Source organism: Protomyctophum parallelum (genome assembly GCF_964188405.1).
Source record: "Protomyctophum parallelum genome assembly, chromosome: 15".
NCBI lineage: Eukaryota > Metazoa > Chordata > Actinopteri > Myctophiformes > Myctophidae > Protomyctophum > Protomyctophum parallelum.
This window is the reverse complement of record NC_139710.1, coordinates 42,197,457-42,332,988: the sequence shown is the minus strand read 5'-3', so window position 1 is coordinate 42,332,988 and position 135,532 is coordinate 42,197,457. Positions and strand designations below refer to the sequence as shown.

Here is a 135,532-nt window from a genome sequence, read left to right as displayed (position 1 = left end):
TGGTGAGCGAGTGGAAGTTTAGCCTAGCCTAGCCCCGGACCGGGCTTACGCATGTGACGTCATGAACGTCCGTCCACCTCCATGAAGGTGCTGCAATTCCACATTTCGCCAGTAGGTAGTGGCAGCTTCAACGTTGGATAGCCTTACTGGGGGCTTGTATAGGCCTAATGGAGTACCCTGATGTCATCAATGTCATAGTACTGGTGTCATAGACTGACCTGGACAGGCTGGACTCCATATATGGGTATAAAAGGGACACAGATAGAAGATGGGAAATGGTACGATGGCAACCGAGAACAACAGGTATTGCATAACCAGGTGCCATTTCCAACTTGCATCATTCCAGAGTAGGTCTAGTGAATGGAATTACAAGGTTCTTTCTCGTATAATTTAATTCCTCTTGGCTCAGTGCTTTGGCGTACAGGATATTTTAAATTGTATCAGTGTCATTAGTCATGAGCACTTAATCTTTCTCTCCAAATAATTCAAGAGGCCACTCTTCTCCGAACATTGAAATGGACAGTGAGAGACCTCAATCCTGTGAGTGAGGCAGTATGTGCGCAGCAAAATCCTCAGTGTAGATCAGTGAATTACTGGGCCGCATAGCAGAGGATTCAATTCAAACCCGTGGTGGGCACTACAGGAACTTTACTCCAGCATGACGCCCTGTTGTTGTAGGCTACAGGTTATTTCAGTCCAAAAAGACGAGGCAACATACATTCCAGTACAGCAGTAACCATACAAACTGCAATATAGCCTACAGAATACAGTGTCACAATTATATTATAGGCATAATCAATAATAGAGTAACATTTTAATCAGGTGTGGGCGATATGGTGATAAATATTGTCAAGACGATACAATGTCTCCATGATATGCCTTTTCAGAGATATTATTGCTTATACTGTAGCAGCTTTAAGCAATGTCAAAGACCTTCAGGCATCTCTCTTAGCCTATCAGGCATAAGACTTTGTTGCCTAATAGTAATATATGGAAATGGTGAATATGCTGCCGCATTAAATGAGTAGTATGGTAAACAGAAAATAATGAATATGTAAACATGAGAATGAGAATCATAATTGAACAAGTGAGGCTATAAAGGTAAAGTGGGAAAGGTAAAGTCTCTATCTTTACCATGGACAGATGGATAGAATCTGTGCATTTGCACTTTTTTTAAAATCTAACCCTACAATTATAAGTAGCCTCGGTATACTGTTGGCTAATGACTCCAATTAATTATCGATTCGCCTTTCACTTCCATTATAAAATAAATAAAAATGAAGTACAAACTATGAAAAGTTGGTGATCCGTCCAGCCCCGGACACACAAACACACATGACAGGAGGGCACACTATAATAACAATTTGCTGCTGCAGTGAGATGTCAAAAAGTTAGTGTTACAACCTCTGCTTCTCACCATAGCTCCTGAATACTGCACCTGAAGGACCTGCATGGACAATGCAGTTGATTACTGTGGGTCCGGGACATCTGAGCCCTATGGTGTGGCAGAACAAGGTAAGGAAATCGTACTAGTTTAGTCGGTTACATTGATAGGCATTGGAGGCATACGTTCTTAAAATCTACTTGGGGGAAGAAGAAGAAAAACAGTGATGTGAAGATTTTGAGACTGTCCCTACGGGATCTGTATAATCAGGATGAATCAACAGGTTTGAACCAGTATCCCATCCCTCCTATATTAAGATTGTCTTAAGGAAGCACGGAATGGCGGGCCGGCTGGCTGGCTAGCGGGGGGCGGAGGGAGTCAGCCATAACCATATAAGGAGTTCCCAATACAGCTATGCCCAAATATGGAGTGTGTTGTCTAACCACAATGTGTCATCACTTATACTGGTGACATCAGTGATCTCTATGGAGAAGCCATGATGACACATTGAGGTTAGACAACACACTCCATATTATGGCCATATAAGAGACTGACAGATACAAAGATCTCCATATATGGGCATAAGTTATCTCATAAAGGGACATGGACTAACTGATACATCTGACATCAGGGATCTCCATATATGGCCTTAAAAGGGACAAGGAGTGACGGATACAGAGATGTCCATATGGCCATATATCATTTGGATCGGTGGTGCGATGTAGGTGTGAGGGCTGCGTAGCGGCCCGAACTTCTAGTATCTTAAATTGATGTTGTTTGTGATTGATGTGATTACTGTGATCGTTGTGTGCAGAGATTGAGGCATAAGTGTGGCAGGTGTAATTTTGCAGCGACTTGCTTGGTGATTACAAACTGTGTGATCAATTCTCCTCTGCACCAAAATCCTATAGCAGAACTGCTCCCTGGACTGCAGTTTGATGAAGCTTACACTTTGTCTAAACTGGCAGTTTGAGTAATACATAATTCTCTCCCTTTTAATGATAAATATGGGGATTTCTTCCTCCATTTTTGCTACCATATCAGTCAGGATTCAGACAGGTCTACTTTGGTATTGCCATGGTCATGAATCATTTTATGAATCTAAAACTTTGCAACACAGAATATTTGTCTGATATTAAAATATACTACCTTTGCTGTGATTTTCATGCTTTCGTTTATATTCGGAGGGGAATTCAGAAGAAGACAAGCAACTGTTGAACTGGGAATATTACATTCTTTGCTGCTTTAAATTTACAGTATGACCTTAATGCAGGAGTGTTCAAAGTGCGGCTCGCGGGCCAAATGTGGCCCTGAGACAAATTTTATACGGCCCTCAGGTTTATACCTGAATTGTATGATGAACGGCCCACCCAACAGTATGGTTCATTTTTACATTCAAGTTTTTTAACCTGGGCATTTCCGAGAGTATAATTTGTCAGTGTTCCTTGTATTTACTTTTCTTTTTACCTTGCTCATCTGGTTACATTTGGTAACGTAACATATGGCTGATAAAGGGCAGAGTTACACTTTTTGTTCACAGCACACCTAAAAAAAGACCATTAATATTAAATATTGATATCATCATCACAATATTGATGATGATAGTTAAATTGAATTGTTTAAATACGATGCATATGTATGTGACTTTGTTATAGTACGAAGGTACATTATGTCAGGAGATGTAGCTGGCCCTTGGGTATTTTCTAATATGGCCCCCTTTGAAAAATGTTTGGACACCCCTGCCATAATGGCTGCACAATGGTTACAACAAGTCTTCCCCTTGTGCTTTCTTCCCTGTTACCAGTCTCGACTGAGGTCGATGTATAGTAGGCCAGGGACATCCATGGAAAGGCCAAGACATTTCCATAGCTCACATGGGAGCCACAACAAACCAGCTGCAGGACAGATCAATGTCATTGGATTTAAGAACATAAACACTCTGCCTCCCCAGTGGAATGTATATGATTATGTATGTTGAGTAGTCAAGCAAGAAAGAAAACAGGAAACTACCATCTAATTTTAGTTTGTGATATTTGAAAACCGGGTTTCTTGATTTCTGTTTCAAGTGCTATTGTTTTGACTAATGCTGGGTATTGTTTTCCAGTGGCCCCACGTGCTCATTCCACAATGTACATTTGTTGTGGAACAATTTTATGACTTCCCACACTCAGTAAAATCCTCTGTGTTAAAACACTGAAGGCTTTACTGGTCTGTCTTGTTGGAAATGTTCAGAATATTTCTACTTCATGTGGCAGGAAAAGACCGGGGGCAGTGGCTCAGGGGTAGAGTGGCTGGATGGGAACCGCAAGGTTCCCTGTTCGATTCAGGCCCAGGGCTTAACCTATGTGTTAAGCGACGTCCGAATTTCAGAAAATCTTAACCGAGGGTTCCGAAAGGGGCTAGAGATTATCAGAGGAGTTGGGACTCGGGGAGAGCCAGAGTTACAGCAGGAGCTGTAACCTGAACAACACACTTAATGCTTCCTGTGACACCTTCGATCATTTTCCAACCTAGGGTTGACGGTCGGAAATAAGTCAAGCCACACTTCCAAGCATCTGATTATGTTAAGTGGACAGGACACACACACACACACACACACACACACACACACACACACGCCTGCAGCTCTTGAATCATGCTCCTGTTTATGTTCTTTAAAGTCCCATTTTAACCAAGGAACATCAGTGTGACTTCAATGTCAGATGTGATACAGTATGTGCAACCAGGGGGTTGTTTGTCATCCTTGAGTACCAGAGGCACTGTGGCCTTTGTTCTCAGCGAGGGTTATTTAACACTAGGAAGTCTGAGCAGCCGTTCTGACCGAATTTGAGATTTCAACGTTTATTTTCTTAGCCCATGGAGTCCAGAGAAAGTTCCCCTTGCATGACTTTGTCTAAATATTCGATTGAAATCATCTCTGTTTTTTTTTCCATTTGAAACGTTTTGTAAATATGATTTTAGGCATATATCTCTTACTCAGTCTGACTATAATCGGCCCAATCGACCGCCGTCACCCTTTCTCCCCCTCTCGTCTTTTGTTTGCGCTGCTTGATAATGGTGACGTTAATGGTGATTCCCCGACATTTCCTTTTCACTTGATATCGTTTCGTAGAGAGCGCCTTATATAGCGCCTTATATACCAAATGAAAGCCCCAATTCCATAGTTTACATGGTATTTTGAATTTTTTTAAATGAGCAAAAAATGAGCGAGTTATGATCTAAAGAAAAAAGGTGGAGGAAAAAAAAAGAGCACACAAACAGACAGCTGGAGATGTTGTTGTTGTTCAAGCCTGCATTCCATGTCCAACGAATTAAATCATATACGTTTGGATGGTTAATTAACTTGGAATTTGTTTATTATTTTGATAAGATAATAGGAATATGAATACAATGATTATCATTGTTATTATTATTATTGAATGCTCGGTTAGACTCGACCCGACATTTACTTTCCATGAAGCGAGAACGCTTGCCGATGCGCGATACAAAATAAAAAGTGTTTGGAATAATTCCAACCAGATAGACCTCCCGAACCGCTAAATGTTTTGTCAGTCAAAAGAACAGTTCTTTCTGCAAGCGACGTGGAACGTATGTAGGCCTGCTGCTGTGGATGAATTTGTTTCACAGCACAGCCACAGCCTATTCTGGCATATAGGCTAAATATCGCCAGCTCTTTGTCAGTCAAAATAGTTCAGCTCCTTCTTTATCTGTAAACTTTTCTGCAAGCGACCAGATCCGTGGAACTTTCCTTTTTCTCTCTCTCTCTCTCCCTCTCAGGGAAGCATGTAAATGTTCATGAATTCAATAACTGCTCGATGTTATAAACAGCAGCTGAGCTGGGGTTTCTCCTCAACATGCAGTGGCATTTCACGTGTGGAGTTTATTTTTTGTATCACCAGGCTGCAGGCTTTCTATTTAGTGTGCAAGGCTATTTAGCAAGGCTATTTAGTGTGCATTTAGTGTGCAAGGCTTACATCCGGTACATCCGTATGCGCTGATTTCCATACACAACACATACACGATCCGTATCCTCTCCTCACCGGATGTTGAATTCACAGTGCTAACGGCCGTATTCTGAACGATGTTTTTATTAATTAAACTGATATAACAACATAACGTGGCTAATAATTGTTTATTTGGAATGTACTTTGGCTGGTAATTTAGGTAGATATAACGCGACTCACTTGTATAAGTAATTTACCGCGGACAGGCCGCATTTAATGCAATACATTGGCTTTAGTAATGTTGTTAGCTTATAATATTAGCAACTGTAAGCTAACGGCTGGAGGACTACGGACAATCCGGTCAATAACATCATTACACTTAAACATTAATACAATTATGTCATGTTTACATGCCTAGTCAAGCAGTCTGTACATCGCGTGGGGTCACATATATTAATTACATCGATAACACACAAGAAAAGACAAGTGATCTTTGCTCTTTTGGAAGGAAAAAAAAGAACAACAAAAGGCATGTTGCAATATAGTACTAACGGGCAACGTTAAAATATATATTTTTCACATGTAGGCCTATTATTAGTTTTATACATTTTAGGAGTGAAAACATGTGTTAAGAAACATATTATGATTTAATTCGTTGGAAATGGGATGCAGGCTTGAACAATGTCTTCTCCAGCTGGAGAGGGACGTGTGGGGGAGAGAGTGGCCAATCAAATCGCACCAAAAACACGGTCCCCTTGACCGTTCAGCCGACTGAGTAGTAGTGAAATTTTTTCAGACTTCGTAGTGTTAAAGCCCCAGGGGATTTATAGGACTGTGTTGCAGTGATGGTGTCAAGGATCACTTCAACTTACAGTAGGTTCTTGTAAGGGACAGAGAGGAAGATTACCCTGATATTTTGCTAAAAGAATGACTACTTGTCTGGTCACGACTCAGCACTATAAGGAGGTAAGCCTCAAAGAAAAATCCAAACATCCAAATCCAATCCAATCCAAACATGATTATCTGAATGCAAAAATACTAGAAACTTGGTGTGTGGTGGTCAAAATGTATTTTTCCTTTTGTAGTTTTGTGTTGTTATGTTTCACTCCGGCCTTGAAATCTCAAGATTAATCTTGTCCCCCTGTTGGGGACCATTATTAAACACACAGTTCTGTAGGGAAACATCAAACATATCCTAATTTAGTCTTCACAGTATGATCGTGTCACTCAAAGAAAATAACTGATTTGCATGCCATAGAGCAACACAGTCCTGCGACAAAGTATGAATTAGCATTTTCATGTGTGACGTCAAACGTACTTAAACCCAATCTCTGTGTACTAACCAATGCGCCACAATTGCCACTACAAACAATAATGGACAATATTGTCCTTGGTATTATTGTTACATCATTATTATGCTCTTCTCTTGCTGGTTCAGTACGTTCAATTTCTCCCATTCTTTGGAATGTCTTTGCAACCTACCCCTGTCACCACCTGTCGGCCAATGACAGCTTTATTTTTGTCTATGTGTGTATAAATAATCAATGTAGGATAGCTGTATCTATATCTATATGTCTCTTTTTCTCTATATTCTTTGTTGAATCATGCAAAAAAATCACCCCGTGTGAAGTGTGGGGTGCTCTTATCGTACATTATCATGACGTAAAATACATACATTTAATGTTTGGGACAAAGTTTGTGGACAGACACCAAAAGCTGGATATAGAAGGCGCTAGCATCCCTCAAAGATAATTGTTCCAAGACCGACCAACATAACACACATATTATTCCAATAAGAATGCCAAAACTGGCCCAGGCCGTAGCGTAACGGTCTGGGCACCAGACTGGTGATCCAGTCGCGGTGTGCCGCGGGTTCGACTCCCGGACCCGACACGGCCTTTACCGCATGTCATCCCCCCATCTCTCTCCCGTTTCCTGCCAAAACTAAATTCTAAATAAGAAATTACCCCATTACAAGATTGTCTGTGGTGCAAATTGGTTTGGAAGCACCACTGACCACCAGGGAATTTAAAATGTGTTTTGAAATTAGAGTAATCTCCAGGACAAATCACAAAAAGCACGCTTTGGGCTTAGAATTTAAAGTTTGGTGAATTACAAATATCTTGAACTCCAGGGTACAATTTATTGATTTACACTGCCAGTGACGCAAAACTATTAACCATATTCCAACATGGACTGTATACACCCACAGTCCACTTGCTTATGTGATATGAGACTCATATCACATGGCCATATATTATGAGTTTCACTCCAATCCCAAATATGGCCATATGTTATGTATCAAGTCACAGTTTGTGCTGTCTTAATAGGAATTAGGTTACAGGAACTATGCAAATAGTTTAGACATGATTAAACAACCATCAAATATATCAAATGACAGGATAAGACAATAGGGTCGATTATGCAAGTGGAACAATATTACATATAATATTACAGTTTTAAGAGGTGGGGGCGTGTGGAATGTCATATAACAATTATGGGCATGGTAAGAAGCGCTTTCGACACCCCGTGGAGTGCGCAAAACGGCCGTGAATTAGTCATGGGAGTGTTTAAGGAGTGTTTGAGACGTACCCAATCAACATGTCCGTACTATTCTCTTTACCAGTCAGCTGATGTCACATACGGAATGCGCCCTTTGGGGATCGTGGTATTACATTTCTTCAGGCTGGCACCATAGAAGACATGACATGACTTTGTCACATTTGGGTTAATTATTCCTATTACACTGCATGCTATCACCTTTATGCCTCAAAAGAACAGACCCACCTATACCTTTCAGATCGGAATGGAACTGCGAGTAGATAGCAGCATATTGGCAAATTGGCAATCCATGCGTAATGTTCCCAGAATCGTCTAACCCCCGAACATGCAAGTTCGTTTGATATTGTTTAAATCGATAACGATAGAACCATGTACCATACAGCGAATGAAAGCAAGATTCCTAAGGAATATGGAGATTTTTACATTTAATAAAACGGTTGAGAAATGAGAGAACCATGAGTGTTTATAGGCTAATATCAACGTTTTGTTATGAAAGACAAACGGGCTGTGAACTTGAAGAGCTCAATCACCATCCCGACACGGAAGAAATATAGCCTATAGTGCATGCATGTATGCACTGTTGCACTTGCACACAGTAGCCTAAACACGCTCTTTATTTGTTTCTATTGAAAAACACCAGTAAAATAACGTTTATTATATTTTATTTCATTCAAGTCACGACGAAGGAATGAGTTGAATGCGTGCTGCGTAATGCTGTGGCCCCGATGGTATGGTCTTCGCTGAGTTCGCTCGTAGCATTTTATTGAAGAAGACTTGAATCGGGTGTGATACAGCGTATGAAAGCAAACTTCCCAAGGATTATGGAGATGTTTTTATTTATTTTTAAAGGTTGAGAAATGTAAGAATTATGGCCGTTTCTAATCTCAACATTTTACCAAAGAAAGCCTCTCTTTGCCGCAGCAGAGAGCTCTGTTGCCATGTCCCATAGAAACAACTAAATAGGTCTATAAAAATAATCCCAAAAGAAGCGCATATAACAGGGGTCTGTAACCTATTTTAAATGAAGTGCCATGTTTTTATTTTCTAGATAGTGAGTCTGCCATATCCAGATTAATTTTAATGACACCACATTAAAATAAAAAAACATATTTTGATTGTCCACAAATTTAAAGTTTTAAATATTTTCTTGCACATTGTTATAATGATCATTATATATCCCCCTGCAGTCAGAGTTCATAGTTTTAATGAATGAATGTGATGTATTGTGAGCTGGTATAGATCTGCTATTTTCAAAAGTAATCTTGGAAATTTTCTTATTTAATTTTTGGATTAGCCGTCCTTAGTTGGGCAAATGCATTAATCCGGGGATCCTTGACATGGGAATGTGCTGTGTGAGGATCACTGGTTTAAACAACATTAGGAGAAAAGCCCAAATAACCACTTTAGAAACAAGAAAAGCAACCACAAATAGTACAACTACCAATATTTACAAGCAACTTTACAGAAAAAGAAGCCGCTTATAATAAACAGACATGGCAACACTCTAGCAGCCTCCCATGCCGCTCAAGTGTACAATCAAACAGTGCTTTTTGCGTTTATGAGGTGGTCAGACCCACGTCTAATCGTTATGCGCTGAGTGTTTTTAGGTCAAGGGGCTTAATAGCAAATTGCGCAAAGCGAAAATAATTAACATATGGACACTCCCACAATGCTAAAATATTCAGGAACGCCGTATGCCATATGTGTGTGCGTTCAACACGGGCCGATATGCCTTTCATAATACGAATGTGCGCAGAGCGAGGGCAATTTATGTATTACCCCATTGTAAAACGCATCTTCAAAATCTAGGCCAATATTTCAAAAGTGTTTGGAACATGTTATCTGTTGTTTTTAAGTGGTGCAACCACTCCTACAACCAGCAATGTCCGTGTACCTGTGTGTTAATGTCCGTGTACCTGTGTGTTAATGTCCGTGTACCTGTGTGTTAATGTCCGTGTACCTGTGTGTTAATGTCCGTGTACCTGTGTGTTAATGTCTGTGTACCTGTGTGTTAATGTCTGTACCTGTGTGTTAATGTCCGTGTACCTGTGTGTTAATGTCCGTGTACCTGTGTGTTAATGTCCGTGTACCTGTGTGTTAATGTCCGTGTACCTGTGTGTTAATGTCCGTGTACCTGTGTGTTAATGTCCGTGTACCTGTGTGTTAATGTCCGTGTACCTGTGTGTTAATGTCTGTGTACCTGTGTGTTAATGTCCGTGTACCTGTGTGTAGTCATGAGCACGAGTGGTGTGCGCATGCGTGAAATTGGAACGATACAGAGAAGAAATTGGAACGATACAGAGAAGAAATTTGAACGATACAGAGAAGAAATTGGACGATAGTGCTGTGCCTGCTAATGAGAGAGAGAGAGAGAGAGAGAGAGAGAGAGAGAGAGAGAGAGAGAGAGAGAGAGAGAGAGAGAGGAGTGGGGAGAGAGGGGAGTTGCACCACTCGGTTCACACAGGTGTGATTTTTAATCCTCAAAGACCTGGCGGAGGAGGCAGAACAAGGGAGCTTCTGGCTACCGAGAAAGAACAAGGAGTGGGAAGGCTTGGTTGCAGGGTTAGGGAACGGTCCCTTCTGCTATACCACCCCCCTGAGATGTTGTGGTATGCTGTCAGTTTTATGCTTGACTGAGGGTAGAGGACGGCGCTGACTTGCATAGTCCCTAGGGACACATTCCACAGACACATACTGTATGTATATAATTTAAGACAGTGTGTCGGCAGAACAAGATCCTTGAGCTGGAAGGAGTGAAATATCAGTGAAGGGTGGCTCCCAGCTGATGACCCTGCCAGAGGTGCAATGCAAGTACCCACTTGTGCTCACATCGTTTGTAGGTATAAGGGATTTTGTTGCTGTCAGGAAGAAACCACCAAATTTGTCATTTTTCAGAATTTATTTTTTTAAACGACGCAATACTGCCTCATCAAAGTTGGTGTTGTGACTTGTCTTTATATATTGTCAATTACTTGCATGAGAAGGAGAGAGGTGGTGGAGTTTGCTGTTTTAGCAATCAGTTTGAGGGTCCAATGGAGTTAAGAGGTTTTGTCCAATGCATATTTTCAAACGACACACAGGCGAATTTATGGAAGAAAAACTCAAAAATGTAGTTATGACGTTTCCTCTGACTGACTTTCTCATTTGGGAACAATATTCAGTTTTACAAGAGGTATTTTGTCTTTTCCATATTTCATAAGCTTTACTCCCATCCATAAAATTGGTGCTGTGGCAACCAACACACAGGCATCGATCACAAGGACGTTCCACACTCAAGAATGATGCAGGAGCGCAAAGTACAGACGAACTGGACAGATGTATGGAGATCAATGACTGGAAGCGATGATGGAGGGCTCGGCTGAGGATGACCTAGAGAGAGAGACCTCAGTGTGATCATGCATTGACTATACTCTAAGTTAGCCCCTAACTTAATTCCTTATGATTATTATTGGTTTATCTTGGGGTAAAATAAAATAGTGCCATGCTATTTTATGTACAGTATTTGTTTGCATTAAAGGACAACCTAGAGTGACCTTTACTATCAACGGCCTATTTCAGTCTTACCTGAAATTTACCTCCAGCCTCTACAAGCCAGTTGTGTGTGTGTGTGTGTGTGTGTGTGTGTGTGTGTGTGTGTGTGTGTGTGTGTGTGTGTGTGTGTGTGTGTGTGTGTGTGTGTGTGTGTGTGTGTGTAGTGATTGCACAGGGGAGATGTACAGCAGGAACCCTGTCTCAGGAGGATATTGACTGGTTGCTCAATGAGATAAACAATTAATCTGCAGTACATCACAGCCACTGTCAATGTTCCTTTTTCTCTGCAGAATCATATATTCTAAAGCTCGCTCTGCATAGTAGAATAATTATGCAGGGTGAGCTGAAACCGCTTTTGTTATTGAACACCTACTGTATTATTATTGGCAGCAACCGGTTGTTTAAGTGTTACCTCTCAGACAAAATCATTGCTAATTTAAGAAGTATCCAGTGGAGACTGGCCTTATAAGGAGCAATGATTTGAGACACTTGAACCCCAGCATCCATATTCTGGGGACAACATTAGCCAAAAAGAATAACTGAATTGGATCATTCTGGGTCTTTACTAGTGACAAAAATCAGACCTGTCTGAAGTCAGTGGCACATTGTAGTACTGCACTGTACTGTACTGTTCTTTGTAGTACTGTACTGTACTGTACTGTTCTTTGTAGTACTGTACTGTACTGTACTGCACGGGATCTAAGAATATTTGTAGCCTACTGTACGTGTGTTAGGCTGCCCAGACATACATACAATCATACATACCGGTAGATACAATCATACATACATACAGACATACAGACACACATTTCTGTGTGTAGGAGTGCTTAGCACCACTCAAAAACCTCACATTTCCATTTTATTTGTAATTTTGTCCCGTAAATGAAGCACTACTTCATCACACAAGTAATGAAAATAGCAGATCTGCGATGCGTTGTGAGCTTGCAGATCAACTGTTTTCACCATTTTAAAATGTTTTTAAAATAATGGACATAAGAGGTTTCCACTCCACAGTGACAATGTGAGAGTTTATGCAACACACTGACACCGCCAATGTGACACCTGCTTCATGAATATAGCCTGAACTGTAATCAGCAATCTGTGATATAATTGTGCAAACACCAGCTTAATGAGCTTGAGTAATGTTCCTGCAATCCCCGATGGTTTGGCATCATAGGTGAAAAAGAATGCCCAGTCAAATGAGTGTGAAAACCTGTTGATGGAACCCTGAAACTAAAGATTATCATCCTCACTTCCATTTTAACCATTTCACCTTTTAAACCTTTCTGTTGTTTATTTGAAGGTTTATCCATTACCCATGTTTTCACATCTACTTTTAGAATAAATATAGAGTACAATGTAAACGTATTTATCTGTCAACATTGAACAATTAAATAGAATTAGAATGTAGTAGAAAAAATATGCAGAATCATATTTGGATTTTGACGTGAATATTTGACTCTGCTTGACCTCTCTCCCCAATCCAAATATATCCCAGGGTTACTGAGAAGGACTTATGACGACTTATGAGTATGCCTTAATGTCTCCACCGGGCCGAAGACATGGGGAGAGAGTATGTTTTGCACTCCGTCCGTCTGTCCGTCCGTCTGTGTACAGCTAATCTCCGGCACTGTTGGCCCGGTCACTGCCAAACTGTGCACAGACTCCCTGCATGCCAATTCCAAACCTTCAAACATATTTTTGATTACTCCTTCAGATATTACCCCTTCTTAGTTAGATTCCTATATTATGAAATTGCCATAGCTCTTTCTTACAACCTTGAATCAAGTCATTACTGTAGTCATTACTGGTCTTTTATGAACTGGATTGGGTCCTGTGTGTGCGGAGAGGAAGGTCAAAGGTTGGGTGAATGTAAAGGAGTTGCCCTCCCTGATTCCCCTTCAATTGAGCAGTATACATGCTTGGTTTCTTATGCGGTTTGAATCCAGTGGTACACACAGGCCAGAGAACACAGCCCTACTTCTTTTCACCTGAAAGTGAGGAGTTTCACCAGAATGGCGGACTAGTGCAACTATAGTGCAGCGACAGAGTTCACCCTCCCCTCCCGGCCAAGCTGGATGCACCGTGGAGGGTTTGGCGGGCAGGAACTTTACTTGTGTGCTACCCTGACAAGTTTACTTTGGCTTCACCCCAAACCTCACCCTTTGGATATACTCAGCATACCTAGCCTGATTGTCAGACTCTGAGCCTGTCAGTGCGCTCAGTGGAGTGGGCGGGGTCTATGGGCTGGAAACCAGGCTACAGCATACCGGTATTCCCAAATAGGTCTATCCATGCAGGCACAGCATTTTCAGGAATATTCAGGGTGGGCCGGTTGGTCCGTGAGCCGGACATGTCTTGTTGAGTGGTGAAACCACTCCTATAGACAGCTATGTGTGTCCCTGGGTCTCTGGGTCTGTCCCTGCCTGGCTGGGTCTGTCCGAGCACGAAAATAGGTTTTGGTTGGTTTTCACAACCAAGTGTCACTGTTGCGCAGCCACACACACACACACACACACACACACACACACACACACACACACACACACATATATTAACTGTATATACGATGATTTTACAGAACAGAAGTACAGACATTTTTATTAGTTTTTCTAATAAACCAGAACCGGGCCGGCCCCCTGGGCGCGTTCCTGGGGGTCTGGATGTTCCGGGGACTCCCCAGAATTGCTCAGAATTGTATTGAAAGGATAGCCCCTTGAGATGCAGCATCTCATTTTAGAGGGGGTTCCATACACAGGGACATACATACAGTACAGTGCAGTTACACAAACAGACAATACAGACATGTACAGATACAGTTAGCTTTCTCATCCTCTCCCACCCACTCCCCCATCCCCCCAACTCTCTCTAGACAAGCAAATTGAGAGTACAGTACAGTGACTTGAACAGGGGTCAGAAATAAACAGCAGTACGGGCAGTGTTAGTAGCATGAACAAGTTGTTTGAGGTGTGAATAGGTGTGAGGTGGGAAGTCTTGGAGTGGGGACCCCCACGGCACACTGTAACTCTGTCATTTGGGTGTATTTGTGTATGTGATGTGTTTATATATTAGTATTTTATAATATAATATTTGAGTAGTTATAGTATTTAGTGTGTATGGGGCCGGGCCTGCATAGTTCTTCTGTGGGACATAGAGACACAGGCAAAAATCACTACTTGCACATCAGGCGCTTAAGCGTGGATTAAATGATTGACTGGGCAAATTAGCATCGGGGGGGGGGGGGGGGTCAATGCATTTCCGGCCGATAGCATGAGAACGGTTTTGCCGACGTGCTAATAGGGGACCATTTAAAACAAAGACGGCTTGCATGCTGTGGTTTGCTACTAACTAAAATGCACAAGGGCTGCCAAAGTAGACTAGTATCTTTTCTTGTTTTTTTCGCCCCCTCTCTTCGAAGTTAGACTGGGCAAGCTCTAAACTGACTGGGCCACGCAGGCCGTGGCCCAGTCAGTTTAGAGCTTGGACCCTACGCCGATGTTGCACATTGTTCTCTGCATCCTGGAAAATATACAATAACAAAACGTATATAAAACCTTTCATACACCTTAAAGGTATATTCAGTGATTTCACTTATCACCATATAAGGAGTTCCTCCCTGTCACCAGTGAACCATTGGGGTCAAAACAACTTAGGTTTAGTTTGGTGTGCATGCTGTTGGCCTGGTGGACGGGCCTGGCCTGGTTTCTGAACTGCCCACAGTCCTCCTAGATGAGAGAAATGATCAATAGTGAGGACCAATTATATGAAGAAAAGTGGTGAAGTGGTCCTTTAAAAATAAATGAAAACAGTAAGTGAAAAACCACAGCTCACCTCACGTATTAGGACAATATCACTCAACAGACAAAAGGTCTGGGTGTTTTCGATTAATCTATTCTGGTTTCCGTTTTGTAGGTGCGATAAAATACACTATAATCTTCTCCTTAAATCTTTAATAAGACAAGTCAAGTCCCGATTTATGTCCCAGTAGCTACCCTCGATCAGTCCCGTTAGGGAAAAACCAGGGCCACACAATCCGCTGCTGCAGAACTACTCTGCCGGTGCTGGGAGGTAGAACCATCCAGCACGTAGAGGGACTATAGGCTCTGTGGGTTGACTCCCGGTCGGGCAACTCCTACGCCTCACCAGGTTCACTCCTGCTCTCACCAGGTGCAGCCAGGACCTGTGCTTTGCACCAGATTCCCAGCACCAGACACTTCATTCGGGAGTGGTGAATTCTGCAGGCCCCACCTGCAGGGAAACATTGGTGCCATAGGCTCCGCTTGCGACTTGAATGGCCCTCCTAAAGGCCTCACGTGGGTTTTTTGGGCTTCCTCCTCACGGAGGGCTGGGGCACTAACCCATACTGCTCACTCGGGTGCTGTCTACATTCCGGCTGTCACCAAAAAAAGGTGACAACACCTATATCATGGCGGATGATTGATAAGTAAACGGTGACATCACTGTAGTCAGAAGAGTTTGTTTGTGAAAAATTGACAATCTAGCACACAGCCATCTCTCATCTCGTCTATTTTCATGTTGCCATATTTGTAACCGTTTTGAAAGCAATATGCCACACAAGCTCATTTCTCTGGATGGAGTTCTTATTCACTGATTCTCTGCTTGAGCTGTCTGGAAGTTTTACAACCAATCATATACCGGTAGGCCTATACCACAATATGTGGAAGCACAAGTAAATAACACTATGGATATTGAACTTCTTTCCTGTGGGGATGAATGAATGAAAAAATCTTGAAAGTATTGCTATACTGTGCACACATGCATGAATAATTACCCAATAGGAAAGGGACTGTATTTGTGTGGCCGTAGGAGACTGAAAGTCTGCATGCACCAAAGAATCTTTCCCATGTCTGAATGAGAATAAGGGAGGGTCTTTGATTAATACTGCCAATAATGAATAATGCCAATTCTGGGTCAGAGAGGTTAAAATATGCCAATGCTTTTTGAAAGTGGATTTGATTGAGGAGAATAGAAAAGAAAACTGATAATTTCTCCTCCTTTTTGTCAATATACCCTTTTTGACGAATACCTTCTTCGTGCAAATATGACTTTCATGGGCGGCAGTGGCTCAGAGTCAGGGGTAGAGTAGCCTGTACAACAGTGGCTCAGAGTCAGGGGTAGAGTAGCCGGTACAACAGTGGCTCAGAGTCAGGGGTAGAGTAGCCGGTACAACAGTGGCTCAGAGTCAGGGGTAGAGTAGCCGGTAGAACAGTGGCTCAGAGTCAGGGGTAGAGTAGGTGGTAGAACAGTGGCTCAGAGTCAGGGGTAGAGTAGGTGGTAGAACAGTGGCTCAGAGTCAGGGGTAGAGTAGCCGGTAGAACAGTGGCTCAGAGTCAGGGGTAGAGTAGGTGGTAGAACAGTGGCTCAGAGTCAGGGGTAGAGTAGGTGGTAGAACAGTGGCTCAGAGTCAGGGGTAGAGTAGGTGGTAGAACAGTGGCTCAGAGTCAGGGGTAGAGTAGCCGGTACAACAGTGGCTCAGAGTCAGGGGTAGAGTAGGTGGTAGAACAGTGGCTCAGAGTCAGGGGTAGAGTAGGTGGTAGAACAGTGGCTCAGAGTCAGGGGTAGAGTAGGTGGTAGAACAGTGGCTCAGAGTCAGGGGTAGAGTAGGTGGTAGAACAGTGGCTCAGAGTCAGGGGTAGAGTAGGTGGTAGAACAGTGGCTCAGAGTCAGGGGTAGAGTAGCCGGTAGAACAGTGGCTCAGAGTCAGGGGTAGAGTAGGTGGTAGAACAGTGGCTCAGAGTCAGGGGTAGAGTAGGTGGTAGAACAGTGGCTCAGAGTCTGGGGTAGAGTAGCCGGATGGGAACTGCGAGGTTCCCAATTCGATCCCGGGCTCCCCCAGACTTAACAACTAAACAACAAACAGGTACTTAGGAATACTGCTGCTAACAGGCTAAACCATTCACAAAGGCCCTGGCATTTCTCCCCTGCTGTTGTCTCTGACTACTAGCCTCAAGTCAAACTCAACCCTCCTCACTTGCAACATGCCTGCTCTTAAACAGGTGGGACAATCCATGAATAGTGAAGATGAATTAATAGGGCTACCCTATTAATCTAAGGGTGGCAGCGGGGGCAGTGTCTTGAGTGTACAGGGTTTGATGAGGGCCCAGGTATAATAATAATGTTCGGGCCTGTTGAGAACTCTAGTTTTCGCCGGCTGCCGGCTGCCCGTCTAGAGTTTAAATGGACAGGTAGCAGTCATCGAAGAGGAAGGATTGATGGGGAAGGATCAACATATGGAATGTCAAAACAGGCCAGCTCCATATGGAGATCTAAGGGTTTGAGGTCAGATGTAGAGTTGCTGGCAAAAAAATTATGACATCAGGGATCTCCATATGTGGGCTTAATATGGATGACATCACGTGATGTCACAAGGCATGACCATATAGAGACACACAGGGACTACAAATTTCACGCCCCCAAATGAGACTGCGGCCCCACTTCTGGTCCGTTTTCAACGGTGTACTGCAGCTGCCAATGCAATCCCTATGAGAGGCATCATAAAATACCCTCATTTCGCTGGTCCTTTACTGAGGCTGTAGCGATTTTTTTTGTGTTCTAATGAAGTGTCCCATATGTATGTCCTTTTGAATGTCACATACCTGCCATCTCAATATACAACCCACAATGTACTATAATATACAGTTTGTGAAAAGTGCTAGCATTGTAAATCTCAAGTCAAAGTGGTCGCACGGTATATAGGTCACGGTTGCATCCCTTGAGGTTTTCAATACGCACATATATTTGTTGTATTTCGTTTTATATGCTATGTATTTGTTGAAAATGATCTAAACAGCATCTTGCAAGACTATTATTAATACTTAGTGAAATTTGTAGTCCCTGTGTGTCTCTATATGGGTGCGTGACCAACCAAACAACTGATTTCATAGTAAATGCGACCTGCAGTCAAAATAAACTCTTAAAACCATTCCAGTCCTTGTGTGATACATACATGTCCTTGACTCTGCATGTATGTGTAGGGCAACTTTTCTTGGCTACATTCCAAACTAAACTTCAAGGTTGGATCATCATAACCATTTACATTAAGTAATATTTCCAAGGTGCCCTTGAAAATACAGAGGATGTCACGAAATCTAAACCATTTAATACGATTCGTGGATATACTTAGGTTAGCATAGTTTGGTGCACAATCTGTAAAGCGCCTTGGATAAAGGCGCTACTGTATATAAATGCACCATTTACCATTTACCATGTGCCAGAACTTAGAAGTCTGTAAATAAAAATCATTGTCAAAACTGAAATAATTATAGTTGGGGAATATTATCAAAATAATGTCCAATCTGAGAATACATTTCTTACCAATACATTTCTTCACCAATGTGTTTGTAAAGGTGTCTAGTAACAAACACATCTCACAAAAATAGACATATAGGGGAATCTGTGACAGCTGCTGAAAGTTGGGGTACCACTAACAACCTATATGCAGGCAAAATTGACTGTTTCATTCTGCTTTAAGTGGGTCTTCATGCAGTCATCACCATCAAGTGGCTATGGTCGTTTATAGCCCAAGGAGTGTTTTTCATGCAAAACAAATGCTTGCAATGGATTCAGAAGCATGAAAACACCCTGATTTGACCCATATGCTATTAAAGCATGACATATTGTCAATTTTGCCTGCATATAGGTTGTTAATGGTAGCCCAACTTTCAGCAGCTGTCACAGATCCTTCATATAGGTTGTTAATGGTACCCCAACTTTCAGCAGCTGTCGCAGATCCTTCAAGGGAAACTGAACTGAGATGTGTGTGTTTGAGATGTGTTATAGACACCTTTACAAATACATTTATGAAGAAATGTATTGGTAAGAAATGTATCCCTGGCCTGGGCCGTGGCTCAGCGGTCCAGGCACCTTGGCTGGTAACCCAGTCTGGCAGTGTGCCGCGGGTTTGACTCCCGACGGCCTTTACTGCATGCCTTCCCCCCATCTCTCTCCCCCATTTCCTGCCAGCCTACTGTCTGTCCCTCCATACAAATATAAAATAAAGGCGAAAGCCACACAAAAAACATTAAAAAAAAACGTATTCCCAGAATGTATTAATATCCCCTGACTATCAGAATCAAAAGAGGCAGAGATTTTATTTATGAAAACTGTTTGATAGAATTGGTAACTTGTGATGGGTTTAATGAAAACATTTACTAATTCAGATAATGGTGATGACGAGAGTGGGTTGATTTTTGACAATGATGTATAAAATAAATAAATAAAACAGGTCAAATTGGATTTTGGCAACACGGAAAATTGAATTTAATTTGAATTGAAAAGTGAAATCATTATTTTTTACTAGTTACGTCTAAATTAGTGACCTATTAGGTCTATATGATTCCACTCCATGGGATTGTTTTGCAATTTCAACTGCCATTGAGTCATGCAGGTGAACAATGTGGTTAATGTTCTCGGTTACTGGATCAGATGAATCTTGAAAATTAAAACATCACCTGCTGGAGGTCATCAATGTTGGTGTAACACTGATACTAGATGCACAGAAATAAAATAAAGGGATTATATATATGTATAATGAGAGTCTCTGAACCTTAGTGTTTTTTTCCCTACATGATAATTGTCCTATTAAATCTAATGGCTTTTTAACGTTTCCAATTATTTTTGCAAAAGCAGCAATTGATAGGCATGATATTGCACAATTTTATAGGCTATAAAGTTTGTTCATATTTTTCTACTTTTTTGGTGCAAAACAGGCTACAATTTAAATTCTCAGGCTGATTCTATGCATGCTGGGTCTGCCTTCTAATTTCGTCTCCTTGGCCACTTTTCCAATATTGTAGGCTACACTAAGACTAAAATAGTTCCACACGTGTTGGGAAGGGAGGGGAAAAAAACTATATAGCCTATAGGCTAATACACAGGCTTAACCATATCATTGTGATTTTGGCCACCTTTTATACCCAATGGATTGTTGCCATTTTGGTATGTTGTGTAATATGGCATTATACAGTACCTTCATATCATCATATGGAATGTGTGTCAATTTGATTTAATGGTTTTGGTTTTGGTTTAAAACCATGAAATTAAAATGGTTAAATCTATGTCCACTCAAACAATGAATATGCTATCATGGATTTCAGTGCCCAATACCGTTGGCTGACGTAGGCTACTATACTGCAAGCTAAATTGTTTCAAATCACTCCGTTTCCCCCGTTGTGCCGACGATGCCATGCGGATGTGCATGTGCGCGAGCGCGTGTCAAGCGAAGCCAAGTCAATTGGCTATTATGTAATGCGTTTTCATTACATCCCTTCTTGTCCGCTTAAGGTATCAGGTCGCTTTAAGAGGAATCTCAGACTGTATCGTTTGAATTTGATCTCGCAGGACACCTCCTACGTTCTCCTTGCAAAAACTCTGTTATGTGATGTCTGCACTGGATCATCACAGCATTGTTCGAAGTTCAAAGAGAGAGGAGAAGATTGATTCTGGTAAGTAAAAATTAAATTACTATAGTGTGACAAGTAACTAACTAAAAGACATTTTTAAATAACTCGGGTATTTTCAGTGTGTGCAGACTGCCCACCTGCCACTGCCAGGGTGTTTTCTGTAGCCCCAGGTTTATTCATTTACAGTATTTGCATCACATTGTACCGTTCAGACATGCAGCATATGCACGCAATTGTGCTCTTTCTTTATGAAACAGACGGCAAAGATAACCTGCTAGAAATGTTAAGTGATATTGTCGGGTGGGCTGTAGCCTATAGTATAGGAGCGCTCGCTTATAAGACCAAAAGAGCGTCTATTGGGTGCGAACCCACCTGTCAAGAAACTAGTCGGGCATAATTTAAGTCAGGCTCGTTGTATGCAGAGAACAGCCCACTGATCATCACCCGGCACTGGCAGTTTGTCGAAGGATAACACTTTCCCACTTTATACAGTCTCAGGTAGGCTGCGTGAATCTCTTTTTCCTTAACCCCCTGCAGTGCATGAGCGAATGTGACGACTCTGTAGGATTGTTTCGTCAATAATTTAGCTTATTTCCAATACCCATCTGATTTTAAATGAAAACTAGCCTGCTCGCTTTTCCCCTCGGTGACTTTACAGTTGTTCTTGTCCTCTCAACTATAAGCTATACAGACCTATTTGATGCACAGCCTATATTTCGGACAAATGCATATACTTATCCCTAATGACGGATTGAATTTGATCACGTCCATAACTTAATAGCTTACATTTTTTTAGCAGATGGCCAGAGAGGAGATTCTGCATGTGGTCATGTTGTATTTACCTCAAGTTCCCAAGCTCAGCCGTAAATAATCATTAAGACTGCAGAATGATTGGCCAAAGTCTATGAAATCTTAAATTCACATCCTGAATGGTTCTGTTGTTGAGAAGTCTAGAGTACATATCATATAAACATCAATAATGTAAAAAAAAAAAAAAAAAAAAAAGCAATCTACAAGCTCACAGCAGTTAGATGTGAAGTTTTGGATAGGCAAGATAGGCAGCCACCTTCGTAAGATGAAGTGTAAAATAGGGCATAAATTAATTTGTAATGCTTACATGCAATACATTAGATTATAAGCATACATGAGCAATGAGCATAATGTGACAGTTGATGTCATGATGGTACATTTATGATGAGAAGCCTCAATTCAATATGATGAATGCTTTCAATCATACACAATGTCAGTGAACATTGTCTTTTAAAGACAAACCTAATATAGTGTGTGAAGCCAGTGTAACACAGAAGCATGTGTGGGTGAGAAGTGAACGCTCATTGCTCACAAACTCGACTCATGCATGCACCATCTTGGTTACTGTTCATGGTGTTATAGTGTAATGAAATGCCAATTATTTTTCCCAGCACATGCAGTACACCTACATAATAGGTGTTAATTGAACTCAACCCAGCACATGCAGTACAACGCTACATAATAGGTGTCAATTGAACTCAATGTGAAATAGATCCCTAAAGGTCCATATAATTATGGGTACATTTTTGTGTGACCCGTAAATGTCCATTTGGCTAAATCTTTAATTGTGTCCTCTAAAGTTCTATTTGGATTCGGTTTACATTCTCAGACTCTAAATAAACATGGAGGTGCTTACTTTCACTTACTGTCTGAAGTGAAAATCATGAATATGCCACAGGAAAATCATTTTCACAGAGAAAGAAACCGTTAAATTCCCACTGTCGCATGACAGAAAACAATGAGGAAGACTAATTGGGAAGCATAGCAGTCATTAACACAGTTATTGTGATGGAAATGATCTCAGCTTTGTAATGATAATGTCTTCATCTGGGTTGGCTTCTTGATGAATTCCATAAACGCACAATTTGCTCTTATAGCTAGCATTTATGAGAGTCTCTCTCATTTTCTGTCAGACTCATCATATTTGCATATACTAGCACAATTATTGTATTCATCATTCTGGGGTTTGTAATGTTAAATCTGTCTCCTGTGTTTACACAGCTGTAAATGTATACTAAAGACTTTCAAGGCCAAACAGATAATAATAGAATGCTAGTCACAAGCTTTGTAAACTTGAAACTTGGCAAGTAAACAGTTGTCAAACCTTCATATAATGTATGTCTCATTTAAAAGAATCACATTACAATTTATCAAATGACTTTATATATTAAAAGGTTATAAGTTGACTGTTTCTTTCCCCACTCACTACAGTTGTCAGGGATTTTCTTTTAATGCTCTCCCTTTCTTTTCTGCTTTCAGGCAGCAAATGAAGACTGCAGTAAAAATGGCAAAAGTAAATGATGATGGACACCTGTGAGAAAATCCATTATTATTAGCCTTTAAATAATTACATTAGGTGTGAAACATTAACAAAACAATTAGTAATTAATCTGACCATGGATTTGCACCAAAACACCAACCACAGCCAGACCTCATGGAGAGAGATGCCATGGTATTTAACAGAGGAGTGTCCACCCTCAGTTATTGGCACTACTTTCCTGATCATCGCTTACAGCGTGGTAATAGCAGTGGGTCTCGTCGGTAACTCCTGCCTTGTGATCGTCATTACACGGCAGAAGGAGCTGCACAACGTCACCAACATCTTCATTGCCAACCTGGCCTGCTCTGATATCCTCATGTGCATTTTGTGCCTGCCCGTCACCATTATCTATACATTGATGGACCACTGGATTCTGGGGGAGGCCCTGTGTAAGCTCACCCCTTTTGTCCAGTGTATATCCGTTAGCGTTTCAATTTCTTCCCTTGTCCTTATCGCCATGGAACGCTACCAACTTATCATCCACCCAACTGGATGGAAACCTGTGGTGGCCCAATCCTATGTGGCCGTAGTCATTACCTGGATGGTGGCCTGCTTCATTTCATCACCTTTTTTGAGATTCACTGTTCTCAAATCGCCTTTCCAAAACCTGAGCATCCCCTTTCCAGTCAACGACCACCTTGTTTGTATGGAACAATGGCCCTCGATTAACAACCGGCTGGTCTACACCACTTTCCTGCTGGTCTTTCAATACGTCCTACCTCTTGTTCTCATTATGTTCTTCTACTCACACATCTTCCTACGCCTCAGGAGGAGGAAGAATATGGTTGACCGTGCCAGGGACTCCAACCAAAAAAAGTCCAAGGAATCTAAGAGGATAACCGCCATGTTAGTCTCCATTGTGGTGGTGTTTGCCATCTTCTGGCTCCCCCTCACTGTCTTCAACACAGTGTTCGACTGGCACTACGAGGCCATCCCGTCCTGCCAGCATGACATCATCTTCTCAGCCTGCCACCTCTTGGCTATGGCCTCCACGTGCGTGAACCCCATAATCTACGGCTTCCTCAACAGCAACTTCCAGAAGCAACTCAAGTTGACCCTGCTGCGATGCCGCTGCTGGGGGTCGACAGAGAGGTACGAGAGCTTTCCCCTCTCTGTTGTCAGCACAGAGGTCACCAAGGGTTCCATTTTGAGCAAAGAATCCATTAGCATGAACAACTAACCTTTAAATGTGAGACAAAAAAAGGATTGGGCCTTTAATCCTCCATGGTTGTGGTCATCCATTGAGGCTTCTATCCCTGCTTTGTTTTGTGCCAAACGAGGCTGATATTGCTGGAGTTATAAATCTGGTTAGACTGTCCAGTTGGAGCAGAATGTAAACACTTAACTGCCATGGCACAGCACCCTCCATTCAGTTTGACTTCATCTGTAGGAGGAGGAAGTAGATAACCAAATGATGGTGCAAAGGTTGTACGTGTGTAAGTATTGTAAGACTATTGAAGACACAAGCAGTCTTTCAATTACAATCTATTGTGCATTTCCCAGTGTTGTAACGTAACTGCCAACACAACAATTTTCTAATCTGAAGATGCTGCACTGTATATCTGCAATGTTACTTTTCGTGTGTATTTTGGAGATTAGACTGAATACTAACCATTATAATGTGCTTTTTACATAAGCTGACAAGCAATGGAACCACATGGATTGTATTGACAAGTAGAAGTGGAGAGTGGAAATGTACTGTACCTTAAGGGAGCTGTAGAATTCACTGTGCTGTGTTAATCGTATTGATTAAAACTAACATAAGAAATTAAGGGATTGTTAACCAAAATGGGTTAATGATTATCCAGAGACACTAGCTTATTACACAACTGATGGAGAGTACATACAATGGCTCCTTAAAAGTTGCCCTAGGCGGTTTCTTTTAATGTTTTCAAATGATTTACTTGCATCACGTTAATGCAGTTTTTAACAACTAAAATACGTGACCTATTTCAGAAAACTTTCAAATTGAATGAGTTTGAGAACTACATACATTTTATGCTGTCCACCAAGGTCTATGTCCAATATTATATTGCTGTATGAGGGAAGGTTTTTTAAATAAAATATGTCACAAAACAACCATAAATCCAGTGCCATAAAATATAAGAGGCAGAAAGGACTATGTCAATGCAGCGTTGCTCCACTCACTGTATATATCCATGATATGTTGATATATGTATGCACTGTAATAGATCTGACACAGTTATACTTCATGTTGTGATTGGCAATAAACAGCACTGTAGCACTGCTGGTATCTCTGCTATAAAACGTGTAGTTGGAAAGTAAACTTCTCGTTGTTATATTGAATTGAATTAAACCATGTAAAGTGTATGTAACCATTCAGTGTCTGTTGTAAAACACATTTGTATTGATACACAATCCTGATCTTTGAAGGTCCTTACTTTGTGTGTCCTTCACACAGGAAAGCAGTATACTGTATTTATTCATAACGGTACATGGAAAACATGCCAAGATGAATCATGCTATGGCTACACCAATATGTCAAACTTCCTGTCTCATCTGAGTATACCCTATATTTCAAAATGGAAGTAGTCATAAGTCCTCCGTAGCCAACCAATCTGGTTGTTGACAAAAATAAGATATAAAATATTTTAGCTCACGGAAATTCACGTATAGTACGCGATTACAGTATGAGAAATGTCCTCTCAGATGTTTGTCGCAAATATATCCAGAGCAGAATCACTATAATTGCCACATGCTGTAATAAACATTATTGGAAGTATGTGGAAATCACCCATCAAAAGAAAAATAATGCATTTTTGTGCAGGCTTTCATCTGTACTACATTGTTCATAGGAAATGAACTATGGCATCTCACCTTCTCTTCCTCTCTGCATAGTCATTCCCCTGAGCCTGAGGCGAAAGCTTTTGATATGTTTAAACATGAGCTCTTCTAGTCTGCCTGAACAATTGCTCGACTGACTCTAGTGGTCTCTGGTGTACAGTGGGGCAAATTTCAAAGTGATATGTGGGTGACATCCAAGTGTGAAAAAAATAAATGTTAATTTAAGTGTCAAATATTTCTAAAATATTAACAAACAGGCGAGAGAAGTCGGACAGGTGGCAGGATAAACAACTGAAATTTAAAGTGATGAGCCCAAAAATGTGAAATGGAACACTATCAAATTTGATGAATAGATTGATAAAATTGTGGGGTGCTCTTCTGATTGGATGAAATTGACATCTTAATCTTAAAATGTGATTACTAATATACTAAAATATAGCTTTTTTTTACAAACATACTCTCTATTCTCTATTCTTGGTGTGCCTGGTCCTTTTGGTTTTAAACTTCGAGAGGAAATGTGGACATTGGAAACTAGTCAGGCATGCAGAGGAAAATGCATGTTATAAAAAAAATTAACGTTATTTGCATTGTGATCCAGCCTGCTAATAAGGGTGATATGAATTAACAAAACAATAGTTGTCCTATTTCATTGTCCATTAAGCTTGATGTTAAACCCATGAATGAATGTGTTCTCATCTTCCACGCAAACCCACATAGTTTGTCTGTGTATTTAGCTTCAACAAAATAATACAGCCCATAAAGTATGTCTCATATGTATGGAGCCCCTAAGCCTTAGGGGCCCGGTAACGCAGAACCTTCTATATAACCTGGAACTTTCTAGAATGGTTCAGAACCCATAAAGTTATGTGGTGTTCTTTTGTGTACATCTCCATTAACCAGGAAATCTGTGAAGAGGGAGTTATATGTCATTAAGGAAATTCAATAAAAACTCATCACGCACTGTGACCTTATGTAGATTGGCTATTTTAATTGAAATCAAGTTGTAGTGTATGGAACCCAGATCCCAGGAAATGTTTCGGTTCGTGCAGTCAAAAAGAGCCAATCGATACTGCATTAGGGATTATGGCCTGGTCCTATAGATATTTCATCTCTCTCTGTATTGTATTGTTTGTTGATAAAGATATACACATAATTCTCATAAATTAAAAATGTCTCATCTAGAATTAGAATTTTTGTCACATACTGTAAGTACAGTCAACAGGAAAAGCTATTGAACCTGATGCAGAACACTAACAGAATGCTTAGTCAAGAACTAGGCCCCTATTACTACATGAACAAGTTGGTCCAAAAGGTAGGAACAATATAACCAGGTGACATCACCTCATAACACAGTCAAAGTGAATTTTATGGATGTTGTGATAGGATATGGATATATATATTTTATTGGCTTAGAGTTGTTAGTGCTTCTAAGAAATTAAACTCATTTGAGGGCAAAGGTAAATGCTAGATGCACCAAGATCACAGGGATAGTGAGAGTTATGTTGTAGGGTGGAGAATAACTTTGACGAAGCTGTTGTTTGTGGTTATATAGACGGTATGCATGTATCACGAACCGAGCACCTCTCAATATATGAATAATAATAACAATTGTCATTTAGAGCTGCATGAAACATGTACAGTATATTAAAAATGTTAACAAAATTCCACTGGTAGGCTAAATGACCCCAAGTCCCAATGGCCCTTTGCTACTTCATGCAAGTGAACTAATCTTTTCTGTCTTGACAGATGAAAAGGTCACAGGGAGTTACTATGCTGCTTCTAGAATTCCAATTATTGTATTAGAAATGCAAACATCTATAGAGATTGAACATGCAAGTAACTCACCTTGGGGTTAAACACGTTTATCGGCTCAATCAATATTGGCTAGCTCCCACATCTTTTGCCCTAATTGACTGTGGAATCAACCACATCCCTGATATGATTCATTTTTTTTCTAGCTGAGAGTATTTTGTGTAATCAACTGATCTACTTTGACTTAATTGTCTCCACTAGGCCGAAGGCATGGGGAGAGACTATGTTTTGCACTCTGTCCGTGTGTGTGTGTGTCCGTCCTTCCGTCCGTTACCAGCTAATCTCCGCCACCTTTGGCCAAATTTTGCACACACACTCCCTGGATGCCGAACCTCTGCCCCTCAACGGCCTGTTATAGCGCCACCATGAGGCCGGATTAGGCAAAGCACATTTCTGTAGATTACTCGTACACATTTTATCCATACATCACACAATTCGGTATACACTATTTCCATAGTCATGTGATCAACACGGATCTGCACCATTTCCCATCTTCCATCCTGATTGGCTAAGATTGACTTCCAAAGCTCACATGATTGGTCCGTTTCGAACAAAATGCCACAAACACAAAAGCCGAGGACACTATTTTTTTTCAAATCCTGTTTTTAGCTATAACTGCATCGATCTGTATACAACTTATGTATGTGCACTCCCTAGAGGCCATGGAAAAACATTGTCCCTGCATCCCTCCACATCTGCCGGTTATAGCGCCACCATGAGGCCGATTTCTGCAAAACATATTGCTTATGTTAGTCGCACAGATTTCATCCAAATGTCACGCAAATCGGTACACATGATCTCTGTAGTCATGTGATCAAGACGAGTCTGTTGGATTTCTCAGATTCTACACTGATTGGCTAACATTGCCTTCCAAAGTTTTCAGGAGTGGCCTGTTTTGTACAAAAGTCTGCAAAGTGCACATGTCCTGCTCATCCAGAATTCTATCCTCATGCTATGAGTGATCTGGCTCTGCATTTCCTCAACAAAATGAAGAAAACTAACAAAAAAAGGAGTTTATATTAAACATTTTGCCAAACATCTCACACAGTCCTATCCTCCTGGTGGAGACCTGTGCCCAGAAGGGCACTTTTTCTAGTTAGGATATAAATTTCGCTTGGTTGCTCTATTGGCCATCCTGGATAATGAACGTTATCTTTCAAAATTAAATGTAGAAGTATCTGTTCCTCTGCTGAAATAAATCTAACTATCATCCTTTATGACGCATGTGTGGTATTGCATTCACACATGCACGCATGCACACACTTTTTTGGTCTTGCATGACACAAGTAGACTCGACAGCAGGGAGTAACAGAACCTGATTGGTGTCAGACAGTTTTCCCCCAGGATTGTATTAGGCAGCACAGCATGTTTGTGCTTTCATTTATGCTTCTGTTGTAGCAAAAATACATTTGGCACCAACATCTCAACCATACATGACTAATTAAACACACTGCATTAGATATATTGATATAATTAATAGATAGATAGATAGATAGATAGATAGATAGATAGATAGATAGATAGATAGATAGATAGATAGATAGATAGATAGATATAGTGGGTTTATAATCCATGAATTCTGAGCAGACCTATACGTCTTTTGCTTGGATTAGAAGACTATAGTTAGGATTAGTTGACGATAGCTACAACATCATTATAGGCAATTCAGTGTTTCTTTTCAACTGAGGAGCATCACATTAAATACACTTTATTGAACCCTCTGACAGAGGCTGCTTCTACCTGATTTAACCGTCCCTCGGCTACAAAGGTGTTCATACAGATAGAGAAGAAATAAATCAATGAAAGAATGTGAGATATAATTGTAATAGCAATAGTGTGTGTAGGGGGGGGGGGGGGCAATAACATACAGTGCTGCTGTGGACTCATTACTCTATAACCATTATTTTGGACTATCATCATGCAGAAATTGCATAATACATGCGTCAATGTATAATCATTAATCAACTATTGCGTACTTACTGTACCAGTATTTTCACACCTCAGTTCACAAAAATACTAATGGATGTTAGGGGAAAGATTAATTGATCAGTATGGATCCAAAGAGGGTAGGGAATTAGATCAATTAGAAGAAGTGATTGGTGTGCTAGGCATAAAGATCTTTCATGTCAGGCTCCCTGATTTAAAATACTTATTAATTATTATTAATAATTTTAGATTTATTCCCATAAGTTCAAGCACACCCGTCTGCACGCGCTGCACATGTAATATTAATGTGGGAGGACTTAGACTCAATTGCTGGCCTGAGTCATCTCAGCAGGAGGTGGTGTTGTGGTTCCTACACCATTGCATATGGGCTTTATTTCCCTCCCTGATGTTCACTTCACAGACAGAGAGGCAAAGCTCTCTATCTACCGAGCAATCTCACCTATTGTCATGAAGTGTGGGTCATGACTGAAAGAATAAGGTTGCGAATACAAGCGGCCGAAATGAGTTTTCTTCGACGGGTGGCTGGCATCTTCCTTAGAGATAGCGTGAGAAGTTCAGTCACACGAGAGAGACTCGGAGTAGAACCGCTGCTCCTTCACCTGGAAAGGAGTCAGCTGAGGTGGTTCAGGCATCTGGTTAGGATGCCTCTCGGGCGCCTCCCTAGGGAGGTCCTCGACGCACGTCCCACTGGGAGGAGACCCCGGGGCAGACTACGGCGCAGTTGGAGGAAATACATCGACTCTCTGGCCTTGGAACGTCTCGGAATCCCCCAGGAGGAAGTCACTAATGTTGCTCTGGAGAGGGAAGTCTGGAGCACTCTGGTGGAGCTGTTGCCCCCGCGACCCAACTACGGATAAGCGGTTGAAGATGGATGGATGTTCACTTCACTTCACCTGCTTCAAGAACATCTTGTGGAGACCAGTTTAGTTCTACTAAATTATTTAGTACAGTTACCATTATTTAGTACAGTTACCAACATGACCCATGCCTGAGCCTCCAACAAGTGTTTTCTGGATACAGTGTTAATTGATTTGTCATTATTTGATTTCAAATATACTATTACTAAATATTTACTACAACACACACACTGAACGAGAATCACTAAACTCTCTACTGTGAAATATGCCATATGTGTTTAATTGCTATTAATATTGTTAACATCATCATTTCATTGTGATATTACTTTTCACATCATCAATGATAAGTTGTCTGATAAGGAAGTGGGGCAAATACACTTTATTATAAGAGATGAGACAACTTTATTATCATCTTGCCACACTAATTGAAAGCCCTGCGCCCAAATGTTCGCCTTTGTTCGCCTTCTCCTACCAAACCACTCCGTTTGCACACATGTCTCCATGCACAATACCTACTGCATGCCTATCCACACATAACGCACTGTTGCATCCATGCAACTGTCATAATTACTGTACAGTTTGCATTTGCAAATACCATGTTACATTTCACAGTGATGCAAATTACATCACATTTTAGGCCACATTTTAGGTACTGTACTGTACTGTACTGTACTGTACTGTACTGTACTGTACTGTACTGTACTGTACTGTACTGTACTGTACTGTACTGTACTGTACTGTCAGCTACAGTACAGTACGGCACAGTATGGCAGTATGGTAGTATGGTGTGTGTGCTTGCACACAGGGTGTGTGTGCGTGATGCTATGTGGTGCGATAGAATTGGGGGACGATCTTGTAGTTAGTGCATGATGCATGCTGCTCCTGCTTGCTACTCTCTGCTTACAGCTACCGCCGCCAGCTAGCCCCCCTCGGGGGGTGAAAAGAGGAGCCGAGTGTGTAAGCCTCCTCCTGCTGGTACATAGCCTCTCCACCACCAAGACCCCTACAGTGCCTCCTCGTGGCCACACGGTAATTGCGTCCTCGCGGACTCAGGCTACCGCCAACCACATCTATGCCCCCGCTGCCTTGAGCAAACCCTGACAGAAAACACGGCTTGGATTCCGTTAGGCAGTTCAGTGTGCTCTGGCAACTCCTGCAGATGAACTGACACCGAATGTATTGGTTCTCCATTCCTTTGGATCACGCCAGCGAGGCAGAGAGGGGGTCCCTGTTGCCTGGGCAACACAGGGTCTCCATACATCTTGCTCAGGCATCTTGTGCCCTGGAGAGGAAACTCCAGCTTCACTGTGCAGTGAAGACAACACGGGAGGTCAGCAGTTACCGGTTATAAGCCCTTTCTCGTTTGGCGTAGAGATGGGCGCCAGGAGCTGCCTCCGTCGGTGGGAGAGATGATTAATCTCACTGGACAGCTACCGCCCACCTCAAGCTGGGAAGCCCCCAGCCAATTAGGTACTGTCCCGCCACAGCTTGCCTGCTTCATTGGGTGCATGAAGCTAAGGGATTCATCCTGACAAGTGGGCTGTAAATCTGTGCAAACAAAGTTAAGACTCCAGCATTATGTCTGGGATTCTGGAACGTTAGGACCATGACGCCCGGACTAAATGACAACCTGCTAGACATAAACGATGCACGCAAGACTGCAGTTATTAACAATGAACTCCTGAAGCGTCAGATAGACATCTCTACACTTCAGGAAACCTGACTCCTCTCATCAGGCTCACTGAGAGAAAGAGACTACACCTTTTTCTGGCAGGGGAACCCTCCTGGTGAAACCAGGGAATATGGAGTTGGCTTTGCAGTCCAAAACACTCTACTGGGTGCAATAGTACCATCCACAGGTGACTCAGAGAGAATCCTAACCATCTGCCTGAACACTACCATGGGACCTGTCCACCTGGTGAGTGTGTACGTACCAACACTTAGCGCCTCACAAGAAACAAAGGACAAATTATACGATGAACTTGAGGCGACTGTAAAAAACATCCCCAAACAAGATCAGCTTTGCCTGCTGGGTGACTTTAATGCAAGAAGTGCAGAGAGCAGAGGAAACCACTCTACATGGCGTTTATCAACCTAACAAAAGCTTTCGACCTTGTGAGTAGGAGTGGCCTCTTCCAGTTGGTCGAACGGATAGGCTGCCCCCCCAAACTCCTGTGTATCCTTCAGTCCTTTCACACTGACATGCAAGGCACCATCCAGTTTGATGGGTCCACCTCAGACCCCTTCAGAATCTGTTGTGGTGTCAAGCAGGGATGCGTGTTGGCGACCACCCTGTTCGGGATCTTCTTTTCCCTCCTCCTGCGCCAAGCTTTCGGTACAGCAACTGAGGGAGTCTACCTTTACACAAAGACAGATGATAATCTATTCAACCTTGCCCGTCTGAAAGCCAAAACAAAGGTCAGGCCACACGTCATCCAGGACATGCTGTTTGCTGACGACGCAGCAGTGGTAGCGCACACCCAGGAGGACCTGCAAACCCTCATGGATCAGTTCACCCAAGCCTGTCAGGACTTCAGCCTGACCATCAGCATAAACAAAACCAAGACGATGGGTCAAGGCACTGGAGATCCCCCCTCTATCACCATCAACAATTACACACTGGAAGCCGTAAACACCTTCACCTACCTTGGGTCCACCATCACTGACAACCTGTCGCTCGATGCTGAAATCAGTGGCCCCATCGGAAAAGCTGCCTCTATCTTTGGGAAGCTCACTGAGAGAGTCTGGGACAACGGAAAGCTCACTGAGAGAGTCTGGGACAACGGAAAGCTTACTCTCCACACAAGGGTACAGGTGTACAGAGCTTGTGTCATCAGCACACTCCTGTACGGTAGTGAAACCTGGACCCTATACTCCCACCAAGAGCGGCGGCTAAACAGCTTCTACCTTCGCTGCCTTAGGCGTTTACTGGGCATCACCTGGAGGGATATGGTCACCAACACAGCAGTCCTGGAGAGAGCACAGCTTCCCAGCATGTACTCTCTCCTGAGGCAGCGACGCCTCCGCTGGCTGGGCCATGTCCGTCGGATGGACGATGGTCGCATCCCAAAGGACATCCTTATGTGGAACTGTCATCTGGCAAGAGACCGATTGGACGCCCTCAGCTACGCTACAAGGACGTCCTCAAGTCATTCAACATCAGTCATGTCACGTGGGACCGGCCGAGCCTGCCTCACACTTGCTGGTCTTCGCAGCCACAGCAGAACCTTCCGAGACTGCGATGTCGATAAGTACAGCACAGTATGGTACAGTACAGTACGGCACATTATGGTACAGTACAGTACGGTACAGTATGGTACAATACAGTACAGTAAGGTACAGTGCGGTACAGTACAGTCTGGTACGGTCATTTCAAAATAGTGTATGTAATCATAGAATTGCTGCTCCTAACAAAATCAAGCTTGTGTAAATGTTTTTCTTCATTCACCTGTGATACTGTAGCTCACAGTATGTGTTATGTTTATTCCTTATCAACTTCAGGGCAATACTTCTTCCATATGATGCAATGAGTGTCCTCACTGCCAATGTTTGCGATTTCATCAACAAGATGCCTGTGGAAGTGATTATCTGTCTTGTGTGTTTGCTGAGTAGCAGAGCAGAGTGGCAGACAGATTGAAATACTTTGAAAATCACAGTCCATTTGAGATTTTATTTTAAGTCTGACCTATTCACTAATCAGCAGGATATTGCACATTGTGCTTTCACAGTCGAATGGTCATGATGAATGCCATTTTCATTGTTTGTTTAAATTCCATATGTGTACATGTTCCAACAATTTTTATGTTACTGGTCGAATGAATTGTCAGCTGGTCTTTTGTTATCCAGAAGAGATTGTGGTGTATATTTGGAGTAAGCCAGGCAAACAATGAGAATTGTCATTAGCCTATCTGGTGCAGTGATGCACTATAATTGCAGGACTGCTTCGTTTATATTTAGATGGATGCATGTCTGAACCCAAACGAATTAAATTAAATTAATATAAATTATAGTATTGACAAGATCAGATCCAAATTCTGGTTACACTCTAAACTGATTATTTACAGTCATTATGATAGTTATATTATTCTTTTATTTATGTGTTGCATAAGCAAACAGAACATTCTGCATTTTCCCCCCAAGCCTTGCATAAAAGATCTGCTAAAACAAAAATGCCTTTACAAGAACAACATAACATAACATAACATAACATAACATAACATAACATAACATAACATAACATAACATCATTGGGGCCAGGGCCCCAATTATTTTTAATACTTTCGGTTTGCACCATAGGTCAACAGCCCACCTATCTTTATACAGTATTTAAGGAAAGGAACATATAATTCTGCATTTCATGTATGCTACAGCATAAACCATTTAAATAAATAAATGATGAATTATTCATGAAGAATAAAGATTTTACTTCATTGGCCCAGGGGTAACCATTAGAAAGTCCCAGTTAAACATTATGTTTGGTTAGTCTGTTGTCTGACATACTAACAAGTCTATTCCAAAGTCTCAACATCTCACCCGTATCTCCGTTAATAGCAAAAGTTGTCATAAGCTTATGGACTATTATGAGTTTATTATTATTTACTATTATTATTATTATTATTATTATTGCTCAATATATAATGACATTCCTCGGTTAAACTTGCGCTTCACTGCACGTAACCTTTTATCGAATTCCCCTTGACTATATTTAAAGTTTTTATTTTCACACTTTAGGAATTTCCTATCTACTGCTCTTCATGGTCCCATAGCGTTTGTAACTCTTGATTCCAATAAGGTTTATGTATTCTTTTTGGAATACTGTTTTTAACACATTTATCCAATTCTATATTAAACACTCAAACTTTGTCAGCATCCATATGAACTTGGTTACTCATATTTAACTTCAACTGGTCATTAAGCTCCAATCAGTTACTATTACATACGTTAGATGACAAAAAACGTTCAGGGATTCTTCTATAAATTATTTTGGCTCCTGGGTACTTGCACCTCTTTTTCTTTTTAATAGATCTAGTCTGAAATAACATCAATACTGAGTGATCAGACATTTTACATCTGTCTCCCAGTAGAGAAATAGTATCTGAACCTAAACTCTCCAATAACCAATTTGGGGTCCAGAAATCACACATATTACAGTTATTTAACCCTTCATGGGGGACAATGATGTAGTCTACTACAGCTCTCCACTATAGTGGAGACTGAGGTAAAATGATCAGTACCTGATATTCTCCCATTAACTACACAGCATTTTGCATCTCTCAAAATGTTCAATTAAAACCTCTCCATGTTTATTAACAGAAAGGTCTAGATTGTTTCTGGGGGATACATTATCAATGTCTGGTATATAATCATTATGATTGCCAATACGTCCATTAGAATCCCCACAAATAGTATATCATCTACATCAGACAAACTATATATCTGAGCCAATATAGCCTATGGCTAAAAACATTGAAGAAATTGTTCTAGATCTAAAAGAACCCTCAGGTGGCAAGTAACAAGTAAAAAACACAACAAACGCATTCCCAATGTTCCCTTCGCGGTTTTATCGATTACACCAACTTCATAACTTCCACATATTATGTTTTTTACATTATTTGTGTATAGGTTTTACATGTGATGTGATGTCACTATTCTGGTAGGAAATATTTTATGAATCACTGAGGCGTTAAAATATTCTTTCATATTCTTATTCATATTCTTAAATATTCTAAAATGTCAAAGAAAAGATCAAGGAGTGAAGTTCACACTATTTGCTAGTGCCCTCTGCTGGCTTAATATTGCTCCCAGGCAGTGGCTAGGAGGGGACTATATATTTTTAACACACCCCGTTTCGAATCCCCCCCAACAAATTAAAAAAATCAATGTATGATTAACATTTGGAATCATTTGAATCTTGATTCATGAGGATTTAAAAATAGGCTCCACCCACCAACTTTGGAACACAATTATAGGCAAGCAGCATGTAAAAATCTGTACATGCTCATCACATGACTCCATAGATGTGTGGTATTGAGTTTTTGACAAAATCTGTAGTATTGAGTAGTAGCAAAGAGTGTTTTGAAGAAAATGCTAAGTGACAGAAGATTTTGTTAGGCACAAATGGTCTATAATATGTTCGAGTAATATCATGATCCAAAAAGTAAAGATTCATTGTATGACATACTGTTCAACAGTTATAGGTCAAAACATAAAGCGGGCTGTTAAATTTAGGCCTGACGTTAAAAAAAAAAGTATTCTGAAAGAATATATATATTCAAAGATTTGTGTCACATTTGCACGATTTTTCAAAAATAGCAGACCTACAAGCTCGTAGCGCGCTATGAGCTTGTAGATCTGCTATTTTTCAATAGCTAAATTATAACATAATATTTAAAACACCAAAAGGGGTTCCCGACCCAAAATGGGTTTAGTATCACCATGAGGCCAACTTGAAACATTTGGGGTCAAGTTGTAGTATTAGTAGTTACTGGTAGTCTGCACAAGAAGGCACAGATTGTGCAGGGCCTTTGGCTGACAGTGATAGCAACCACAAGAGTATGCACTTACTGGTAGTTCTTACACTGTCCTGTGTGGTTTCTATCTGAAAGGTTCTCTGATTTCCTTTCCCCCTGGGCTCAGAGACCATATGGTCTATCTATGCTCAAATGAGCAGCACAGTACCAGGTTATTGCTTTCCGTTCTAAAAATGAGGCACTTTCACATTACAAATGGAAAATTGGTTAGCTTTGTTCTTTAAAATAAAATTGATCTTGTTCCAACACACAATGAAATATCTCAGTTCTGATCAATACATTGCTTATGTTGTCCAGCACAGGACTTCCTCTTGCCTTTCCAGGCACATGCAGGACTGCCTCTCTCTTTGATTAGCTGTTATCTGTAGTTCTACATGAATGGAGCTGCACACTATTTTCTGAAGCTTTTATAGGTAGTTAACATCTAACCCTTCACTGGTGGGGGTCACAAAGTGGAATTTCATATCTTTAAAAGAACATCTACTGCCAGGCCTTTTAAAAGATTACACTTTGTGATATTTGCTCTTATACGGTCTGGGGGAAAACAAATGACACACACGAGGCAAGCTAAGCATGGCTATAAAATGAATCATAGGTCGACTTACTTGCTTCTCATTTCAAATAATTACATTGTCATACATTGTCTGCAGTTAAGACAAACGTAATCTCTTGCAACTGAGATACTTGCAGCTGATTATGTTGCAAAACACATGACAAACAGCACTTTATCATCTTTATACGTTTATTTATAACAGTCATTTATGGAAAATATATTTCCACGGTCAAGTGCAATAATTATAGACAGGTGGGACTCTGCTACACTGTCTTTCAAAACGAATCAGTATTATGTATCAAAATAAATAACCATAACTCTTACACTGATCTTCACTCAAGGTGAAATTAATAAACACATGATTGCCTTCATTGGTCATTCTCACAGGCAGGGTACCTACTATTGAGCTGGGTTAAACAGCACATTGCACATTCCATAAAGCTTAAGCTACTACACCTACAGTAACTTTGCCAAAGAGGAGTATAGCTCTTCAAACATGCAGGCGGACAGTTAAGAGTCCAGTAAAAACACAAGATTGTTCCTTGACAGACATACGTAGTGCAGGACATGGTAACATTTGACTACTCTATGAACTTTGGGATGTTTTGGAAGTATTGGATTTGACTTTATATTTAGATTACAAGCACCATACATTTCTTTAGGTTAAAAGATACAACGCAAAAGGTTTTACATTTACAACATTGTGCAAAGCAGAAGAATGTTTATATAATAAGCTGCTGTTGATCACCTTTACGGTTAGCTGGCCTGTGTCCGGATCGACAACCACACTTCTCCTGATTAGGTGATACAACAGTGACGATTGGACATCAAAACATCATACACATTAACAATGACTTTCATTGAAGCACAAAATTGGACATTGTTCTCTCGTATTTGGCGATAGATATAATGAATAACATACACGATAAGCAACGCCACAGTGAAACACATGCGATTACGGCACATTCATTCACAATGTAATAAAACAAACAGAGGTAGATCGACAGAGCACAAAACAAATGACTTTTGGTGCAAAAGCCAATTTCTACTTCTTAAAAATCAATGTATTGAGTTTCTTAAGATATCATTTTGGTGGGGTTGAGAGTTGGGATGACATGCAGTAAAGAGCCTCAGGTGGCATTTTAACATGGGCCAGCTGCACAAAGGACCTTACCTAGCCTTTAACCTGGGCCAGCTGCACAAAGGACCTTACTTAGCCTTACTTATGTGGTATGCACTTACTCAGTGGAGCACTGGAGCACTCCAAAAAAGTAACATTTTTGGAATATGACACGGTCATCCAATGAAGTATAAATTAGCTTTAAGGAATACTCAAAAGTAGGACGGGACAGGAACACAGCTGTAAATGATGTATTGCATACTGAAGTTGGGTTGAAAAACTAATCCTGGCATAGTTTTATGTTGCAGTAACAGTACATTTAGTCAGTGCTATTGTATGGCTTTGGCTTGCATCAGCTCCTTTTATCATGCTGTGTCCAGCAAAGTAAACTATATACTTTGAGAAGACCGTACTGTTACACAGTCATAACTCCCCACCACTGCAGTAGATGAGGCTCTTTTTTTTCTTCTGGACATGAAATCCTACTGTACACAGTCTGATACGTTTCAACTTCCAGAACTGTGTCAAATAATACAAATAAAAATGATGTAAATCATAAACCTTAAAATTTAAACAGCTGAATCCAAATACAAGAAGAAATGCCTTTCTTTTGTTTTTGTGACAAAAGATGAGATAGATTAGATTTCTCTAGAAGTATTCTGCCACAAAACAGAAAAGAATAACCCTGGATAAACTCTAGTGCAAGGCATTTAAAGCTAACATAATATTCAGTGGAATGCCAGAGATGTGCATATACTGTAACTACCTGCATTTCAAGCGCCCCACTCCTGTATTATAAGTTTGATAACAGGAGAGGGGCAGGCTGACCAGGGAAAAGAGAGACAAAGCAATAACAGCCTAAGTGGAACTTGCAGACCTTAAGTTGCTGCTAGAGTTATCTGACGCTCTGGGACATGTGCAGTGGAGTTAGCATCTCCTCAAAAATGGCTCCTTTCACATTAGACCCTCTCAGGTTGGCTTCTTGTAAATCACATCCGGACAGGTCACAGTTCTAAGAGAAGGAAATTAGACACAATAACAATAAGCCAGGACTCCCATGTACAACAACAAGGAAATCCTGTAGGCAATCCTGCAATCCTGTAGGCAATCCTGCATACTAAGGCACTGATAATGTATGCATATGTTACAGTGATACATATCATTGTCTATGCCTGGACTGTGGCAGTTTTAAATATGGAAAAAAGAAGACGAAAGAAAACACGTGTCATGCATCCCATTAATGCATGCAAGCAACAAGGCTTGATTGTATTATCCTTGAGATTTCATATTTTGGCTATAAAACTTGCCTTATGAGTCTACACAGTGTATATTGTTCCACTCCAGATTAGAACACAAATAACACAATATAAATACTTATAATAATGCTGTGTACTGTTACTACTGTACTACTCATACTGTACTACTGGTACTGTGCTGTAGTGTACTCACTGTACTGTACTACTCATACTGTGCTGTGTGTGAAGTGAAAAGGGGAGGGGCCGAATATGTGATGGCATTTGCATCACAGTAAAATGTTGCGCAAATAACAGTATTTAATTCAAACACAAACTGTACAGTAAATATGCAAGTTGGAAGCATGCAATGTAGTGTGTGTGGTTTCCTATGGCATGTATTAGTCAAGTGTTAATTAGGGTAGTAGGATATTACGCAATATCCAACTTTGCAAATGTATAAAAATAAATCATAAAGGAGAATGTGTAAATTATTAAAAGATTATCACATAATATAAGAAAGAGGAGAACATTGTGAAAATAGCTGAACTACAAGCTCACCACGTCTCGCGTTGTGAGCTTGTAGATCGGCTATATTCACAATATTTATCTGTGGAACCACTAGAATAGAGGGAGAGAAAAAGAGCAATCAAGAGAACAGGAGAGTGAAATTACATTATGTTAGTTTTGTAACTTTAGTTTAGTGTAATTTGTTTTGACTCACAACTTGAGCATGCTCTACTTATTTGGAAAAAATTGTGATGGGAAATGCATCAGTACAGGAGCTTCTGTGACTGTAGTTTGCTACGTGAGTCCATCTTGTATTTTGTGAATTACACTATCAAACAGCATAGTGGAATGTGACTAGACCCAGATGTCGTTGCTACACACCACACTGATTACGCAATGTAGGCAAGATCTCTGTATTCAAGTAGCCTATCTATTCTACAGAGAGTCACCATCCACTTTTTTCACCTGAAAATAAAGAATGATACAAAGAGCGTAATGCACACAGAAGTAGAGGCACTGCAGCCAGGAATTGAACCCTGAGTGGTGGGCAGCTCTTTCAACTTTACTTACTTCGAGATCAGTCCCTGCTAAAGTGGCACCTCGCAGGTTACAGTTCTTCAGTTTCGCATTTTTGAGAGTGGCCACACGCAGATTTACACCAGTCATCTGGCTTCCCTCCATGTCAACTCCTTTGAGATTAGCACCTAAATACAATCATATTTTAATTCAAGACAAGGTTATGGGCCATTCCTTTTATGATTATTATGTGGATTAAGAAATATGATGGATTACCCTCCAAATTGGCCTTCAGTCCAGATGGATCTTCAAAATTGCATCCTTTCAGAGAAGCCCCTTCTGCATTGGAACAGAGCATCTTCACCCCTTGTAAGTTAGCACCCTTCAATAGATACACCAGACACCATGAGTATTTACAGTACATTTCAGTAGTAAAATATTAGAACTGATTCATGCTTCCCACTCCCAGCCAACAAGTACCTCCAAAAAAATAGCATTGTTCTGTAGTTCATCATTTTGCCACTCTCTGGGGGATGAATTCATGTGCAGTTTGCAAAATGTGGACCTTGGGTAATCAAAATATACAATACCTGGAAAATGTGTACTGTATATATAAATGTGCATCTCATCTGTTATAGTTTTTTACTGAATTTGAAAGTACCGGTAATCCCTTGTGTTTTTTGGGGTTGCTGGCTTTCTGCCAGAAAAATATCCTGAATGAAGATGTGCAGGAGTGACATTTTGGTGAACAAGAGGACACTTTATATCACATACATTGTATTGAACTGGGTCCACAACATCTACAGAAAGCAAAAAAAAATTAAACATTTCTGGTGACCCACAACCAGTGCTCTGACGTGGAATTGATGTATTGATGTCAATTTAACTGAACAGAAAGGTTCACAGAGATGAAGATGAGATATGAAGAACAGATGACTGCACTACCTAGACAGAGGACTCAGGACGTAGTGGTTGTGATTTGTGAACAATAATTTCGTTTTTAGGCTTACATCCAGGTTGGCTCCAGAGAGATCAGCCCGTTCCAGATTTGCGCAGCATAAATTGGCATGTGTCAGGTTGCAGCGGCTGAGGTTAGCCATCTTAAAGTTGATGTAACGTAGGTCAAGCCGAGAGAGGTCAGCCCCACTGAAATTAAGACCCTAAAGGGGAAATGAAGGTTAAATATTAATTTGCTGTGATTTGATCATTGAATTGTTTAAATATACCATGTATTCAGTGTTAAAGTACAAATTTGGTTGTACCTGACAGCGGAGCTCTGATTTGGTGGGCGTGGCAAGCAGAAAACGAACAAATTCTTTACGAGAGATTGGAGAGTGGTCCTCTGGTGGCTGGGAGTTCTGTTTAAAAGTAGAAATAGTATGTAAGTATACTCTCAAAAGAGTACATTTATCAAGTATGCATATGCTATTTTCCAGGCTTCTGGTCACCTTTATTGCTACTTCCAACTGCTCAGCAAGCTGCTCAATTCCAAAGAAGCGAGCCTCCTCTAGGACACCTTAAAAGACCATTTGGATAATACAACTAATAAAATAAATTACAGTTTGCAAAATTACAGTAAGCTCATTATGGGTCCATTTGAGTTCAATTAGCACCCATTTTACAGTGAATTCCCAGATGATTTCTATGAATCTATTCAGAAGGATCATGTAAATGTTTTACATCTTGAAAAACTTACCCCGTATATTGATGCCTTCATTGATTATAAGCTGACCATGTCTCAGGTAATTAAGAATAGGCTCAAAGTATTCAGGGCTGCGGTCGATCAGATATGCCCCGTGTTCATCCTGTCTGTTCCCCCACACATCTAAAGCAAACACAGAGGTTCACAACACCCAGTCTGACAGATGGCTCCTATTAAGGACATAAGGCCTATTCATACTTTGGTGATAAGGTGGCCACCGAAAACTACAACATGACATCACGCTGTGGTGATAAGCGACTCACTGCTCACCTTATACCTAAAACTGGAGTATGAATAGGCATTTAAGGATCCCTGTGGATCTCTGACCGCATATGGCCAGTCTATGGCATCAGTATGTATCTCAGTCATATCTATCAAATTTGGACACGGTTTCAGACCAATCTAACCGCCATTGACTTCCATTATAAAATTGAAGTTAAATATTTCAAATGGAGGCAATTATTTTTCCCAGTGGCAATCAGATAGCACATGATCTGTCCAGTACAGACTCAAAGACAGACAGACACACCCATCTCTAGACAAATAGCCTCCTACAGAGCCACACCGTAAAAACATGTTCCATACTGTTACTGTTAACTTACCCTTCTCTCGAAACATGTGTGCAAGCATACTCTCTGGCTCCTTACTGACCAAAGTGCTCCTGTGTGCAAGACAGAAATGATCCAAATTGATGACAATTAAACTGTCACTTTGTTGATTTGAGATTTTGTAATCCGTTTACTAAGCATGTATGCGAACACTGCACAGCACAATAATATATTATGCACCTACCGGGTAGTGGTAAAGAGACGCCCACCAATATTGAGGGTTAACCAATCAGTATGCGCTCCTGGTAGCTCAGATGGAACTTTGACTTCATTCTGAGGATCTGAAAAGCATACAAGTAGACAGTAAAGTAATAAGGCAGGACATTTCCAAGGAGTCTGGAAAAAGACACATTGGTAAATATACTCACCAATAAATGGATCATCTCCCTCTGAGACATACAGAACATCATCATCCCTACAACAGTAAAAGTATGAAGCAACTTAATTATCACACAGTCAGGCAGAACATATTTTGGTGTACAAGATATAGGCCTACTTTATTGATCTCTTAACAGGGGTCAGCCACTGGGGCAGCACCCATGGGACTAGCAGTCTAGCACCAATTTAGGCCAGTGCCACTGTGGGATTATGTCCCTATAGGCACATCTTTTATTTTTACCTTTCCAAAGTACATGAAGAAGGCAGGACAGCAATATATTACCTGATCAGCGCAATGTCATCTATGAGACCACCTTTCCCATTGTATAAATTGGTGGCTTTGATTCCCAACTTATTGCTTGCTACAGATAAGAGGTCGGCCAAGGTTCCATAAACTGCTACAACCTGAGATGAAAGGGGAGGAAGCGTCGGCATTATTTTCGTCTAACTGTCTGAATCTGACGAACTTGAGATATTATATGGTAGGCTGTAGTACTATATAAATCGCATGATTTCTCATAGTTGGAGCGAAATCTATGTGATCTTTAACATAGCCTAAAACCCTGGACCAGAGAAGAGAAGCACATTTACAGCTGAACTTGTAACCTGCTGCCTAACGGGTAACATGTAACATTGTAATAAACAATTTATACGACAATGTATGCAGCAATTCGCAAAGCCTAAACAATGAAACACCTTAAGCTAAGGCCAGTCATTCTGCGGCCCATGGCTCGTTGAGTTGACTAGGAAGCTACAGTATACGCACCTTGCCATCTTTAGATGTCCCGTTAACAAATAAGTTGACTCTTCTCATTATTTTGGACGCTTTGGCTTGAGGGTATAGCTACAGTTGCAAAGAAAACGTAATGTTTGCTTTCTAACTCTGTCTGGCTTTGCTATTAGCTGGTTATAACAAGACAACACGAGACTCACACGCATAGGGCAGAGCAGTAAGCAGTGAGCACAGCGTCAAGTGCGTCACCACGGAAAAATATAAAGGCAAGACTTCCGATTTCAAAATACAGTTGACGAATAAATATTGTTTCCTTGATATAATAACTGAGCCTCCATTTATTTATTTTACTAGGAAAAATGAACAACAATGAGTCTCTTCTGTATTTTAAAGATACAGATTATTTTTATAGAGGTACTGTGAATCTTTGATTGATTGAAATATTTATTAACAGTTTGCAGAATTACAGTACATTTCAAGCACAAACTCTGGTACAAAGACTGTTAATTCTGAGTGGACAACCCAATTAAGCATTACACATTACACAAGATCCCTCGTGGATTTGGTGATCCCCCCCCCTCCCCTACAATGTTTGGTATGATGAGCAGACAATATTTTAGACATTTATTTTGAAGGCAAAGCCGACCCACTTCCGACTCCGAGATTCAGTTGTGTGGAGTGGAATTTGCGGAACCCGAGTACTTACTGCAGTGCAGAGACCACGGAGGGGATGCTCGATAAATGCGACGGGCTGGGGCCTGCGGCGATTTGCTTTGAATACCTTGAATATTTGAATGTCGCCTCGAATTATCGATTATTACTGGGGTATTACTCGTGCAGGGTGTGGGGGCATCATGCAGTGATTATTTGGGAAGCCTAAAAAATAAAATTCCTGGTAAAGTGCATGCTTCCATGTCACCCGACCATTTAAAGGGATTTCACAAACCATATGTTTAAACACATCTTAAATCTGATTCTACCGTGGTAGGCTACAGAAGTAATCGCGTGACTGTATCACTGTTTATTTTAGGATGTGATCAAGACTGTGGGTCCTTCTGGGGATGGGCGTAGTTCTTCGGATACGCCAGTTGGTGGTGCCAATGCACCAAATATTTACCATCCGTATGTAGACGAAGAAGGAGAAACCCGGAAGCCGGGCGTCACAGTGTTGTTGTTTATTTGTTTGTGTCAGAACAAACGTTTAACACGAATTGTGTTCTGCTTACTTCTTTCTCTTGATGTCGTCTGATTCGGAACAATGTTCTTGTTGCACCCATACAGTTACGTCGCCCAGTGTCTACCAGACTCTGGATGAAATGGACTTCGAAAGAGGTTAACAAATTGACTACTACGAGTTACACTCTCACCAGAATGGATGATGTTACGTCGCAGCTAAAGTATTCAGTGAATAAATAGCCTTGGATCAAGAGTCAAGACTACAGTGTAGATGTATTTGATCGAGTCTGACTTCAACTTTCGTATCATAGATCTGCAAGTGTTCTGTGGTTCTATGGAAATGGAATACTTGCAAAATAATGTAATGAATGTATGGGAAATCGGCTATTCTGTGTCCTTAGTTACACCATCAATTATTCTCAGTCAGCCAAACACATTCAAGACAAGTATAAGTCAAAATGAGTTCTTATTATATTGGCCCATTAGAGTTGAAATTGGAAGGATGGAAACTTGGTGTACCATGCAGTGGGTCTGTTCCCGCAGTCAAATTAAGGCAATATGGTTTTGGCTATGCGACACTTTGTAAAGTTCCTATTCAGTTCACTTCCCTATTCAGTTCTAAACATTAGCTACTTGTTAAAATTGTGAAAGTGACTGGTGGTGAACATTGGGATCCTTTACTTTAAGAACTTAATTGCCCTGAAAAAGGTTGGTTTGAGATCACATAAAGTACCAGAAAAATGATCAATTGGATGTTACAGCTCGGGTAGCTCGCCAGACCTGTAAGCTTTGTTGATAAATCCCACCACTTCATCATCTACGACTACGGGCATGTATTTTAGAACCTCCGTTGTCTGTCCATCCTCCCCACAGCTTGGTAGCCATGGCCCTCATCCATGGTGACTGGTTCATTGGGAATGGGAAGGTCATGCAGCTATACCCCTGTCATTATATACACTACAGGTATCTGGACTGCAGCAATGGATGGAGACCTGCAGAGAGTCAGGAACTTTGTCCAGAAGGGCGCAGACCCCAACTTGAGAGACTCGTCGAAATACACTGCCCTGGTGAGGGTGACAGAAATATGTTCGATTGTTAGCAGTGTTAATGGATGTAAATTTCTCTGATATTTCCTTGCATGTTTCATTTTAGCACTATGCGAGTCGCAGTGGCCAGCTTGCTGTATGCAAGTTCCTTCTGGAGAGCGGCGCGTGTGCCTCGCCGCAGACACCAGGTGGTGCAACACCGCTCCATCGAGCTGCATACTGTGGTCATGTGGAAGTCGTTCAGCTCCTGTTAGACCATAGAGCAGACCCCCGGCTATGTGATGATGACGGAGCATCAGCTTTACACAAGGTAAGCTACAAAGTCGCTACTGAAATAGAAAGAAGGCTGCCTGCTACACATGTCCAGCTTTTGGTGTGATACAATACTACACCAGTGCAAAAAACTACAACCAAAAACTAAAGGGAGAGAGAGAGAGTTTGTTGTTTTTAACTTCTACCGTTATGTGTGTTGTTTTCTTAAATGGCTGAGCAGGCTGCAGAACGTGGCCAGGAGGAGGTATGCAAGCTGCTGCTCCAGCACTGTCCCTCCCTCCACATTCAGGTGAACAAGAAGGACCAGCTTCCTTACCAGCTAGTCAAAGAGGGTCATCTGCAGGACCTGCTAAAACCATCAGAGTGAAACAAGGATGATTTTCATCTGTTCATCTGTGCTGAACCAAGACTACTCATGGGAAACGCCACCAAGAGGTACCCTACCAGTGAGCAATAAACTATATGAACTCCAAACTGAGGGGGATTAGTTGTGGTCCTGGATTTGGTCATTCATCACATCAGAGTGTCATCTGTGCTGTAGTGTGGTGGAATAGGATTTTTTTTTTTTAAACCTTAATACTATAAGCCAAAGAGATGATCATGAAAACATACCAATCATGCCCACATTACTTCCATCAGTTCAGTTTAGTAATGAATCTAGGAATGAGCTATTGTGAATATACTTTCATGAGGGAGGGGGTGCTTGGACTGTACTTTTTCAAGTTGACAAGGGTGTTGTGTGGACTGGACACTGAAGGTGAGCTACTTGTTGAGTAGAATATCTGAATGCCCAGATAACTTATGTTGTCTTGCTTGGCAAACTCAGTCCTTACCACATAGTTTTGGAGAAGTTCACATAAACCTAATTTACATTGTGTAATGTAAGTCTTCAGTAAAACTGGGGGTTAACTGGGTATTAACCTTTCCTCAACCTTACAAGGTGTGTGACAAATGGCAGGCTCCCAGACTTATGTCATTTGTTCTGCAGATAGTTTCATTGTGCAATGCACATTGTTTGCTCTTCTGCTGTATTCCTTTTGTCCGAACTGGCTGAATGGATATTGAGGATTGTTCCTTCTCTCTCTCGCTCTCGCTCTCTCTCTCTCTCTCTCTCTCTCACTCTCTCTCTCTCTCTCTCTCTCACTCTCTCTCTCTCTCTCTCTCTCTCTCTCTCTCTCTCTCTCTCTCGTCACACACACACACACACACACACACACACACACACACACACACACACACACACACACACACACACACACGCACACACACGTGTCACACTCACACTCTGGGGCAGTTGAGAGCAAGTTGTGTGTAACCACACAATATCACCAACCTTAAATGCACCCAAACGTCAGCCAATGTACTGTCCATGTCAAACAGTAGGAGGTGCTGTTGTATCAACAACTGCTTTACCCTGTCTGCAGTCTTCACCTAGATTTATGGTAATAGTCTATGTTGATGTGCAGAAGCTCCTTGGATTGACCTCATTCAATCCTCCTATCACTGTTGGAACACTAAAGCGAGTGGTTGTTAAAATGAGGGAAAGGTTTAACATAACTGTCTTGATTGTAATGCATCATGCTTAAAGCAAGACCTGAGTGCAAAACTAAATTAGCCTACATACAGCACTGGAGTGGGCACTCAGGAACATTGTCCACCAAATAAAGTAGTAGACACAAAATCTAGTTATATCAATCTTATTAAATGTGTTTATTTTCTGCTTTAAATGTTATACAACTTTGTTTACACCGAACTTTCAGTATAATTTAATATACTTTGTCCCAAGACCCTTCCACAAAAAAAAAAAAAAAATTCAACTGAACATTTTCACTTTTTCATTTGAAAATATGTATTTTTTGTCAAAGACTTAAATATAATATTAGTTTAAACACTGGTGAGGCCAGGGTAAAGTGCCATTCACACTGAGCACTAGAACTAGAAAGATAACTATAACTATATCGTTCACCATTGTGTTTATTTTATAGTTGGTGTGACCTCTGCCATCCACTTGATTTAAGTTAGAACCATTTTTAAAACTATTTTTATAGTTATTACAGTGCTCAGGGTGAATCCCCCCCCCCCCCTTGGCATTCTTAGCCTGTATTTTTTTTATTGAACAGCAGAGGCTGACATATTCAAAATGACTAAACATTTTACTGGACATGCCTGCTAAAGTGACAACTTTACAAATGGCCAGTGAGAGAAGTGCCATCTGTTAGTACCTACTGTTTTAGGCAAAACACAGTCACTGTTTCTCAACTGGCAATCATGTTTGGCTCTTCCATTTAGGAAGGGCAGTGACATGAATCCAATAATCTGAAATCATTAAAGGTATTGTAGATGCATCCATCTCAGTATTTGCAAACTGCTGTTTCACTTTCAGATCATTAATGAAGTTATGAGTGACTATATATTATTTTTCTTCTTTTTGTATGTAATGTATATGATGGATGATTTGTTACGTGCATTTAAAAGCAGATGCCAACATCGATGGGAAAAAGTGGTTTGTGGAAGTATTTCTTTCAAACAGATTGAGTATCAAACATTATCATATGTGTGCATGCATACTTGGGAAATCTATTTTCAGTCATCCCTACCCAGCTATACCAAGCCTTGGTGCACTGCTTCTGTGTCTGCAGAGTCACTGTAAATATGGAGTCGCGACAGAAACCACACACTGAAGTCTAAGGAACTTTCATTGGGTCGGCTGGTGGGTGGACGTGTTTCCATTGCAGTCCTTCTAACCACATCCAGTGCCGTGACTGGAGGGGTGCCAGGCCACATCTGGAGCTCATTGCAGCTGACGCCACACTGCACAAGGAGATGGGGTGGGGGGTGGATGTCAGCTTAGAAAACCAGGCCAAGAGAGCTGTTTACCCTCAGTGACAAGTATCCACATGCAGCAACGGGGGACTGTCAGTTGAGTCACCCAACTTGAATGCCTCATGTCAGTGATTTTAATTTACCCTGCCTTTTCCTCATTGATTAATGTGAGGATATTGGCATGGTGATATCACTATTCATTTCTGGTGGCATTATAACAAAGTATGTGTTATTTGAATTAGTTAATCCTTTTTAAATGGCACACAGACTGTTATACCCAGTCGTGGCAGGCATTGATTGTTCTACTGCCAGATTCCATGAAGGATAATCAAAGTTGATGTCTTGGATTTGCCAGCAGTCAGCAAGCTAATGAAAACCCTATGTGTCATCGGGGAAAAGTGGAGGAATGTTAAAAGGCCTCATTCTTTTTTGATATATTTTCATGGGCTGGTTTGAATTTGAGAGCTGCATGCCCCTTTATGTGGAAAACACTAAAAAACTGGCCTGTGTTGGGCAAAAAGTTGCAGTTTTCTATAAAAGAAAACGAAAAATACGACCTCCCTTTCGATTCTTGGCTTTTTGTTTAAACACCCATGTATACTTACGCAGTCTATTGTTAATCATTAATGCATATGCTTGAGTGAGTGATCTGGAGGATGTTTCATGCAAAATGTCTCTGAAGATCGCATGTGATCTCATGCCTGGTTTTCAAACGCAAGTAATGTGAGGACTTAGGGAGGACTCCACAAGATGAGGAATTTGGATTATAGCTCTGTTTAGTGAGATTTATTTGGAAAGCAATGAAACTTCCTGGCTGTAGAACCCACTTCCTCCATAATGAGCCCATGTTAAACCAGGACTGGGTGTTATTCCCTTCCAAAATAGAAGTGCCACTCTGGTGTGTAGCATTTGATGTTGGTGTTAGAAGGCTTTTTCGTCTGTTGGGTTTTAAAACGGTCCAAACTGTTTCTTGGGGAAATCCTTTCCTGTACAAAAACATCTCAAATAAGAACTGTTTAAATTTCAAAATTCCAATCAGTTGCAGAAAAGTGTGACTGGTAGCTTTTACCATTTTGTCTCAGTATATTTCATAATTATAATTCACCATTACACTCAATCTGTGTGATGTTACAAATATAATACAGCCATTAGCTATTTGTCCATTTTATTATGCTATAGGTTTCAATCAATTTATGCCCTAGCTACAGCCCTGTCCCTTCCTGTTTGACATGCCGACACCCCCCCCTCACCTAGTTTTTCTCGATTTCACTGGTTTCTCGATTTTATTGTAACATATGTACTGTATATGTAATTCTGGACAGAGCGATAGCAATCGAACATGACGCATGACAATCGAACATTGAGTCAGCCTGAAGAACCCCCCCCCCCCTATTTTTGAACTATCCTGAAATAATCAGGTAAATGGTGGGCAGATGGATATATGGTCAAATATATAAATAAATGGGCACATGCTAAAAGAGTGGTGCTCCAGACACACTGGCATGAAGCACTGCCCTGTATGATCTCATCTGCAATGCACTGAGGGGCTGGCATGCAGGATAGGTGGCAGTGGTGGGGGTTGGGAAGTTTGGGACTGCCATAATCAAATCTACGGGAGCTGCTCCTCAGAGATCCTACATAATCCAATTTAGGTCCACTCTAGCCTCGGTCCCAGGCTTACTTATCTGCAAAGGGTCCACTCCCACTTCAAAGCAGCATGTTTTCTGATGATTGAAGTGATGTTGTAGATCTCTTTCCAGGTCAGCGGGTGATGGGAGGCATGCGTGCACAGGGCTTCTGCCTGTCTCTCCCAGGCAATCAGCACCATGACTGGCAGAGATGTCAGGCTTACCTCTTCATCATACCCAAAACAAGCAGTACTGTGTGATGGATATTCTTCAAGTCTTTGGAAACCGTTTTTCTTATATTTTGATCAGGAAACGGACCAATCCTGCCACCTGGACTTGGCAATAGGATTAAATTGATATTTTGTGTTTCTGTAGCTACATGTAGGACCAAACCTCCCTCCCTCTTTTAAAAGTAAAAAAATATATATATATATCGAGCTTGGGGCGCCCGCTGGCCTATCGGTCCAGACGCATTATACCACATATACTATACTATATTCGAGTCCCGATCCCGGCAACCTTTGCTGTGTGTCATTCCCTATCTCTCTGTCCCTGTTTTCTGTCTCTCTCCAGTCTCCACTATATCCTATCAATAAAAGCAGAAAAGCCCCAAAAATATCTTTAAAGAAAAGAAATGGTGCTACCCCATGTCCATGTTGATTATGGAGAATATTCTCAAAAGCATGGCGAGACAAACAACCTCTAACAAAGCATCAGTTAGAACTAGAGGACAGTTATTTAATCTTTCTGATCTAGTTCCATGTAAGAATATGATAAATATAAATTATGTATTACTTATCCACATCCACATCATTCTTAGAGACAGGGCAACAGATGCTGGAAATTCAAATAAAGTGAAAAACATAGGCTAACAATTTTATAACTTGGCAAATAAATAAACATTTAGGAAATCAATGTTAAAACAGCTATATCCGCCTGCCCAAAGATTTAGAAATTAGGTTGTGTGATGTCAGGAGTGGAAGAAGTCCACCCTGGTAACCTCACCCAAGCTCTGCATAAACAATACAAGGATACTTATAATAGCAATTTATTTCACAGAGATAGGTTTCCAGAGCATTGTAAATAATCTGGTTTTGAATGTGAGACATTTACACCATTTATAGGCCAATATTATACCCATTCAATACACTATTTATTTTATTTTTATTTCCCCCCCCCTTTTTGAGTGGTGCAACCACTCCTACAACCAGCAATGTCCGTGTACACCTGTTCACCTATGTATGTATGTGTTAATGAACACCAGTATGAGTACCAGTAGGGGCGCTGTTGTGCCATGCAGAAACAGAGAGAGACAGTGCTGACAGACTGTTGCCTGCTAATGAGAGAGAGGGGGGGGGGGGGGGGGGGGGAGAGAGAGAGGGGAGTTGCACCACTCGGTTCACACAGGTGTGATTTTTTTTAAAGCAACTGATATTGTTTTCTAGATCTGGACTAATTTGTATATATGTATCTGAAGTTGTCCATTATACTGTTGCTCTACCTTTAAGCCTATATTATACTTCATCACATCACTCATAACTGATTATTATTATACTATACTAGTGTCACCTTAAATATGACATATTCAACATATTATGTTGAGCACACTATCATGACGTGCAACAAGGTTCAAACTATAAAAGTGTGCTCCTTGGAGCCCAGATCTCCACCAGGCCTGCTCGCCTACCCTGGGCTGTGTCGAAGAAGAAGCTGCGGGGGTTATTGAGTTTGTACAACAGATGGCGAAACACTTTTGGAGGTGTGCTCTCATGTGATTCCTATTTGGGTATGATTGGATGTTGCATTCATGATATATGCCGTTTTTTTCTTTTGTAAGAAATCGAAATACAGGAAAGGAGAGTATCAAAACCCTGTTTGATGGTCATTGTCACATGACTCCTGAGACAGGTTGTACCAAATTCGGTGGAAATTCTAATATGGGGTGGTCAGGTATACTTAACCCCTGTGCCACCCAAGCTCTATTTTAGCGTTTCAACAGATCTCCCCTAATTATGTCAACGAGTTTATGGAAGTGGCGACGAGCTACATACATAGCAACGGTGGTGGATGATGTTATACCCAAGATAAAGTTGTCATCTTTTTTGCAGGAAGTAATGATAGTCTGTAGGAACCTTTATCTATGAACAGATGTTTGCACGCTAGTGTTGTGCAACTTCTTATTTGAAAGATGGCATTTTATTAATTGTTTAACTAACTAATATTTGAGCCACTTCATCTGAACTATCTTGTCCACTCTAGTCTAGAGCACTCGTTAGTGCTCCTTTTACCCATCAACGAGAAATAGAGTGTGTGTGTGTGTGTGTGTGTGTGTGTGTGTGTGTGTGTGTGTGTGTGTGTGTGTGTGTGTGTGTGTGTGTGTGTGTGTGTGTGTGTGTGTGTGTGTGTGTGTGTGTGTGTGTGTGTGTGTGTGTGTGTGTGTGTGTGCGTGCGTGCGTGCGTGCGTGCGTTCGTGCGTGCGAGGCAGTGGTGGCCGAACGGTTTGCGGAGCGTTCTTGATATCGGAAGGTCGCTAGTTCATATCCCCGGACCGGCACGTTAAAATTACCACCGCTGAAGTGCCCTTAGACAAGGCATTGAACCTCTACCATGAAATGTTCTATGAGCAGGGCCTGGCTGTAAACAAGTTATTGAGCTTAGCCCAGTTACCCTGGGTAAACATAGTACCTTTCCTTTCCTTACCCTGCGTGTTCTTATTTAGTCCTGGTTGTGCTAATCTGTTCATGGGATATTCTGAATATTATAATTGTGTTCTACATGCCAACAACCCTTGGTTTACGGTATTATGAATCTTCTCATGTAGCACTTGAGACGTACCATCAGAGGTGTCTCCGGAAAATCCTTAGGATTAGCTGAGAGGATCGGCGCACCAACACCAGCGTCCTGGAGGAGGCAAACGTTCTCACCATCACTGCCACCATTGCCCAAAACCAGCTCAGATGGACTGGCCATGTTGTCCGCATGCCTGACTCTCGCCTCCCAAAACAAGTCCTGTACTCCCAGCTTGTTAAAGGGAAACGGGCTCCGGGAGGTCAAAAGAAGAGGTTTAAGGACAACATTAAAACAAACCTAAAGAAGTGCCACATTGACCTAAAAGCTTGGGAAGACTAGGCAACAGACAGGACGACCTGGAGAAACCTTGTCTGTGAGGGTGCTGCAAAATATGATGATGACCTCCGCCATGCTGCACAGGACAAGTGCAGACTCAGAAAGGAGAGAGCATCCAATAAACCGGTCCAAACCCACCACTACATTCCCCTGTCCATACTGCACCAGAGTAATCGGCTCTGGATTAAGAGCGTCTGCTAAATGCCTAAATTGTAATTGTCCAGAATCGGCCTCCATCGCCAACTGACGACCCACAAGGACCAAGAAGGACGCCAGTCATACTCGGATAAGAGTGACCGCCGATGATGGGGGGTGTGTGTGTGTGTGTGCGCGTGTTCTTTTTTAGTCCTGGTTGTGCTAATCTGTTCATGGGATATTCTGAATATTATAATTTTGTTCTACATGCCAACAACCCTTGGTTTACGGTATTCTGAATCTTCTCATGTAGACTAATAACTGTTTGGTGGAAAAGTAATATAGACAACATGTAAATGTTAAATATAGACATACCCAATAAATAAATTGCACTCTTAGTCTTGGCACAAGGCGTCAAGAGGCCAGCATAGTCCAGTATATGTAAATAGAAAAAGCCTGCACACTGACAGAATTGTTGAGGCTCTTTTAGATTATTTATTTTCAGCTGCAATATTGGTGAGTGGTTTAATACAATCAGATAGGACTTTTCTGTTTGGATGTATGGGCTGTCAATGGGAAATTGCAGCTAGTTACCACCTTGCTGGCAAGATGGCCACGGTGTGCATATGGTCAATGGGAATGAGGCAAATGGGAGGAACAGAGTGCCACCAATAATCTCATGAATACATGTATACAGTTTATTGTAATAGCCTATAAAAAATGTTGTACAGCTTGCAAGTTCACACCCTACCTTTCTTTTTGTACCACTTTGAAGGATTCTGAACAGAGGCTTGGAAATGTGTTTTGAGTAGTCATTAGAAAACTACTATATTCTATTTATATCTTTAGATCCTATCTGTAAAATATTGTTCTCTGATTCTCCTCTCTTTTCTCACTACAGACCTAGGAAGGTTTGTGGCTTTCTTGTATATGCTGATGCTGAAATCTCCATCCAATCTGTTTCTGTCTAGAGGCGTTTGGACAGGAGGACTTTATTCTTTCTTTGTTGCAACTGTACTGCATAGAACAAATGCTTTCACCTGTCATATCACTTCTCTCATACCTTCTCAGCTTCTCTCAGGTTGGCTGCAATATGCAGTATAAGAAAGACTAACAGGTCTGTAAGACATGCCTCAACATGAAAAGTGTCTATTGGTAGACACTTCCATGAAGCCAGTCATCCTGTCTCTCTCAACACTCTTTTCGTTTTGTTATTCAACAGATCTCTAAAACATTTAGAGGGGGTGATGTTAATTACTTGCATCTGAATGTAAATGGTTTTCTACATGACGACAATGCATCCAGACGGTCTTAATGAAGGGTTGTCTCAGTCTCTTTCTTTTTGTAACCTTTCTCTCATCAGGGCCTCCTTGTATTTATATTTAAGTTTATACTTGTACACCTGTACAATATCTTGTATATTGTGATGTTTTTGTGTACTGGGATATGGGGGTTGAATTCTCTGAGGATAACAAAACCAAATCCACTTGATGGTGAGTGAGCCACTAACATCGGCTGGCCTTTAATATACTTTATTAGTCTGAATATCCCAGATCCCACACACAAACTACTAAATCCACATGCTACTGATGCTAAAGCCAGAAAGTCAGAAAAAAGCTTGAACTTTGATGCTGAATACATTATGCACAAGGACATGTTCAAGCCTGTTCTGATGTTGACATAAATGTGTTGGAAAATGCAGTACAGTGAAATATGTTTCTGACACCATAGTAGTGTAAGGACAGGACACATACGCAAACATAAATAAAATATTCTGAATAACATCAAGGATTTCCAATTGTCATTTTCTGACACAATCAGAGTGACCTAACTGATTCGGCACTAGTTTGGCACTTAATGCACGGGAACAGTCTGATATCTTTGGACTGCAGCTGAATGACTGGCTTTCGTTCAACTACATAATATTGTCAGAAATGATAGGCAGTAAATAGACAAATTACATGTGTAGTCAATTATGCTGGATGTAAGGACTTGTTGAGCAAACCTTTTCCCCCTGTTTCACCTTTAGATTCCACATGCAGGGAGATATGCACTACAATCCCCCTTCCCCTCTAATCATTCATGAGGCAATGTGGTTAGAATACAATAGAATGACAACAAAATAGCTGCATCTTGTCTGTTATTAATCATTCACTGGTAAAACAATGGAGCTCACTGGCTTTCTTTCCTGCCACGTCCATTGATAGTTGCTTCAAACTGTCACCGTGCAACATTGACAACAACAGAAACAACGGACCCTCTCATTCAGTGTAAATGACAGGGGGACACAGCGGCACGCTACACGTGTAATTGAACAAGATGATTACGCTGATGAACCGAGACTCATCGAGGCATACCGGCCCTCTATCAGCAGGTGCCCAGAACACACTAGCCCATTCATATGCGCATTCCTGTTTCTCCACTCAGAGCTCAGCAGGTTCCTCCAGGCCTCACAGGACTGGGGTCTGACGCACACAAAAGGGTCTTCAATCTGCCTCAGACAACAGCCAGCATAAAGGCCCGGAAAGCCACAACAGCGTTATGTCAAAGACTAGGGTGGGGGTAGTGATTGCTGCGAGGCCTTGTGTAGCCGTTAGTAGCAATGCTGATGGATGGAGAAGGACGGGGGGTTCAGTCATTGTAGTTTAGTGGAAGTTTTTTTTCTTCTTCTTTTTCCTGAATAAAGAAGGATATTTGTACTTGCCCACTAACAATGGAATGCAAACAGTGAGGGAAGGGACAATAAAACTCCACTTTTGGCTGTGAAGAAGCTGCTAGGGAAATTATGCAAAGCATGCCTGGGTCCTATATTGTTCCATCTCAGCATTGCATGACTCGCTGTTTGTCCCATGCTGATGTGTGGGTTTGTGTCCCTTCAGTTTGCTTTTGCATAAGGTAGCCCAGGCTTTAACAATGTCCGGCACATTTCCTTACATTGAAAGGAAGAGGAGTGATAAGAAATGCCCCACCTCAACTTAAAACAGACTGTGGGCCTAGGCTGTGCTTTTGTCTCCTGGTTCAACTGATGTGGAAGAATAACCCTGTCACGAATCATGTAAATTTGTCCCTTTTGAACAAACTGTTCAAATAAAGAGTTTTTTTTTTTAAATAAATGTAATGCTTATTTCATTGTAGATTAAACATTTAGAAAAAGTAGCAGATCTACAAGCTCACAACATGCCATAATTTAGTAGTAGATCCTAACACCGCTGGTCAATTGCGTATTGCTGTTTAAGTGGTTAAAACATGTTCAACACATGTTCATTTATTGTGCCTGCATGGTAAATCTCCTTTTGGTGAAAAGTGAATCCCTAAGGAATTTAGCCCGTATGCTTCTTGAATGACCATGGCATGTGGACATCACAGAGATTGATTAATGGTTACTGTCTCTGCCAGCCAGGCTGAAGGCCATGGCCATGTTTTTGCCTCTGTCTGACCGTGCGTGCATGCGTGCGCACGCTAATCTCCGGCACCGTTGGACTGATCGGCATGAAACTTTGCACGCACACTCCTTGGATTTTTCACATCGCCCTGGTAATGGTATAATGCCACCAGAAAATATTTTCCCATTCAAAGTCCCTTTGCTCAGTCTAGTTTATTTTCTTCTTACCTCATCATTCTCATGTGCAAGCAAATGCACATGTGTCCCTTCTGTGTTGTTATATATAGTCAAACTAAGACTATCGTTAAACATAGCAAGGCATACTCATTTTAATGTGGTGATAATGTCTCTAACTTTAAATCTATCTGTGATCACATTGGAATGGAAGTTTACAGCATTTTAAGCACACGCTTTTTCAATTTGACACACTACATCAATCATGTCCCCTCATCAGAAGACTTTAAAAATAAATCAAAGAAGAAGAAATATTATGAGCACATGTTATGAATAGCAGAATGTCTTTCATGTCCCTGTCACATAATTTAATAAATTTCCTTATGGATATAGCTCCAGCAGCCTCTTTGTTGAGGAAACCAAAATAACTGGTAACACAAAACTCATCTATAAAATATGTGGTTTGACGGCATCAAAGATTACTGTATGTACTGATCCAGGTTTTGTTATGAAATGGTAAGATGTGGTATTCACTTTTAGCTGCCTATAGCAAAGATGACTCGTTTATTTTTGGCATACCTTCATCAAATTCACTGACTCTTACAATCTATTCTACAACTACAAGTCAACATTCTGTTAACCGAAACAAATTCAGCGGGTAACCTTGTCTCAGTACCAGGGCTAGAAAAACTTGACACCTGTGACTGCACTGCAGGCATGACATTAATCTAATCTGGATGTGGCAAAATCACCCTGTAAACTTGTAAAGACAAGCCAAGATCCAGTCTTGTTTTTATATTATGGCTAATATTATTGGGGCAGGAAGAGCCATTGGGTTCATCAGAAAATTCTGTTCCATTTGCCTTGAGGTAAAACGCAATGCAACAGCTGTGAGATTGTTTGCTCTCTATAAAAGTGAATAATGGGCGGCCCTGGGGCCTGTCTACTGGCCTGTTTGCCTGACATGGCTCTTTCCCTGCTCTTCTTAACTGCACTGTTTCCCAACACAGGTAAAGATGAGTTCATGGTGGAGGCCATTGAGCCAAGGTTGTAGTGGCTCTAGGTCCTCTCCTCTCTAGGCAGGGTATCCATTTTAGTTTTAGGTCAGCTATTCAAGGGGGAATAGGAGGTGCTTGCCGTCTTTACAAGCCTGCCCGGAGCCACTCAGTCCTATGAGTGCGGGCGGTGCTTAGAAGCCTGCATGGCCAGGGTTTGTAACTTGTAAGGAAATCAAGCGCTTCTCTTCCCTAGTTCAGCTACAAATATGCTGGATCACTGTAATGTACCTGTGATTGATATAAACTGAGTTATGGTGTAGATTATCGTGACATTTAGTGCGCGGTCTAATAAGAAACCAACTGTTTTAGAATGCTGGTTTTATGTGGCTAACTTGCGCTTTCTGCCAATACAATTGTACCCACGTTTTCTTTCTCAATGTATGAGACTAATGAGTGTGGCAGATGCCAGAATTGCAGAATTGAGAGGGACCAACATTATGTTCCTAATAGTGTCAAATCTCTTGCACCTATTTGCATCTTTCCCATCGGCTTACTTTCCCATGCATGCTGGCATCCAACTAGGCCACAGTTGCGAGGTGTCGCCTGGGCCAGGGGCTATTGCCACTTAATGTACTAATGTTGCTACAGTACCACTGTGGGGGTTCTTGCTGATGTGAGGAGGACGGTGTGCGTGGGCCTGCTGCAACTGTATAGTGCCACTGACTGGACGCTGAATGGGCCTGTTGCTGCTAAGAAGGGCCGATCTTCTCACAGAACTTAATATAGTCCGTGATGCACTGACAAAGGCAATGCCCTCACCATGGTCCCTAATGCAGTGGTTCCCAAGGGTCCAGGGACCCCTAGGGGTCCTTGAGGGAGTTCCAGGGGTTCCCCAGCTAAATGATAGTTAGGAACCAAATGGACCCTTATGGGTCTGTAACTCAGAGTTAAACTAACTTTGATTTTACAATATATATTGGGGTCTCAGAGATAGAAATGCCATTAAATGGGGGTCCGTAGACTAATGCATGTCAAACTGCAGGTCCTTGAAACGAAACGGGTTGAGAATCACTGCTAGAGCCGCAAAAATCTTCTTTTATGGGGTCCCTGGAATATCTTTTCAAATGGGGGTCCGCGGGCTAATTAGTGTCAATTTGGGGGTCCTTGACACGAAAACGTTTGGGAACCACTGCCCAAATGAACACGTTCCTTCTCCACTTCCCCAGGCCCAGTCCACTGTTGGACCTCCCTAGTGGTGAACGATTCTTTAGCCCCATGGTCACTGTCTTAACTAAATATTTGACCAAATTGGACGCCACAAGCTACTGTACAAGCCACACAATATACAAATCAGGAGAAAATCATCTTTATTATCGACCTTTCTCTGTCCTAGCAACGTACTCTTGCGGGATCTAGCACCAGTAAAAAATAACACGTTTGCGAGACCCACCCACTTACTGTAGGAGACCATTTGTAGAGTTTGTGTACCATTTCTTCTCCCAGATATATCTTTACTTCAGTGGTAACGTTTCAAGCCAAAGCTCTTCCTCAGACCTGAATAAAGGATCCATCTTTTCCAGAAGTTTCCTCACAACTAGCAGGTAGGCAGGGACTATCCTCACCAAATTGTGTGCCTTCTGGGAATTGTGCAAGAATCAGACAGAGCTAATTGCCAGTGTTATGTATGTTTATATAATTGTAGGACTGTGTTAATTTTCTTAATCTGTTTTCTTTTGTAGACACTGATGTCTGCTGTTTTTTGTTGATATTCTATTCTTGTCTGCATTATTTAGCCTAGGTGTTATATTATTTTTTTGTTATGTTTAATGCCAGCCCCTTGTGGTGTTTATTGCCTTCCCCCAAGCTAACAACAGATCATTGTAGCTGCCACATGGTGCTAATGTTGTGAGTTTATCACATGTTGATTATAACAAGAACAACAATAGTCTTCTATATTATTATACTATATTTCACAGGATCTCTGTCTGTCACACACATTTCGTTTGGCCTCAAACTTGGCATGTATGTCTCATATGACCCTGAGGTGTACAGAGCCGAATGGAAATTCGCCTCAACAGTTTCTGAGAACCGAGAAAACATGGCGTGCCTCCTTCGACTGTTTTTTGAGTGGTCCAAGGAACAGCAATGTCCGTGTTCACCTATGTTTTGGTTCACCTATGTATGTGACTGTGACGTTAATGAGCACCAGTATGACTATGAGTACCAGTAGGGGCGCTGTTGTGCCAGAAACTGAGAGAGAGAGACAGTGCTGCACTGTTGCCTGCTAATGAGAGAGGGAGTGCCATGATTTTTTTCCCACCCTAAAACATGATCATCAGGTCTTATTGTTATATAAGGAGGAAGAAGTTTAACAAAAAAGTGTACAGTATTTGTTAAAATGTCGTTTTTATGTGGACACACCTTGGACCACAAGTACTGTATGCCTGCCTGGTTTGCCTGGTGGGTGGTGATCCACCTGAACTTAAGCCGCACCCACAGCTGTAGTTGTATGCTAAAGGGGGAGGGGTTAGGGGAGGGGCTGATAATCTGATGTCACTATATTACTGTTTTTTTTCATTGGCACTGGTTTGACTGTCAAGGGTTCAGCCCCCAGGAAGAAACCCTAAATACAAAGGGAATACATCATTGCACATAAAACGACTCCAGGGTGTCTAATGAAGTACTGTCACCTCATAGACACATGAAAAACTGGAAAAATACAAAAATTGTGGCACTCCATCTTTAACTGATTGGCAGAGATTTGCATCACGTTTGTGCCACATAGTCAGAATAAATGGAACAACTTGCATTGTTATATATAAGTCTATATATAAGTAGCACGCACGCACACAAATGTACACTGACAAATTAAATGTATTATTTGAGTCAAATTGTCGTAACCTATTTCTGAGGAATATCCATCCAGGCTTACTCTGAACATTATAATCGTAAGCAAAGATAAACAGATGTTGAAACATTAATGTCTAAAACATTAATGTCTGAATTCCAACTTCTTTAATGATGGAGATGCCAAGCTGGGGTTCATGTGTGACTTTGCATCTTCACTCATCAATCATGTGTTATGGTGACATTAAAGCAAAGACATATGAGTTCAGATACAAAGTAAACGATGTGTTTGATCAGACATGTTCATGCTGAGTTGGCAGATGCATTTTAAGTGATTACTCTTTGAAACATTGCCAGTGCATATCATTGCTGTCGGATGGAAACCTTTTATATCCAAACCAGTTCCTTTTTATTATTATTTTTAAAACATTTAAAAATAGTGAAAATAGCCGATCTACGTACATGCTCACAATGCACCGCAACACTTTGTGAGCTTGTAGATCTACTATTTTCACTAGTTTTATGCAACATGGCAGTGGTCTGGCTCCACTGAAAAATTGGCCATTCATTTTTCCCGTAGAGATTTACAAAGATATTGATATAAATTATTTCAAGCCTGTTATATAATTTATTAAATAGGCCTACCCTTTGTTTTTGTTTTATTCACATAATTACAGGTTTTATGGACATGATTCACCATACAATAATTCATATAAATATTTTGTGAATCCTTATGGGAAAAATGGCTGAAATTTGGAGATACAAGGCTTCTGCCTGACAGCAACAATATGATCTTAATCGTATCCAAATAAAAATGTAATGGACAAGACAAGAAGTTGATTAAAATGTATACTTTGTATTATGACTGAAATAATTTGATACATACACACTGTATGTTAATGTCATTGTGCAGAGATTGACCTCTTGAGCTAATTGAAACAGTCTTGGTGTTTACACTGATGTGGCTTCTAACATCTGACACCGACAACTGTTCTCCAGTGTCAACTGGGCCACAGATTGTGATAGGCCAGATTTGACACCATGCAACTTCAATGTTGGTTTAGTCAGTGCACTCATGGTAATACCTATGTTTAAGGATTGAAAAGTGGTTTTGCAAGTAAAAGTCTTAAAGTTTTACTTGAGTAAAGTACTAAAGTGTTGGCATCAAAATATAGGCTGCTTAAAGTACCTACAGTAAAAGTACTCATTGTGCAGAATGTCCCATTTCACAATTTCTATATGTACCGGTATACTAATCTTTTGAAAATAGCTGATCTACAAGCTCACAACACATCACAGTGTGTTGTGAGCTTGTAGATCAGCTATTTTCAAATAGCCAAAGTATGACTATAGGGCTACGGCTTAAATTGTATGTATCGTATGTAACTAACTAAAGTTTTAAAATAATTGTAGTGGAGTAAAAGTACAATATCAGAGATTTAGTGTATATCCTAGCCTACAAGTAAAAGTAGTAGTACTGAAAAATTGAAATGCTTTTTTCCCCCTTTTTTTGGTACAAAAATCTAAGAAAAACATATTTATGATACATGATATCCCATCATATCCCATTTAAGGCCTACAATGTTTAGCCACTTTGAAAGTTTTTGCCCCAGAGGGATAAAATCCCACACCCCTGCTGTTTGCACAGCAAACAACTAAACTGTCTTTGTTCTTTGACTTCGATGAACCCCTCCTTTGAGGCCATGAAGGAAATCTCATTTTCACTCAAGTTATCTATTTGACAATATTACAACTACAAGAGTCCTTTGTCCCAGGTGCTGAATTAAAAGAAGAGCCATGTCTTTTGTCTTAACATTGACATCTGCACTGAACTCTTTGTTTTAGACCTATCTGCAAAACTGTCAAAGGCTATAACATTACTTAGGCCAGGCCCCTATATAAAAGTGAGGGTAACAGGTACGGTCGCCCCTATATTCCATCTCGCCCCACTACTCTACACAGCCGTAAATATAAATAACAAACATAATTCATGTTGGTGATTATCATATTAAGTTCACTCTGTATATCCACGGGCATATAGCATGATGTTGCCATTACAAAACATGGGCTACATGGAAGAAATGAGTTTAATAACACGAAATTAACTGCTAGAAGGTCCTAAATTAACTTAATTAAGCAGTCACCGACTCACCGTCTCTGTCTCATGTTATTCTTTCTTAATTTTACAGAGTATAGAGATCGACTACTATACAATCAAATAAATCTGTATACAAAATAATTTCAGAGAGGGAGGGAAATACTAAATGAACTGTTAACTGCATTAACACATCTCGCGGCCATTACTCGGGTGAGTAAAGGGGCGAGTCGTCTGGTATTCAAAATGAGAGATAGGCCTATACGTTTCGTAATGAACAAAGTTGACTTTAACACAGGTCAGGTGGCGTTAGTGTTGATGATCTTAATTTATATTCAACTAAAGAGGTGCCTGTGGGACCTCTACGGCGGTGCCCGTTGGGCACTGGCCTACTTGGAATGATGCAAGTTGGAAATGCATGTCCCACCCAGATATTATGTCTGTGTCCCTTTTATGCCCGACGTCAGAATGATGTCAGATTTCTGTATGTGTGTCTCTGTGTCCCTTTTATGGAGTTCTGTGTCAGCCAATAGCCATGCCCAAATATGGAGTGTTGGGATGTCAGAACAGGCCAGCTTATGGAGTTCTGTGTCAGGCATGCCCAGATATAGTGTTGTGAGGTCAGAACAGGCCAGCTCCAAATATAGACCCTGGGCAGGGGCCCGGTCCAGAGCCCGGGCAGAGGACTTTTTGGGGCGGTTCTGGACAACCGTTGTCCGACCGACTCGACACCAGACACTGCACTCCCTGTGGTGGTGTGGAACGCATGTGTCGAATTTAAAGTTGTGGGGCGAACGGTTCTCGAGTTAGGCCTACGTGGATTACAGACGTACACACAGAGACTTGGTGAATTTATATTTAGATGTAGCCAAATGTTTAATATATATATATATATTTTTTTAGACACAATTTATAGTGTCTAAAATGAACAGATTGATACTGTCTTATACACCTATTGGCAATTTGGCAACTTTATGGCAAGCAACCCAAAGCATCGTTTTAGGCTACGCAGAACTAAACTACAAACCCCACAATGCAAAGCGGTCACTTTTCGGGACGGGTAGAGAGTAGAGAGGTGATGCGGATGGCAGGGGGAGCCAGGTTTCTTTCACACAGGGGAGGATGCGCGTATAGTATACCGACACTGAAAACGGAGAGTCCGGAATCGCGTAGCGCTGCTGTGCTGCACTGTTTTGCACCGGAATGACCAAAATAGTTTGGATTTGTAGATGTAATCTTCTTTCAGCCAAAGGAAGTCGCACCTATGTATCGGCGTTTTGTGTTAAGGGAAGTTGATCAACTTTAGTATATAGTTTTTCGGCGGCGAATGGACTTTTTCTACCGTGAGCGAAACTGTTTCGGATCAACAACCGCTACGGCTGCCCTCGCTTGACTCGCGGGGTCTAGTAGTAGTCATTACTTGGATTTTTCCACGGTTTTAACTAAGGCACGGATTCGATCTTAAAGGGAAAACAACGCGGTTCCATAAAACGCCACCATTTCATTTCAGAGCGCATATATCTTTACATTTCGTTTCACCCCCTCCGCTAAATCCTTGGGTTTTACGGAGCGTGGAGGAGCACACATTCTTTTGATGCGTGCGTTGTTTGTACTTCAAGAGAAGTTGGTAAAAACATGGTCAAACTTGCAAAAAGTTGCTGGTTTTGAGTAGTTACGCTACTCTACGTTCACGGAACACGCGATCCAGTGTGGATATAGCAGTTGGTTTTCTTCTTGGAGGGGAAAGTTTTCAACATTAAATCTCAGTCTGCCAGTTGTCCCCCGGCTGGTCAACGTAGCTGTTCTACACTGGCTGTTCTACAGCCCCCCGCCAATAAGGTGAGTTTTTTATGCACTTGATTGTGTTCATTTCATGATTGTGTCTACCGTGTGTCTGTATAGTGGATGATCCTATTATTATAAATATTTCTATGTGTTTTACTTTTAGATAAGCTTCTGGTTCTCTTGAGAAAAACGAAAGAATGTACACTTTTATTTAATTTAATTGTCATTTATTTGATTTCAGCAACACCCCAAAATATAATTGCAGTCCTCAAACTTGAGAGACTTGAAAACATTTTTTGTTATACTGTTTATTTATTAAAAAATAAAATAGTCTGCTGTCTTGCTGTGCTGTTACTGCTGTATTAACACCTCAATCCCCACGCTGGGGGGCTGCATGCTAGGCCCAAACTGAGCACTCCAAACACACAGGAAAGCCCTTTCTTTAGGTTAATAGTTTTATATTTCAAGTAATAGCAGTAGCCTGCTAGAGAGGTTAGGTAAGTTACTGTAATGAATACTAGGCTACTCATCCCTTTTTGGATGGGCTGCATTATCATTGAAAAACACCCAAAGACATCCACAACACATTGCTCAAAGGAGAATGCACGTAACAGAGTTATAGTAGAATCAGTTGTGTTTGAGTAGCTCTCAGTATGCATTGAGAGCAAACTAGAACAACAACCACCACCATAAACTATAGGTTTTAGGCCTAATTAATTGCCTGTAAATGCACACTCTGGAATTGCTCTTTTGTGAACCTCTTCATGGGGCTTGAGTTTTGAAGCATTGTCATGATATGTGTTTTCAATTTCACCCTTAGGGTCTTTGTCAAGTGATGCCAGTCATGTCAGTAGTAGACAGATGGTCTGACAAAACTCTGCTTCTTTGTTTTCCTGAGCCTAGGCGATAGTGTGAAACTAAATGAACGCTAACACAATATCATTTGATACAAGCTGGATACATTCAGGGAATTCAGTGTTATGCTTTTTTAGATACTCAAATGGCACAAATCACTAAGCCTGGCTTCAGTGAAATGATGTGTGGACTTCTGTTTTGTTTCAAATATTTTAAAATGATATGGAGAAAATAGATAGTTGAGGAAAGGGCCACCATGGGGAAGTGTGGAATTCTTCTGCCCTTTAATTTTCTAGGCAGCTCAACTGGCACAGAAATGATTGTTTGTATAATCATACCTACATCCAGTAAGTCCATGGAGAAAGACGTGGCTAAGGTGTCCCATGCTTCATATCCGAGCCTGAATGCTGTTTGGTCGACATATGATTAGGTTTGGACCGGTGGTTTTAAAGCTTTTTAGAGTTGTGCAACTCATCAAAGAAAGAAAAGTGTGCTAGTTATTATTCTAAACAGCTCTTTAAGGAACATGACGTTACAGTAACATTTGTACAGGGTGGTGTTAGGTTGTTTTTCAATTGATGTGTAATGTAAAGTTGATTTGGTGTGAGAAAATTAGTTGATCACTGGTATACTATCAGCCAGGGTTTCAAGTTTCATTATTATTGGGACACCCCATACCAAAAAATGTCAAACTCTGGCAGTACTGACATGCAATGTCATTCAGTCAATACTGCCATTCAATTTCATTAATGTGACGTCATATGATGCTATTGGAAACCTACAGACTGACTCTGATGAGGAAAAACCTGGAGCTTTTTTAGTTTTCCTGAAAACAGTAGCCTGGGGGGAATAGTCAAATGGAGTTACTTGTGCTGAATTGCACCATCATGGCAAAAACAGTATCCGTGCGCCAGCCGCCTGGCCTATTCCTGGGAATGCAGGATTGACTGGGGTTGGGCTACAGAATCGGAGAGCTGAGGAATTTTATGCATGGATGCCATTGAACAGTAATTATGGGGCTGGCCACACTTTGGCGTAAGCCAGTAACCGGTGTCATTGTATGATGACAGAAGGTAGATGTATCTGTCTTCCATGTAAATATCCACTAATCTAAGCCCTCTGATTTGGCTGACTTTCAGATATGATGTGATCCCTAAAGAACGTAGAAAAACAACTAGGCTTTTCCCTGGTGTTTGATCTCTTTGGGTATCTATGACATGGTCCGAAAATACTTTACATCACGTGGTCTCAGTGAAAACAGTCTGATACAGGGCGGGGCGTATGGACCGAATTGATTGGCATTTTCTCTGAGTTCGCACTCGCTACTAGGCTTAGTCGGCTAGCAGTTTGCATGGGATATTTGCAGTCCTAATGGCTAAATATGCATATGTTGACACTAAGGGTTGCCCACGGCCACCTGCCCCTGGCAGGTAAATAAAACTTTGGGGCAGGTGGAGTTTGCTTTCAGGTTGCCCGACCGAGCAAGTGCTCGTTTGAGAGTGGACACAACCGTCTATAAATACAACACCAGATATCTGTCTAAAACACCTGAACGTGGCCAGAGTGCTCTGTCTTCTGGTCTGTTGAATGTAAAATAAGAGCACCGTTTACCTATAATGTGCTGTTCACTGTTGCTACACTTAAACAATATAGTGTGTACCACCACACTCATATTCATATTTGGCATAAAAAGTTAGGCATTTTTATCGCACATCCCCAGAAATAATGGCCAATTTAGTGGGCATGAACTTTGGGCAAGTAGAACATGACCTGTACTAACCCGATGGCAAGTGCCTCTGAGACCTTATTATCAACCCCTGCTAAATATGGCATTAAAAAAATATGAATTTCTATCGAATATCTTAGTTAAAAAATTTTTTTAACAGTAACTGTTGTTGTGGCAGTCCCGTGATCTCCCCCAGTTACCAAGCCCCCTGTGTCCCAACTGAGATGCTCTAATCCCCGGCCAAAAGTTCATGATGACAGACTGGGAGACCCAGAGTGCATAATAACGTAGTGATTTTTATTATTTAAATCAATAAGCATACTACTTAAAGCTGCTATAAGCAATAATATGTCAACATTCTAATGACCTTTAAAAATGAGAAAAGGTCAAAAATTTACATATTGCTTATAGCAGCTTTAATTATTGCTATCGATCTATATAGCCAATTCTCAAACATTTAGAGAAGTTTTACCTTCACCATTACATTGACTGCAGCCTTACAGAACCACTCACTGCTTACTGACTCAAGCTTTGCAAATCTGAATGCATTCAGGGCAGGCACTGTCCGGTTGCATCAATAATTGGTCTAACTCAAGTTGAAAATGTTTTGCTTCCAATACAAATCAAAATCCCAAAGCATTTAGCTCTGATGTTTACAAGTGGTATAAATGTGAGCAAATGATTTTCCACTTTCCAATGTATACGCATTATTCAGTGATGCAAATCACTGAAGAATGCATCCTTAGACTCACTAAATTGAGAAAGGATGCAATCATTGTCTCACCCTCTGAGGGTCCTGGGATGCAATACTGTACTCAGTACTGTACTCTAAAGTCATTGAAGTAGGACTTTCTCTGGGACCCATCTAAAAGACCACCCCTGGGTCCCGGGAGCCATTACATTGAAAACCTATTCACATCACTGGCATTTACTTTTGAAAGTGACCTAACCTGTGAGAACTGATGACCTGTTTCACTCCCTTGATGGGAGTGAAAAGTTGTCTTTGAATATATGACAGTTAACAGCAAATATTGGAATTGCATTTTTAATGAAATATCAGCCGATATCCTATCCATATGCCACCGATATATTACTAGACTAAACCAAATTATATAGGATGTGTTTTTGTGATGTTTGTTCACGTTTGAAAAAATAATGCATTTGAATATTCAGAACATCTTCTGTTGTGAATGGAGCATACTACAGCTCCTCTCCATTTAGATAATGGGAATATTCCCTCCTTTGTGTATTCATCCGTAACAACAATGTTTGAACAACATTTAAGAAGAACGTGAGTGGTGGTATTAACCACAATCAAATCCGCCGTTGTAGTCAATGGACATATTATTTGAGCTAGTTTGGCTGATATATATCAAGTGAGAAGAATCTGAAATGATTGTACCTGCACACTGCCGCTTGCACGTTCAAGAGAAGTTAATAGAAAAAATAATTTGCCCCTTTTTTCTCCACAATTTATCGTTATGCCGATCAATTCCTCCACACACACATTTCTGCGTGTTGGCACTGCTGTTGTACCCAAACAGACACTCAATAAAGTTTGATACACCACTGTGGATTCAAACCCTTAGACTCCACAGTGGTGGGCAGGTACTTCAGTACACTAGTGATAGGGGAAAAAAACTTTCATTTCAGTGTTCGAATGATTTTGTCCATGTTCATGGCAATGACCCATTCAAATAATTTCATCCACATTCAATGTATCTCTTCTGGTCCCAGTGGAGCTCATGGGCTACTATATATGTCAAGGAACCAAGTATCTTAATTTCAATTTAAATTGCAATATGCATGCATGTCTGGTCTAGTGAAAAACTCTACAGCACCGCTCTCTGTCTGTCGTGGGAAGAACAACGGGGGGACCGTGGACTCGTGGAGCATGAACGAAAGCCTGAACGTAACAGTTTCAAGAAGTTAACTAGTGTCTTCACGAATAATTTAGAACGAATCAGTCGTGAACATCACTACTACCGAGCGCCTTTTTTTAAACCACTTTAAACCTGGAATCTCTATTTTGGCCATAGGAGAATATTTTCAAAAGGGTTTATTTAATTTAAAAAGTAAAATATTATTATTATTTTGTTTTATATATTTTGCACTTTTTGACAAAACAACGGTAATAGGTGGTCTAGGACTCCAAAATCAGATCAGAAGTCACCGTGAGCACACAATGAGTGCATTCTATGTGACTCATGTATAGTAAGCCACAGGTTGAGCCAATGCTTCGACGTGAGCATAGCATGACAGAGCATTCTGTGTCCCACACTTGAAGACACTGTTTTCATCTCCCTCAATTATGGACTGTTGTCTTAGTGGTCATGTCGTGATGAGAGCCCAGGGAACGTGGTCGCCGGCTGCATGCTCTTTGGACTTCCTTCTGTCTGGCAGCAGAAGTGGATTATTGGATCCTGCCCAAACACTGACTCACTGCTTACAGGGCTGGGATGACCAAGCTGCTTTATCCCCATGGACCCCATGATCCAACTCAGCTGCCGGAACACTGGCCCATTCTTGGAAAGTGAAATTGAATTGGTTTGTTAAGAGAACACAATAAGTGTTTTAATGAAGGACTCTCACAGAAACCACTAGCTCCTCAGAGAAATCAAAAAGCTTGCATGTCTTGATGGCGTAGACCCAAAGTTTATTTTAGTTGTCATACATTCTCACTGTCCTAAGTACATCAAAGTTTGTGTTTACTGAAGGAGCTTTCAAAGTTTTTTTTAGTTGATCTTAACCCATTCTTGGCGGGAACCCCTTTTGGTGTTTTAAACCTTCTGGACGGGAACCCCTTTTGGGGTTCTGTACAGTATGTACATTATTCGAAATTATATATATTTTTTGATGCTGCTTTATACATATTTTAAGTTTTTCAGAAAACTTACTGTACATCATGATTTAGAAGGCCTCAGTCCAATTTACAATTTAGGCATTTAGCAGACGCTCTTAATCCAGAGCGACTTACATTTAAGCAAGAACAAAAGCATGGGAATACATCACATAAAAGCATTTATCAATATCATGAAACATGCGTAAGCTAAGAAAGTAACAGTGGAATATCTATATAATGAAACTATACATACACTATACATATAAACTATACATATTTACTACTATGCTATACATATGTACTATGGCGTGCTATGACTATATACAATACAATTATAGTGCTGTCTACATAACATGCTATAAGTCTGTGTCAAATGCTATCTAAGCCAACAGAAATGCTATCTAAGGGGTTAGGGTAAGTGCTATGGGCCATGATGGAGTCTGAAAAGGTGGGTTTTCAGGCTACGGCGGAAGATTGGGAGTGATGCTGCAGTTCTGACTGCAATGGGAAGTGCATTCCACAGTTTTGGAGCCAGAAGGGAGAAGAGTTTGGGACGTGTGGAGCGTTGTCCCGGCGTTTTTAGTGAGGGTACTTCCAGTTTCCCTGCGTTGGCTGATCTGAGTGCGCGGGAGGGTTTGTAGGGTTCAATCATACTTGTAAGATATGGGGGAGCCATACCTTTGGTTGCTTTGAATGCCAGCATCAGAGTTTTGTATTCTGTGCGGGCAGCGACCGGGAGCCAGTGGAGGGAGCGGAGCAGGGGGGAGACATGTGAGAATTTTGGCTGGTTGAAGACCAAGCGAGCTGCTGCATTTTGGATCAGCTGGAGAGGCTTAAGTGCACATGCTGGTAGGCCAGTAAGGAGGGAGTTACAATAGTCGAGTTTTGACAAGACTGTGAGTGTCAAAATGTACCTGTAATGGATTTTAGAGTGTACCTACACTTTTCAAGTTTGGCATGTCATCCAGAGTGTAGGAGCCTACAACCAGCATTTGTTTCACACAAGTTGACAAGCATGGCAGCAAATGGTGTTTGAGGGTCATGTTGGGTTTGGGACCAAAACCAACTGTTAGGTGATAGATCTTTGAGTGTGGAAATGATGGCTTGGCGGTCTCTCTACAGGGGTGTCATATAACAGGCCGTAGTTTTTTTTGGTCCTTCACAAATTCCTCAAGGGGGATTATGGGGGTTAGGGGCAAGTGTTAATCTCAATGGCCAGATGCTGCAGAGGTGATGATGCGAGCAGATGTGCATCTGAGGTTCACCCGCTTCTGCAGTATGCCCATTTAGACTGTCTGTCCTTAACCACAGTATGTTAATGACAGCAATGACATAATCAGACCAAGAATGGTTTGAGTAGCCATGGAATAGACCAAATTTTGTATTAAGTTTTTTTTAAAGGCAAGGCAAATTAGTTTTGACCTAAACATTATTTGAGTCTGCAAAAACGAAAGATTGTTATTTATAAATGTGTAAGGCTCATTCACTATGCTTGTGGTGTTATTTATAAATGTGTAAGGCTCATTCACTATGCTTGTGGTGTTATTTTCTTATCACATAGTGTGTGTGCACAGTGTACAAGTAGGCCTAAATACTTCTAGTACTTTCCTTGAACTTTGTGAAATTACAAAACGTTTTTTGATGAAAGCAGAACTGTTTCTGTGCCAACAAAACAATTGCAGACTAGTGCTGAAGTTTAGTTTTCTACAGCATATAACCTGGTCTTAATTATTGAAACTAGTCCTTACCCGTTCTGAATATATGAACAGCAAATGATGTTCAGTGTGGGTAATGTGTTGTAATAGATCACATTACTGATAGGGGGGAATGGGGAATTGTTTACAGATGGTCTTGGGAAGTTAGGTTGGGCACAAAAGTAGGCTAATTAGTAGGCTACTGTAGTTTCTTTTGCAAGAAAATGCTGCAGTACAATCATAAGTATACCATTGATAGCTTGGTATTGTGGCTGCTTTGGAGAGGTTATCCTTTAAGATGAATAATCAGTTGGATAAATATGATTTGAAGTGGAACGTGTTCCTCAGTCATGTTGCAGGTCCTTTGGTGTGATCCATGGTCAGGCAATGCCCTTTTGCTTGTTTATTGTATTAATATACATAGTCCTTACCCGTTGTATGGACTATTGCCCCCCATAAATATATTTAATTGCTCTTCATTTTAACTTGTATAATATATTTGTGTCTTTTTTGTGTGAATAGAAACAGCACTATAACATGAAAATATTTGTATAAATGCATGGTAGGGAAATGTTTTCATGGCAAGGACTGTAAAATGTACACTTATTAGCCCACAGACCCCCATTTGAAAAGTATGAAAGACCCCAGTTTGACATGCAGCACAGAAAGTATGGGCTGTGGCACAGGTATTCCCAAATGTACAGTGTGGGTAATGTGATGTAATATATCATATTATTGATATATGTATTTTGAGGAAGAATTGCTTTAATATAGACTTGTTCACTGGAAATGGAAAAACAGTACATCATAGTCATACATAGAACTGAAAGTCTCAAACAGTCATTGTCATGTTAGTAGTGTAGTAATTGCATTTATGGGGAGATGAGTTGTTCAGTACCCCCCTGGTGGCCGCGGGGGGTACTGCGCCCTGGGTTGGATTATAATTTCATATAAATGGGTGATGTAAAAACAATATCTGTACAGTAAATACGACAGTTGCGTCGGTAAAAAGTAGCCTAGCTGGATTGTGGGAGCGTGCAGATTTATTTTGGCATGGAGAGATGTGTGCTAATAGTGTGGCTCGGTCGGAGATAGACCACGGACAAATAAACGGGTTTTTATTCACTAATAAATTCATTATTAATCTTATTGGAAAAATGGCTTCGTTAAGACCTCCATATTATTATGGTCAATGCCTGTGTGAAAAGTGGGAGCGATTGGTGCAGGCAATGAGGAGATAAGTGTTTGTTTCTGACAGACAGACAGACAGACAGACAGACAGACAGACATTCGCTCGTTTATAGTATGATATTCAGTCGCCCCCCCCCCACCCTCTGTTTTTGAGGTAAAAGTAAAAATGTGATTCCACACAACACGGATCATAAATAGTTTTCGACACATTACCTCAAAGCTACAGTTGTTGTTTTTTTGATAACTGCATTAGGGACTTTTCTCTTGTATGCTCATTCAACCATGTTTGTTTTATTCTTTTCAGCCTAGCACTGTGAGTGATCCAGTGCTGATGCACCAAAAGTCTGAATGGAGGTCCACTCGCAAAGAAGCCAGCAGCTATAGCTTCCTCAACAGGATGCTAGCGGGGCCAAGTATACTGCTGTTTCTGGCGTTGCTCGCCCAGATCTTACCGGCCCAATGCCGGCCGGCCAGTAATGATGAAGGTAAGATTCATTACTCCAGTCTTTCTTGTACTACTCTTTGTAAAGTACATGTCTTCTGTTTACTTAACTTAAAGGTGCTGTAAGTGATAACTGTAACTGTTTTGTGATAGTAATCATAAGTGTTAGCTCAGCACGGAACCCACCCAAAAAGTCTCACGCGTCTTATTGGCGAGAACATTCACACACAAACATGTGCGTGCACTAGCACATGTTTGTGTGCGACTGTTCTCGCCAATCCCGGCCAAACTGGAACGTTTGGTCACCCTAGTAATACATAGGCTCTGTGTATTTCTATGAGCTGGGGGGGGGGGGTATCTTGACCAGTGTGAGCTGTATCTTGACCAGTGTGAGCGTAGTGTGTGTGATCAGTGAGAATGGCTGAATTCATGGATGGGAAGAAAGACAAGCTCGAAAATACATTTTCAGGTGGGTTACAGATTTCACCCAAACAGGAGAGAGAACCCCACAAAGAGCATTTTTCAGCTTGTGCTCGTGTTAAAAATGTGTCTGCTCATTCCTTTGTTTCATCAATTTCACTTGTGTATCCTGTTCTCTCTCCTGTTTAGGGGGTAAGGAACAATGTGAATTTTTTTTCAATAATAATTTTATTGATTTTATGACAATGACAAAGACAAGACAGGAAAAAACAAACAAAACAAAAACAGAGAGCTCAGCTCAGACACGTTGTGGAACAAAGGACACAGTTATACACATATACCCATTACCTACATTGAACCAAAAAATAATATACAAATATGGACACATTCAATTTGGTGCTTGAAAGTCTAGATGGGTTAACAACATGGAGGATCCACTTTAATTCGCTCTGGATAAAGAGCATCTGCTAAACGCATAAATTGTAAATTGAATGGTTAAAATCGGTATTCTGACCTGAAACTATTTTCTGTTTACTAAAGGATTGGAGAGACTCAGGTTGCTGAACAAATCCTGTTGCAATGATTGCTTTAGGAATATAGAGCTATTTAATACTTACTTTCACTTAATGAATTGTTAACTCTCATTAATCCCCTTGTTTGTAAATGTATTCTTATTTTCTCATGATTAATTGAGCTTCGTTGATGGGATCGAAAGGTAGATGATGTACATATATTGTCATTTAGATCACTGTTTCATTAACAGTGGGTCGGTACCCATTTGTGGGTCACGGACCAATTTTTATGGGTCACGACTCGAGCAACTCGAGTCTGGAGTCTTCTCCTACGTTTAAAAATGTATTTATTTCAAAAGATTAGTTTTTAAATAAATACAAATGTACATTAATTGTATAGATTTTAAAACAAACAAATCTAATAAATGCTATAAATAATAAAAATTAAGAAGTAGTGAAAATGGGAATGAAAATCGACGGGAATGGGAATGAAAAAGTGACGCATAGTGTGCTTGTAGATCTGCTATTTTCACTAGTTTTGGGTCCCGGGCAAACGTCTAATCTCTCTTTTGGGCCTCGACCTGAAATGTTTGGGAACCACTGATTTAGATGGTTATTGGCACAGTCCTCTGGGGATAAGTGCTTTAGTTTTAGGAATGTTATCTCATTTTGTCTCTGGTCTTCTGGTAAGATCTGCTTCTTTGTTGAGTAAGTTATCCCCCCACCTCCATTTCACTGTCTGGTGTTGTTTCAGTGGGCTTTACTGACTCTGGCTTAGCTAGTGAACTGTTGTTTGCAACTAGCAGCAATGCCCTTTTGTCCTAACTAAATCTAAACTAAACCAAATTCTTATCGGCTTGGCAAAAATATGAAAAATGTGAAGCTGGTTTCAATTGTTATTTTGCTTTTATCGAAAAGGTAACTGAAAACTATAACTTAAAGTTTGCTTTAATAGGAAAAAGGTTACCCTGGCCGGGTGGTTGCACAAGTTCAGACCTCAAAAGGGGAAAGACACATTGAAATTGAATCCTTAAAAATGTGTCTCTTGGAAGCAGTCCAACAGTGTAATAGCTGCCTGGACTTGTGGGTAGATAGTTTTTGGATGTTTACCCTCAGCAGTCGGAAGTGGAGCCCAGCAAAAAGAATATGATAAAGCTCAGCATTATAATTAGAGTAATTATGCACGAGGGTCTCTCTTGGGCTGTGAGCCCTAAAATAAACTTGCCATGGCTGTGTTTAAGCCAGCAGTGGAACAGGGAGGAGTAAATGACTCCCATCTGCAGCCCGAGGGCAACTGCCTGCCTGCTCCTCTGCTCCTTTTGTAATGAAAAGGTATTTGTTGTCACTGAGACAGGAGTTAACTGCCAGGAAAACTATAAATTAACTGTTAAAAAAAAAAGGAGGTAGGATGCTACTGAGTCCTCATCTTAAAAGATAGGGTTTCTGAGAATAATATTTTTTCGTTTCTCTTCTCAGACGAGGCAATATAGCGCAGCCCAGGGTGGGGGGGGGGGGGTTGGTTTGGTTTGGGGCAGTTTGATGCATTGACCCTCCACCCAGTTCTCAATCACCAAATGGCCAGGTACTATCTCCGACCAATCCCCCTCCCCCCCCCCAGCCTTTCCTCCTGCTTACCCCACCAATTCCGCTTGGGAATGCACCCCCGCACCCCCCGCTGGGTGACGGATGGCTTCAGCTGTCGACAAACAATCACAGCAGAACCATTTGGTTGCATTCCTTTTGTCTCCAGTGGTGAAGCAAAATGGTTATATGGAAATGGTTGTGTTTATGCGTGCCCCTTTTGTTTGTTTTCTCTTGTTTTTTGGTTGTGTGTTGTTGACATAAGAAAAGGGCATTCTCTCAATCAATTCAGTTTAATTTGGGGTTCAGGCCCACCACGACTACCATTCTAATGGTCGGTACTCCCTCCTCCTCGGCCACAGTGCCTTCATTCAAGGCATATGTTTTTATCTTATAGTGTGGCCTGAGATTAGAGCTGGTTAAATCATGAGACGGTGTGTGTCTAAAGGGAGGAACTCATAAATTTTAGGTAATTTGGGGATCCCAGCAGATTACTTTGAATGTGTCATATGCTGCCAATCGAAGTCACAAAAAGACGCTGACCCGGTGAAGAAAAAATCTACAGCTGTCATAGCCCTAAGGCAGACTTGTCTCAGACAGGAGGGCTCAGAGATGAACTTTACTATTAGAGATGGATGGAATTAAACTGATAGTGAATTTAGCTTAAAGGCTTGGTTTTCCAGTAAATAAGGCATATTGTAAATGCAGTGTAGTTCATTCATTGTAATGATACAAGAATAACTTTTAAGGTTCATGTCTTACACCACAGGGTACCCCCCCTGTAGAGTGCTAATTCATGGTGATTGTCAATGCCTCATTTAGGGATGAAAACATCCTCAATTGGAGTGCTTTTAGAAGGACACTTTACTCAGAGAAGGTTTTGGGCTTGCTAATAGGCCTTGTGCTATTCTTTCACTTCCTGCCAGTCCTGCCTATTGTCACTTATCAACACCCCCACCCACTACTCCCCTTCACTCTGTTGTGGTCAAATCAGCAGGGGAAAACTGGCCCTCCTAGTGAATTTTTGTCTTTATGCCATCACAGTGCTTCTACAAGCCGGTCTTTACTGCACTCAACCATCACTCCAGCAAGAGCAGGAAATCCCAACAGTCATTCACGCGGCATATTGCTTCCTATCTTGAAGCCGAGAAGGTTCCATAGACTGGCGCCAACTTGCTTTAGACCTTTTCATGTGGGTTTTAGTCAATCTTGGAATTTAAAGACTCACATTCTCCCGTAATTCAGAACCTTATGCTGCCCGTTTTCCTCCTTGACAAAACCCCTTTGTATAATTAGTATGATTTTAAAGCATGTCAATCAATTTTTCCAAATGGTTGGAAGAACCCATGAGAGCACTGTTCCAGCTGGGTTGCTTTTAGAAAATATGGCCCAAAACCAGGTTAATCCGATCACAGGATCTGGTTCATTAATTCAGCTGAAACATCTGAACATTAAAAGAAGGATGTTACAAAACTAATATTCAACTCCATTTGAACAGATGCGATTACAAATGTTATGAATGACAGATAAATAATGAAGTTACATGCCCCTAGGTGTGTGGGCTAATAATTAAATGTAAAAGAAAAACAGTTTTTTAAAGATGGATCATCTTGCGACTGACGAGTTTTTGCGACTTGCACGTTTTTAAAAGATGGATCGTCTTGCGACTGACTTTTTTGAAAATTCCTTTAATTCAATAAAATATATAGTGTCGTGGTTGTTGTAACCTGAAAGTAGACGATGAAGGTGAAAATGCAATAATTGTGCTCTGAATGTCCTTGAAACTGTGGTGGTTATACCACCACAGTTTTGTCTTACTGCACTTTTAAGTAGGTTGTCACAGAAGCACAAAGGATTCCAACTGTGCTGTACAATGAAGCCACAAGCAGAGAAGAATTATGGCTTTTATGGGCTCTTTATGATGTCTGTCACTAGATTAATAGCTGGAATGTTGACACAGCCTTATCAGTGGCATCAGCGATTTTAGAGGGCGAGGACGAGGAGCAAAAACAAACTGGAAATGGGCCCCACGCACTACACAACGCATGGAGAACCAGCCGCGTGGAGCTAGCTGGTGACGAGGTCGAGGTTAGATAGCTCTTCCTCCCATCACTAAATGCTTCCCCGTTTGCTTTGCTTTCCCCCTCTTTTAGTTTTGTTTTGGAGGAGAGAAAGTTGATCCTACCCCCTGGCCCCCTTTCCTGCTGGGATTAAGGGCCTGTCAGACATATGTGATCCAGGAAATACCTTTACTAGACCCAACTGGGGTCACCATAGCAACTGGCACTAGAACCTGCCGCTGCAGGCCCTCTCTCTCGCTCTCTCACTCACTCACTCACTCGTGCACATGCTCTTGTGCCCTCCTCGCTCTCTTCACCCCCCTCCCCTCTTTTTATTGTTTAGAGTCCTTTGTTGTGATGGAGGGAGGGATTACCGTGATCGGGTTTGCCAGCGTTGTCCTGAGGTTATGCTATATGGGTGTGCTTCCTGTTTTGAGCAGGAACGTTTATGTTACAATCACACAGAGTCCTACGCACTGTGCAGTTTTTTCATTTTGTGTATTTCAGGGTTTGCGTGGTTCTCAGAACGTCCCGTCTTGGGTTTGTTGTTGATCACTGTGTGGTGGCAGTTGATTGCAGTGGGTGTTCGTTTTTTTGTTCTAGTGTAATGTAAATTTGTGAAAAACAAGGAATGAATTGGATATTTGAATGTGCCTCTTTTGACCATGGTATTCTCACAAAACATGTTTTAGAAGCATGCTATTAATTGGCATTTAATGGGAGGGATGTTTTTTTCTTCTTAGTATGAAAGTTCACACTGTTGGTTGTTTTGTAGAGTGAAGATCATAAGCCAGTTTGCCGGGCGCCGGGCGCTCACCCACGATCTCTGCCTTTGTCACCGGACAAACAACACCATTGTGATGGACAATGTGTCAACATAATTGGGTTACACCCCCCTCTCTTCCACTGTGTAGTTACTGTGAACAGGGGGGCTCAGGTGTCTCACTCTGTGATACCCCCCTTCCCATCTGTATCCCTCTAATTGAATTTCACCATCCTTTCCCTGGTAGCTCATTGCCAGCCTGACGATTGGGCCTTGACTAATTTGGGATGCGATTTAATTTCAGCAAGAGGTTAGGCAGGCACCACAGTGACCACACTGCACTGAGAAGGAACCATGGCTCCCAGGGTTGGCTTGTTTACCGCCAAAGTTGGCTTGTTTTGAGTTGCGTTTTTTTCCCGGGTCGCAGGTTGCGTTTTTTTGGGCTTGTTTTAAAAAATTCGGTGGCTTGTTTTGAATATCAAACAAGCCAACATTTCTTTGATGTATATGCTATGAATTCCCATAGGTTTGAGGGAGTGTGAATCACTCTGAGTTACAGAATCGGTCTGGTGTCTACTATGTTTGTAATAGTATAAAAAATTACCAAAACATTCATAATTATAGAAATAGATATTATTTATAATGATAAATGCATAAAATATGAATTTCTCTCGCTAAGAGTTGGCTTGTTGTGGGCTTGTTTTTGGAGGTGGGTTGGTTTATTTCTCTCACAAGAGTTGGCAACACTAATGGCTCCATCAGCCTGGCAGAAGCTTGGCATGTGCGTGTGCGCGTGTGTGTGTGCGTGTGTGTGTGTGTGTGTGTGTGCAATTAAAACAAGCCCATTTTGTGTTATCCTATTAGCATAACTTTTGACTGTACCTGTCCTACATCATGTACTGTTAACAATTTGTCATTGAAGTATTCAATTAATCAATCATTGAGAAGAATGTCTATATTTTTAGGGACAGCAAGGAAAGAGCTTCTCTGCTCTCTTTTATGCAATACTTATAGGACAGGGTTCCCCAATACATTTACCTCAAGGGCCATATTTTGACTATGGTAGGAGGTGCCACATTTATTTTAATTATTTCATTAATTAATTAAGCTTAGAATAGATGTAGAACAGTGTTTCTCAACCAGTGGTCCGGGGACCACCAGTGGTCCTTGAGGGGGTTCCAGGTGGTCCCCAGCTAAATGATGGAGAGTTGGAAACTAAATGGATCCTTATAGATATTTAACTCTTGAGAGTGTAAAATTAAAAGACCCCATTTGAAATGATATGGCAGGGCTCTAGCAGTGATTCTCATAATTTTAATTTGAAGGATGCCCAGTTTGACATGCATAGGCTAAGGCTACTGACCCCCATTTAATTCCATTTATATCTGGGACTGCAATTTATTATAACTTATTTATTTTTATATAGTAAAATCATGGTCAACTCTGAGTGCCAAAAGCCCTTGAATGTTATTAAGGATTACTGTCATTATCGTAATCTCACACTTCATATCGCGCACACACCATACCTGTAACTTTCATTAGCCCTAAAAAACAATGTCGTTGAAATTCTTCCAGCGTCCACAAGGGGGCGCCTCGCGGGCTGCTAATTGGGGAACCCTGCTCTATGATGCCTTTCATCTACGTACATGATTGCACACAGATTAGACCTTAGTGCACATTCAACAATGAGTGCCACCTGGTGGCGCTTGGGTGTCACGTGATGAGAAGCAATTTTAGTAAGACACGCGTCCGGTTTGTCGCAATCTTGGATGCTAATAGAATTAGCGCCAATGCTAGCGATCAAAGGCGAGGTCCATCAATGGCAATATTCCAATCGCGATCACCGGAAAATCTGAAATGACCTCCGAACATTGGCAATCTGCGTTGTGTAATCCTATTGAGCCACTCCAACCTCACCGTCTCCCCCTGTTAACCTTTTTAGCCCCTGTGGAAAGTCAAGCCAAGCTGTACACCCTCTACCCCGGGGACCAGCTAGATCTGATCTGCACAAAGGACAAAGACGCCCTGCCGGCTGTCAACTGGACCAAAGACCATGTGGTGGTGGTGGATGGTGAGCACATGCGACTCCGCAGTGGCCAGCTGACGATAGAGAGTCTGGAACCGGCAGACTCTGGACTGTACGCATGTACCACCTTTGGAAACCACAGCGAGTACTTCAATGTCACAGGTATGGACTTTGTTTCCAGTCTAAACGTTCTAAAGTTGCTGTTTTCGTGGCATAGTTATATTGTCCTATGTGTCTATGGTCCAGAGGACCATACCAGTTACATGAAACAAGACCTATATTTGTCTCTATTATGTTTAGCTATTACATAGTATAAAATATATAAATATAGTGTCAGTTTTGGGCAAAATCATATAGTATACTAACTTTAGTGTTACATATTACATGCTAATAGAAATATGTTGATTTAATATTATTATCCATGCATGAAACATATGGAAATGTTCCATACCTGTATATCATACCTTACTTGCATTTAGTTTGGAGCTCCTTTCTCTGTAAATATAGCCTACCTTATGATTCTACTGAGCTTTATTCTTTATTATTGAGCTTTATTGTGTTTTGTATTGTATGTAATATGCAATACTGGTGCATTGAGAAGAGTGCGTGCACCACAATGGAAACAAGCCCCTGGGGCTTTTTCTGTTATCCTTTTGACCCGTGACAATAACCTTTGACTATACTACCTGTACTGTTAATAGTCATGTTAATATAAGTATTAAATCAAACAAACTAGTCGTTTAATCTCCCTTCTTTATTTTTTGTCCACAAGTTGATACCCTGGCATCATCTGAGGATGACGATGAGGAGGATGAGTCTTCCTCCGAAGAAACCAAACTCTTAGGCGGTCAGAAACTGCTGCGTAAGTGTTTATGACTAGATGATGATTTGTCAGTTCTGATTCATCGGTATGCCCATAGTATATTTGTGGCTTGCACTCTTATGATTCAGATGGCTTTCGTTACCTTGGTGACTACATCAGGAATGTCCTGGTGGTGACCAGCCCTGGTTAACCTTGTGTCTCTCTGATTAAAGTTTGAGTCTAGAGAGCAGTTAAGTCAGTCAGGCATGATGAGCTGGCTGCTCCTGGCTGCTAGTGCTGTTTGTTCACAAGGAAAGCAGCAGCCGCCAACCGTGGCAGGCTCACTGACTCTGACCTTGTGCCTTGACTCCTACAGCCTTATCGAGCTCATGAGAGCTTACTATGTGCTCTCATGGTGGATGTTTTAAGACCACCGTGACTCATTTACGACTATCTTGACACTTTGGTCAAAACAACAATAAATAAAGTTAAAGGAAGGCCTTGTTTTCAACAAGCCTATCATTACGTAGAAAGGCATGGTGTGATGTGATTCAAGGATCTTTGTGGGGCCATTGTGAGTTTCAGCTGAGTGGAGATACCAAATTCCTGTATTCTATAGTTTCAGTAATAGAATTGGCATTGCCTCAGTCATTGCCTCATTACCCGTTTCTAAAGTAGCCCTGATAGATGCTTTAGACTCTAAAGCATCTATCAGGGCTACTTTAGAAACTGGTAATACTTTTGTTTTGTGGTGGTCTTTTTAGCTATGGTTATTACAAATAAGCTTCCTGTGGTTGCCTGGCTCCAGCCCGTGAATCGCTGGACTTAATAAACATAAATGATTATAAGTATTTATTAATTTATGCTATGGTCTGTTTACTATTCGGATGTACACAAAATTTGACTCTCCCTCACCCACATGTTAAAGGTTCAAGTTGCTTTAATGCCACATGCACATACTGTGTAAAGTTATACAGGGTAGCAACATTGCAGGCAAGGACATTATTGTACACCAATCCAACATCTTCTAACCTTCTGTCTTCCCTGTTAGCGATGGCTCCCCAGTGGGCTCATCCAGAGAAGATGGAGAAGAAGCTCCATGCCGTTCCGGCTAGCAAGACTGTCAAGTTCCGATGTCAGGCCAGTGGAAACCCAGTACCCACGCTCAAATGGTTCAAGAACGGCAGGGAGTTCAAGAGAGATCAACGCATCGGAGGCTTCAAGGTACAGATAAGACATAGAAAGTGGTCCAATAAGCTCTGCCTCGGTTCCACCAGATAAATCACTACAACTGTTCAGGGAATCCTTATCAAATCACTCTCAGCCTATTGGCCGTGAGTGCAGATGTGTCGTGATCTCATCACTACATTAGATCACTAGCAACCCCTGTAACGCCACACCCCACCTCTCCTTGAGCAAGGAAGGCTTTCCTGCAAGTGGAAAGCAGGGGGCAAGTTTCACACCTGACCCAGGAAACAATGCAAGGTGAAATCCTATACCACAAAGGGATGGCTGTGCCACAATAACAATACCTCCAGGTGGGCAATCCTAGCCATCCGCTTCAGGGTAGGATACCGTTGGGTGTCCTCATTCTGTGTTTCAGTACATCCGCTTTGAAAGTAATGGTGTCTTCACAGTCCTATGCGTATGTACACATTTTATTGATTAAATTCGGGACGAGATATGGTGACTTTTCGACGTGCTTCGGTTAGTTTAAAGCTGTACTTATATTTCGATGCAAAGTGTTGACAAGCTGTGAGTCTATAACGGTCGATAAGTCTTTGGGTTACAGCCAGACGGCTCAGTGTCGCAGAGGAAATGAGAGTTGGATAAACAGTTCACTGTAAAGGGTGTGGACCAGAGTTGGTTTACTTTATGTTTCCCTCCATATAAAATTTAAATAGTGTCTGTGAAACTTTGGGATAAACATAATTATTCCCTCACTGAATTACTCACAGTACATTTTTAACTGCATTTTTATGCCATTGATCTTGTTTTAATCTGATTTTAAACAATATTAATATTCATGGAAAAACATAATTTCCCAGGCTACTTAACTTCAGGAAATTCCTTTCTTGTCTTGTCGAGTTCTTTTGTAAATTGAGCCCTTTCTCCCACTATGTTATGATTTCACACAAGACTCATTAATTTCCTCATTTTAGATCTGGTCTGATTGTTCCCACTTTAAAGTTTCCTTTTGCTGAGAGCGCAGTATGAGGACGTCAGAATAATTAGCAGTTACATAAAGCTTCCGGTTGGAAAAATGTAATTCTGTGGACACCAGTCTGGATTTAATAAGTAAACAATAGGTTGGCCGTTACAGTTACATCCAAGACGTACTTGTTTTAGTGCTGTCCAGAAGTTACTGTTAGTTGCTGCTGTGCACATATCTGTATAACAGTAGAATTACTGCATGATTACATTGTTTTCATGTTGTATTGTGATTATGGCCGCATTAATCATTCCATTGGGTCATCAGTAAAATCATATAATTTAGGGCTGTAACAGTTAATCAAACTAATTGATTTAACTTATTATAATTATTGGTGAGGTGATAATAAATGGATACCGTAATATAAAAATATCTACAAGCTAGCTTACTTGCAGATCTACAAGCACTTACGCTGTTAATTGATTCATTGATGTATACAAAAATATAAACAAACAATACTTCTCGATTATTCAATTAATCGATGGAACAATCGTTACGAAAATAATTGATCATTGTAGGTCTTAATGCAATAAATCACTATGTAAAATAAGCCATCTCGGTGTCTCTTTGCATGGTTTAACATAGACTTTAATCTAAGCACATATTTATTCACTAGTGACAGCCTCACAGGTGTAGAATCTCCATGGATGTTCACTTCCTCCTCCTTTTTCATAAGCTCGGACCCCTATCACTGCATCTGCTCTTCCCATCGAGGTGCAGCTTAGTCCAGCCTTGTCCTTTGCACCCCCCCCCCCCCCACTCTTCCCTCCCCAGCTGGGACACATTTAGGAGTTTCCTCTCAGCTGTCTGCCCCCCCATACCACCCCTCCCTTAGAGCAGCTAGGCTGCACACTTCACCATCTGGCTGCTGTTTTTGCAGTCAAGGTGCAAAGGTCTGCATCGGCGGCTGGGGACGTCTCTCATCCCTCCCACACTCTGCCTTTTATGACCAGGCCTCTATTGTTCATACAGTCTACATAGAGTGGAGCAGGAGGGAGGGAGTAATGTGCACCACATGTATGAAGCCGAGCGCAACACATCTGGCAACAGGCAGCTGGACACCCCCCCCCCCCCCCATATCCCAATCCCCTATTACATTTTAGCTAAATGAGGGAAACCGTATGGCTGGGTCTTTGTGTGTATATGCATGTTTGATGTTGCCATTGCCTTAGAGGTTTGTTGGTTTAATCACACACTGCCGGTCTTGGCAGATTTATGGAAGAAAAATTATAACTTGTCTCGGAAAAGAGAGAGCCAGACGTTACCGGAGACAAGTCTTGATGCTAATAGGACAGGTTGTGTGTATGTGTGCGTGTGTGTGTGCGTGCGTGCCCGCGCCACCTTTATGTTCTTATATGGTATATGCTGTTGTCTGGTAGGACAAAAAAAAATCACTGCCTGTGTGTTGGACACAGGCATGAGAATGTGTGAGTGACATTGCTGACTAATGCAAAGTTTTTTACGTACAGTTATAAAGTTTGATTGAGAGTTGTTGCTGGAGTGTTCCTGGAATGGCACAATAAGCTTCTGTTTCTTGTGAACCACACACAGCACATCACACACCATTGAGTCTGTGAGTGAATTGTACATACTGGTCAAACATTAACCAATATGACAAATGTGATATTGAGAGGTCAGGGTTTCGTAATCTTCATTGAGAGCAAGTGACAATCAGTGGAAAAAAACATCCAAGTAAAAAGCATGAGTTCTTAAGTGGTTGCTATTGTCAGTCTACCGGTAGTTTAAGTTTGCTTGCATAATTAAGCAGGATAATGAAATTAAATCTCACCTAAATCAACAAAAAACTAAAATGGCATACAGTCCAGTTTTGAATTGGAACATTAGTCACTCTGTCTATCTTTCCATTTAGAATGTAAATGTGTAGGATCCCAGTTGTTTTTTATTGTGATCTAATTGTTCTTTTGTTGTACACTAGAGACAAATGCACCTGTACTGTACGTTTTATTTTTCTCTCCTGTGTTTTTGGTTGTGTCAGATGATGGCTGAAGATTAATGCATTGCCCATTTAATTTTGTTTTTCTAGAAACTGGCACTATAATATTGTTTCTCTGTTCCTCTGTCTAGGTTCGAGACCATGTATGGACTATTATCATGGAGTCTGTAGTGCCCTCTGACAAGGGAAACTATACCTGTGTGGTTGAAAACCAACATGGCAGTATCAACCACACGTACCAGCTTGACGTAGTTGGTAAGTGTTGACTTATTTTTGTGTTTTCTTTGGGGGTCGGGTGTTGGTTGCTTGTGTATATATTGCTATATTGCTATATGGATGTTGATCATCTATTCTACATTCTGCACCCTGTTCCATTTTCTTGAGGATTTCTGTAAACCGATACCACTGATGTGTCACAATGCTAATACGCTATAGACCGGATTAATCAGCTAGAGCCCTAAGTCATCTTGCATGTGTTTGTTTGGAACCTGTGTGTTACGCCAGCAACTTTTGTTGAATTATGGATGCTTATTTGCAGAATAAAGAAGATATGTAGTGGCTATTTGGAAGAATGAAATGACTCACTTTAGCATGTGCCCTGTGACTCCCTCATGCACTGTTGGATCTATAAATCACAGCCATGCTCCCTCTGTCATCGTTGTCCCCTGGGCTTAGCATGACTTCATTAGAGCCCCAGAGTAGACCCTGATCAACAGCGAGATGACTGTATCATTAGCTGTGCATGCTAAATTCCACACTAATGCCTGGCTCACATAAGCGGCAAGCCTGAACATTTGTTACCCTGCCAAATGCTTTGCACATTAGTTTTCTTTTGTAGTGTTATCAGACATCAGAATGGAGCCCAAGATCATTTCATTGTACAGTAACTGCACTGGATCAGACCGTTAACTTCCATCTATTTCCACCTAATCTCAGCAATTATACAGGCGGCATATAGCTGTGGAACACAGTAATTTAATCCTCAGTCTCAGAAATTGCTGTCTATTACTCTTGGAATTACATGTTATCAGATCTAATTAAATTGCCAACCCTGTCTGTAATCATATCCATTGACATAAATGGTTTGGTTTTATCTACTTAGAATCAGCCAGGCATGTGTACTTTGGGATTATTTTTACTTGTGCATTTTTGTCGATAACACATGTCGCTCAGTGTGTATACTATAGTATATAGGCTACACAATACTTGAAAACTAACTTGTACGTCTCGACTGTTGTCTTCCAGAGCGCTCTCCCCACAGGCCGATCCTACAGGCTGGCCTGCCAGCCAATCGTACGGTGGTGGTGGGAAGCGATGTGGAGTTTGAGTGTAAAGTGTTCAGCGACCCTCAGCCTCACATCCAGTGGCTGAAACACATTGAGGTCAATGGGAGCAGTGTTGGCCCTGATGGCTTACCGTATGTCCGTATACTCAAGGTAGGAACTTTAGTCTGGCCACAATGTATTGGTATCTGTCAAAAACGAGACTTAATTGTGCCTGTTTAGTGAAAGTGACAAAATGGAAAGCTGTGTTTAAATTAATCTGAGCTGAAAAGTCTTTGTAATACCCAAAACGGAAACACTGTCTGGCAACTTGTGGTGGATATTTCTGAAACACTGTTTTAAAAGTTTTTTAGCAACCAGGTGTGTGATCTCTATTGCTATCTCAGTATTGTCTGTTGTCTGCTAAAACGTTGACTCATAGTAACCCTCTTGAAGGACTTGATTTGATCATTTGATTTCTCCACTGGAATTGAAAGTTTCCTTTGTCTCTAATCACTGTAACTAAGGAAAATGGAAATCATCCATACGAACACATGCTTTTCCTTTTACCGTGCTCAGTTTGGCTTGCCTTTCCCTTTATACATTTTCAGAATGTTTCTGTGTTTTGTTTATTTTTTGTCTGAGCTGCATATATGACCTGTTTTTATTTCCAGCATTCTGGGGTCAATAGCTCGGATACTCAGGTGCTGACCCTCTACAATGTCACTGAGGAGGAGAGCGGGGAGTATATATGTAAAGTGTCCAATTATATAGGAGAGGCCAATCAGTCGGCCTGGCTGGCTGTCACCAGGCCCCAAGGTAAACCACTGCAGTAGCACAGGACACTAACGTACCATAAGGCCACACAGTTGAGGTGCTGCTAGGACCACCTGGAGAGCTAGGGTCATATACCTCTGCCGTTTCTCTCCTCCCTCCCTCGCTCCCTCCCTCTCGCTCCTGCCTCAGTGCTCCTGACTGTAAATGACGCTATGGAAAATTCCCAGCAGAACAGTTGAAAGTGTTTAGTCGCAGGTTTTTGTTGGACCTCTCTCACTCTCATTCCTGCCCCATGCCTCTGCTGTGCCCTCCTAATAAGGGCCTCTCTTGCCATCCTCTTTATTCCTCTCACTCCCTCGCACTTCAATGTCCTCTCTGCTCCTACCTCACCCTCTATTAACTAATCTTTGGTTCCCTGCCTCTATTAACTAATCTTTGGTTTGTTTACAACCATTTTCTTCCCCAGTTGTCTTGCTACCCCTCTTTCAATGACTCCCCCCTTTATTTGTCCAGTTAGGGTGTGTGTGTGTGTGTGTGTGTGTGTGTGTGTGCGCGCGCTGTTCTGCTGTGGAGGTTTCCATGTTACCCATCTCTTGCATGTAGAGATGTGACTGAGGTATAAAGTGTCTGGTGATGGGATGGATCCAATAGAGGGATTTGGCATTGTGGCCATTCTCTCTCTATCTAACCAGTTCCTCCACTAACAGCGACTGGAAGGCTCTCCCTGACAAAGTCCTCCGCAGGGTCTCTGGGTGATATCTTTTTGAGCAAGTTTGGTGTCGGACTGAGGAGGGGGAATGCTCCTCTCTTCTGATCCTGTTCTCTCTTTTACTATAAGGCTTTTCTCTTTTACAATCCCTCTTTTACTCATGGCTCCCTGTGTTTTCCTCTTGGGCCTTTTATTGGGTCTGCTTCCCTTTTTGTTATTTTCTAGACCGCTGGCCTTAACACCACGGACAAGGAAATGGAAGTCCTCCAACTGAGGAATGTGTCTTTTGATGACGCTGGGGAGTATACCTGCTTGGCGGGCAATTCTATCGGGTTCTCTCATCACTCTGCATGGTTGACCGTTCGCGAAGGTATCAGTGGTTCTGTCTCTCTACTGGTTGTTCTCCTCTTTTCTTCCTTCTGTCTCTCCTCCTGTCTTCACCCTGGCTATCTGACATCCACACATTGGCCAGAATGGAGTATTGCTTGACTCTACTTCTGTGAAAATAATGTGTGAGGGAAGCCAGGAGAGGTTTACTACTCTACTAAATCTCCCCTTCCTCCTGTACTGTGCTCAACATGGCCCCTGCTCCATCTAAACTCTCTGGATGGGAGCTCATGGGTCATGTTCTTCTCTGTCTGAAACAAAACCACAGAACACCAAACAACCCATGAGACTCAGCTTCATGGACTCTTATGACAATGTTCATGTTTACAGTTAAATCCAGACCAGCCAATGCTCCAATCACGGCCTATGTGTAAAGCATCGTCCTTGATTTTCTTACACAGACATTTACACATTTAGAGCGGGGTTGTTTGGCAGCTCTGATTGGGGTTTCACTCTAAACTGTGTCTCCCATTCTGCTATTTTTAATTGGTGTTTACATTTTGATGTGGTATAAAGCTGATGTTCTTTGACAAGCACCACAAATGGCATGTATCCCTGATGTCATTTCCTGCTGTGAGCACAGCTCCTGGCTTTGATAATTGGCCCAATGTAGTGGAGGTGTCTCATTCCTGAGCGCTGGAATGGGCATTTATCCAATTATCAAGCTGCTTGTCAGTCAGCTTCTTCACACAAGTTCAGCTCACTTGTGTTGCTGGTGTTGGTTAGGGGTGTAACGGTGCACATTCACACTAAACTAAACAACCCAAAACACATTTACTACCTGTTTGAGGTAGTCTCTGAATCTACAAAATAAAAAAAGCCTTCAGCATTATTTAGGTCTTCTATTTGAGTGAAGCATTTAGGATATTAGAGATGAACAAAGGCAACAACTATGTGGATGTCTTGAGATACATGAGTGGCATATATTGCCTTGGCAAGGAGGCAGTGCTTACATTGCCATATATTATCCTATCTTATATATAAATATATGTGTTACAGTACATGTGGGACATCAGTCAGATTGAGAAAGGAGCGCTTGTTTTCTGATGGGCGCGAGACGGAGCGAGCAGGAGGCTATGCAGCAGGAGTGCTCCTTTTTCAATCGGACTAATTTTCATTTTTCAATCGTACTGTAATACATACATACACACACACACACACACACAGTGTATACAGTATATATATGTTCCGTTGCACCCCTTGTTTGGTATCGTTAAATGTTGGTGTTTTCTCTCAAGGGGAGGAAAAAAACTGAATTGGATCGTTGCACAAACTGATATACATATTCATTTCAGTATGTTTCACATTAACAGCAAAAGATACTTTTCCCACCAGCCATAATGGGTAGTACCAACAACCAACACACAGTTATTGTCTTTACAAAAGAAGGAAAAAAAAGTCTGCTATGCTGCAGCGAGTCAGAATGGGACATATCCAATATATTGAGTAATTATGTTGTTGAATTGTATTTTGTCTTGCTAGCTAGGCTGTATGAATGAGTATGTTTGAAATGGAAGTGATGTGCTCTGCGTTTACAAGTTAAAATTAGTTTTGTGTGTAAAGAGGGGCATTTTACCAAAATATTCCATCTGGTTATCTGCAAACATTCTCACACATATCTCCAAAACTGTAAATTGCCTCATACTAACTCATCGTCTTGAGTTGATAGAGTTTGGATGAAATAATGTAATATTAAATAGAGCTCATTGAAATGTTGGGGGGAGGGGCTTGGCATAGCATCTGGGGGAGACTTCTGGGAACTTACAGGTTTCCGATTACAAGTTGTTTTGACACATAGCACAGTAAGTTTGGCCTTTCAGGAATTGCAAGTATCTAATTCTCCGAGATAATCGGATTCACTGAAAATACTATTCATATTATTTATTATGGGTAAAATGCCCCCTTTTGTACACAAAAAGCAGAGCCTTTGTACACTATTGAGGCTTTGTGCACTATTGTCCAATGTCCATTAACTGCTATTTTACAGAGGATTTTTATATTTATCATTTAAACTAAACACGGCATAATCTTTAACAATAGAAAATCCAAACTCAAGTGCCATTAGCTTGCGTAACACAGATATTTGAATCCTTTGGATTGGTCCAAGCGCTTCCTCTGCAATGCTAGCATGCGCCTGTCAAGAACTTGGCTGCTCTCTGATTCTAGGGACTATGACCACTTCTCACACTGGCAAAGAATGTAGACTGAAACTCAATGCTTCAAAGAAGTGATTATAGTGCCACAATAGGAGTTTGTGCCTAGGCCTTCTGTACCCGTGTGTCTCTGTGTCAAAAGGCTCTGGTTTTTAGACATGGCAGGTTTGTGTGCGTGTCTGTATGCTTGTGTGTGTGTGTGTGTGTGTGTGTGTGTGATGGGGAGGGTTATCTGTTCTGCTTGAGTTAAGTGTACCACAACACGTGGGTATGTGTGGTGTGTTTGGGAATATGTACTCCCTCCGAGGTAGTTGGATTTCATTCACTTCACCCCTCCCCCTCTAGAAGTCCAACAGTATCCCCCAGCCAACCACACATACCTGGAGGTAGTGATCTACTGTGTGGGATTCTTTATTATTGTGGTGATGGTGGCCACGGCAGTCATCTTCAAGATGCGTACCTCGTCTAAAAAGAGTGACTTCAACAGCCAGTTGGCTGTCCACAAGCTGGCTAAGAGCATCCCCCTACGCAGACAGGTAACAGAAAGTAGATAGGGGGTTTGGAATATTTATACCTTTCACCTTTTCTTAGTTTATTTTAGTAACCCTATCCATTTTCCTCAGTGTTTTCAATAGTGTTTATATCCTTTGGGTTTACGTGACTGCATGCACTACCAAATGGTGTTTCTATTTGTTGGGTAAAATAAAAAGCATTCATTCAGTGAGCGTCCAGGTTCCTAGAAAATCCTTGAGGTCTGCTAAATCAGGTAGGTTATGTGGTTAACGCACGGGTGAATGTAGCCTATTTTCATGGCTCAAAAATTACTACTGTAAAAAGAGAGTGATCCCAAACACTGTCTGAAACTTGCAAAATCACCCGTGTGAAGTGAGGGACGCTCTTATCATACATCATCTCATTACGGCCATTCACAATTTGCGTCCTCACTTTTGTCTTCAATGTGTGTGTTTACACAAATGCCATTGAAAATGAATGGCCATTTTTGTTTAATGTGTAAACAGACTAAACACAAACATTACGTACGTTAGCACAATGTTTGTTTGTGTTTACACACACACCTTCAAAGCTGGACATAGGAGGGGCTAGCGCCCTTCAACAACATTTTGGTCCTTAAGCCCAATCCACACCAATGATTTGCAGTGCAATTAGTTGCAACTTGCAACCTGTTCAAAACCTTTCAGTTTGGGGATAATATTACAATTTGTGACTAGTTGCATTGCAAATCTTTGTTGTGGACTGAGCTTTAGATCTTCTAGCTGATACCACAGTAAGTGTGCGAGATCACTCTCATTTAACACTTAGATCTTTATATTATCCTACACACCTGTTGCTAAGATACATAATGTGTCCACTGTTCTTAAGTAATAAAAAAGTAAAAAAAAAAGTAAGACTACTACTATGCTGTTTATTATTTGTATTCTTTTCTGTCAATTTGCAATACCTTTCATTTGATCAGTTCTTTGTAGCCATGCTGTTTCCAGTACTAGGGGAGTAATGTCAGACTTCCGTTCCTGCAGGTATCAGTTGACTCCAGCTCTTCCATCCATTCTGGGGTGATGCTGGTTCGTCCCTCCCGCCTCTCATCCAGTGGATCCCCCATGCTGTCTGGGGTGTCTGAGTATGAGTTGCCTCAGGATCCCCGCTGGGAGCTTCCCAGAGATAGGTATGGCCAGGACGCTCTATCAGGGTACCATCAAATGAGCATTTAAAAAAACATGCACACGTTCAATTATGCACATTTACCAAGAACCAGGGACGGCAGTGGGTCAGGATTTGCTTGGTAATCGAAAGGTTCTTGGTTCGATCCCTGGTTCCCCCTTGTGTTGGTCTCGAAGTATTCTCAAGCTTGACATTTAAGCCTTAAAGGTATTATGACATTATTTATAACATAATTTTAACAACATTAAAAGTCTTGGCCATGGTCCTTCAAACGTGTCTAAAAAGTTTGAACACTCAACTCCACTCCAGTATTTCTTGCCAGGAGTTTTTGTGTATGTGTAATCTGCATCCTGAGAAGCCATGGAAAAACACATTATTTTAGCCTGTAGATGTCGGTAATTTCCCCTTTCCTGTCAACCCAAGATGCGCTTCTTTGACAACGTGGTAGGAACGTCACCGTCAAAAATAAAAGAGTAATCTAGGCCAGTTGGTATACAGTGTAAGGACTTGTGTTGATTGACACAGCCAACAACAGAGCAATTTTTCTCTAGAAGCCATTATTAGTAAGTATTACAAAGAAACAAAGTCGCAGTCACAATGAGGAAGTAGGGAGGAGAGGGGCGGGGAAGAGAGGGTAGGCAGGGAGCAGAGGGGAGGGGGCGGAGGTTTAGCAGGGATCTACGTATATGCCTGCCGTCCAACCAGATGAGACATTTTTGCATAATTATTCACAAAAGTCCAGACAGCAGAGAATACACTGAATGTTCAAACTTCGTTTTTTTTTGTGAAATTGATGTAAAAAAAAGCCAAAAAATCTACAAAAATGTGTTTTAAATGTCACAATCCCTTTAACCCATTCTGGACGGGAACCCCTTTTGCTTGGTGTTTTAAACATTGTTATACTTTAGCTATTGAAAAATAGCAGATCTACAAGCTCATAGCACGGCAATACGAGCTTGTAGATCTGCTATTTTTGAAAGTTCGTGAAAATGTGATCCAGGGGGTCCCTGGAACATATTTTCAGATGGGGCTCAGCGGCCAATTACATCATTTTGGTTCCTTGACATGAAAAACTTTGAGAACCACTGACATAGAAACATAGGTTTTTCAGGATTTAGAAGGCATTTGTAGAATCGACCTCGGGTCTAATTGGGTTAAAGGTAGGTTAAGTGATTTCCTTTGGTTAAGTGTGCAAAATATGCATATTTCAGGTCAGGATAACAATGAATTAACAATTAATAATAAATGTATCCAATCAGGATAGAGAACTCTATTAAAGTTAAAGTGAAATTGGAAGTGGTAACACAAAATTGGAACACTATAAAAAGCTGATAAAGGGGTATTCTCTCCTGATTGGCTGACATTTTGTCACCTACCTAAAAAACAAATTCAGTTTATTAAAGAGCTGGAGAGACTGAACAAACACTATAACTATAATTACTATCAGAATATAGAGCTTTCTTTAACCTTTTCACAAAAAGTTTCTTTTTTTTGAAGGGCGCTAGCCTCTAATGTTTGTTTTTAGTTCAATGTTTGTTTTAAAAATGGGACAGAAATAAATATAATCTGAAATGTTAGCACACTGCAATGTAGCTCCCAAAACAATTGTCTGTTGTTGCGTTTCAGCATACATTCCTTCCTCAAAATAATTAAGCACAACCAGAATAAATACCAGAAACCACAAGTTTTTTAACAACTGTGCTGGGATTGTCCGTCATCACTTATGAGTGGTGAAGCTAACCACAGGTTGTTGGGGATATCATGGACACTCAACATTCCACTGATGGGCCACAAAGAGCCTCATAGTCAACACAGAAATTGGTTCCAGGCCACTGGATAGAGTTGAATGATTGTGATGAAATGTGTCTGTCTATAATACCATGCATTGATTTGTTGTTTTCTTCTCTGTATTGTAGACTGGTCCTTGGGAAGCCCTTGGGCGAAGGTTGCTTCGGTCAGGTGGTGATGGGTGAGGCCTTGGGTTTGGACAAGGACAAACCAAACCGTGAGACCAATGTTGCTGTGAAGATGCTTAAATGTAAGTTAAGTCGTTCAAATGGGTCTGCACTTAAAGCTGAACCTATGGTTTTGAACTGCACTTAAAGCTGATGGGTACTGAACCTATGGTTTTGAACTTAATAAAATCTAATGGACTTTGTAAGCTCCAGGGAGGATAAAATGTCTGAGCTTTGATGAACTGATTTCTGTAATGGGCATGTGCCACTGGCTCCCAGCCACCACGCAAATGTGAGACCAGTATAAGAATTTATAGAAACTCTTGACATCCCACATGATGGTGCCAATAAAACCGCAAGGAGTGGGGACAAGCGTTTATTGTCTGGTACTTTTAAAGTGTCCTCCCACAGGGAGTAGTCCCTTCAGCCATCCTTGATCACTCTCTCTACAGCCATGATGTTATATGCCGATTCTGTTCCTTCCTTCCCTCCAGCTGATGCCACAGAGAAGGACCTGTCAGACCTCATCTCAGAGATGGAGATGATGAAGATCATTGGAAAGCACAAGAACATCATTAACCTGCTTGGAGCATGCACCCAGGATGGTAGGACCCAGACAAGACGCACGCACGCACGCACGCACAAACACACACACACACACACACACACACACACACACACACACACACACACACACACACTGCTCTCCCCCAAACACGGGATTACTAGAACCCCGCTATTAAATGGTAGCAGAGGAGTATAACAAATCCAGCAGCAGATTGAGATATGTGTATTCCAGCATGATTAAGCGATTCTGACATTGGCTTCCGAGCTCTCAGTTTGAAATGACCACAGCTGCTGCCAGGTTCGCTATATCTTTCACATCATCCCTGACAAGGCCTGGCACTGTTCACCAACGTCTGCTGTGGAAGGAAGCTAACCTCTCCTGACCCAGTGGTTTATTTAGCTCTGCTTCCACTGTCCTAAAAGCACTGCATGCTTAACAAGCTCGCTGTCCACTCCACTTCCTTGATAAGTAAATGGCTGTACCTTAAAGCCTTATCTGCCAACTGACATTGAAAATGTGCCATATCTCGGTGAAAAAAGCAACAAAAAAAAGAGACCATTCCATGGATACATTTGAGCGTTGACATGAAGGGTTCTTATCTCGGTTTTTTTTCTGGCAAATGAGTTCTCGTCCTGTTGAATATTTTCCTTCACTCTTGACGACTGTAGTGTAGCAGCAGTCAGATGCAGCGTATCGCCCAGCTGTTTGGCATTATGCAGGATTCATCTTTCACATATGACACTGCAGTGATGAATGGCATCCTCCATGAAATCCTCTGCTATGATAAGAACGATGATTTTCCCATGTCTTATAATAACTGGGGCCAACGTTTAAAACACACACTTTGGATTTTAAATATTATGATTTTATAATGATTTGGTTCTTTCCGTTGTGTCCAGGTCCGCTGTATGTGATAGTGGAATACGCGTCCAAAGGCAACCTGCGGGAGTATTTGCGAGCTCGGCGTCCACCAGGCATGGAGTACTGCTACAACCCTGACCAGGCGCACGTGGAGAACATGTCCATCAAAGACTTGATCTCCTGTGCTTACCAAGTGGCCCGTGGCATGGAATATCTTTCCTCCAAGAAGGTAATACTAAAAACATAACGCAGTACTGCGTATTTGACAGTCAGTGATGTGTTCAATATATATGTAAGTGAAGGCGGTATGGAAGTTTGCGCTCTAAACTCAAGGCTTACTATAGGGTTGTAAACAGGAGATGCCAGCATGAAAGTCCATAAACAAAAGAAGGGGCTTGCACACTGAAGGATGAAAACCGAGGCTCTTTTGATGCAAAAATAAATTCTTTGCTTACAAAAGTGCAAATGTGACATGGTGAAATTAAAGTGACACAGTCCTCGGACCCCAATCAACACTTGTTTATGGATTTGCAATAAAACAAAATGTCTTGCCATCTTACAGTGGTGAAATGAAAGCACGGGTTCAGCTGATCTAAGAACTGTTCGTATCTATGTATGCATGTACGTTAATAACGTTTTGTACTGTGTTTTGTGTAGTGTATCCACAGAGACCTGGCAGCTCGTAATGTTCTAGTAACGGATGACAACGTAATGAAGATAGCAGACTTTGGCCTGGCGAGAGATATCCACCATATTGATTACTACAAGAAGACCACCAATGTGTGTATTCATGTCGCTGGCTTATGTCGTTTTTCCATACATAGTATCAGCTGAGCTGAGCTCACCTCTATTCAGTTTATTTTGTTTTTCATTTCTCTGAACCCTCTGAATACCCCACAACTGGTCGTCATCTTACAACTATGCCATGAAACTGGCTACTGTCCGGCGCTAAAGCTAGTGCCATCTGGACATAATCTCTATTTCAAACTGTCCCAGCAAACCCTTTTTTTTTTGGTAAACAAGATTTATTTAACCTTTATTTAACCAGTAAAAAACACATTGAGACTAAAGTCTCTTTTACAAGTGTGACCTGGCCAAAGGAAGAGGCAAATAATGTTACACAACTCTGCTAGTAACAACAAATATAGGATGACATTTTTCTAAATCACAGTACCCACTACCTAGGAAGCTCAAGGAAAGAACAGGAAGATCTAATAAAATGGCCAATACAAACTAATATAAAATCTAAATATCAAAGTTTGCTACTAAACTAATATAAGACTAGAGCAACAGCATTTCCTATACGTTGAAGCAGGAGCAGTGTCTGGGAAAATGTGCCCATGTCAATCCTTTTAAAAAGATATCGGTGACCTTTATATTCATAACATTTAACGTCATGGTGAACATGGCCAAACTAACAACAAATACCGAAACTAGTTCTGTGAAAAACGGGTTACCTGAACTCTGCTAGAAAGAAAAAGAAAAATATAGTTAATCTAACCTAACTCCCTTAACTAAACTAAACAAAATTGGCACTAAAAAGTACCTCCAAGTACCAGGTACTAATGGAAAGGCAAAATATAAGGGTAGAGCTGTGGCATGCTGAGCCGGGACTGCAATGGAAAGACACCTTTACTGTGGTTTTAAACTGTACAAATTCACTCCTGCAGCATCCATTAATGTTCCTTGCAGGTTGCCATAACACATACTCTTTCCCCACAGGGTCGTTTGCCAGTGAAGTGGATGGCTCCCGAGGCTCTCTTTGACCGGATATACACACACCAAAGTGATGTGTGAGTATCGTATATCACTATGATTCTGCCCCTATTCACTCCGGATGGCTTGCCAGCGCAATGTCTCTTAGCGCAAATCCCAAGGCCTCTTGACTAGTGTATGTCTTGTTTGTCTCTGCAGCTGGTCATTTGGAGTGCTGCTGTGGGAGATCTTCACCCTGGGGGGTTCGCCATACCCCGGGGTTCCCGTGGAAGAGCTGTTCAAGCTGCTGAAGGAGGGGCACCGCATGGACAAGCCCTCAACGTGCACTCATGAACTGTAAGGATGGGAGCACACCATTCTGTCACATTCATTGACTGACATGTTTTTTGTGTAGTTTACATTTCTGTTCAGATGTTGGGTCCACTCTTTTGTGATTTATAAATGTTGCTTTCATATGAAAACCTCACAGTCTAGAAAATACCGTAACTCTGCTTAACAGTATAGAATGGTCCTTTGTTAGTTAAATCATGAATAGAAAGACTATCAAAGCCCCTCTCAGTTATATAAAAACAAGAACTGATCAATTATCAGTTCATTACCAGCGGCTGCCTTATATCTCCAGAATTGTGCTATGAAATGTAAATATCTGTATTTATGTGTGTGTGGAAACTAGTTAAAAACAACAGGATCTGTCAAGGTGACTCTGTAACTGTGACAGTGTAGCCTTAGCCTACTACAAATGGAACCCTTTTATAACAATAAACTCTGAGACTGTACAAATGGACTGTTATGGGTCCATTTGCTTGTATTTGTACACTCTCAGGTAGCACATTCTCCAAACCATTATATGTCACACCTCACGCACAGCTGTCGGTTGTAGTGTTGACATTGGCTTGGCAGGTATTAAAGAACTTCTCTCTATGTGTAAAATCGCAGGAGTCTGCGAGTCCAACGGGGGTCCCCGCGGAGGTCGGCGCGGGGGTCCGTGGTAGTCTGCGTGACTCGACTGAGACTCAAATGTGTTACTGTTAAATCAGCGGGTGTGCTCCGGTGTGCTCTGCTCTCATGCAGGTCTACGCATTGTTTTGCTGCGCTGCACTGTTATGCTGAAATTAGTTAGCCTAAGCGGCGGTGCCACTCGCGCACGTGACCGTTTAGACGATGGCATTAAAAGTATCTGGTTGCGTAGAGACGAGGCAGCCAATCAGAACTACTCGTCAGACTAGCATGTCGAGCTGTCGTCTAGTTTTCATGGGTTTTCATTGACCAGCGCTTTACAAGCCACTGGTAAAAATAAATGTCTGCATTAATGGGAAAGGTAGATTATTTTTCCACATTTCAAGTAAGACTGTTTTCTTGACTTGTACATTAAACACACATAAGATGCAATTACTTTAACACAGTTCTGTAATTAAAACGACTCTCCTTCTGTCCAGGTACATGATGATGAGGGACTGCTGGCATGCTGTCCCCTCTCATAGGCCCACATTCAAACAGTTAGTGGAGGACCTAGACCGCACTCTGGCAATGTCATCCAACCAGGTCAGTTACCACCAAACAGGGAAACTGGCTGTTCTCATTCTCTTGTATTTTCTTGAAATGTCTGTGATGTAATATGGTCTCCTTTGCACCTGGCATCAACATGTGTCTGGTATCCTCCAGAATTTGTTCCAGATATTATTTAACCGGATTACAGTTACACCTGGCATTAAAATGGGTCCCTGACTCCCCGGCTATTATACACATTGAAATTAAGCTTCTATCTCGTACTAAATGCAGACTGCTATTCACTTCTTGTAATATTTGTGTCCCTAAGTAAGAAGCCTAAATCTCGCTAATTTTCATAACGTTAGCTAGTTTAAATCTGAGTTAGATTTTCTTATATCTGCATCTGTGCAATTTTCTATACTGTATTCTGTTGATACAGTATAGAAAATGTTATTCCGTTCAGTCCTATTAGTAGCCGTTTGGTAGCGGTATTTCCACCCATTGCTGGGTAAAACATGAAGATAAATTGCTGGCATAAGCAGTGGGAGAGCAGTCGTTCCGACATTGCCCTGCATTATATGAATATAACGGGTACAGTATTTAATGGTCGCACAAGAGGTGCGATCATTAAATACAGGGTCATAAGCACGCAACACTAGACAATTGGGGATGATAAAATATGCACTTGGGAAGAACGGAAACAATAAATATCCGTCTCAGGCTGGCAGACCATGTAATTTAACTATCTCTCTCTCGCTTGCCTACCTACCCACTCCCCTACGCACAGCACACTAAGAGGTGTTACACTAACTTGCATAGTTGGACAGTAGTAGTTTTGAAGAAAGGTTATCTTGGGGAGGTTAGGCTCTCTCTATAATCCCTCTCTGAATGACTACACAAGAACACAACCAGATGGCACTCTTTTTATTTTTTTACTTCTCTTACATAAGCAAGTCATTATCGTACCGGTAAACAGCATCGGTAACAGACATGTGACAGACATTCTGACATGGTAGGGTGTCATGATATTGATAATAAAAATATATACCTTTACCGGCATTCAAAATTCCTACAGTCTGCCAAAATTATGTATACCAATAAATTGCTGGCATTTCTGTCATTAATTGTAAATCTTTTATCCCAGTGAGCATACCCACACTGCATAGAATGGGAGCCTGGACAATAGAATAATCTTGTCTTAATGTTTCCCTAGGAGTACCTGGAGCTGTCTGTGCCTCTGGACCAGTATTCCCCCAGTTACCCCGATACTCGCAGTTCCACATGCTCCTCCGGTGAGGACTCGGTTTTCTCCCATGACGCCGGAGTTGAGGAGCCTTGCTTGCCAAAGTTCCCTCCCCACCCCAATGGGGCAGCCATTAAGAAACGCTGATACCTCGTCTTCTTTCTGAGCAAAACCCTGACATCTCCTCTTCCTGAGTGACCTCCTCACAGGGTTGGACTCTATCCCTACATCCCCAGAGATGAAGCTAGAACACTGGTGCTCTGCGGAGAAAGGGGGGTTCGGAGGCACCCTCTGGAACTTGTTGGGTTCGAAAGGACGGAAGAATGCAGTCGTTTCTCCTAGTGGTGAGGTGGCTACGTTGTTCATGGGGCACTTTGTATTACCAAGAGTGGTGGTTTGTCACAGTGCTGGAAAGGGACATATTCCCACTCTTATCACCACATTCCACGGGTCAAGAGTTACAAAAGGACTGACTTAAAAGGACTATGAATTCAGTGGGCGTTCAGACTACAACGGTTGTATTTTTCCATCAATAATGAATGAGGCCGTTCTGCATTTCAGACCAAATCCAGAGAATATATTACCATGGGGACGTGCATACCTTGTACAGTATATGTTAGCACAGTGGTCCATTGCATCATTCAGACTTGTAAATACAGTTAGAAATTTATAAATATGAATATATATTTACACTGTACTCTTATTTTTATTACCATATTTGATTTATTTTCTTTTTGTACAAGGATGCTATTGTTTGATCCATTTTTTTGTTTTGTTTTTTGGAATATAGTCCATAGGGGCAGTTGCTACAAGAAATTATCTTAAAGTTCATATCAAGGATCACTTGGCCAGTTCTAGCTGTAGATCCTTTTCAGCTTTGCCTTTCCCCCTTTAATCTGCTGCTTAACCATCAGTGGAAACGTATTAGCTTTTCTTTACTTTTCCCCATACCAGCCGCAACTCAACAGTTCAGTGTGTGTGATGGAGTCCAGCAGAAGTCAGCCGTATGCCCATGTTATCCACTATACAGGTACTTGAGGGCTCTTACTAGGGCCACTAGTATCTCCCTCTACACCAAAGGTCTTCGCCCCAGAATAGGGACACAAGGAGGGTTCAAGTGGTCGAGTATGTGTGTAAGAAGGCATCACTGTCGGGCAGAAACAGCATGTGTGTCCAAAATGTTACTTTACAGGAAATGGATCCAATGTAGTTATTTTGTCACAAGCTCTTAATACTTTCCGTTGGTTAAATATTTATGAAACCTATAGACAGACTTAACCACATTGAACTTGGTGTCCGTATTTGTGGAATGTCATTATGGGTGTAACCGTTCAAACATTTCAAATTTTTTTCTCCCAAAAACATATATTTTTTCTTCTTTTTTTCGCTACTATTGCGTGACACACTGCCATATGATGTGTAGAATAGGGCATTAATTTACAAAATACACAGATTAAATTTAGAAGGCTTTCTGACCGTGTGTGTGTGTGTGTGAGAGAGAGTGAGTGTGTGTGAGAGCGACAGCATGCTGTGTAGGATCATATACCTCCATTCATCTTTCTACAGATAGTCACAGCTGTAAATATCTCTGGTTGTTAGCCATGCTTGTTCAAATGAACCAGTCATCCTCTTCGTTCTTCTGTGATGAACTGATGTCCAACTGTACATGCTTTAACAGGAGTTATATTTGCTGCCTTACAACTTCTGATAAAGGGTTGCACAACACGTATGTCATCGTAAAAAGGATTACATTAAATAAAAATGTTATTGAAAAACAAACCATTAAGCTTTCAGAGTTTGAGCTGAACTTAATAAACCGGTCTATAAATATCGAAATTTTCTTATTTGTGATGTAAATCATGTTTACAGAGATGGAACGTTGGGGGCACTTCAATCCCTTCCAAATTTAATGCAGGTTGCTGGGGACGATTAAATATGATAATGTTCTGCTGACATCAGAAGAACTGTCCGCTACCGCAGAGAGCCACAGGCAGCCGTAAACATGTAATTTATGGCAGTGTGAATGGCTGGGCAAGTGCTGGTGCTACACTATCATTCATCAGTCCTACCAACCTTGATGCCCATCGCTGTCTCTGGCTTCCTGCCATTGGCTGATGCATCACCTGGACTGCAGTCTCCACGCAACAGGCTAAAACACAGTGTGACATGCTCTCGACCCTTTTTAAAAGCCAGCTTTTACAGCTGGGGACATAGCAGTTAGCCTTTCTTGCTAGCCGTATAATTTAGCTGCCTTGCGTTTATTCTAGAAAATGTGTAAAATATTGGGGTTTGCCAGGAAGGCTTACCCTCAGCACCACACGCAGATAACTTAAACAAAACAATGCTACATTTTGGCCTAACCAGATGGGTTTTATCAAGTTGGAACAGCACAAATATTGTGTCTCAGTTTGGACAATCAGAAAAGGAAGTCTGATTTTACTTCATTGTATGACTGTTTTGCTCACAGAAAATATTTCACCGTTAGTAGGACAGAGCACAAGTTAAGATCGGTTGACGATAAATCTGATCTTGCAAATATTAGTGTGGACAGTCGGCCGTAAAGGTCAGATTTGAGAAGCAAATTGGATGTGTGTCTGTATTCTGAACAAAGCCTAAATGTGTTTGGAAGAATTGTATCAATCCCTAGAAACCGATACAGTACAGTAATAAAGTATGTGACATCTGTGTTTTGTGGTTAGGGTGACGATGAAGGACTCTTCACAGAAATAGAAGGAAACCCCAGAAGCCAGGCTTTATAGCCAGCTAATGGTGTGGAGCATGGATCACAGGTGCAATTAAGTAGAGGGTATTATCACTCCTGACAGATGGTACAGGAAGAGTTTTCGGTGGGCAAAGTTCATCAGTGCTTATCCAGTGTAGCGACTGGGTGATAATTGGTGCAATGTTCTATGAACTGGTGTAGGTTAAAGCAGTAGTTCACCCCAAAGCATTTCTATCATGAATTCAAGGCTTCATGGGGTGTGTAATTGATAACAAATAAGTCATGTTTTTGGGCGAACTACTCCTTTAATCCAACAGAAATTCAGCAACCAGTGTACTGCATGTTTTTAATTCCACAATGGAAGAGCAGTCTTGCTGCATGTCTGTTGTTGCAATTATGAGTGGGGGATTTGACATTGTGTAATTAAGTGGTTTCTAATTGCTGAGATGTTGAAAACAAAAGTGCTGCCATTTATGCTTTCTTTTAGTCTCAGATTTAGAAGAAGTGATTTGGGCGTACTGCTGGTAACTGGAATTTCAACCACCGTAGCATAACCCAGCCTGCCCAGGCATAATTAGTCAGTGTGAAACCACTAGTGGCAGGAGCAGAATGACAGAATTCTTGTGATACTATGCTAAATGTGCTGTGTGAGTTCATAGTCCTTTATGAGCCTTTATAGCAGCTTGTAGCTACTAATTCTGGCATTTTAGGTGATGTCTGTACGTACATGTGTAATCCACGCAACTTCGTAAGAACCGTTCGCCCCACTGACTTCAAATTAGACACATGCGTTCGACAACCCCACAGGGAGTGTAGTGCCCGGGGTAGAGTCGGTCGGACCCACGGTTGTCCAGAACCGCCACAAAAGGCCTCTGCCCGGGCTCTGGACAGGGCCCATACCCAGGGTCCATATATGGAGCTGGCGTGTTCTGACATCACACCACTCCATATTTTGGCATACCTGGCCTGTCACATCACAACACGGGCACCGCTCTAGTTGCAATAATGAAGAAACTATTTGAAGTTTCATCTGTTGACACATTGAATTCACCATGCTGAAATCCACCCAAACAATACATCCTATATATTTGGATTATTACTTGCGCAAGCAGAGCGCGCAAGTAATGTGGTCGGCCTGGTCCATTTGTCGTGACAGCAAAAAAAACGTTCCGCCATTTCAGGACCCCCCCAGAAAAACATCAAATCTGTGCCCGTATTGCTGGACCAATGATGACGAAATGACCATATCTCTTACGTCATCATTTAGAGCTGGTCATACACGTATTTCTTACGTCATCATTTAGAGCTAGTCATACACTCTAATAGCTCATAGCTCTAAATGATAACGTAAGAAATATGGTCATTTCGTCATCATTGGTCCAGCAATACGGGCACAGATTTGATGTTTTTCTGGGGGGGTCCTGAAATGGCGGAACGGTTTTTTTGCTGTCACGGTTTTTGGACCAGGCCGATCACAGAATACCGCTAATCAACTTACAACTACACACTTTATACAGTATAGAGTATAGAGTATATAGATATATACTGTGTATGACTAGCTCTAAATGATGACGTAAGAAATACGTGTATGACCAGCTCTAAATGATGACGTAAGAGATATGGTCATTTCGTCATCATTGGTCCAGCAATACGGGCACAGATTTGATGTTTTTCTGGGGGGGTCCTGGAATGGCGGAACGGTTTTTTTGCTGTCACGGTTTTTGAACCAGGCCGATCACAGAATACCGCTAATCAACTTACAACTACACACTTTATACAGTATAGAGTATAGAGTATATAGATATACGTATATAGTATATGCGTATATACGTATATAGATATTGTATAACTGCTCTCAGTAATGACGTATGTAATACAACATTATGATTCTGGAATGTATAAAAGTCACAACGTGTCAAAAATGTTACCATAATTAATAATATTAGTGTGGTTTGCAAAATTAAATCTAAGTATATAATTATAGATGCAAAAACTAAGTTATAATATCGCAAGAAGCTCAGTCATTTAACACTCTCTGAGAAAGACGCAGACAGACTTGGCTATATCAACAATCCAGATCATTTGACACATCCACGGGGGAAGGCTAGAAAAGGTAGCTGGGGTGACTCTCAGCCAAAGACTCTCAGCTGCACAGTGAAAGAAGGAAGATATTGAAACCAGGACTCAGTTAGCTGGGGTGACTCTCAGCCAAAGACTCTCAGCTGCACAGTGAAAGAAGGAAGATATTGAAACCAGGACTCTCCGAGGAACTCTCAGCCAAAGACTCTCAGCTGCACAGTGAAAGAAGGAAGATATTAAAACCAGGACTCAGTTAGCTGGGGTGACTCTCAGCCAAAGACTCTCAGCTGCACAGTGAAAGAAGGAAGATATTGAAACCAGGACTCTCCGAGGAAGACGCAGACAGACTCGGGCATATCAACACTCCAGATCATTTGACAATTTCACACGGAAGCCTGTTGTAAACACAGATCTAGATCAATAGGACACCTCCACAACGAAACATACAGAAAAACAATGGAACTATCTACAGATATACCTTCAAATAAAAGGATGAAGAAGGACCCCGTAATTAAAATCTCAGCATTAAGTTCATTATCATTTGGAAGTCGTGAAAGATGGAAAATCTGTGGAAAGGTAGTTACTAAAAGTGAACAACGTAAATTTACTAACGGAATATACTTCTTCTTTCGGATTACAGACAGTACAGCAACAATTAAGGTAACAGGATTTACTCAAGAATGTGAGAAATATTTTAATTTGATTGAAGTAAACCAATGTTATTTCATCACTGACGGACAATTTAAAGAAATAAATCCAAAATATTCTACGGACCGCGAAAAATTTGAAATTATACTGAAATCAAGGACAGAAATTATTGTATTTGATAGAGATGTGGAAATTTTGAAACCTAAGTTTAATTTCACCAGGATACCTGACATACAGTTGTTAGAAGACAAATGTGTCATAGACGTATTGGGGATTTGCATTAATTTCTCAGAAGTAAAGACTATTTCTACAAATAATGGACCACGTAGAAAAAGGGAATTACAGTTATTGGATTCATCAAATACAAAAATTATATATACAGCTTGGGAAGAAGACACAACCATGGATACCGGCTCTCTTTACCCTATTTTAATTTTACAGGGAACCATCATAACTAGCTATAATGACAAAAAGAATCTGACTAGTAATACAGGTACTATATTATATAGGGAGCTTGATATACCAGAAGTTCAAGAATTAAGATTATGGTTTGAAAAAGAAGGAAAAAAAGTAATATTAAATGAGGAACCAACAGAAAAGTTTTCTTTTAATATGAACAACGTAAATGACTTAGAGACGGAAATATTATATAGTTATTTGGGGAGGATTATTGAGTTTAAATTGGAAGATTCGCCAACGATTTTATGTCGAACTTGTGATGAATCGGTCATTCGACTCGTGGATGAAGGTTACTTTTGTAATTCGTGTAATAAAACATCTGACAATTGTAAATCAGGATTAAAGATCATATTTAAAACGCAAGATATAGCAGTGTGTGATCAATACCTTTTGATAAGTTGTCAACATGATATTATTTCTGAAATGTTGGGTGAGTCAGAAGATTATTTGATTGAATTAAATGATAGTAATAAAAATAAGTTTAATGAACATTTAGATGCATTAAAATCAGAAATCGTTATGTTTAAAATCTGCCTGAAAATAGTAACAAATAACATAAAAAAGAATGTAACTATCACAGCGACAAATGTAAAGAAAATTGATAAAAAACAATGCAAATTTATTGATTCTTTATGTAAATAAATACGAGTATAATATATTTTTTTTAATATTTTTTTTTCAGCTTGAATCCATGATATTTTTGGAACAACCTATTTTTTAAATGTTTTTTTTTCAACTGAAATACATGATATTTTTGGAAACCTAAACTCTATGAAGAAAAAGGTCCTTAAAATAAACAATCCTGAGTGGAGGTTCACTGCCAGGTTTCTCTCTTCAGTGACGGAGTGGCCAGGAATGCTGAGGCAGTGGTCGACCATGCGACCACTGAGGAGGTTCAGCTTCACGACGCAAACGGCCTCAAATCGCCAGCTGCCGCAGTGACAAGGGCCGAGACGGCAACTACCAGTAGACCATCGCCGGGAAGACATCCGACACGACGCCCAGGAGAAGCGATAACGCCCTGCTTGATGGAGAGCCGCTGCAGATCAATGAGACGAAACCGAACAAAGCCAGGCCGACTAGGCTAGGCCGGTTAGGTTTAGCCATTCTGGTAATCTTACTGACAACCGCAGCTGTTCACACTGTTGGACTGTTGGCTAGCTGGACACCCACACGACATTCAAACGCTTCATCCTTTAGGTCCTATGGTGTTTGCTCCATGTTCCCGCACCCTGCCTGCTCAAGGGCCGCGGGGAGTTGAAATAGGAACAGCCGGCCGGCAACAGTTCAACGAGGGCGCTGCACTCACCCGCCACCATCCACGTCTCTGTCAGACAGAGGAGATCCAAGGCGCGGGAGCTGAAGAAATCCCTCAGGATAAATGTTGTATTTGTCAGCGATCTAGCATTCACCAGGCCAATCCTGGCCAATCCTGACAGGGGCTGGAGCCTTTGATCCGGAGGAGTTAGGATCGCGGCGCAGCGACCGCTGATTGCAGAGATTCAACCCGCGTCTCCAGAGCTGAGGAGCGCAGGAACGACAGGGCTGGAATAGCACATCCAGGCTAGCAACAGGAGCGAGGCAGGTCACGCTGGGGACCTGGCATCGTTGCAGCAGGGCGTAGGGAGACGATAATCCAGGTTTCACGTGAGACAAAGACGAGTAGCATACACGGGCTTTCAGCTTCACCAGCTTGCCACTCCATTTGCCACGGCGGCGGAGACGTTTCCTCCTCGGTGCCGGAGATTGGCGATCATACACCAACAGAGACTTAATCTGAACAGTGCCAAGGCTTAGACACAGCAGAAACACAAACCAAAACGAGAGCAGGAGACGAGCAGCCAAACACACTGGCGCCATCACTTCCGCCTACCTGTTAGGGCTCTCTAAGCCATAACGGCCCAAGCATCGTTGTGCAGTTCACATCCAGCATTGATGCACCACCACCACCGAGTCTGGAAGACAAGCTCGAAGAACAGGTCAACACTCTGGCAGAGTCTGCAAGAGCACCCCAGAACACCTCATGGTAAAGTCCGAAGAGGCCAGAGCCCGAAGCAACGACGGCCGCCGATCAAGAAGAGATCCTTGGTCCACGGCTCCACATCGACCAGCTTCACTAAGGGCGAAGTGTTACGAAGCAACGGAGTGCCTCTCTGACATCACAACCAGGACGCCAGGAATGACATCACTCTCTACCATAAATACTGGTGCATACAACGTAATGAAGCCAGAAGAAGACAGATCACGTAGTAGACCTCAGATACCATATCAAGACCTCAATACTGACCGCCGGTTCGACCACTACACACACGTGAAACCTGGATTATCGTCTCCCTCCGCCCTGCTGCAACGACGCCAGGTCCCCAGCGTGACCTGCCTCGCTCCTGTTGCTAGCCTGGAAGTGCTAGCCATTCCAGCCCTACCATATCAAGACCTCAATACTGACCGCCAGTTCGACCACTACACACACGTGAAAACTGGATTATCTGACCGCCGGTTCGACCACTACACACACGTGAAACCTGGATTATCGTCTCCCTCCGCCCTGCTGCAACGACGCCAGGTCCCCAGCGTGACCTGCCTCGCTCCTGTTGCTAGCCTGGAAGTGCTAGCCATTCCAGCCCTGCCGTTCCTACGCTCCTCAGCTCTGGAGACGCGGGGTGAATCTCTGCAATCTGCGGTCGTTGCACCGCGATCCTAACTCCTCCGGAGTTCCAGATCATTGGTTAGCCTCTCTATCCAGGGAGAAAAGACGGACGTACTGTAAAGAAGCCTGTTGAACCCAAAAATCTTTGGATACCTATTATATAGCATTCTGTACCAATCCATAGTTGAACTAGAAGAACTAAAGCCAGGAATTATTGTTATAAAATGAATAAAAAGATGAATCAGTACATTAAAGAGGAAGGAGATCTAAGGGTAGAAATACAAAACAAAATGAATGAACAAAAGATACGTATTTACATAAGAAATGATATCCTTGAAATACCCCTTTCAGTTCAAGAGCAAAGAAAGGAAAGAAAAAAACGTTTGGAAGAAAATAAGCAGAAGAAAGAAGAAAGAAGAAAACTTAACAAACTAAAGAATACACGTAAGAAAGAAAAAGCCAGACAAAAAACCCCAGACAAAATCAAGAGAAATCACAGGAAAACAACAAAAGAAAGGAAAAAACATGACGAGGAAAAACGAAGTGAAAAACGAATGGAACAATATAAAAACGAAACCTATCAAGAAAAAAGAAAACGACTTTCAAAAAGACATGTTTCATATATTAAAAAGGATCTGCGGGATAACAAGAAGATACAGAATGTTAAGGACAACAACAAACGAAGGACAAAACGTTGGGATATAATTAAAAAAGAAGTAAAGGATGTGCTAGAAAATCAAGCTGAACTGACAATTAAAGAAATGGAAGAAAAACGAAATGAAGAATTGAATATACATAAGACGAAAATCACGGAGAGGAGAAGGAGAAAACAAGAAGAGATCAACGGAAATAAATCACTGCGTTCTCAAAAAATGATTGAAAAATTCCAAAATGCAGTAAAAGAAGGACCTGTTTACGTCTGTACATGTTGCCACAGACTTCTATATCGACAGACTGTCTCAATATTTAATGAGATAAAATACTCTGATTATGTTAAAGAGAGGAACAACCTGACAAGATTGGTATTTGATCTAAAAAACAGAAAAAGAATACGGGGAAAGAATGAATGGATTTGTTCTACATGTAATAAAAATTTGAAAGCTGGTAAACTACCCAGTCAGGCAGTGGCCAATAATTTAATACTTGAAGATGTTCCAAATGAACTTCTTGGTTTAAACTCGATGGAAATTAGATTAATTGCTCAACGTATTCCATTTATGAAAATGGTTGTCTTACCAAAAGGAAAACAAAAGAAGATTGTTGGTCCTGCAATCAATATTCCTAGTGATCTCACTCCAATTTGTACTTTACTTCCAAGATTACCTTCTAATGCACAGATACTTTCTTTGAAGTTGAAAAGAAAATTGACCTATAAAGGACATTACATGTATCAATATATCAGACCAGAACGAATTATAAGTGCATTAACTTGGTTGAAAGATAATAATCGACTGTATGACAATGTTACATTCAAGGATGATTGGGAAAAGGAATGGAAGACGTCGGATTCGGATATGTGGGAAGCCTTTATAACTGACCCTCAAGAAGATAAACTTTACAAAACTAAACCTGGAGATGTAATCGAAACACCATTAGTAATATCAAAATCAGATAATCCTTTGGAAGATGATGATAAATATCCAGTTATTGATGAAGCACATGTCAATTATTATCGAAAAAGGGGTTTTAACGTTGTTAATGTTGAAGGTGATGGAGATTGTTTGTTTAGTGCGGTTTGTTATCAACTGAATTACCAAAATACAAAAAAGATGAATGGAAAAGAATTAAGAAAACTACTTATTGAATACTTCGAAAAAAATACCACAAAATATGGAATACTTTATGCTAATTTCTTAAATAATGAAAAGAAGGATGAAACTCAAGATTCGAACCAAGATGTCCTATGGAAACGTTATCTGGATGAACTGAGAAACAACGCCTGGGGTGATCATATAACAGTTCAAGGTTTAAGTGAAATGTTGAATTATAATATAGAAATATTTACAACATTATGGAAGAACCCGACAAAAATTGTTCCATCAACTAATACTGCAGATCAAAATATGTGTATTGGTCTCATCGGGCAATTACATTATGTAGCCTTGAGAAAGATACATGAAGAACAAGTGAAGGATGGAAATAAGTTTGACAATGACTACATAGATGACCATCAGGAGGAAAAATATCGTAGTTTACAATACGAATCATGTCTTCAACCAGAAAACTTGGAGACTGAAAAATACACTTTTTCCTTAGCACCCGGAGAAAATGGAAAACCTTTACACTTATTAGACGATGACAATTTTGAAGTAATGGCATTTCCTAATCATTACCCAACCGGAAAAGTTTCAGGAATCAGACCTGTTAAATTAACATTTCGACGATACTTCCAACAACGCCTTTTAAATGTTGACACAAGATTTGCCAAGGATGTTGAATACCTACTTGCCAGTCAGTATGGTGTGGAGTGCAAACAAGTATGTGACAGTGCATCGATCATGTTACGACAGACGAAAGGAAGAGAAATTAAAGGTCTAACTATGAATGCAGGATTTTTAAAAAATAAATATAACGTTGAAGGATTATTGAGAAAAGATCATGCTTATAGATTTCTGAAAGATATAAGAGGATCTAATGTATATTGGCAAAAGACACTATATGATCTGCTGGGTTATCTACGTCAAAAAGATATACCCGCCGTTTTTTTGACGTTATCATCAGCTGATCTCCGATGGCCGGAAGTTATACAGATCATTGCTCAACAACATGAAATCAATCTCACCACTGAAGAAATAATGAATATGAGTTTTGAGGATAGGAGCAAATGGTTAAGAAGAAATCCTGTGACTGCTGCAAGACAATTTAATTATAGATTAGAAACCTTTATACGAGATTTTATAAAATCTAAATTAGGACCACTAGGAGAAGTTATCGACTTTGTTTTCAGAATCGAATTTCAAGCAAGAGGTTCACCTCATGCTCATAGTATTTTATGGATCAAAGATGCTCCGAAACTAGACGTAGATGACGAGGAAAAAGTGAAGAGATTTATAGATGAAATCATAAGCTGTAGTTTACCGGATGAAAATGAAAAACCAGAGTTAAGTAAATTAGTAGAAACATTACAAACACACGTTCATTCATGTGCATGTAAGAAGAAAGGAAATTGTAGATTTAATTTTCCAAAACCACCAAGTCCCTTAATTATAATTGCAAGGGAAACAGATTCGGATGAGGATTTAAACCGAGCACGTACTATATTAAAAAAAGTAATGACATTTATACATGAAGACCAACAACCAGAGCATATGCAGTTGAATGAAATGTTAACATTACTAGAACTTACAGAGGACGAATACAAAACAGCTCTAGCCGTTTCAAAGAGAGGAAATACGGTTATACTAAAAAGAAGACCAAGTGAAATATGGATCAATAACTACAATCCCGACATTCTTATGGCCTGGAAAGCTAACATGGATATACAATACATTACAGACCCATACGCTTGTGTAATGTATGTAGCCTCATACATGATGAAAACCGACAAGAACATGGGACAACTATTAAAAATTGTATCAAATGAAAGCAGAGACATGGAATTCAAAGATCAAATAAATAAAATAAAATCAGTATTCCTCAACCATAGAGAAGTTTCAGCACAAGAAGCAGCATACAGAATACTGTCAATACCTTTAAAGAAAATGAGCACTAAGGTAATATTTATAAACACAAACCCTAAGAATTCTCGGGTATCAATGATGAAGCCATTGAAAATTATTCAAGAGATGCAAGATGATGAACAGGATATCTTTTATTCTAATATTATCGAAAGGTACGCTGCAAGGCCAGATATATTAGAAGATATTTGTTTAGCAGAATTTGTTGCTAATTACAATAGACAAACGAATGACGATGACTCAATAGAAGACGTAGAAATTGAAAAAAAGGAAGAAAACCAAAGAAATAAGTTCATAGTTCTAAAACATGGACTCGGTATTATGTACAAAAGATGTAAAGAAGCTGTCATTCGATTTCATAAATACAATAAAGAAACGGAAAAGGAAAAACACTTCCGTGCTGAGTTAATGTTGTATTTACCCTGGCGAAATGAAGAGGATGATCTAATAAGTAAATACAATAATTATGAAAATCATTATAATGCCAAGATTGATGTCATTTTCAAAAATGAGAAGAAATACAGTATAAATCCAGAAGCAATAGATGCAGCTATAAGGAACCTTGAAACTAATGGTCCACCGGAACATGCTTGGGAAAATATCGCTCCTTGTACGGAACACGAAGAAATACTTATACGAAAAGAGGATGAAGAGACGGAACGAGAAATAAGTCAAGAGGACCTGGATGCTAACACAGAACTTGTATCTAGCAAACAAAGACACTACACAAGGGATCTTTTCAAACAAGAAGTTAGGAGAGATATATTATCTCATCAAGAATATTGTAAAATGATGAGATCATTGAACCAGAAACAAAAACAATTAATGGATTTCCATCGTCAATGGTGTAAAAATACAGTTATTGATTTAAAGGAAGGAAAGAAAACTGTCCCATATCACATCTTCCTTAGTGGATCAGGTGGGGTAGGAAAGAGTCATCTTATTAAACTGATCCATTACGACTGCATGAGATTATTCAAAACAGCCAACTTCATACAACCTGATGACACTATTTCTATGATTACGGCATCAACGGGAATAGCAGCTTTCAATATTAGAGGTGTGACACTCCATTCAGCTTTATCTTTAAAATCATCGAGATTTGGAAATTCTTTCTTACCACTGAATCAAGAAAAAGTAGCATTACTAGAAAATTCCTTACAAAATCTGCAATTATTAATTATAGATGAAATTTCTATGATTGGTGCAGACATTTTTCTCCAAGTACATAAACGATTGAGTCAAATTAAAGGCACAAATGTTATGGAAAATGGCTCAAAGGTACAAGAACAATTTGGCAATGTATCTATTTTAGCTGTTGGAGATCTATTCCAATTACCACCAGTAATGCAAAAATACATCTTTCAAGGTACAAGTAATGCAATTGCAAATATATGTGGTAATGGATGGGATTCATTTAAATTGTTGGAACTTAATGAAGTAATGCGCCAGAAAGATGATTTGAACTTTGCTGTAATGTTGAATCGAGTCAGAGAAGGAAAAATAACAGATGAGGATATCCAACAGTTACAATCAAGAGAAATAAATGCTAATGCTGATAATTACCCAGAAGATGCACTTCATGTGTTTGCAGAGAATAAATCTGTCGATGAACACAATAACTACAAACTTGAAAAATTGAATATTACTATTTATCATATAAAGGCAGAAGATAGTAGAAAAGATAAAGACACACGACTATTTGATCTGGATTGCACAAATAGGAAACTATCACAAACAGGAGGTTTACCAACTACACTCAGTATAGCAATTGGTGCACAAGTGATGTTGACTACTAATGTAATGGTATCTGATGGATTAGTCAACGGTATCAGAGGATTTGTTGAGTATATTGACTTTGGGAAAAACAACACGTATGTTACAGTAATACTCGTTAAATTCCAAGACAAATATGTTGGTCTTAATGCGAAGGCTAATAGTACCTATAAAAAATATCCAGAAGCAGTTCCAATTTACAGACATGAAGCTATCATTTTCCATGGAGGCAGAAAAACAGGATCAACAAATAGATTTCAATTCCCGTTGACATTAGCTTGGGGATTAACTATTCATAAGGTCCAAGGTTTAACTATACAAGAGATTGTCGTATCTATGAAGGGCTCACATTTTAACCCGGGACAAGCCTATGTAGCATTCAGCAGAGTAAAAAGGATAAAAGATCTACTTGACTTTAATCCTACGAAGATCAAAGTAGATAAGAATGTAGAGAGAGAAATGATACGATTACGACAATCACCTCTTGAAAATCCTAATATACGTAAAATAACTCAATTACCATTAAAACATTCATTAAATATTGGATTATTGAACGTCAGAGGTTATCTACCACATTTAGAAGATATAAACTCAGATTCCCAACTCGAAATGTTGGATCTAATAGCTTTTACTGAAACACACTTAAAGAAAAATAATAACATTACTTTTAAATTAAAAACAACGGACACGAATTACAATACAATGAGGAATGACAGAGAAAAAGATATAGGTGGGGGAGTTATGTTTGCTATAAAAGAAGATATTTCCATTGAAAGAATTCCAACTGAAAGCAGGATATTAGAGAAAGTAGAACATATATGTATACATGTAAAAGATAAAAATCTATATATCATTCTTATGTACAGATCACCTAAAACAGACCTTTCAAAATTAAACACATTTCTCGAATACATGATACAGTACATATCATCTCCGACTTCTGCAATTTTGATAATAGGAGATTTCAATGAAAACCATAATACTGAGATAGAAAGAAGTATAAAGACCTACATGTCAAAATTAGGCTTTAAACAATTAAATACAAATCCAACTACAGATTACGGAAATATTTTAGATCATGTATATTTTAACAAATGTGAAAGTATTATTATAGAAATTGAAGTTAGAGACACATATTACTCTGACCATGATTTAGTATTAATATCACTATAGTCTAACATGAAATAGATTTAAAATTAAAATTACATTTTTAATTCAGTTTATATACTTTTTTTTATAAGCGTTTTTTTATAAGCGTTTACATACATAAATTAGATAGGTAGTAAATAGTTACACCTAATAATTACACATTTCAAATGTTCCTTCACAGAGATATTGAGATTCCAACGTTTACAGAAAAAGTATACTGTATAACATATTTTAATTCAGTTTATATACCTTTTTTTTTCAACACATATAAATGATTTATTTGTCTCTGAAAAACAAAAAATGGATCCAGAATATATCTACAACAATAAAACAGTATTTCTTATATAGATAGAAACTAAAATCATACTTAATACTAAATGATTACATGTATAGTAGGTAGCAAATAATTACATCTAAACATTAATCATTTCAAACGTTCCTCCACAGAGATACTGAAATTTGGCAGTTTACAGCGGGCGAAAAGATTACATGCGCGCTCTGCTTGCGCACTAGTTGGCCATTTATGGCCTACTAGTGTGCAACAAGCAAGTATGCACTCGACAGAGTGCAGTTCTAGTTATAGTTTGTATCTGGAGAAATATAAATATTGGAAAACACTGGAATATTGGTATAAAATGTCTATCTACTAATTAATGTTGCACTTAAGCATTCAACATTTCTTTATGATATTCTAGCAGTGTCGTTTATAACAGTATTGAGTCTCATTGTGGTTTTCACTGAAACAATCATTTAATTCCACCAGGCACTAAAATTAGACCATGTTTCTTCTATATTATACAGTATTATTATCTATTCAACTGAACAAGATATGGTGTCATGTGTTGTTGATCTTGACATAATTTAGATTTTGAGCACACAAATATGAAGAGGGTATGCGCATGCATAAAGTGAATGGCAGATCAAGTGGCAAAGTGAGTGACAAGGTTCAAGGTTTCTTTATTTTGTCTCCCAAGGAAGAAATTAGACAAAGTGAATTTAACGTTGTTTAAATAAATTACATTTTAATTCAATCAAATATGACTTTACTGTTTGGATGTATGGGCTGTCAAGGCCAGAAAGTAGTTTTGTCACTCAGGTGTTCCCACATAACTTCCGGGTATGATTATGATGTCACGTGCATACCCTCTATTACCGGAAAATCAGATGCCATTTAGAAATGTCTTCTTTTTTAGCTCAAATAGCTATTTCAGTAGCTTGCACACTGTCCCTTGAGCAATAGAGGAGCACAGTGTTCCAGTTCAAGTAGCAGGACACTAAAAACTCACGTCTCAGTTGAAAATAACTACCGTAACTTGCTATGTCATAACAATGATGAGTTAAATCATCCTGACTGGCCCAGGCCGTAGCGTAACGGTCTGGGCACCGGACTGGTGATCCAGTCGCGGTGTGCCGCGGGTTCGACTCCCGAACCCGACACGGCCTTTACCGCATGTCATCCCCCCATCTCTCTCCCGTTTCCTGTCAGCCTACTGTCTGTCCCTTAAAAAATCAATAAAAGGCGTAAGCCGCAAAAACAAAATCTTAAAAAAAAAAAAAAAAAAAAAAATCATCCTGACTTCTGATTTGTTTTTAAAGGTCATGCAAAAGTAACTCAGTAAAGTAATTCAGACCTGTTCTTAGTAATTTGACACTCGTCTACCTGTCCACACTTAGATATATGGTGTTATTTTTCTTGTTTACATAAGCTGGGATTTGATTTATTCAACTTTGGACTTCTCATCTCTGATGTCTGCAGATAAGCTAACGCCCCTCTACATATATTCTCATCACTTTGTGGAGTGTCAGGAACTGACAGTCAGATGACCTGTCCTTCACCTTGCTGAGACACATCGTCAATCAAAGATCATTACTAAGCCTCAGCTAAGAGAGATGGCCCTACCAGGAGGGTTATAGTGGCACCAGTGATGGTGAGTGTGAGTGTGTCAATGGGATGTGCGTCAATGTGCTTGTTCACTGGTGATCTGTGGCTCTCGAGCCATGAGAAAGGATTGGTGACATCAGCCTGTTGTTGGGTGCCTCTGTCACTGCACAAATGAGCTGATTATTTATGTGAAAGAGGGAGGAGTGGAGTGTAGACTGTAGAGATGTCAATATACGCACGAAGGGATAGAGACAGGGGTTACAAAAGACAGCGGAGCAATGCAGCAACTCATGAATATTAGTCTGGCTAGCGTCCATCTGCTACGTGGAGGAGACTCGTCTCTTGTCCTGGAGGAGGCAGGAGCCTAATTAATACTTTGTGCACAACACTTGCTTAGACTGGTTTTCAAGACCATCGCTTGAAAATCTGTTACTTTTCAATGATTGCATTATGCGACAAAGCATGAAGTTGAACATAGAGAGCAATACCCTTCAATACTGTGTCTGCAGAAAGAGAGGGACAGTCCAGACAGCTTCACGTGTGTGTGTGTGTGTGTGTGTGTGTGTGTGTGTGTGTGTGTGTGTGTGTGTGTGTGTGTGTGTGTGTGTGTGTGTGTGTGTGTGTGTGTGTGTGTGTGTGTGTGTGTGTGTGTGTGTGTGTGCGCGCGTGCGTGCGTGCAACAGGCTGTGCCTACGACCACTGCCATCCGACAGTTTGCATTGTTGTTGATTGCAAAACAGTAGAGGAATCTTTTTTAAAGTATTGTTTCCACTTGGCGATGGGCATATTCCCCACCCCCTTCACCAGCGGTTAAGCTGATGAACATTTGTTTTTAATCCAAATGTGGCCACTGTGGTTTTGGGTGTAGCTCACTCCTAGCAAATACGTTTTGCAGCGGAACAAAATATGTAATGCCTTTAAATGATGTAAACATTGTTGTCAGCAATATGTTAATGAGTTCCTGAGGGTGAGTTCTCTCCAAGTGTCAGTTGATATGATAGACATTGGCCGTGACCGTCCTCTGCTTGTCCATGCTCTTTGGTTGTTGACTGTCTCCAGCTGAGAGCCGGTGCCCCTGGCTTTGGGCTCAATGGGCTGGCTGGGGGATGACGGGTCCACTGTGCCCTGTCTGCTCTTTGGGACAGCCATGACAGATGGGGTTGCGCCTGGGGCAAGGCCTGTCACTCACTACACGTCTTGCTATTGTCTTTTAGTTCCTGCCCCACTCCTTCCCGTTTTTCCACTTCATACAAAGCCATAATTTCAGATAGTTTTGTGCACAAGAAGAATGTAGCCTCAGCATTCCCATGTTGCAAACAAAGGGCCAACCAATCTGAGTAGCGTAGTGCAGCGCAGCAATATATTGATTATTATCATATGTTGTTCTCACTTCGCAGCACGGGGGTCAACTCACAACGTGGAAGTTAATCTGATTTTCTTTTCTTTTTTTTAAGAAAAAAGGAACGGCTCACATTTTATGAATCTTTTGTAAAGAAAGTCATTACCTTCTCCGCCAGGAAAACAAACCCACTGTGGTAACAGTATTTATGGTGTCTGGAGGCATGGGTGTGGTCAGGTAAATGAGATGAGGAAAGGTGTTGGGTGTAGAGAGGTGTAAAGGCTATAAGGAGGGGGTAGGGTGCTGCAGCGAGGACGACAGCGTCTGTTTGACGAGGCGTGCTGGCCCCCACACAAAATGTGACGCCTGCAGGCATGGCCCCGCCCCTTTCCCACCAGATCGACTTTCTTCAGTGGAGGAATGAGACGCAGACACCTCCTCCAGGCTGGGACATGTAATCTGGGCCTGTCAGGACCTTTATCAAACAGGATCAACTGGTGTGCCAAGCCTTTCTCCACAGTCCCCACAGGCGGGAGGATACCTGCACACACATTCCACCAACACATCCCAGTCCCAAGAGGCATATCACCTATCTTTTATGGCAACTCACCTCAAGGGGGGGACGGGGACGGGGGGCAGTAGCTCTTCAGCATTGTCCTGATTGAAACTAAGATAGCAACACAGCCTTTGGTTGGGAGGCATTTTTTCTCTGCTCCCTCGAGTTTCAAAATGTCAAAATGCGGATCAACAGAAAATCACAATTTGAGATGTTATGTAGAGATATCTGTGATGGATCAATCAATCTGACCTTGAATAGTGTTTTTTCGCCGGTTTGGGTGCTAGTGGTCCATTGTCACTGTGATTTTTAAAGACTCAATTATTATTGATCATGTGACAGCTTGGTGGAACGTTTGTGTCTCAGAACCCCCAGAGGACATTCTATTGTTCTCAGAGGTAGAAATTCTCAACTTAGTTATTTACCAGCTTTTTGAGTATTCCCACTCTCGAGTCCCTGTGCTGTGAGTGACGAGATAAGTCGAGGTATGAATCAAAGTAGGGTCGTTACGCTCAGGAATCTAATCATATCGCTTGCTCCCCCTGAGCCATATGTCTTTGTACTCTCTTTAATTGAATTGGGGTTTGGATGAGATTGCCTGACATACCTCCCTCACCGTGTCTGTGCGTCAGTGAGTGTGGCAAGAAATAGTCATTTAGGCTGGTTCGTTTGTTCATGGGAGATTGATAAAAAACATACGCAGGAACATATTGTTATCCTGTGGCATTACAGCCCAGCTTTGATATGTGACTGCGTTTCATATGTTTTCCTCTGTGTCACACAGCTGTCAAGGTTTCAAGGTATATTATCCAGGACACTCACCTTTATAGTCTAATATGAAATAATTGTGGGCGTTACGGTCATGTATGTGACACTGAAATTGCTTGTTAAAGGCAGACTCATCAAACCTGACAGATTTGTGCTCAGCGAGTGTTGTTGTGACAAACACTTACCTTATTGAATTTCTCAGTCACGTGTTTCATTGCTGGGGCTGAATGCATTACATTTTCTCCTGACTCACCCGGGATGATGGAGTCTCCGGGCTTCTGATGTCATTTTCTGCCCTGGTTTAGTCAAACTCCATGAGCTTGTGGCGACATGAGGAAATACAGATAATGAAGATTAATTTAACATAGAATATTCTGGAGGCAAACATTCTGCCAAAATAGCGGACCTAAAGCTCACCGCACACTGTACGTTGTGATCTTGTAGATCGGATGTTTTCTCGGCAAAGAGATCTGCTGTAGAGGGGGGGAAAGAAGTGCACCAAGTATACAGCCCTGGGGGACCTCCCGGTCAATGACGTATAATGTCCCAAATAAGACCCTCCAATTGATTTGAATTCATAACTTTGTGTAATGACGTACATCCACTGCAGCTGTTTTCATAGTGTGTGTATATCGCTGGTGTCTTCATAGAACTGTTGTATAGCTATAGGGAGGTGGACGTGTATGTACATGCTGTCCAAGCAGAGACATAAACATTGTTGTGACTCCTGTATAAATGCATTACCTGGGGTGGCTGGGATTTTCCCTGAAAAGTACGAGGTGAAACGGATCGTGTCTGTGTCTTAGTTTCCTCCTTCTATATTTTCTCCTACTTCCAGTGCAGCCAAGAGGCCAAACCATGAAAACCAAACAGATGTGGGAGTGGGGACAGAGAGCTCTTTTCAGGCTCTTTGGCCCATAATCAGGAAGGGATGTGGTTTTAAAACTGAACTGAACATAGGCTGTGTTAAAGAACGAAGGGCCCAGTAGTCAGTGACATAGAGTAAAGGTTGTCCAAACATGGCTGATCCCCATAGGTAGCCCGGGATGGGGGGGATGGGGGGGGGGGGGGGGGGGGGTCAGTGGACCTGGGCCAAAGGAGAGGTGAATAGCTCTGATTCAGAATGCACGTGCAGACGGCAGAGAATATGGTGGGAGGGTTAGTCTGGTACACAAGGAAAGAGGGGCTCTGTGGCGTTCGATGACTCATATTTGCCAAATCCAGCATGGCGCTCTGCTACTAACGCTAAAGCTCCCATATAATAGTGAGTGGTTACATGGCCTGAGTTTAATTTACTACCTGAAATGTGGAAATGAAACAGTGCCATTGAAGAGAGGAACAGCTGTTATAACAGTTATATAGCCAGGAGAACGTGCTGAGGCTGCAGTGCTTGTAGGAACATGTTGAATCTTCAAAAGTTTCTCCCCATTGACTGGCTGCAGTTCTGTACACTGGTCTCCTGTTTTGTTTTGGCAGTGTTCATGCGCAGCCTTTCAACCTTCCAATGCCAGGGTTTTGACTGCCTGAAGAAAAATTAAACATGTATTAGACCGGTTTTTACACTTTCCAAGTTGAATGAACCACTTGAACCCCAGCATCGAACGTACAGTTGCAACTTGCAACTCAAGTATGTTTAAGTGGTTAACACTTAATGTTTTTTACTGTGTACTAACCTTAAAAATTTGCTTAGCTGACAAATGAAAACATCTCGAAAAATAAGTAATAATTGTGGATATAAATGCAACAAATCAAACATTTCTGCCTCGAAGAGGGCAAGTTAGTATTCCCAGCTGCTCCTGCATGCTCTGCTGTCCATGCCATGCAATTAAGTTCAGTTCCCACCGGAGGTGTAGATTGGGTGGAGCCCAACAAGGATTAAGCCCAAGTATTAGCAAGGACAAGCTGCTCTTCCAAACTGATCTTTATCATACCTAACCAGAACAAATGTTAGTTGGCTGGGCCTGTAACATCACTGCAAAGAAAAATCTGTTTATTATTCACTTATTATTTGTATTGTTTCACTCTGATATAGCCAACCAATAAATACATAAAATAATATTAATGCTGCAGTGGCACAGACTGAAACAAAATGTGTGTTATTGCTGTGCACCAAGATGGTTCAATCACGAAATGAGACGAAAAATCTGTGGCAGAGAACCAAGTCTCTAATGTCATTGACAAAACTGGAACTGCTCCAATGAGAATGAATTGGAACATTCAACCTTGTAGACGAGGGCCTAGGCTACACTGTGCAAATAGCTATGTGCTACAAAGTGCCCCTACATCCCTGTTAATGGAAGTGTTACTGTGTCCATGAAGTTGCTCTCCTAATCATTCACGGGAACATAGGTTACTACTATGTATAGGCTATTGGGATCTGTCTCTTGATGTCACCCATAGAAAGGTCCTATGTAGAAAGACTATGAGACCAATAGCCCATATTAAGCCCAATATCAGAGAAGCACACATTGTTTCATGCATGCTTGATTAACCCTTGGTGGTTACTGTTGTTGCAGACTGCTGAATGAGCACCATGTTCACACTTGTTGAACATTCAACACGTTCACACTTGTTCAACACTGTTGAACGTTCACACTTGTTCACGCGTGCGTGATCATTCTATCATCTAGTTACTTGCACAAGCAGAGCGCGCAAGTAATATTTTCGCCCGGTCTCCTTCGTCGTGACAGCTGTTCCGCCATTCGAGGCTTACGCAGAAAAACATCAAATCTGTGCCTGTGTTGCTGGACCAATGATGACGAAATGACCATATTTCTTACGTCATCATTTAGAGCTAGTCATACGTATACTATATACATAATCAGTAAAAAATAAAATAGCAAATTGTGCCTGATCTGCTGGGACCAGAGTACGTGGTGTGTATGTGTATGACTAGCTCTAAATGATGACGTAAGAAATATGGTCATTTCGTCATCATTGGTCCAGCAACACAGGCACAGATTTGATGTTTTTCTGCGTAAGCCTCAAATGGCGGAACAGCTGTCACGGTTTTTGGCGCAAAGTAACCACAGTATACCGCTAATCAACTTACAACTACACACTTTATACAGTATAGAGTATAGAGTATATATGTATACATATATAGTATATGCCTATATACTATATATATACTATATATATTTCTTACGTCATCATTTAGAGCTAGTCATACGTATACTATATACATAATCAGTAAAAAATAAAATAGCAAATTGTGCCTGATCTGCTGGGACCAGAGTACGTGGTGTGTATGTGTATGACTAGCTCTAAATGATGACGTAAGAAATATGGTCATTTCGTCATCATTGGTCCAGCAACACAGGCACAGATTTGATGTTTTTCTGCGTAAGCCTCAAATGGCGGAACAGCTGTCACGGTTTTTGGCGCAAAGTAACCACAGTATACCGCTAATCAACTTACAACTACACACTTTATACAGTATAGAGTATAGAGTATATATGTATACATATATAGTATATGCCTATATACTATATATATACTATATATATTTCTTACGTCATCATTTAGAGCTAGTCATACGTATACTATATACATAATCAGTAAAAAAATAAAATAGCTAATTGTGCCTGATCTGCTGGGACCAGAGTACGTGGTGTGTATGTGTATGACTAGAAAAACTAAAAAGGGATCCAGAATATATCTACAACGATAAAACAGTATTTCTTATATAGATAGAAACTTGAATCATACTTAATAATACTAGATGTTTATATGTATAAAGTAGGTAGCAAATAGTTACATCTAAACATTAATCATTTCAAACGTTCCTTCACAGAGATACTGAGATTTGACAGTTTACAGCGGTCGAAAGGACTTGCGCGCTCTGCTTGCGCACTAGTTGGCCATTTATGGCCTACTAGTGTGCAACAAGCAAGTATGCACTCGACAGAGTGCAGTTCTAGTTATGTCTAACTCTGTAGTGTATTTTACACAACCTTCCAAGTGCAGCTGAGCTCCAGCCTCCAGGGTAGTAGGCATGACCTTTCCCCCGAGAACTTAACACTGTCTGTTGAATGAATGCCACATGGTGCGTGTCCCTCTCGAATAGAACAATGTTCTGAGAATGATAATACAAGACAGTATGCTGCTTACTGAAAGATAGTGGCTGATCCAGCTGCGACAACAGAGTTGTTGTTTGTGAAAGCTGTCTGTGCCTGGCACTGAGGCCGTATCTGTTGCCAGCTGCCGTCACGTTGTGTCCCTACTCCCGTCAGAAGCTAGTAAAGCTACTGTCTGCTCACGTCGTCTAGCTCCTATGGACTTCATTTGAGGACCTACAGTACCCTCTTGTGTTGAGAGGAGGTAGTTAGAAGGTACATTTCCGAGACACAGTAGCCTGCCCAGTGCCCAGAGTCGCCAAAGCGTGTTGGGTGTTTGTTTTTGGGTTGATATCGTGTCGATATACGATGAATCGATGAAAGAAATATTGTGTCCGATATTGACAATTGCGTTTTATGTAAATTTAGACGAATGTCAATCAGAAATACGAAATATATCCTGACCTCCTTGTTAACAAAACCTGTAAGTTACCAAGTGACTGCCACTGCTTGGGCAAGATTCAACACCATGGAGTCCTGATAGTGATTACACACTCACATCATCACATATCCATCCATCTTCAAGCGCTTATCCGTAGTCGGGTCGCTGGGGCAACAGCTCCACCAGAGTGCTCTAGACTTCCCTCTCCAGAGCAACATTAGTGACTTACATCACATGCATAGAAAAAAGTGATTCTGCTGGTGCTGTTATAGCTAAATGAAAAGTAAGATTTTGAATCAATGATAGGCTACTGTACAATACATTTAATCTGTATTGAGCAGCTACCTTTAGAGCAGGGGTTTTCAACTGATTATGAACCAGGGACCACCACCCTGACTAAGAATCAACCTGTGGACCACTGTTGTGTTGGGTGGGGGGATATGGGCAAGGTGTGGGGGGGAAAGCTTGAAATGAAATATTGACTGTTAAGGGCTTCATTTCATTTGATAAGTTGTGGTGAATTAAATCAAGCCTTGGCTTTAACAGTCATCATTTAACTGACATATGACAGTGGTCTGGAGCTAAAAAGATATTGAGAACCACCGGTTTGTTCTTTTGCCATGGTTGCCCTTATTCTGCGCTCTTAACCTTCCATAACCTCATACAGAAGACACATGCGATTGCATGATTATATGGGCATGTTTGCTAATAATGGTATTGGTGACTCAACCAGTCAATCCGCGGTAGGCCTGCAATTTCCCTTGAAATTCCCTTTTCTGTAGAAATTATTGATATCTGACTTCCCAGTAATTACAACATTGATGTGTCATCATCATTTTGTGCACCAATATAGTGGTTGATAAAAACAAATCTTCAAAATCTTCCTTACATTAAATGCATGGTCAGGGACCACATAGAATACCTTCACGGACCACCAGTGGTCCACGGACCACCAGTTGAAAACAGAAGACACCGAAGAATCTTTCAGAATTATTTCAAAATAAAAATCAATCAAATAAAAATGGGCACAACAACTCAGAATTCTCAGAATGATTTGTTGAACATTATTGGAAATCTTTGGGGTAAATGGGTAGGCTTCATAACTTTTAATCTAGGCTGGGCAGCCTATCAATATCGTATTGATATTGTCCCAAGCAGGGAGGCACATGGGTCTCCTCTTCTTTAGTAGGAACCAGACAGGGATCAAACCATGACCTCCCAGTCTCAGGGCGGACACTGTAACCACTAGGCCATCTGAGCTGGATATATCTTATAGTAGGGTACTTCTTCATACAACAGATCAAATGCAGATGCATAGACCCCATCCTCACCAGCAAATCCAACTCTGTTGTATTACTGATGATAATCAATCAAAAATTTAATTATGGAAATATTTTGTGAACAGCACTGAACACACCAATATCCACAGTCCCACATTATTGTCACAATATCAATATTGATAAACTTGATAAACAAAATATTGTGATATTTAATTTCGTCCATATCGCCCAGCCCTATCTCCCAGTTTATTTAATTGATTAATTAGAAACCTCCAACATTAAGTACTGTAGCTCAGCTGACTGACACAAACTGCATGACATCATCACACTACGATGGATGTCCATCCATACCTCCATATCTGACTGCTTGGCATTGCCTTTGCACCTGCAGCGCTTCAGAGAGCTGTACTGACTGGATGTACCAATAGTATTGTCTTTAGTCAATACTGACATGAGGCGTTGCCTTGGTTGCTCTCCCACACCCCTCTGCAGCCTGCCATCGTTTTAAGGGTTCTGTATGCCGCGACAGTAAATAATTCAGTGTCAGGACTGCTGCTGCATACAGGTCCTGGTGCGGAGAGAGCCCTGGTTCGTCACTCCTGCAGTCTATGTCTCAGAGAGAGAGAGAGAGAGAGAGCGAGAGAGAGCAGCTCCAAGGAAGCTGCAGAGTGTATCCACACCCACAGAGTACTGCCCTATACTCTTCCCTCTCTCCCACACTCTTGTTCTCTCTCTCTCTCTCTCTGTCACACGCACACACGTGCGCGCATGCGTGCGCGCACGCACACACACACACACACACACACACACACACACACACACACACACACACACACACACACACACACACACACACACACACACACACACACACACACACACACACACACACACACTCTCTCTCTCTCTCTCTCTCTCTCTCTCACACTCATTCTCTCTTCCCTCAACTCTTCACTCAGCATCATCAAAACACTGCTGCTGCTATATTGGCTGTTCTCCACTTGGGGAAAACAAAAGCCAAACTTCTAGAAGCTCTTTCACACCCCACCCTGTTCTTCTACCGGGCTCTTTCACACCCCACCCTGTTCTTCTACCGGGCTCTTTCACACCCCACCCTGTTCTTCTACCGGGCTCTGACGGAAGGATGCTGGAAGTGGGATCGAAAAGGGCTCCAGGATGGCTGACGCTCTTCCTCTTGTCCAACTTGTGCATGTTTTTAAGCCTCCTGGGGGAAACAGAGGCCAAGAGACCCACCAAGATACCCCGCTGCCCCAGTACCTGCTCCTGCACCAAAGACAGTGCCTTCTGCGTGGACACCAGGGCTATACCAAAGTCCTTCCCCCCTGGAATCATCTCTCTGTGAGTAAATCCATTTTTGTCATTCCCCAAGATATGAAGGAAAGTCCAATCCATCCATCTATTTCTGATTTATGAAGGGTCAGCAGATGAGTGATCTGTGTGCGTGGTCTGCTTTATCGGTCTGGGTGCTCTTATTGTGTGAGTTAATGCAAGAAAATTGTCATACTTACATCACCTCACAAAAGAATGTATATTATTGTAATATCTATAATATTATTATAATATCTGGGATTTTAAGATTTGCACACTGCTGTTTGATCTGATGTATCCTGGCAGAGAAAGGTGTACAGTGCAAGAGAGAATTACGTAACCACAATGCACTGCTACAATATTGGTTACTGTAGAACAAATGCAATTGATGTTACCCAGGGTGAATGTTTGTTATGGGACAGGCTCTGCCTATGCAGCACTTCCACCTTTTAACGGATGACAAAATGGGCACTTTGGCGTCTCCAACCCAGCACTCTCTTCTCATTCCTGGACGAGAGTCAAGAAATCCTGGCAGAGAGGAGCACACGCACACGGTTATGAAAGTACAGCAATGAAACTCTGTGGACTAAACTCTAGGGAGTAAAACTAACAATAGATTTCATATCTCACAGCTGAGGACCTACTTGTCCTCTGAGAGATTTAATCTTAAGGAGAGTAGATTGTCTGTAAGTGGAGCACCTGCAATGAAATAAAAAGCTGAGCACTGATCGGGACGCAGTTACAATTTTTTGAGCGTGTTGTAAAGGACGTGCTTTCATTTGCTATTGACCTCATTGATGATGGGATGAATGGGATTTAACATTGGTTAAACGCAAAAGCACAGGCAGGTGGACGTGTCCTCATTTTCACAACAGAAGATGTGAATAAGGAAGTTGTGTTCTGGTAATATTTCCAAACTAATTATTCTGCTCTGACAATCCCATTCAAACATTGTTCATGTTTTATCAAACTTTTTAGTTTATGTTTGCAACCATGAACCACTGATGACTTCAGCTCTCTGAACTTTGTAACAGTAACAGCCAGTGTTGCCTGCATCTAATTATAATAAAATCACCTGTGTATTTCAGGACGATGGTGAATGCTGCTTTCACAGCCATTCCAGAAGGAGCATTCTCTCATCTACACATGCTACAGTTCCTGTGAGTTTTCTGGCCTCCATAGATATACATTTATTGATAGTTATAGCAGTACCACAGTTATCAATGCACAGATCACTAGTCATTGTTACACTTGCCATTTAAAAAAAACCCTCTTATCATCATACATCATCTTACATCACATTCCGTGCTCAGTCAATCAAATCATTTCCGTGGTACACACAGACACACAAAGCTGGGCATAGGAGGGGCTAGCGCCAATCAAACATTATGAGGGAGATGTTTTAGTCCTCAGAGAAATTACCATAAAACATTCAGACATATCCTATAAATAGGATTGGATATTGTGGCACATGTGTGATGCATTGAGGTGATAATACTGATAAATCACAGAACTGACATTCAGATGATCATGTCCATTTAGTAAAAAATGGCAATAGTTGGCCATGAATGGCCCACTTGTGCGCGAGCAGAGCGCGCAACTTACTTCTGACTCCTGTCAACCAGAGCAATATAGTAAGGTAGTGGCGACACTAGCGTTGACTCCCATAGTAACAATGGAATGCGGAAGTGCTTATTCTATCTCAATGGGATAGTACCAGCCATAGGAGCAATGTTTGGAACTATAGCCCATAGGCGCCCACTTTGCGGCGAGATCAAAGCGTGTCGCTACTCTCCTACTAGATTACTCTGCTGTCAACTTACCGTCCCTCCCCCCTTCTGCCACCAGTTTGACTTGACACCCCTTGTCTATTCAATCTAGACCACCCAACGTGCGAGGATGTCTTAAGTATCCTATACGTTTGAAACTCAAATTGTTTACGTCATCCACATATAGCTGTAGCCACATCTACCAGAGAGCCGCGGACGTTTTCGGCTGTCTCCCAGCTTCTTTTCCGTTTTTTTAGACAGCTGGTAGATGGAAATGAAGCGTTTCCGGGAATCTGTCTGCCACGGCAAGCTGCCGTGGGGGTGGAGCTTCTTTTCCATCCACCAGCTGTCTAAAAACCCAGAAAAGAAGCTGGGAGACAGCCGAAAACGTCCGCGGCTTTCGGCTCAGGTGTGGAAACCCTGTATGTCGGTGATGTTGCTCGGCCAATCAGGGATTGTGTATTTTTGGTGGCGTCGCTCGGCCAATCAGGGATTGTGTATTTTTGGTGGCGAGGTGGAGAGGTGGTGGTGGAGTTAGTTGCTTTAGCAGACAGTTTGAGGGTCCAATGGAGTTAAGAGGTTTTGTCCAAAGTGTTTTTACTGACTTTCTATTGGTTCAATATTTTCAAAACGACACACAGAGGTAAAGGGTGTTCAATAGCACAGATATATGCAAAATAAATCCCAAACCCCAAAAATGGAGTTAGGTTGTTTCCTCCCGACAGCAACAATATGCAGTAGTAGACAGTAGACACTGAACTGCACTGTTTTACAATGTATAATGCATTTGTGTAAGTACAGGCAAAGTTTTTGAACTCAGAGACAGAACATGATGAGTTTCAACACACTACAGTACACTCATACTGTAGGTCTGTCTTCCTGTGGCAGTTGTGAACATTTGTGGCTAAAACATTGCCTGGGCCATTTATGAGATGTATCACACTTTGTAAAACTGTTTATTGTGTTCAAAGTACTGTTTTAATCAGGCACTCTGCTTCTCCTCCTTTGCTTGTAATATATTACAATACATGCATATGTCTGGTTTTACAGAAACAATGACAGGACTGCAGTACTAGAAATGAATGGTTATTGATAACAGTGGTGACATAGCAGTAATAAGAGTAGTGCCTCTGTATCAGTGTCATTACCAATGACTGACTCCCTTCACTTCTGTTGTCAAACACAAAGACTCAATTGTCTACTCAGATGCAATAGAGCGAGAGAGAGAGAGAGTGTGTGTGTGTGTGTGTGTGTGTGTGTGTGTGTGTGTGTGGGGGGGGGGGGGGGGTGCGTGCGTGTGTGCGTGCGTGCGTGCGTGTGCTACTGCATGCGCACGTGTGTGTGTGCTTGTGCCAATGTTTAGTGTCTTCTGAATCACACTCACCTTATGTATGACCTTATCTGTACTATATGACCTTGTATGTGCGTTTTCTTTACTAATATGTTATTTATTTTGTAGACTTTGATTTGATTATTATTCCTTCATTTTTTGCAGTTTGCTGAACTCCAATACATTCAATGTGATATCTGATGATGCCTTTGCTGGTCTGTCTCAACTGCAATATCTGTAAGTGTCGCACTAAACAACTAATGCACCACATTTTGAACAGAAATAAACTGGTGACCATTCCACACAAATATAGGAATTTGTGCAAATCTGACCCTAATCCTCCAACGAACTATAGAGACACTTATGGCATTGTGTTGTCTGGTAGAGCTGAATATATGCCACTTTGTGAATTGATGGTCTTTAGAAAATGTGAGTTTGCTGATGGCCTTGCATTTGCAATTTTCCAAAAAGGCCATGCATTAAGCTCCATCAAGTGATTGTGGTGCTCTGGATTCAGCCCAGCTCCAAGCCATTTGCATTGCCAGCATGTACCTTGGCAACCCACTGTGATGGCTAATAAAGTAATATCTCTATATCGCAGATTCTGCTGGCTGAGAGCAGGCTGTGTGCATGTCCTCTATAGCCACAGACAACACAAAGACAGAGTAAGATCAAATGATGCTGACAAAATAGAGCCCTTTTTTCATTCACCCTTGTATCCCTGTAATGAGTAAGGTATTGGCAGACTAAATTAACTGCTAAGTTAACAGTTAAAACAACTGTCACATAGATTTATTTTTTCAATCAATGGGATGAAAACAAAAACATGACCAAAGAAAATGTGTGTGCAAACATCACCACAATGTTTACTTTTTTGCCCACATTTGATTGCTGAACATAAAGTAATGTTTCCCCGTAAGGTCACCATGTTTATTGAAGAACAAGACCACTCCCCCTCCAGTTTTGAAATTCTGTACAAACTTTGCATGATTGATGATTGCCATCAATGTGTGAAATATGAATAATTCATTCTCTGAAAATGACATCTACCTCCCAGGTTCATAGAGAACAATGACATCCAGGCTCTGTCAAAATATACCTTCAGGGGACTTAAATCTCTGACCCATCTGTGAGTACATTACTTTTCTTTTCATAAAATGTATTGTCTGATTATATCATCGTTGTTTTTGTGTTGTTAAGTTGAGGTGCAATGCCCTCTGTCAGTTGTACGGACAGAAAATGGGAAGACAGAGGTCTGCATGAAATAATGATGACATGCTCTCTACAACAATACAATACATATTCATGAATCCTTTCACTGGAATGTTACAGCTCTCTGTCAAATAACAACCTTCAGTTACTCCCAAGAGATCTCTTCAAACATCTTGACATCCTGACAGATTTGTAAGTTCTGTATACACTTTAAAAATGGACCAAGTGCTTTAAATTGAGTGCCATACCGCACTTTAACAATACAACTTTGTTTAATTCATTGTCCAACATTTGTTACAAAGAACAATAATTTTTGTTTGTCACATGTAACTCAGAGACCTGCGGGGCAACTCTCTCCGTTGTGACTGTAAAATCAAGTGGCTGGTGGACTGGATGGAGAAGACCAACACCTCTGTGCCAGCCATCTACTGTGCCAGCCCGTTTGAATTCCAAGGTCGCCGGATCCATGAGCTCACCCCACGTGATTTCAACTGCAACAGTGCAGGTTTGTCCATACACATTTTTAAATTGATGCTGAACATAATGTCAGAACATACCACTTTTAGGCTGATAACCAAATGTGCCTCTCTCTTCTAGATTTTGCTGTTTACGAAACCTTCCCTTTCCGCTCTGTGTCTGTGGAGTCCTATGAATTCAATGGAGACCAATTCGTAGCCTTCGCGCAGCCTGAGTCAGGGTTCTGCACAACGTATACATGGGATCATGTGGAGATGGTTTTCAGGATGTTCCATAATATAACCTGTAAGTAGGCTTTGACTGGCCCTGTGTGAAATTGTTTGTACCACAACATGTTAGAAACAAATTCTCAATGATATGTGTTCCTATGTGTGTCTCTCAGCTCGCTCTGCAGTGTACTGCAAACCTGTTGTAATAAACAACACTCTTTACATGGTTGTGGCTCAACTTTTTGGAGGATCACACATCTACAAGTAAGACATCTATATGAGACAATTTTGTTCTTAGTAGTAGGCTATATACTAAACAGACATTTAACATGAATGAATTATGTTATTACAGGTGGGAAGAGGACCCACAGCGGTTTGTAAAGATCCAAGACATTGATACCACTCGGGTGCGGAAGCCCAACTTTGTAGAAACCTTCCAGCTGGATGGGGAGTGGTACTTTGCGGTAGCAGACAGTTCCAAGGCAGGCTCCACTAGCATTTATCGGTGGAACAGCAATGGCTTCTACTCTCACCAATCCCTCCATCCCTGGCATCGGGACACCCACGTGGAGTTCCTTGATGCTGGCTCTAGGCAGCACCTAATACTGTCTAGTGCCTCCCAGCCCCCGGTGGTTTACCAGTGGAACCGAAGTCAGAGGCAGTTTATGTTTCACTCCCTGATCACAGAAGTAGCAGATGTGCAGATGGTCAAGCACTTCTGGGTAAGAAAGGTTCTTTACCTCTGCCTCACACGTTTCATTGGCGACTCCAAGATACTTCGCTGGGAGGGACAGCGCTTCACGGAGATCCAGACCCTACCATCACGTGGCGCGATGGCCGTGTATCCCTTTACAGTGGGCCTCCGCCAGTACCTACTCCTAGGGAGTGATTTCTCCTTCTCCAGAGTTTACCTATGGGATGACCTCACTCAGCGCTTCCAGCCCTTCCAAGAGCTTAACATGAGAGCACCCAGGGGCTTCAGTTTAGTGTCTGTAGATAACAAGGACATTCTGCTGGCTGCCAGCTATAAAGGCAACACGCTGGCCTACCAGCACCTGGTGGTAGATCTTAGTGCTAAGTAGACCTCTTGAAGGTAAGGTGTTGCTGCAAGCATTTATCAAAATGTGCCATATGTGGAAAAGACTGCAACTTGTCTAAGCCATGAGAGTCTGCTATTTTACCAATGTTTAAGTGAGGCTAACTAATTATTATTACATGGTTCCTTCTCTGATGATGGTTCTATTCTTAAGCAATACTCATTTAAGTTAACTCATTTGAATACAGCATCAGTATATCAGCATCATGCCACTGTGCAATATGTCACTGCTTTCATAAGCTGAACATGCCTTTTTGGAAACTGTCATGCTGTATGTTTCTTACATGAGGAATGGTGTGCATGTGCATCTACTGAACTGTTCACATTGAATGGTATTTCATATGTAGCCTAATTGAATCAAACTATGCAGGTTTCGTATGGGTCACTGTAGCCGTCTGCAGACTCTGCATGCCACTTCACCAAATACGCTCTCATGAGTTGACTATTGTTAAAACTATTGTTATTTGCATTATGTAATGTACAAGAAGTTTACACCATTAGATAATGTAAAATAATTGGCATTTTGATCGTTTGGCTGTTATCTCCTACCTGAAGCATGGAATTGTGGACAAAATCATATCCAACGACAACAAAATATTCTTTAGTTTTGGGTCTGAGAGGCTAAATGTCATCAAATGGTGGTTCCTGGCTCAAATGCTGAATACATAATGCTAATGAGCCTTGATATGAAAAGGGTTGAAAACCACTGCATTAAGCAATATAAATTGTTGTAGTCTACATTTCCATCATGAGGCAGGCCTGATGGTT

General features: G+C 41.1%; 5 protein-coding genes across 7 annotated transcripts; 4 read left to right on the top strand and 1 right to left on the bottom strand.

Moving 5' to 3' along the window:
- Positions 1-23,237: 23,237 nt before the first annotated feature.
- Positions 23,238-25,432, top strand: npy8br (neuropeptide Y receptor Y8b). The gene has a single exon (XM_083783245.1). The coding sequence runs from the start codon at positions 23,270-23,272 to the stop codon at positions 24,371-24,373; it is 1,104 nt and encodes a 367-aa protein (XP_083639371.1). The 5' UTR covers positions 23,238-23,269; the 3' UTR covers positions 24,374-25,432.
- Positions 25,433-37,046: 11,614 nt separating this feature from the next.
- On the bottom strand, positions 37,047-44,715 carry kctd9a (potassium channel tetramerization domain containing 9a). 2 transcript variants are annotated; one of them, XM_083785041.1, is made up of 12 exons: positions 44,530-44,715; positions 44,047-44,168; positions 43,754-43,800; positions 43,570-43,666; positions 43,380-43,438; positions 42,772-42,900; positions 42,524-42,591; positions 42,338-42,433; positions 42,086-42,235; positions 41,352-41,457; positions 41,130-41,263; positions 37,047-39,829 (listed from the first exon to the last, which is right to left on the bottom strand). In XM_083785041.1, the coding sequence occupies exons 1-12, from the start codon at positions 44,575-44,577 to the stop codon at positions 39,713-39,715; spliced, it is 1,173 nt and encodes a 390-aa protein (XP_083641167.1). In that variant the 5' UTR covers positions 44,578-44,715; the 3' UTR covers positions 37,047-39,712. The 2 variants fall into 2 exon arrangements, with proteins under 2 accessions (XP_083641167.1, XP_083641166.1); XM_083785040.1 differs by having other exon boundaries at positions 43,570-43,800.
- Positions 44,716-45,655: 940 nt separating this feature from the next.
- ankrd39 (ankyrin repeat domain 39) lies at positions 45,656-47,783 on the top strand. Its single transcript, XM_083785021.1, has 4 exons — positions 45,656-45,828; positions 46,636-46,739; positions 46,825-47,028; positions 47,212-47,783. The coding sequence occupies exons 1-4, from the start codon at positions 45,735-45,737 to the stop codon at positions 47,356-47,358; spliced, it is 549 nt and encodes a 182-aa protein (XP_083641147.1). The 5' UTR covers positions 45,656-45,734; the 3' UTR covers positions 47,359-47,783.
- A 17,522-nt stretch (positions 47,784-65,305) lies between these two features.
- On the top strand, positions 65,306-104,528 carry fgfr1a (fibroblast growth factor receptor 1a). 2 transcript variants are annotated; one of them, XM_083784848.1, is made up of 18 exons: positions 65,306-66,038; positions 74,597-74,777; positions 82,013-82,258; positions 82,869-82,958; positions 83,950-84,122; positions 87,196-87,319; positions 88,310-88,500; positions 89,001-89,145; positions 92,698-92,888; positions 93,888-94,033; positions 95,946-96,067; positions 96,479-96,589; positions 97,452-97,642; positions 98,071-98,193; positions 99,136-99,206; positions 99,328-99,465; positions 100,566-100,671; positions 101,831-104,528. In XM_083784848.1, exons 2-18 carry the CDS (start codon positions 74,624-74,626, stop codon positions 102,005-102,007), a joined length of 2,499 nt encoding a protein of 832 aa, XP_083640974.1. In that variant the 5' UTR covers positions 65,306-66,038; positions 74,597-74,623; the 3' UTR covers positions 102,008-104,528. The 2 variants fall into 2 exon arrangements, with proteins under 2 accessions (XP_083640974.1, XP_083640973.1); XM_083784847.1 differs by lacking the exon at positions 89,001-89,145 and adding an exon at positions 90,038-90,182 and having other exon boundaries at positions 101,831-104,526.
- Positions 104,529-128,486: 23,958 nt separating this feature from the next.
- lgi3 (leucine-rich repeat LGI family, member 3) lies at positions 128,487-135,031 on the top strand (the record flags this gene model as incomplete). The annotated part of the gene is made up of 9 exons (XM_083783630.1): positions 128,487-128,701; positions 129,760-129,831; positions 131,936-132,007; positions 132,828-132,899; positions 133,103-133,174; positions 133,318-133,487; positions 133,580-133,744; positions 133,842-133,932; positions 134,021-135,031. 9 exons carry the CDS (start codon positions 128,487-128,489, stop codon positions 134,748-134,750), a joined length of 1,659 nt encoding a protein of 552 aa, XP_083639756.1. The 3' UTR covers positions 134,751-135,031.
- Positions 135,032-135,532: the final 501 nt, after the last annotated feature.

Excerpts from the sequence above, each read along its gene's own strand:
- npy8br (XM_083783245.1), top strand. The coding sequence starts at position 23,270 with ATGGATTTGCACCAAAACACCAACCACAGCCAGACCTCATGGAGAGAG.
- kctd9a (XM_083785040.1), bottom strand. The coding sequence starts at position 44,577 with ATGAGAAGAGTCAACTTATTTGTTAACGGGACATCTAAAGATGGCAAG. Across the intron at positions 43,439-43,569 it reads CGTCTCTTTACCACTACCCG|GAGCACTTTGGTCAGTAAGG; the intron begins GTAGGTGCATAA and ends TCTTGCACACAG. Across the intron at positions 42,901-43,379 it reads ACACATGTTTCGAGAGAAGG|ATGTGTGGGGGAACAGACAG; the intron begins GTAAGTTAACAG and ends TGTTTGCTTTAG.
- ankrd39 (XM_083785021.1), top strand. The coding sequence starts at position 45,735 with ATGTCGTCTGATTCGGAACAATGTTCTTGTTGCACCCATACAGTTACG. Across the intron at positions 45,829-46,635 it reads TGAAATGGACTTCGAAAGAG|GTATCTGGACTGCAGCAATG; the intron begins GTTAACAAATTG and ends TATACACTACAG. Across the intron at positions 46,740-46,824 it reads CGTCGAAATACACTGCCCTG|CACTATGCGAGTCGCAGTGG; the intron begins GTGAGGGTGACA and ends GTTTCATTTTAG.
- fgfr1a (XM_083784848.1), top strand. The coding sequence starts at position 74,624 with ATGCACCAAAAGTCTGAATGGAGGTCCACTCGCAAAGAAGCCAGCAGC. Across the intron at positions 96,068-96,478 it reads TGCTGTGAAGATGCTTAAAT|CTGATGCCACAGAGAAGGAC; the intron begins GTAAGTTAAGTC and ends CCTTCCCTCCAG. Across the intron at positions 100,672-101,830 it reads TGGCAATGTCATCCAACCAG|GAGTACCTGGAGCTGTCTGT; the intron begins GTCAGTTACCAC and ends ATGTTTCCCTAG.